The 141,652-nt window shown below is 49.1% G+C and overlaps 3 protein-coding genes and 1 long non-coding RNA gene across 6 annotated transcripts; 3 read left to right on the plus strand and 1 right to left on the minus strand.

The window, feature by feature from the left end:
- Window positions 1-18,799: 18,799 nt before the first annotated feature.
- NF2 (NF2, moesin-ezrin-radixin like (MERLIN) tumor suppressor) lies at window positions 18,800-84,215 on the minus strand. Of its 2 annotated transcripts, XM_015247348.3 has the most exons (17): window positions 83,588-84,215; window positions 63,399-63,524; window positions 61,303-61,425; window positions 59,198-59,281; window positions 51,878-51,946; window positions 50,951-51,033; window positions 49,222-49,297; window positions 46,523-46,657; window positions 43,636-43,710; window positions 41,894-42,007; window positions 39,315-39,437; window positions 38,482-38,699; window positions 37,347-37,452; window positions 35,052-35,179; window positions 32,957-33,122; window positions 31,507-31,551; window positions 18,800-21,556 (listed from the first exon to the last, which is right to left on the minus strand). In XM_015247348.3, exons 1-16 carry the CDS (start codon window positions 83,699-83,701, stop codon window positions 31,516-31,518), a joined length of 1,776 nt encoding a protein of 591 aa, XP_015102834.1. In that variant the 5' UTR covers window positions 83,702-84,215; the 3' UTR covers window positions 18,800-21,556; window positions 31,507-31,515. The 2 variants fall into 2 exon arrangements, with proteins under 2 accessions (XP_015102834.1, XP_006213587.1); XM_006213525.4 differs by lacking the exon at window positions 31,507-31,551.
- LOC140691023 (uncharacterized) lies at window positions 31,882-32,467 on the plus strand. The gene is made up of 2 exons (XR_012066473.1): window positions 31,882-32,174; window positions 32,260-32,467. It is a non-coding gene; the product is annotated as an uncharacterized lncRNA (long non-coding RNA).
- Window positions 84,216-96,590: 12,375 nt separating the features above from the next.
- On the plus strand, window positions 96,591-108,836 carry NIPSNAP1 (nipsnap homolog 1). The gene is made up of 10 exons (XM_072953002.1): window positions 96,591-96,723; window positions 101,357-101,484; window positions 101,602-101,647; window positions 101,894-101,988; window positions 103,905-103,975; window positions 104,104-104,244; window positions 104,553-104,584; window positions 104,942-105,036; window positions 106,211-106,294; window positions 107,599-108,836. Exons 1-10 carry the CDS (start codon window positions 96,626-96,628, stop codon window positions 107,661-107,663), a joined length of 855 nt encoding a protein of 284 aa, XP_072809103.1. The 5' UTR covers window positions 96,591-96,625; the 3' UTR covers window positions 107,664-108,836.
- Window positions 108,837-109,548: 712 nt separating this feature from the next.
- On the plus strand, window positions 109,549-138,408 carry THOC5 (THO complex subunit 5). Of its 2 annotated transcripts, XM_006213531.4 has the most exons (21): window positions 109,549-109,692; window positions 111,355-111,486; window positions 112,877-113,020; window positions 113,949-114,062; window positions 114,207-114,304; window positions 116,155-116,301; window positions 117,715-117,829; window positions 120,768-120,900; window positions 121,573-121,605; window positions 123,582-123,659; window positions 124,315-124,355; window positions 124,588-124,687; window positions 126,121-126,229; window positions 129,797-129,898; window positions 130,456-130,552; window positions 131,116-131,230; window positions 132,489-132,592; window positions 132,735-132,822; window positions 134,518-134,633; window positions 135,320-135,510; window positions 138,205-138,408. In XM_006213531.4, the coding sequence occupies exons 2-21, from the start codon at window positions 111,391-111,393 to the stop codon at window positions 138,266-138,268; spliced, it is 2,085 nt and encodes a 694-aa protein (XP_006213593.1). In that variant the 5' UTR covers window positions 109,549-109,692; window positions 111,355-111,390; the 3' UTR covers window positions 138,269-138,408. The 2 variants fall into 2 exon arrangements, with proteins under 2 accessions (XP_006213593.1, XP_006213594.1); XM_006213532.4 differs by lacking the exon at window positions 121,573-121,605.
- The last annotated feature ends 3,244 nt before the right edge of the window (window positions 138,409-141,652 follow it).

Raw genomic sequence — 141,652 nt, forward strand, 5'->3', positions numbered from 1 at the left:
GCCCTGGTGTGAGTGTCAGTTCACATGGCTCCAGGTTAGACCTAAGGCTTTATGCAGGGTTCTCCGAGGCCACAGGGCATGTGTGCTTGTGGGATGAGGGGGCTGGTGTTCGTGGGAGCAGCATGTGTGTGCATATATCTGTTATCCTCAAGGGTGTGTACATATGTTTTCGAGTCCACGTGCAGACAGATTTGTATTGGGAGTGTGAGTGGACACCTGTGTGTGCTAAGGTTGTGAGCTGGCAGAGGAGGGGAGGGCAGGAGCCTGTGCTCAGCTGGGGGCAGTGTGCAGGCCCTTGAGCTGGGAGTGGTTTGGGCATATGTGCTCAGATGTGCATGCATATTTATAGAGGAAGGGATGGCCCTCTGGCCTCACCATGGACCCAGCTTCAGACCCAACCCCTGGAGGCCCCATGGAAACCCCCTCCCTGCTCTCTGGTCCAATCAGCCCACAGCCCCAGCGGGAAAGCTGATTGCCACAGTCCTGCCCCGCCCTGCCCTTCCTAGGCTGATTACATTTTTCTGCTTGTTTCTGCTTTTGCTGCTGATTAATCATAGCACTATCTCAGGGCCTGGGGAGAGGGGACCCAGGGAGAGATGCGAGCCCTGGCTGAGCTGGGCTGGGCCAGGCCTAGGCCCCAGCACTTCTTGGGCACGGCTCTGGAGGAGGGTCCCAGCAGCATCAAACAAATCTGCAGAGGAGCCAGGGAAGACCCCAGCTGTTTGTCTTTCTGTCTCTCCAACCTTTATGGGCCATGTCCATAAGGACCAGGGGCTGGGGTTGTGTGAGGAGTCAGAAAAGCCCCACCTGAAGCCTCTCTCATCCACCTCTCCTGAGTCTGTCATTCCAGCCTTGTAGCTGAGTGCTTTGAGCTCCCTCCGGTCCTTTGGTGGAACAGAGGAGTGGGGAAGAAAGAACCCAGAACTCACAGCCAGGCAGCCTCCTTTGTCTGCCACCTCCTCACTGCCCTGGGTCCTTTGTCACCTCCTTTAACCCCCTGGGGCCTCAGTTTCCCCTATGAAATGAGGGAGGCAGTGCTATGTCCCAGGCAGCGGTGACGAAGAAGTGATAACAACATATGAGTGGTCCCTAGCAGGACCTCCCTGTATCTCCTGGGAGTTTCCTATTAGCATAACCCCCCCCACCGGGGAATAGGAATTAATAATAATTAAGCTGCAATGTATTGATGGAGAGCATGAGTGGCAGCAGCTCGCTCCTTTGGTATTTACTGAGTGGCCAGGCTGAGCCAGCCCAAGCCAGCCAGTTCTCCAGCAGCACCCCCTCACTGAGGGAGGGTGGGCTGGAGCCTGCTGAGGGGCTGGTGGGAAATTGAGCTTCTACTAACTTCCTGAGAGGTCGCCACACGGTATGTTGGCGCTTGCCTGACGAATCTCCCACTGAATCCCCTGTGGCTTCCGGCCCTGCTGCCCAGGCCGCAAATCTTCAAAGGACAAGTAGAAGCAGTGGCTGAGTAAATCAAGCAAAAACCAAATGAGTGGGCCTGCCGAGCACAACCTGCAGGTCTGTGTGGAGGGAGGGCATGGGTGTCCATTGGAGACATGGGCCTCTCTCCAGGCCTCAGCCTTGGTCTCTGACCATCTTATGACCAGGATGTTCCCTAGGGCAGGCTCCCACCAGGCCAAAGAGACAGGACTTACCAGGGATTATAGCCCCAAGGTCATGGTACACCCCATTGCCTGGGCCATCCCTGACCGAAGGCCAGTCCCTGTCCTCACCCCTGGTGCAAAGCCACAGCCCATGGAGCTGGCTGTGGGTCCAGGGAGTCTCCACTTGCCACCAGTTACACCTGCTCCCCCTTCTCTGGGCTATACCTGGGTTGTGCATGTGACCTGCATGGAGTCCCCTAAAATCTGAAGGCAGTTTGGCCTTGCCCCCATTCATGGTTGAGGGCACCCTATTCCAGGAGCCAAAGGGACCAGGTTGGGTCATGCAGCCATTATGAGGCAAGACTGGGGTTCATGCTCAATGCAGGAGCTGGGTAGGGACAGGGCAGGGATCCAGGGGCCAGGCTGATCTCCCCCACCCTTCCAGGCTCAGAGGAAGACTGCCTCCTCTGGGAACCATTGTCAACTTTGGCCCTCCACTGGGTGCCAGCTACTTTGAGCAAGCTAGGCTGGCAGTCAGAGGATGAAGGAGAGCTGCTTGTACCTGGGGCTCACAGAGCAAGTACCAGAGTACTGGGCAGCATGGCCGAGGCTGATGCTCACTGCCTGCTGAAGGGCAGGTGGGAGGTAGGGGGCAGTTTTTACAGAGGACTTGAAAAGTCTTGACCTGGGTTAGGGGAGGCAGTGCCAAGAGCAGTAAGAGCTCTGCATGGAGAACCCAGAGCTGGACATGTGCCTTTGGGTATCTCTGAGCCTCGGCTTTCTCACCTGCAAAATAGGAACACATCCAGCCCCCGAGTGAATGCTTAGATCCTACATGTGAAGTGCTCAGTGCACAGAACATGGGGCTCTTTACTACGAGTCAAGGGAACTCCAGGAGGAGGAGCCAGGGTGGGCAAAAGCTCACAGACATGAGAGGAACACACTCAGCTCTAGAGGGCAGGGTCCAAGTCTGCATCCCCCAGGTCCCAGTGGCTGGCACAGGGCTGGGCTGGGCTTGGGAAGGTGGTAGGGGCTGGATGAACATCTGCTGAATGAATGAAGAAGGAAGGAATAAATGAATGAACGAACCATCGCACACCAGCTCACCCGCCCTTCGGCATTGCAGCCCCGTCCTCTCCTCTGCACGTCACGGGGGAGCAGATGGCGTGATCGCAGGGTGTGAATTATGTCTGTCGCTCCCCCATCTGGGGAAGGTGCTGCTGCCATCACACTGCACTCCCTGGGGTGCCACCAGAGACTTGTGGGCCCTCCCGAGGAGCCTCCACAGATTTCCTCCACTAGTCCTTGGCTCAGTGTGCTGGGGACCCCAGGAGAGGTGACCCACTTGTGACTGGGAGAATCCACCAAGTGTCAGGGAGGAGAGAGGAGAGAAGTGGGGACTACGTTGTCCAGAGGCTGGGTTCTTCCTGCCCGGAGCCTCAAATCCAGCGTGCTACCCACCCTCCCTGGCCAGAGACGCTCTTCCAAGGCCAGAATCCTGTTGCCACCCACATTCAGCACCAGGGAGAGCTCCCGGCAGAGCCCAGGGCCCAGCTGCACAGGGTGAAGTTGTGGAGGGACCCGGGACCCGAGAGGGTCTGACAAGGCAGTAAATGAACCCGTTGTCCAGAGGAGGATATCAAAGTTGAGAGAGGGCAAGTGCCAACCCCAGGGTCTTGCTGGAACACCGCTGACCGCAGCCCTGTCCAAATTGAGGGCCTGCGGGGGGAAGGTGGAAAGGTGCTGGTGCGGGAGGGGCAAGTCTAGGGAAGGCAGAGGCTCTGGCCTCTGCTCCTTGGCTAGGGAACAATATTGTTCCAAGAACCCTCTGGGGACACTGTCTGGAGGTGAATAAAATATTCATTGTCCGGGCAAACTCACACAGTCACTTGATGAATAATGGAATTTATAGACCTGCAGAGGCAGACCCAGCTAGGAGAGGGTGCAGGCTGGAACCCAGAGGCTCCTGCCTGCTCTAATCCCACTCTGCCCTGGACACCCTCTCTGAGCTCTCAAATGTCCAGCTCCCCCAAGTGACAGGAGCAGACAGGACAGAGAAGGAGGCAGATTCCATGAGAGGAAACAGGGCGTAGGGGACAGGTCCCTGAATTTGTTACTCCTTAAGAAGTAACTTGATGATGGAAAAAGAGCACTGGACTCAGAGTCCAGTGTGGCTGGGATGAAACCCTACTGTTGTTAACAGTTCTATGCCCTGGGTGTGACACCAGTCCTGCCTCAGTTTCCTCCTCTGTAAAATGGGGTTGATGCTGCCACTACCCAACCCGGGTTGCTGGGATCTGATGAGATGTCAAAGGTGACAGGGCCTGGTGCCTCTGTCCTTGGCACAGACAGTGCTGGGACGTGTTGCTGAGAGGCTGGACCTTTAGAGACTCCCTCCCTGGCCCTCACACTCCCCTGAGCCCAGGAGTGGTCTAGAAGGCAAAAGGAGGCATGGCCAAAGAAGCAGAGGAGCTTCTAGTCTTCTGGGCAGGCTCTGATGTCAGTAAGTGCGAAAACCTGGCCTGGGAGAGACAGACACAGGTACTCACCTCAGCTCCTCCTCCCCTCCCAGAGGGTCTGGTCCCACCAGGCTTGGCTGGGGCCTGGGTGAGGGCATTTAAAAAAAAATTCCCCAGAGCTTCCAAGGGTTTGAACCACTGCTCCAGGGAAGTAGGCCCTGTGGGGGAAACTGAGTCTAGCAGGGGTGAGAGGAACATGGTGCTAGCCCACCCAGGAAATGACAGAGACCCCCACCCCGGTCTCCTTTGGGCCTTGGTCTCCCTCTTTGGGCAGGCTGCTGGCTGGCCGGCGGACCGGGGCCCAGCCCCTGCTCCAGGCCCGCTTCCTGAGTGACAGCTGTGGCAGCTGGCAGGAGACAGGCGAGAGGCAGCTTCTAATTGCTCTGGGCTCCCAGATCCCTGCCTCAGTCTGTTGCCTCTGATGAGACACTCGACTGATCTGCCCCGGGCGGCTGCTCCTCCAGAAGAGGCACCACGTCCGACCAGCCAAGCATCAGCCTAGGGTGGGGGTGGGGGAGGTTGCCTCTCCTTGCAGGGTCTGACCATCTCTGGGGCCAGGCGAGTCCTACCTCTCCTCTCTGCATTTTTCTGTGCGATGCTTGTGCATAAACTTCTGTTTGAACAAGGAGCTGCACAAGTGCCAAAAAGGGCAGACCCTGCAGGTGGGCTTTGTGGCAGTGACCTAGTGCACCCTGCCCCCACTAGGGGGCATGACATGTCCTCTAGGATTAGACCCCTAAGAGAAACTGTGACCTCGGGCAAGTTGTTGGACCTCGGAGTCTTGGCGCCTCACCTGGGAATAAGGGCATCTGTTTTCAGGACGAGCACAGGATGAGGATGGCATGGAAGGCATGAGCCCGGGGTCCAGGGCAGAGTGCAAACGTCACTGATGGAGGGGCATCTTAGAGGTTGTCCTTGGGATATCTTTAGCACTCCCCCTGGGCTGAGTTTTCAGGTTGGTGCCTGCTTCCCTGTCTCCAGCTACCCTGGCTCCTCTGCCACCCCCTCCCCTGTGCCTCTTGTGTTGTGAAAGCACTTTTAGGGCAAGGGATGGAGATCAGAGGACAAAACCCTCTGGCTTCCCCAAGGGGGTTCTCAGATCCTGACATCTCAAATTCTCTCTTAGGAGAACCGAATTATTTATCTGGCTTCAATCATCTAGCCCAAACTTTACCCTTCCCCAGGTGTGAGTTGCTGCCTCCACCTGCCACCATGTGGCCTGGGTACAGCCTGTGTTTGCATACCTCCAGGGCCGGGGAGCTCATTCCCCACTCCCAAGGCAGGACCAGCAGTTGCCTATTCCCTGGGCTCTGGCTTTGTGCTTCAAGATCTCCCCTGTGCTGAGATGAGGCACTAAGGGCCCACAAAAGGAGCACCTGTTTGTCACCTGAAAGTTGGACAGGGCTGTTCTGTGAGCAGCTCATCAGAGTGATGCCACTGCCCCCTCATCATGGTGGGGACATTGTATAAGGATGGCATCATGAGCCTGTGGTCAGAGGGCACTGTGGTCAGGAGAGTTGAGAGACTGGCAGGGGGTGTCGGGGCTGGGCTTTTAGAGGAGTGCTTACAGCCCCTCATTCCAGAATTCAGCTGTGCAGGTTGGCCTGACACTGAGACACTGGGTCGTGAAACAGGTGAGTTTTGACAAGGGGAATGTAGGAGAGGCCCAGACTGGAGGTGCTGCCCAAGGACAGGCTGTTCTTGCAGAAGCCCCTCTTCCACTGGCCACTACCAGTTCCAAAGGGAACTGAGCTATAATCTTTTGGAGTCCCCAAGGTTGGAGGACAACGCTGGGGCAGACCCAGGGAGGGGAGGGAACATCCTTTTGGCGGGTGTAGCGACTTCTTTCTGAGCTGCTGAGTTAGTTCTGTGACCCTGGCCCGGCCGGCCCCCTGCTCAAGGGCCCGCTAATGGGCCTCTGTGGCCCGAAGTGCCCCGGTCGTGTTGAGCCTAAGTGATGATAAAATCGACAGCAGTTTAATTGGTGATTTTAATCCTGGACAGAGCAGTAATGGCGTTACTAATTGGATCGTTAGAGATTTGTGCTTTATGGCTATGTAATTAGAGGCGCTATGGGGGGCTGGGGTGAAGTGGGGGGCCATGCAGGGCCAGGGGCAGGAGCAGCAGGCAGGGCCCCTTGCTGGGCTGGGTCACCGCTGGGACCTCCTGCCCTTCTGTGAGCTCCTCCCCTGGGGCAGCCGAGTGAGGGGGACCCCAGCCAGGGTCTACACGTGCCCCTCTCAGACCTGGGATCCATAGGAAGGGGCCTTGGAGATCATAACACGAGGGGTCCTCCAAGCTCAAACTCAGTTTCTACAGAAAGATGTAGAGCAGCTCCCTCCAGCCCAGCCCTTCCCTGTGCTCACACGGGATCACTGGGCTCTGGGTAATCATGTAGCCCCATTTTAGAAAAGAAAGAAGTCTTAAGTCTTCTCGCCCTGCTCAGTTCTCAGATGGTAAACTGAGGCCCAGGGAGGGAAGGGGACATCCTTGTGTGTGCTCCACGTGCGTCTCATCTGTGCGTCTGAGACTCACCAGCCCTGAACACCAACACTTGACACACACAGCTGCCATTCTGCACCTGTGTGAGGGGCACACAAGCTGACCCTCTGGAGCATGGAAAGGGGCTTAAGGGGGCCCAGCCCCACCCCAGGGATGTGGGGCAGACATTGTGAAGTGCCTGAAGTAGGGGACGGGCCAGGGTGGAGTGTCCTTTGGACTGAGTTCACGAAAGGCTAGGACTATCTGGCACTCAATAAATACTTACTGGATTAATTAATATAGGAAAGAAAGAAAGAAAAAAGGGAGGGAGGAAGGACAGACAGATCATGGAAAGAAGGCCTCTATCCTATGCCCCTTCCAATGGTCCCCTAAACTATCACTGGTCACTCTCCTAGCATAGGTGTGGTCCCCTCACAGCCTTCCAATGGCCTCCACCATCTTCTGAGGGAGCACCAAAGTCACAGGAGCCCAATGTACCTCTCTCCTCACCTTTCTGCCCCCACCTCCTCCTCCAGCTGCCTTACCTGGCAGGGGGCCAGGCACACTCCTGCCTCAGGGCCTTCGCACTTGCTGTGTTGTCTACCAGGAATTCTCTCCCCCTAGACATCTTCATCCTTCACTCCTTCAGGTCTTTACTCAAAAGTCACCTTCTTGATAGGCTTTCCTTGGCCATGCTTGCTTAAAAAAACCACACACACACACACACACAAAAGATAAACCTGTTCTCCCACTGCCGTGCTTTGTTGTCCTGGTTTGCACTTTTCACAATGTAACACACTGTAGACTTTCTTTTTTTGTCTGGTGCAGGATTTTGTTCACTGCTGCATCCCTAGTATGGTGACACAGAGGATATGCTCATACGTACTTGTGGAATGAATGAATAAAGGAATTAATGAATGAATGGAGAACTGGAGGGTCCCCAGAGGCAGCCCTGGGAGGTGAGGGCAGGTTGTGGGGGTGTGTGCAGGTTGAAGGGGTCAGGAGGCTGATGTGGGCTGGAGTGGTGACTGAGACCCCCTAACTGTGAGCCTTTCCCTCTGGCTCCCACTCCCCCAGCATTGCCCCATGGGAGAGCACCCCAGTGACCTACATCAACAAATTATTCAGCGGGTGGGGGCCAGGGAGATAAAAATCTCTGTCCTATTATCAAGTGCTTCACCTCGGTGCCCTCCCCTCGTGCGGCCATCAGCCTGATCTATGCGGCCCTTCAGCCAGGTCACCCCATGGCCTCCAACCACCTCCTCTGTGCTCCCCCCACAAGAAGTGGCTGCCTCTGGGGTGGGCTTTGGGAATCCTCTGCAGGCCCTAGCTCCCTGTTCACAGGCAGGAGGCAGTGCCGAAATCCCACCGTCAGCATTGAGGTGGGGCCCACCCGGGCAGGCGCGGGGCCCGGAGCTCTCGGCAGCGCAAGCCCACCTGCCTCGCCGGGCTGCCTCAGGCTTCATCGGGTGATGTATGGCCCACTGGCCCTGCCAGGAAGCGACAGCAGATGGATGGGCAGTGCCGAGGGGCGGGCTCGGAGCCAGGAGCGGGAGCGGGGATGGGGAGGTGCCTGGCTCTGGAGAAAGACATTCCGGGAACGCCATCCTCCCTGGCCACGGGCAGGACGGGGCGAGATGGAGGGAATTGTCCTGGGCACGGCTCCCACACTGTGGTCCTTGGAGTGGGAAAGGGCAGGGAGCTAGGAGGCTCTTGATTCCTCGTGGTATCTCTCTAAGCCTCAGTTTTCTCATCCATAAAATGGCAATGAAGCAGCTGTGGGAGACAGCAAGGAAGATCGTCTGAGAGAATGCTTACCAAGCACAGCCTCCAGACTCAGGGCTGCTCTGGCTCTTAACCCCCAACCCCGTTAGGCCTGGTGCTGGGCCAGGGAGGGGCTGTCCCTAAAAGCCTGCTCCCTCCTCGCTATGTCTCGTCACCTAGTCCCCTCCCCAACCTTCTTGGCTCCTGGCCTTGGGGAGAATCACAGATGGAAATGAACAAAACCTTGGCAAATTTCTAGTTCAGCCTCCCTCCCATTTTCCAGATGGGAAAACTGAGGTCTTGCAGGAGGCCAGGACAGGCCCAAGATCTTGTGGGAGGGCTTGGAAGACCCCTGGTGGTGATTCCTGTAAGAAGCCACCTCTCCGCAGGGAGGGTGGGGCATGAGGGGCTGGTGCAGCTGCTCAGCAGGTGGGGAAGGACAGGCAGGACAGGTCTGGGCACAAAGAACAGGGCGGGAGGGCTGGTGCAGTTGCTGCGGTCGAGTCAGGATGCGCCAGACACCTCTGTGGGATCTGTCTGCGTCCAAGGAGACCAGGACACTGGGCGGACGGACAACATGTCCTTGCTGGCTGGGCCTGGAGGAGGGCTGGGGAGTGGGGGGGTCATTCTGGGAATCAGGGCTGCCTGTGGGGCCAGGCAGCGTCTCCTGGCATCTGTTCACCTGTCTTGCTCCCCAGAGGAGCCAGGACCCCACGTGGGTTTCCTGACGGCTGTAAGCACCGATGTAGGTAAACAGGTCTGGTGGACATGTGAGGGGGTGAGGGCATGCATGTGTGCGTCTGTGGTGGGGTGTGTGTGCACATGTGTGTGCAGGGCCAATATGTGTGTGCAAGGGTCTGAGCACCTGGGCCCCTAGAACCCAGGGCTGTGTGTGCAGGGCACTTTGCACTTGTGGGCCTCTCCGCAGGCGTGGATGAGATGTGAGAGGTGGGTGTGGAGAGAGACAGGTGCTCACTCAACACCCACCAGGCCCCACACAAGCTCGGCCTCAGTTTCAGTCCAAAGGAACAGGGTGCGCCCCCCTGTTGTCAAATGGGGAAACTGAGGGCAGCAGCCTGCCTAAGGCCCCTGGGGTTCCTGCCTATAAATCCAGGAGAACCACCCCTGCCCCGTCCTCCTCACAAGGTGGGGCTCAGACAAGAAAGTGTCCACCCTCCCCTCAAGGTCAGAGGTGGGTTTGACCCTAAAGAAAAATGCTCTGTAGCAGATCCCGCAGCATCCCTGAGTGAGTCTTGCTTTGGACTTGTTCTCCTGAGTAGGGACAGGACATGGCGCTGAAGCCCAGGGCTGGATGCAGCCTTTGCGGTCACTGGGGGAGCCCCCTGCTGCTAACTCAGGGTGGAGTGGTTGACTGACGGCTGGGACCTTTGCAGAGGAGGGAGGCCCCACTGGAGGGCTGGGTCCCCTCTCCGAGCCTCTGTTTCCTCACCTGTGGAACAGAGAGCCCCTCCTCCTCCTGGGTTCCTGCTGGAGGCCTGGAGACTCAAGGTCATCTCAGGGACTAGGCAGTGGTCCCTCCAGGCTCTCCTCGGGGGCTTGGAGGGGAGATGAGCTCGGGGCAGGGGGAGGAGGGGGGCCGAGGGATCTGAGGCTGGGAGGCAGGCCTTCCAGTTCAGTTAGTGAAGGGATTTGTCATTTTAATGATGTAATATTTCTTGCCTGGCTCCTGTCGTGGCAGCACGAAGGGGACAGCTGCCTCCCCGAGTGAGGCGGTGCCGATGGGGGCTGCCCTCGGACTCCCTCGCCCTGCCAGGCTGAGGCTGGGCTCGAAACTCGGATGCCAGGGTTCAAGGGGCTAGCGGCTCCCACACAACCTCACCCCCCACCCAGTTCAGACTCTCCCTCTCTGTGTGACCTTGGGTGAGTCCCGCCTCATCTCTAAGGCTTGGTTTCCTCATCAGTGGGGCTAATGCCATCGTCCTCCTGGCTTCCACCACCGACGGCTGTCAGCTCCAGAGTCTTTAGCATTCCTCCCCTTCACTGCCTCTTCCAGTCCCCAGATTTTTGCAGACCCTCGGCAGGCCGCCCTCCCCCGCCAGCAGCTAGGTCTTCTAGAAGCGCCTGCCTGGTTCTGGCTCCCCTCACCTGGAGGGTGAGTGCAAACTGGCTTCGCCCTACTCTCCAGCCTCCCCGGGCCCCCTGCCCCATCTGTCTCTGAGCCTCAGTCATCCCTGTCGAGGCTGCCTGTCTCACTGATGGCCCTTTGTACAAGCCGCTCCCTCCGCCTTGGTCAGACCCATCACCTTGGTCCTCGCTCTGGTCAAAGGCCTCCTCCGGTTCTCACAGCTGCTATTTGCCCCGAGACCACACGTGTCACACTGGAGGGTGACAGCAGGTTTCCCAGTCTGTCTTGCTTGCTCTGTGCTCCAGCACATAGTAGGCCCTTGATAAATATGTGTGTGTTGAATGACTGAATGAGGGGCCTCAGAGCCACCCTCCTGACCCCAGAGCAGAGCTGCAATGATGCGGGTGGGGGCTGCAGAGAGGGTGGCCCGGCGGGTGGCCCATCCATCAGCCTGGCGCCGCGCCTGACCAGATGGAGCCGAGCCCCTGGGGAGGTGGAGGAGGAAGAGATCCATCACCCAATGGTCAGTCGGCGGGGTGTGGGCATGTCACACCTGCCCTCCACAGGACCCTCATCCATCAGGCTGTCCTGGGGATGCTGGGCTTGGGGGAGCAGGCAGCAGCCCCTCTGCCGGGCTCTGCGGGGCAGGAACCTGCAGGAAGTCTGCAGCTCTCTCCCACAGAGGAAACTGAGGCCTGGAGGAGGGCAGCAGAAGTAAAAAGTGGGGACTAAGGAGCCAGAACAATCTGTGTTTGAGTGATGGCTCTGGGCCTCACTCGTGTGACCCTGGGCAAGACTCTGGCCTCTGTTAGCCAGTGTCCTCATCTGTAAAACGGAGACACAGCAGTGCCCCCTCACTTAGAAGAGGATTCACAGAGATGAGGCGCTGTGCCTGCCTTGTGGCCCCCAGCCCCTGGAGGAGGAGGAGGAGGAGGATCCAGCGGCGGTGGCTTTGAGTGGCAGAGCCAGAATGGCTAATTGTCTTGGCTGTCACGGGGAAGGAGACGTTGATGGATGCTCCTCTGGGCCAGAGGGGCTGGGGGAGGGGGTGGCTGAGTGATGACCAGGCCTCACGGTGATTACAGCTCAGCTGACCCGATCAGCGGGCCAGGGGAACATCTTGGCCTGGCCTCGCTCCCAGCCCCCACCTGGTTTGCTGGGAAGTCACTGCCTCCCTCCTCCTCCTCCTCCTCAGCATTTTAATTATCAAAACGAATGCTTTCTGAGCCATCATTTCACCTGAATTGCACAATGGCCTAGGGAGTGGGGTGAGATCCTCAGGCCTCATTCCACGGCTGGGGGGCACTGAGACACATTCACTTACTCAGCAGTGAGGTGCTGAGCACCCACTCTGGGCCAGGCTCTGTGCTGGGCCCTGGGGAATCAGACAAGAAAGCTTTGGCCCCTGCTTGCCCCCCGGCACCCTGGAAGTTACAGGACTGATTTTTGCATCCAACATGATGGATACCGGGAATGGGGTGGGACGGCATCCTGGTGTGCGCTCCCCGGCAGCTACGGCACTCTTGGTCCCCAGTGCGATGTTGTACTCAAAGTGTCTTCTCATTTAGTCATCCGAGGCAGAAATGGTGACCCTGTTTTCCAGCTTAGAAAACTGGAGCTCAAAGGGGTGACCTGGCTCACTTGGGGGCCCCCAGCTGTTAGGAGGAGGCGGGAGGTGCTCACATCTGCACCCAGGACTTACGCTCTCTCCACGCAGCCAAGGCCACACCACTGCCGCCCACGCACGGGCTCAAGGAGGAGCTGCCTGGTGGGGGTTCCGGGAATGAACGCCATGCACCCCGGCAACACCAAGCCCAAACCGGCATCCACAGTTCCTCCCCCATCATGGGGGTGAGGGCCAGGACCCGGACCTCCCCTCCCAGAATCGAACCCCATTCCTGACAGCCCTTTCCACACCTGTCTGCCTGGGGCTTGTCCCCACTGCTGAGCCCCACTTAGAGGGCCGATGGCCACACCCAGGTCACGTGAGGGCGGGACGTCTGTCCCATACGCTCTGAGCTGGGTCTGGGGAGGGGCTCCCCTGGGATGCTGAGGAGCAGAACAGTCCAGGCAGAGGTCAGACTGGTTGACGCCCCAGCTCCAAGAAGTCACATGGCCTCTCTCTCCTCCTGCCCCACGTGGGAGTGATGGTGATGGCACACGGTTCTCATGGGGCCTCAAGGTGCAGCCAGGACCAGAGTGGGAGCCATGGCCATGACTGTGCTTGGTGTGCCGTGTGGTGACTGTGGCCCTGCTGGGACAGCTGGGGATCAGAGACAGATCAGGTGTGCCAAGGCCAACCCAGATCACTGTGGTTATTTCATCCTCCTCGGGCCTGGCCAGAGCAGGTGCTCAGGGGACATTGCGGCCCTGACCCCAGGCAGATTGGGTAGGTGCTGGGGTTGGGGGCTGGGCCTGCTCCCCCAGGCCAGGCAGTGAGGCTGGACCGACTGGGAGGAGCTGAGGGGCTGGGTGGAGTGCTCTGCTTGGCCTGTGCCCACCTACCTTGTGGAGCAGAACCAGCTCTAATGAAGTGGGCTAGCCCCAGGCCAGCACTGATTTCACGACTCAGTGGCCACTTCCCAGCTGGTAAATGTCACTGGAGAGAGTAGCTGTGGCACCTGGCATGGACCCAGTCTCGGGTGGGGACGGGCAGGCTGCGGAGGGGCCGGGGCTGCCTGTGGAATGCTGATGCCGGCCCAGGGCTCTCAGATCCTTCAGACGCCCCTCTACATCCCGAGGGGCTGTGCCCAGGCACCTGCAGCTGTCACTCACTCGGGGACATTTGCAGCCGCAGTCCCTCTCCTGCTGTCCACCCATGAGGGCTCGAGCCCCAGGGCAGGGAGGGTTTCCCCTGACTGGCTACATCCTGCCCCGCTCTTCATGGGCTACAGTTCAGGGTGGTCTGGAGAGGGGCACAGCTGCCCGGGGCCCAGGAGCGGGAGGCAGAGCTGTGGGAGAACCCCTCCCAGCCCACGACGGCCCTGGCTGCCCTGAGCTGTCTCCCCCTATCCCTGAGCCAGGACAAACTAATAGTGAAGTAACCACGCAGCGGCAGGCCTCATTTAATAAACCCTCACGGTGGCAGGTACTGGCTCAGAACTCGGTATCCATAATCCTATTCAACCCCCACGATGACCTCGTGGTTGGGTTGGCTGGGATCTGACTGCATCTTCATCCTGGGAGGGGAAGGTGGGACTCCAGAGGCGAAGCCCCTTTCCCTGAGCAGCACTGCCCTCCAGCCCTGCGGTGCAGCCCTAGTCCTCCTGGGACACTTTCTCTGCCTGACTCCCTACCTCAGAGGGGATGGGGCCCAGCCCCACCTGTTTGTCCCACATTGTATTCCCCTTCCCCATCTCCTGGGATTGCCAGGAAGCAGGAGGTGGGGTGGGGGTGGCCTGGGGTGGGGGGTGTTGCTTTTCTAAGGTTCATCGTGAGACTCTCTGCCTCCCTCAGCTTCCCGGCCCAGGGGAGCCAGAGGGAGGGAGCAGGGATTCACGTCCATTCCAGGTTTGAACTTGGGGGAGGAGCTGGACCTCCTGGAAGACTGAAAGGCAAGAGGGGCCAAGGGGTGTGTGTGTCCTGGCACATTGTTCCCTCCCATCCTCCTCTTTTTTCTCTCCTTCTAGATCCTCCATCTCCAGGTCTGAGACCCTAACAAACAAAATCTGCCCAACTACACCTATCCTAGACGTAACATTTCCTGGGTGCAAACACTCTAAGTTGCATCCGTGACAGGATGCAAGGGTGGCTGATGCCAGTCCTGCAGCCAAGAGGGTCAGGCCCACCTGTAATGCTGTGACTCTCACATCGTGACCCCAGGGCCCCTCAGCCCAGCAGGAGCCATCCCTGAGTTATCTGCATCTCCAGGCCCCCTTCCGGGCTTAAGGAGCACTTCCAGGTAAGGCCCTTCTCCCTGAGCGCTGCTTTGTTGGGCCTCTGCCACCAGTCTGGATGGGCCACAGCAGAGCTTGGCAAATGGGGGTGCCGTGGTGGGGGCTGCCCCTGGAGCCTGATGGCCTCCTGGAGGGGGGGTGTGGGGGAGGGGGCGTAGCTCACAAACAAGACTTGTGGGGAACATGCCTGCTCCAGCTAGAGCTGTTCCTTGCTCCCTCTTCTCGGCGTTTCCGGGGACCTTCCTACGTGGGGCAGGGAGTCCTGGCATTCCCTGCCGCTCTCCCCTTTTCCCGGGAAAAGAGGGGGGAGGAGAGAAAAGCCGTATTAATAACAGAATAAGATGCTGCGACGAACTCGCAGCGTGTGCAGCTCAGAATAGCAATGTGCTTTCTCAAGGCAAACGAAACTCCCCAGGTGTTAATGCAAATTCACTCCAGTTAAGATGAAAGAGGGTTGTTTCCCCCTTTGCCGGCTAATATGAAGGACTTAATAGATTCTGCCTCAGGAACTCGGCCGGGAGCGGAAGGCTGGGGGAGGGACGAAGGCGTGAGCAAAGAAGTGGGGGTCCCCGCGGGTTTTAGGGCAGAGCAACTGTCACAGCAGGCCTGGCCTGATGTGCACTCATGCTGTCTCAGCCGCTGTCCGAGCTGGCGGGAGCTGGACCCACTGCTGGGAGGAGGCGATGGGAGAGCCCAGGTGGCGGGGGCAGCCCCCTGCCCTGGTGCCTACAGCCCCTCACAGTAACTCCGGGGCTGGACCACAATTGCTACTCCCCAGTTTGTGCCGGGGGAAGGTGGGGCTGGGAGAGAGGATAGGGTGAGGCTGGCTGACCCTGCAGGGTACCTGCTTCAAGGCCAGCTGTGCCAGGGCTGTCCCCATGGGATCCCGGATCTGTCTTTTTTCGGCTCTCTGGAGGGTGAAACTGGCTTGACTGGACCTGGGGAGACTAGCCTGAGGAATTTGAGAAACATGACATTGGTGGATGGCTGGGACTGGAAGGGGCCTCCGATCCTCTGACCCTCTGAAGCCCAGGACATGGGAGCCCAGACGGTAGAAGGGACCTACTCAAGGCCACACAGCTGGAATTGGGAAGCTGGAGGGACCAGGATCTAAGGCCTGCTCTCCTGAAGCCCAGGCTGGACCCTGAGATGCCGGAGGGTTGGGGGACAGTCAGCCTGGGTGGCTCTGCCAGCCACAGGCCCCTTCCTCCCATGGGGGGAGCCCTTCTCCAGCCCAGACAATTCCAGACCACTCAGACTTTGCACACATGTGTCCCTCAGAATTATCCCCCAGTGGAAATTGTGCAGGGGCCAAGCTGGGGGCGTGGGGGGAGGTACATCCAGCGCCAGGTGTGTGCCGGGCCCTAGGAAGGTATCTCTGGATGAAGGAAGACTTCAGGGAGGTCCAGGGGAGGGTGGGCAGGGGTGAGGTGTCCCCATCGGTCTACTTCCCGCGTCTGAATTTAACTCCTCTCTCCGGGTAAATGGCACAGCAGGTGCCTGCAACCAGACACCTCCGCAGCCTTCTTCACTTTTGTTTACTGACTTAATTCCTTCAGATCAAAGGCTACGCCTTCCTCCCAGAGCAGGCAGGCGGGGGAATTACATTATTTATATTAGAAATGGGCAAGACTCCACGGGGACTTCTTCCTTATGCCTGATAAGAGAAAATTAGGTCACTGCTGTGCCCATCGCCCCCCCATCCAAGTGTCTGCAGTGGGTTTTCACGGTCTGGGTACCCACAGGCTCACGGAACTGCTCCAGGTGCAGAGCAGAGGGCTGCCCACAGAGCCACTCTCCCACCCTGAGACTCCAGTAAATTATTGACTGGAGCAGCAGGTATTAATATGACAAAACCAGAACATCCTTTCCAGGCAGTCCCAGCCTGGGTTATCTGTCATCTCCTGGGCACTGCAGCTGGCACTGTGCAAACACAGTGAGGACAAACAAGCCTGATACAGGTCATTAAGCCCCTGGTGCAGGTGGAGGGATGGGGCCCAGGTGGGGGCCACAGGTGGGCCTGGTCTCTCTGAGCTGGGGCTCTTCCTGGGTCACCACCGCTCTTTTCTCTGCATCCTCCTGCACCACCCCACTCCCCAAAGGAAGAAAGGGTCACCTGCCCCAAATGGCACTGTGCTTAGAGCTTTCTAGGCATTATTAATCCCTGTGAAACCCTGTAAAACTCCCCTTTTAGATGAGGAAACTGCAGTGCCCAAAGCTAAGGTAACTTCCCAAGGTCACATGGCCGCTAAGGGACCAAGCAGAGATTTGAAACCAGGTCTTCCTGAGTTCCAAGTCAGGGGCCCTGAGCCCCTCGGCTATGTGGTTTCCTTAGCCCTCTGCACAGCTGGGTGTGAAGCAAAGATTTCATTTTTTTCCGTGATCACTGCTTCTATCACTTGTGAATAATGGCAATGCTGCTACACATTCTCATCCCTTTTTCCTAAGACATCTGAGCACTCTTTGCATCTCTTCTTCATGTTATCCTGACAACATCTCAGAGGTACCCAAAGGCGTCCCCGCCAACCCTCTTTACAGAGCGAGCGTGCAGCTCAGCGGAGGGGCGAGCAGGCTCGGCTGTGGGCCTCTGCAGGAGTTGTCTTGATGTCTTCGGCTCAGAGGCAACGTGCCAGGTGCTATTCTGGGGCTACTACCCTTGCGAGAAACAGGCATCAAGTGGGAGCCGGGAGGGGACGCGGCGGGGGTTCCTCTGAGTCAGCTCAGGTCCTGGGGGCGCTGATGCACCGCGAGCTGGCTCCTTGTAAGCGCACTCCGGACTCCCTGCTGCTGCGGCTGCGGCCGCAGCATCCTGCCATAATGCAGTAATGACAGGCTGCCAGGGAGCCCCACCGCGGCCCGGGTGCGGGAGAGGAGCCCTTGGCCTCTCTCCGCTGCCTGGGCTGTCTGAGAGGGAGACGGAGAATACGCGGATGGCTCGACTTTCTCTTCCCCAGACGCGCAAGAAATTGGATTAGACACGGCTGTGGCAATCTGCTCACCAATACCTTTCCCCCCGGGGCCCTGCCGCCAGCTCGCCGTTACCTGTGGGTGGCTCGCGACCCGCTCCTCCAAAGCAAAAGCTTCTGGGGTGGGCTGCCCTGGGAACAGCTGCCAGCGCTCAGCGCAGGCGAGGACCACAGAAAAGGATGAAGGGCTGGCAGGGACGCCAGAAGGAGCCACTCAGGGATCCCCGGGGACCGGGTTGCAAACACCACAATTAAACACTGTCTGGCCAGCAGCTCTGGGTTTACAGCATGGTCAAAACAAACTAAAACAAAAAAACAAACAACCCCCTCCCCCACCAAAAGCAGGGAATTCAACTGGTCTCTCCAATACCAAAGTATCAGGCAGTATTATTAATTCTAACCCCACTGAATGGAGACCCCAGGATCTGTGAGAGCATATTATCATCTTTACGGATCAGAGGTTGGCTTTAAAAAAAAAAACAAATTCAGGTAAAAATATTGTCTAGACAGTTTCAAATGACCAGTATTCATGAAGTACTTTCTCTAGCTTGAACAAAATCATTGAAAATAACAACCTACACTGAAGAAATGCAGCAGTTTCATGTTACTTAACTAACAAAAATAGTTGAATTAGTTGTTAATTCTATACATTTAAAACTAACAAACACACTATTGGTTAAAAATTGTCTAACTCTCTAGTTTTACAACTTCATACATATCTTTCCAAAATACATAAAAAGCTAGTTATATTTAATTCAAACTCTTGGAAATCTTTGTGTACTTTGAGAGGTTATTTTCCTCATGGGCTGGCACAGTGGACTGCGCTCTGACGCGCGGCAGGCAGCACCATGGTCCCTCAGAAGTCCTCCGAGAACACGGCTTGCCCCCTGAGTCTCTGTTTCAGGTTGTGTGATTTGGGATAGAATTACCCTATAGTAGTTTTGGTCTTAATAAAGGACTTTTGTTGATCAGAAGAATAGAGACAGGCAAACAAAACCAACTTCAAGTGTGAGTGGCAACAGCTGTGGCAACAGCTGGGCCTTGTCCGTCCAGCAGGAGGGCCCGGGCCCCCAGGGGCTCTGTGTGCACCCCGCCTCCTGCACACTCCTCCTCCGGAGCCCAGAATGGGGAACCCAGAAGCAGAAGGGCCTGGAGGGATCGCCAGGCTGGAGCCCTAGTTTTCAGGTCTGGAATCGAGGGTGGGTAGGAGGTGTGGCAAGGACGCGGAGGGACTGGGACCCCGTCCAGAGCCCTTTCCACAACCCAGCCTGCTCCACAGGACACAGGAGGGGATTCTCAGGTGAAGGTGCCTGCAGGGGTGCTGTCGTCAGCCCAGAAAAGGCAGCCCTTTCACTACCAAGACGTGGGGCTGGCGTTGAGGTCCTGGACGTCGGGGGAGCCCACAAAGGGGGCCCTGCCACCCAGCCCCAGTTTTGCCACCTCAATGGCTGGAGCGACAAGCAACTGAGGAGGCTCAAGATGAATTTTTTACAGCTTATAATTTTTATTAAAACAAATCATTTAAATTATAACAATCCCCCAGAATAGAAAAGAGCCTTCCCTGGTCTGGCCCTGACAGGAGGCGGGACTCGGGCCCCACAGAAAGAAGTGTGGTTTGCCGTCTTTGACAAGAGCTTCCCAGGAAGCCCAGAGGGGCCGGCCTGGCCCCTGGGCAGCTGGCAGAGGGCATCTCCCCAGGCCCCAGCCCTGCCAACGAGCAATACCGGGTCAGGTTGCCAGATGTCAGCCTCAGGACTTGCTGTTTTGATTTGAAAGAGAAAAGAGAGGGAGAGAGAAAGCTGTCCCCAAGACTACAAGGCGCAGTCACTCAAGAAGTGTTATATGATGCCTGTGGAGCAGGGCCCGGCGGGCACAGCAAGGGTCAGAGCCACTGCGACTGAGGTGGGGCCGCGATCGGGGTCAATGAGGTGGCCTGTGTGGAACAGCCGAGTGTCGCCAGCACCGTGTTTCTAACTGAGGACCATAGGAAGCACTTGGACTGAAACATCACGGCCAGGGCCCTGCTCTCAGTGGAGGTCAGAGGCTTCCTTACTCAATAAGCTCCTAGGCCCTAAAATTGTTCACTGAGAACTCAGTCACCTCGGCCACTGGCACAAGTCTCTGGAAACCCAGCTCCTCACTCATTCCTTCTTCTGCTGAGCCCGAGACCTTTCTGAGGGCCACCATGCTCTTCACTTATCCATCTTTGGGAGGACAGGCCAGCTCTTGTCCCCCAGGAGGGCTGAGACAGCCCTACCGGGTCTGCTCCGGGCCACAGGATGGTCCCTCCACGGCTCAGATGCCCATCAGCTCCCCCATGGCCGCCTGGCTTGGCATTTCCCACACAGCAGTTAAATAACAAAACAGCAAAGGCTGACGTTTTTATAAACGGCCACCACACTGTGCCCACTGCCACTGTCACAGACTGAATTTACAGGTCAGGGGTGGGTGAGCCTGAGGAGACAGCCTCACAACCGCCAGACCTTCCCTTACAAATGCCTGAGGACCCCTGCTGGGACCGTGTCTGAGGAAGAGGCCTTGGAGAGACAGGGAGACACGAGGGAACCTTCCAGCCACAGCCGTTCAGGCTTAGTGTCCAGATTTGGGGTTCCACCCTGCATGTCCTAAGGGACTAGGGTGACACACAGGGCTGGCTTCCTCTGGGCAAGGTGGCCCAAGAAGGCGGAGACCAGCCCAGGACACCGCTTGGTCAGCTTGACTACTGGAAAAAGGCAGGGTATCTGTGAGCTTCTCAGTTTCTCAAAACCAGGGATTGCCAGACACCACCTCTGCTCACAGGATATCTCTGGGCCCTCACGTCTTCATTCAGTAAGCGTCTTTTCACTAAGACTCATCCCCAGCTCTGCATAGCATACCCAGCTCTGCATGGAAGGATGTGAACAGCCCAGCAGGTCACAGCAGCACACCGGCTGCAGAGGGGAAAAAAGGGCAGGAAAGTGGCCTTAAATTAAGGAGTGGGTATTGGCCGTGGGGTGGCTCTGTGACCTGCTGCCGCCTGGCATGCAGGGGCTCACACACCAGCAGGTGCAGAGCACTGACTGTGAGGGGTCAGCTGCATCTGGCTGGCACTGGGTGGGGCACAGAGGGACCCTGCACGGCCCTCAAAGAGATGAGGACAATGGCCAAGGAGGCCCAGGTACAGGGATTGGTTGGGAGGACCTTGCTGGCATGTAGCCAGGAGGAAAGAGGACTCAGGTCAACAATGCAGCCTGGGGCTGGGGGGAGCTGGGTGTCAGGCCCCCAGAGCCCTACAGAGACCCCCCCATCATGGCTGGGCTACCAGGTGATGACCAGAGTGATGGGGCGTCCCCTGCCTGCCACGTGCAGCAGAGGCCACAGCCAGAGGAGGCTGGTAAAGACCCACCACAGCTGGAGAGGCCTGGGAAAGACCTGGGGCCATGCCTGGTTCTCAGACCCGGGTCGGGGTGGCAGCCGGCTGGCAGTGCATGATCTGTGGTGCAGGCTCTCCCGTGGCTCTGCTGGCCTCCTGGGCCCTCTGCTGGCCACCAGCCCTCCATCACAGCTTCTGCCTAGTCCTCCCTTGGGCACAGCTGCCTTTCCCGTTCTCCACCAGTGGGCAGCCAGAGCCCTGCCTCTGGGGTGCCTGGGCCGAGGACCCAGCACCTGGCCTGCCGTGAACCTAGGGCAAGCTCTCCCGTGACGTGAAGATGGCAGGCCGCTCTGGGCCTGGGCTCGGGTGGGCCATGCCAGTTCCTCATCAGGGAAGGAGGTGAATGTTCTGGAACCCAGGGGAAGGGGGGATGGCACCAGCCTTCTGGTCTCTGGGAAGCCTGTGCCTTCAGCTACCCCCCAGCCTGGGCTAGGGGCAGGGTGGGGGGGGTGGTCAGTGCTGGACAGTAAGACACACCCCAGGGGGGTTTGGACGCAGGAAGCTTGGGACCCCACATCAGACGAGGGAAGACAAACACTTACAAAACTCAAAGACTCAGGTCAGGAGAACCAGAGTCCAATGACAGAACTCTGCAGGGTCCTAGTTCAAGGCAATTGCACATGGAGGAGGCCAGGCTCTGCTCAGCTGGGAGAAACTCCAGAGCTCCCACGGAAGCTCCCCGCCAGCCCACCTTCAGACGCTCCCACGGCGTCCAATCCGGCCTGTCGGTGCCGGGAGCAGAAGTGGCCGATGCTGGAGTGGCTGGGTCACCTGCTAGAGCTCTTCAAAGAAGGCCACTCGAGACTTGGCGCTCTGCAAGGTCAGCTGCAAGAAGCAGAAAAGACATTGAAAGGGGGGCTAGACCTCCGCTGTCACAACAGGATGCCATCCTGTCTTGGGGACTAACCTCAAAGGTGGTGTGGGGTGACAGGGAAGATGGCTCAAGATGTTCAAGAAGCTGGTGGGCAGTCCCAAGTGAGTTTCCAGATTTGTCCAAGAGCTCAAATTAGGAGGTGACAAATGAGGACATGCCAGGAGGGATGGCTGGTGGGCAGAAGCACGTCAGCAAGAAAGTGACACCAATGTCGCCTTTTCACAGAGGGCAGGAGATCCCTAGGCATTTTAACAGATTCTCACATTCCCATCTACAAAGGAGTCTCTAAGATGCCTGTGTATGTGCTGCCTGCGCTGGTGCCAGCCTGGGGGCCCCTCTGCTCCAGGGTCGAGGACCAGCTCAGCAGTGCAAGCATCTCGGTCCTCACGCCCTGGGACACTGCTGGGGCAATGTGACCTGGCCTCAGGTAGGGAAGGCCCGTGTCGGGTGAGGACGAGCTTGTCCCTTCCACTCCCCACGTGGCCCCAAAGCAGACTTGCCCATGAGCTGGCAGCTGAGAGGGTGTTTCCATCCACAAACTCCGAGGCAACAGGCTTTCTAGGTGGGGCTGCGCGTGGGCCAGTGCTCTGGGCAGAAATGGCGAGCCCCTCCCAGGATCACCTCCCTGAGAAGAACCAGGCTGGGAAGATGCAGAAGGGAGGGGGCTCCGAATCCCAATTTCCCGACTCCGCAGGCCACTTCCCAGAAGCTCCCCCAGCAGCAGCATCTGATGGGGGCCCCTCCCAGTGCTCTGCTCCCTGCTCTGCTCCTGAGATAACCACCCGGGCCAGGCTGTGTGCTCCACCCCCAGCGCTGGGACTTCGCAAAGGAGGGTTTTCAGGGAGGGGTATGTACTATTTCTCTTCATACCCCAAACCTCTTAGCTTACTTTGCACCTAGTAGGAGCTCAGTTTTCTGAGTGAATAAGAAGTAGGCGATTATGATAACAAAATGGTGAGATGCCAGGGGGAAAGGAGAGCTCCACAGGGCGGCGCTGGGAAAGCCCAGCACTAATTCTCTGACCTCAGTGGACACTCTTGACCTCTCTGAGCTGCTTTCCTCTGGACTTAAATGGTGGGGGCAGTTTAGACGGTCTGGTCCATTCCCTTGACCTCTAGCAGTCTCTGAATCTGAAGAGAGCCCGGTACCATCCTTGGCTCTCCAAAGGGCGGGGGAGGAAGACTCCAAACCAACCACTTCACCATCAAAGACACGTGGCATCAGTGCACTCAAAAATGAGACAGCTTGAGAGCCGGCTCTTTAAATCCTGCCAAATCTTTTGGCCTTGAAGTTCCCGACTAACAAGCTAAATGCAGGGAGGCATCTGAGCTGTTTTCTTCAGTGGAACCAATTTCAGAAGCCCTTTGGAAAGCCAGCTCTAATGGGAATGAAGGGAGCTTTCATTTCTTTGCTGAAACAGAATTCCCTCTAGAAGGATGTACTTCTCCCTGAACACAACCAGAGGAGAAGGGCCAGGAGTTGTGTGCTCTGTAGTAACAGGAACCAGGATGGTCACTGGGGAAGAAAGAAGAAAGAGAACCAGAGAGCCACGGGGGCATAAATCCTCTTAGGGGAGAGTGTGAATCAAAAGGTGCGATCCCCCCATCTCCACTCGGTTTCCTCCCACGCTCCTGGGGAGGCCTCAGGCCGGCCCCTCAGGGGACAGGGGACTTGCGGGGCACAGGGCCAGGCCGCAGTCCTTCCCTCCACACACCGAGTCACACACAGGCACAGCCAGACTGCCTGACCCAAGCCCGTCTGGGCCGGTCGCTGACTCCCTCTGGCCTCAGTTCCCCACCACGAAGCAGGGGTCGTGGCAGCCCCCTCCTCGGGGTGACATGTGGAGGGAAAGATGCGCTGTGAAGAGCTCAGCTCCTCACCTGGGCACCGTGAAACTCAAAAGCTGTTATTACTAATAGCAGCATCGCGTTTGTCGCTGCCCCCTCCTCCTGGGCTCTGGCTCCTCTCCTTCCAGGGGTTGCGGGGCAGAGTGCGGGTAGAGAGGAGGCCAGCGAGGGCAGGGTGATGTGCTGTGCTGGCCTCCAAGGCCTCTGAGGCGGGGTAAGCAGATGCCTCCAGAGGCCTGGCCACTTCCCCAGGCAGGGAGCCCGGGCCGTGGGGGCCTCCGAGGGCCTCCTGCCCATTTGTACAACATTGGCTCCAAGAATTCCTGGATCCTCTACCCAAGCTGCGTGCTGGCTGTCCCCTCGAGGTGCCAGGGAGGCTTCTGGCAGCTCTGGTAGCGCCAGACTCCAATTACTCGAGCATGTGCTGGTTGGGAGGCGAAGCCCTCTTCCGGTGGGCAGCACACTGCCTGGATCCCACCCCAGACGGCATGGCAGCAGCTTGGCCTGACCTCATATCTTGCAAGAAGACAGAGACCATGTTCTTCTATAAGCATGAGGCTGCTGGAGGGACCGGCAGAGCCACGGGATAGAGGTGGCTGACGTGGCTGCTGACACCCAGGGCACTGGCTGCGTGGTGGTCCCAATTCCATTAGGAACCCCGTTGTCAGAGAAAATTCTCGCATGAGCCAACTGGCACTGCTGGAATGCTGCCAGGCGCCACCCCGGCCTCTGTCCGCTCCCACCTCAGCAGCATCCTTTATCTCAGGCATCTCCTGTGCTGGACAGCAGGTGGGGGAGGCAGGCAGTGAGGATCTGTGGATAAGCGTGGGCTTCTTTCCTCCAGGCGGGGACTCAGACACCCAGGACAGGGAGGCCCCTCTTGGGGCACTGCTGGCAGTTGAGCTCTCAGCCACAACTCGACTGGGCAGACTCCCCTTTCTATGGGATCCCTCACCCCTGCTGTTTCTAGACAGCTCACTGACTGTCCTGTGTCTAGTGCAGCTACAGGCAGGAGGCATTTGAAAACGAGGAGGGCAAGGCTCAGAGGAAACGTACGAAGCTAGCCCTTCAGAAAGGGAGCTGCCCCCGCAGGTCTTCTTTGTGCAACCATGGAAATCGGCCCCTGCTACCCTCTCCCATTCTAAGGTGTACGAGCCAGGTCAGTGTCTGGTCCGCCTTCTTGCTCAGTAACGGGCCTGGCTCTCTGTACAGCATGGCAAAGGTACCACGAGATGATGCGACCGAGGCCTTGCTTCCTGCGGTGAGAGCCAAGCCGGCCTCGTGAGTCGCACCCACCACCCTGCATCCCCTCTGGTGGCCAGCAACTCCCGTCCGCCCAGCCTGACAGCTCAGGGGTCACGCCTCCAGGACTGGGGGGACCCCCTGAGTGCACGGACACGGCTCTACGATCGTGCTGTAGATGGTGAAACACAAAAGCATCAGGATGCAGACAGACAAGCAGGGCAGCGGTGGCATCATTCTGGAACCTGCGAGTCTGGTCGGCCTTCTCTGAATGCTTCTGGGGATGAGCGGGTAGAGTTCTGCCCACATGTGACCGGTGATCAGGTCTGCCCTGAGCTGGCCAGGACTCCCACCAAATCCAGACGGGGAGGCCGGGCCACGGAGTCCTGGGCTCACACCCAGCTCCTCCAGGGGCTCTGCACCCCCTCGGCCCTGCACGAAGCCTCCCCACAGCCCTCTTGCCGGTTCCTGAAAGATGACAAGGGAACACGGAGTTTCCTCACCAGGCACGGGGCTGACCACTTCTCTCTTCCAGCTGTCTCCTCACATCTGATTAAAATCAGCCGTGTGAACAATACCGGAGGAACTGAGTTCTCTCTTGACTGAACCGGCTGTTCAAGTCTGTCATGAATCCAACTCCATTCTCAGGAGACAAACTTCCTTCCTTTTCCCAGCTGCAGATCTGTACAGCTTGGTTTCCCTCTTTGGGGGGCTCCGCTCCACCACTGGCCTGGCCCCTTCCTCCTGCCCAGCCTTGACAGACGCAAGCCTGGCAGAGTCACTCCTCCTCCTGCCGGCTTCCCATCATACTGCCAGTTGTTTGTGACAGCCACCAGGCTATGAAAGGCCAGGACAGGGAGCCACTTGGCAGAGCGAGGCCTCCCGACACCACCCGAGCTATGTGCGGTGTGACCACACGGACACCTCCACCCAACTAAACCAGTTCAGATTCAGGAGACACATCTGTCTCCTTAAAAACAGGAGGCTGGCTCCCCTCAACCCTAGGGAGGACCTGGTACGCAGCAGCCTCTCCAGAACCCAGGCATGCATGCAGTGTGCAGACTCAAGGGCTCCTGCTGGCCAAGGATTTCTGGCAGCTCATCGAGATACAAAGACCTGGCCTGGCCCAAGCCTGAGAGATGGCCCCAGGGTCTTGAGACCACAAGCCTCGAAGGCACCGTGACAAGCACCAGGCTCACCCTCCCTCCTCACTGCCCTGCGGTGAAGGCTTCCAGCTACAGAGCGGCTCCAGCATCATTCCCAAGTGTGCCCCCTGCTGGAAAAACACAGCCCCCGGCTGGCTGCCAGCTCTCTCCTTCCAGCTCTCCTCCGAAAGTCCTTTTGGGGGGATCATTTCCCAAAGTGAAGGGACAGTAACAAAACGGATTCCAGCACGGAGCCAGCGGCAGCAAGACTGCTTGATTAAGAATGAATTACACTTTCATCAGCACATGGAGAAAACTGATTCACAAGGCCGCATTGTGATAATCTTGTTCAAAGCAAAAGGGGGTGGCGTGGGGGTGGGCAGGACACAGAGCCACTTTGGCTATCGACGACGACGAGAGAGAAGAAGCTCTACAATCAAGCAGGGGGTGGGGTGGGGTGGCGAGCAAAACTAATCAGAGCGCCAGGATTCCTCCAACTAGTCTCAGGGGGCCTCGCCTCAACCTGCTCATCCCAGGGGAGGAGTGAGGAAGGTACGGGTTGGGGTGGGGGGAAGCGTCTAATTCATCTTAAACAGTAAGACCCACAACGCTGAACCCATTTTAGATCCTAACCTATTAACTCTAGGCGGTGAGACTCTGCGTGTCCCATAAAAACGCAGTGGAATTGAAATGCAAGCCCTCATATCACGTTACACTTCCTCTCCGCCACTACATATTGAAAATGAAGGTGCGGGGGAGGGCGAAGATACAAAAGGACACGCAGATTCTCCACCAGGAGCAGGAAGGTGACAGCCAAATCCAGCAGCAGCAAATGCAACATAATCTCTGGTTTGGGGTGTGATAAACATTCCCCTTCCACACCGAAGCTGAGGGGCTAGGGCCGGTGAAGGGGGGTGGCTGCTGTACACGGGCCAGATTAAGCTATTCTGCTGTCTTGTTAGTTGACAGCTTGCACCCAAATGCCATCTGGGGATGTGCACTGGGAGAGAGCTGTCCACACACTTATCCCTAAACAGAGGTGGGATGAAGGGCCTGAGATCACCGCAATGAACAAATCCAATTTGGAATCAGCTACTTTATCTGATCAAGAGAGAAATCTGCCCAGGGAAAACCCAGAGGGTGCCTTTGGTTTATTAATCCTTTGGGGACCTAAAGCAGCAGAATGATGCCTGGAAACCGGAGTCTGCCTGTGTCTCAAGCTGCCTGTATGATGCTGATGGGGCCGGTCCCTTCCGCCACCTGGAAAATGGACTTTTCAGCCTGATTGACCTCACTGCGCAGGGGGAGGCTAGCTGATGGGCACAGAGCCCTCCGAACGAGCACCTTAGGGAAACAGTACAGACAGACCGATGTCATTTCAAATTGCCAATATCAGGAGGGGTATCACAGCAAGGATCCTAAGAACAGAACCTCGGAGCTGCAGAATGAGTTTGCATCCCGACTCCTCCCTCCTGCCGTTGCAGACACAAATCAGGTGCTGGAGGAAAGCGGCACTGAAACGTATCTTTGGTGCTGAGGGACCAAATGAGATGTTTTACTGCATCAGACAAGGCGCACTAATGTCCGCAGGCACTTCCAAATGGTGGGCAAATAGCCTAGCAGGGCAAGGCAGCCTTGGTGGGCTCCTCACTGCCTCCCAAGGGCAACTGCGTGACCAGGTAGAGTCTACCCACCAAAGGGAGGGACTGGATCGTGGTCTTGTGGAAAAGTCTGGTAGAGTCTTCTACCCAGGGCACAACCAGGAATAAGCAAGAAAACTGGAAGCCATGGACAGTTAAGAGGCACATGGACGTTCGGTCTGTGTATGACGTAGGAGGAGCCTTTGGGGATGAGCCCAGGCAACATGTCCAGGAGGAGGGCACTTCCTGAGACCAGCCCTGATCCAGGGTGCCTCCTCTGTGCTTCCCACAGAGCCACTGCCCCCTCTCCTGTGAGTTCTGCATCCATATCCAGTGCCTCTGCAGCTCCGCGCTGCCCCGGGATCCCCACCCACTCCCACACCCCCTTCTCCTCCTCCCTCCCACCCCCGCTCTGTTCTCACAAAAAAGGAACATCTGGAGCCAGGGCACTGCCTTTCATGTCAGACAGAGGGTGCTCCACCAGACAATTGAGAGGGGTTGTCAAAAGTAGGCGGACCCACTCGGCCCTGAGTGGGGTCTGGGCGACTGAATGTATTAACCACGTGCGTGGCATAGACTGTTTGGCTGCCCTGTCCAGGCAGGTGATGCCGACTGACCAGAGGTCACGAGGGAGGCCCAGCCATTTGCTTTAGTGGTGGGAGACGCCTTTCATGCATATTCAGTCTCACTCCCTGATTTATTACTGCCCTGGGTGTTTTAAGTGCTCTCCTTCACTTGGCCAGCCCTGCATCTCCAAGGGGAGTCTGTGCAAATTGAAGATGACATTGGACTTTATGTCTTTCTGATCCCAAGGAGGTGGCTGGAGCGTCAGATTAATGCCAAGGCTCCTCATTCCCGCTCCTGCACCAGGGAAACCACAGCTGGACCTGGATGGTCCAAACCACTTACTAATAAGCTTTCTAAGTGCTGCTACCCCCAGGATCTCTCATCTGTAGATTTCCTTTGAAGTCCTGTGCTTCCTTGGAGACCATGGGCACAGAAATGATGACAAGTTTGCTGGCACTCAGACCAGCCCAGGATCCAGGAATGGAACAGTCCCCTGAGGGGATAAAGGGTGTGACTGGGTGTTCACCTCCACACTGTGTTGTGCAGGTAAGTCGCATCTGGCCAGCACCCACCTCATCAGCAGGGTGGCTCTGAAGGCAAGAGGCTTGAGCCCAGGACACCTGCATCCCCCTCCGCCCCGCCTCCCCAGCCTCACAGCCGGACCTCACTCCCTCCCTCAAAAGACTCAGAGTCCAGAGACACATTCTCCCCGCCGAGAATAACATGAATCTAGGTTCTGGGCAGCTTTGGATCATCAGTGCCTCTTGGACTCACATGCAAATGCCAAACCAGTTAGTTGCACTAATGATCAACTGGGAGAAAATGGCAATGTGCTGAGTGGAGATTAGCAGAAGGAGAAAAATATACCCTTGCAAACCCAAATCAGATAGTAGAATAAGTGGAGTTAATTCTGGCTTTTTAAAAGATTTTACCTCCAAACACAGGGAAACGAAAACAATAAGTGGATATGTGGGTAACGAGTCGTGCATATGAATAGGTGTGCTGTGTCCTGCTCCAGGCTCACAGGCAGATTTGTTTCTTTATGTAATTTTAAGCCCCCACTGGGCTTGTAGGGTAAACTGTTTCCTGCGCATTACCTCATTTAATCCTCATAACAGTCCTGGGGGGTCCGTGCTGTCTTATTTCCTTTTTATAGGTAAGGACACTGAGCCTTAGGAGAAGCCTTAGAGAAAGTAAGTGGCGGTGCAGCAGCAACCCGGCACAGCAGACCGGACTCCCTCATGGCACTGACCCATGGGTAAACCCTTGGAATTAGCTTAAGCGTGATGAGACCAGAGGGTTAGACACTGAGGCCTCTCTGGGAGGCAGGAGAGGACTGACAGCAAGGGGGAGGGGTACACCTGGATCTCGGGAGGTAGAACCATTCTTTCCTTGAAGAAATCTATGATCAAAACGCATGAAAAACAAAAATCAATGCAGGCTGGTGTGAACCAAGACTAATGACAAGATTTAGGACACCAGAACTCTCCAGTCCACCACCAGTCTGCATTTCTCATCTCAGACTTTCTAGATGGAGCTCTGCCCTTGACAATCTAGGTGCCCACACTTCTCTCAGTGAGGCTCACTTTGGCCCAGACTGCAGCTGGCACAAGGCCAGAGCCGCCTCAGCACAGCAGGTGGCTGGCCGTCAGTCTTGGTCACTGGCCAAAGGGACCACTAACGTCTAGAAAGTGAAAAGTACATCAGACTTCATATGTAGCAAAAGCCACCACTAATTAATCTGATGATGCTGAGGTAACTCCAGCTGCATTAAAAGCCAACTCCATTTTATTAACCCTTGTTTAATCAGAATTCTTGATGAACAGGAACCTGGCAGCCTATTTTTGCAAACAAGTTCACATCAAGACATTAAAATAAAAAAAAAAAAGGCTCTGTGCATGTCCCAGGAGCAGCACAAGCTTGACTACAAATCAAACCTCATTTGTCTATAACAACAGCTCAGTGAGAACTGACGGTCAAAACCAGGTCCCTGAAGAATTTAAATGTTCTGAATCATTACAGAAAGAAGAGAGATGAAATCATATCCAGGTAGAACAGTACGGTCACACGTAGGGAATATCCAACAGCACAGACTGTAACAAAAACGGATTTTATGCATGCCCCTGTGCCAGCCACGGGGTCCAGGACGCCTCAGTGGCTCTACCCTGGGGTCCCTGGGTGTCCGGGGTCAGTACTTGAGCAGATGGTCCGCCTGGCCCGTCTGTTCCAGTGCTCGTCCCAACTGCCCGGCACCCAGCACATGCTGTTTGGTGTTGGTAAGTAAGCTAAAGAAATAGGAGCCCGCTAAATAAAAGTGTCACACACAAATTGTGGTTCACGCCATGGGTTCTTGGAACCACTGACAGATCGAATCCATCTTATAATGAGATCCATCTGGGACTTTAATAGCTAACCTCTCTTGCTTGGATAGCGACCATAAATAGGATCTATCCGATGCCAGATCACACTTTTTTGGTATAAGGAGTCCAATGGGCTGATTTTATTCTAGGAGCAGAAACCACAGTAAGGACCCCAAAGGTCACATCCCATGAGACTGTCGGGTGTTGGTGGGCTCACTGGTGTGGGTACCACTGGGGGTCAGGCAGGAGCAGAGGCAGGATGTTATTTTATTATTGAGCATAATAAATGCTCTTCAGTGCCTCTGCATGTTGGGAGAATAATGAACTGTGGCAGAAGGGAAGCAGCAATCATTCAGTTAATTCACTCAACAAGCACTGACTGCCCGTCTGCTGGGTGCCCACGATGGCAACGTCCCGACGTGAGTTCACGCCGACCATGACCGCGCCGCGGGCCATGGAGGAGCCGAAGCAGAGACGGCCGTTAGCGCTGACGGAAGACGGTCCACTTAGACTGACTACAAATCAGACCCCTGTGCCGTTGGTTTGCTTTACTTGAAAAGAGTGTGGACGTGTAGAGAAAGGGAGGAAAATGGGGGAGTGTGGGCAGCCCCTTCAATCTGTGACCAGAAGCTGCCAAGTGGGACCAGGGATCTTCAGAGGCTGTCACCCCGTGAAAGGTCTTGATCTTGAGTTAAAGACACCAGTCTTAAGAGCACCCAGATTTACCCCGTTTCCATGCTAGGGTTATTTATCTAAGGAGTATGCCACCAAAACAAAGGACTTGAGACAGACCTGACTGGACAAGAAGCCATGACCTTCCCCAGCCCGACAATGACACAGGATGTGAAGGGTGGCTGGTCCTACAGCCCCGCAACATGCTCTCCAGAACGAGGCAGGCTTCTGGCCCCTGGAGGCTGGTCTGGCCACACAGGGCGGACGCCTGCTCTCAGACTCAAGCATGCTGCAGCCAGTCCCCAGGCGCCACCTGCTGCGGCGGGGCTCGGCGGGGCCGGCGGACAGAGACAGGCAAGCTCATGCAGGGGTTAGTATCACAGAGGGCAGTCCCGTCACCACATACAGAGTACCTGGGAATAACCTACTTTGAGGGCTCAAATGCAGATAGGTCTTCTGCCTTGGGCTTGAGGCTAAACCAGCAAAATAAAACGAAGAGAAACAAAAACACACCCTGTGATATCAACAATGCCACATGTGCCATTTGCAAAATGCTCAGACAGGCCTGAAACTGTGACAAGTGACTTCATTTGTTTGTTTTTATGGCTTGGAAACGGGTCTCTCCAGCTTTCAGCACGCCAGGGCCCCGTGGCTGAGGGCCCGGCTCACCGCAGCCGCAGCAAAGACGAGCCTGCCCGGCGCCCAGAGGAGCGAGCTGGGCAGGGAGGGTCCGCGGCAGCTTCTTCGAGGGCTGATGGGCTCGCTGGCCCGGTCATCCTTCTGCCCCTCGGCTCACTGGCTGAGGCCACACCCCAGCTCCCCTTTGCTGTTTCATAATTTGGTTTGAGAGGGAAACTCAGTTAAGTTATAGAAGTCAGAGGAAAAAAGAACGTGGAACATGGAAAGTTCTCTCCTTCCAAGTCACAATATTAAAGGGAATTCTCTACTCGCTGCCAATACTAACTGAAGCCAAGAGGGAAGATTCAGGGCTCCTGACTTTACCCCTCAACCATGGCACGGATCTCAGAGTTTTCAGACACAGCCTACCACTGCAAATAGATAGTCCTCAAACTGGGAGACCATTTTAAAGACCAAGGTAAAGGGTAAAAAAATTAGACATATCTAAATATCATTATCTAAACTCAATGAACAGTCTTGTCTCATCGACCCCCACTTTGCAGGTGTTAACCTGGTCCTGGGGTATGAGAAAAGAGCAGACATCAACTGGCAAGAGAGGCCCTCTCTGCTTTGCCCGGCGTAAGAGGTATACTCTTGGGCTGATGGATAGCATGGAATTTAACTTCCTCTAAAACGCTGAAAACTGAAAATATCAGTGGAGAAAGATATGAAACTGTTAGCAACATAAATGAGGTCTCATCTTTTAAAACATTAAGGTTCTTCTAGATACTTCCTTTTAAGTATGAAAAAAGTTAAAAATGCAGAATTTGGTCTCTACATCAAGAACAGGATTTTATAGTCCTTGCCACTTAAAAAACACAAAAAGATTAGAGGGGGATCCATTCTCAACAGCCTCTCTTTCATTTGGCTTTCTCATTAAGCAAGGCAGCTCTCCAGGCAGAACTCCCCTCGGCTTAAAAGACAGAATTGCTTTATTGCTAAATGATGGATCAAAACTCATCCTGTAATAGTGATTCATTCCACCAGGGCTTTTAACACAAGCTCCTCTTTCATCGAGCCAATGGGTTCACAGCTTTTGGCAGATTAAGTTCCCTTTCTGGCGTGAGTCAAAAAATTTCCTCAACTAATACGTACATGTGAAAAATGACAACAGTCTAACGACGGCTACGGAGGAAAGCAGTGCCACCCTCACGGGGCATTAATGACTGTCGTGATCAGCAGAAGGCAGGAGGCCGGTACCTTTCTGATGGTGTTGTGCTTGCTGCTGGTGCCGCCCCGGTCGGAGTTCTCGTTGTGCAGAATGTCCAAGGCCGTCTCCCGCTCTTTGAGCTTCAAGGCCTCGATCTCCGTCTTGAGCTCGTTGAGCTGCTCCTGCAGGTGCTTGCTCTTCTCCATGTACTCCACTCTGCCGGCAAGAGGACAGTGCATCACGGCTCTGGCACACGGGGAGGCCCACCGCAGCAGAGGCTCCGGACCCACAGGCTGCCCGGCCTGGGATCTGGGGTCTGAAGCCTGGGCGGGGGGAAGAGGGGGCGCGGGTGTCACATCTCTGCTCGGCCACTCATGGGCCATGGGAGCTTGGGCCAATCACTCCACTGCCTGGCATCCGTTTCCTCAGCCAGAAAACAGGGCTAATGATCTGGGGCTGTGGTCAGGATTAAATAGAAGGAAGTGTGGGAGAGCTCTGGTAAGCTCTCACACCAGCTGTAAAGGATAACAGATAGCTTTTTTTTTAAAATTTCGTTTCATTTTAAAATATTATTTATTTATTTTTGGTGGGGGATGATAATCAGGTTTATTTATTCATTTAATTTTTGATGGTGGTACTGGGGATTGAACCCAGGACCTTATGCATGCTAGGCATGTGCCCTGCCACTGAGCTATGCCTGCCCCCGCCAAACAGATTTTAGTTCTGTACAAAAACCACAAGAAACAAGCCTCCTGGCATCCAAAACAATCTCCTTAACCCTTCTCAGAGAAGGAATTCCACGCTGGTGTCCTCTTCTGATAGCCATGGCCACATCCCTACTTGTTTTGGGACTTCATCTCCTAAAGATGACAGAAGCTCACTCAGCCAACACCATGAAGAGAAAGACAGCCACCATCACCTGCAAGCAGGCCCCCTGTGTCTGGGATGGTGAACACCTGGAAGCCATCCTCAGGGTGTCTAAGTACCCGGGCATGGCCAGGCAAACCGTGCAACTCAGGCACAAGGGACATTTTGTGGAGATTCCCATGGCTGGTTATGGACTCTGCCCACGTGTGCATGGGTCACAAATAAGAAAATACGAACTGTAAAAAAGCAGGACATGGAACAGGATGCAGATGCACCCTGATCACATCCACATAATGCTGAGCACGCCTGGAAATCAATGAAGGGCTGGAGGGGAACTCAGATCACGGGTGCATAGACAGGGACTCTGGTTCCCCCATCCTCAGTACGAGAGCCCAGAGAGACACGCTGCTCAGCCTGTGGCTGCCCGTGCTGGGCACTGGGAGAATTATCCGAGGGCACCACACCAGGTGAAAGTATGTCGGCTGCAGAGACAGGCAGGGGGGTGGCTGAATCCCGGATCTGCCCCCATCAGCTGTGGGGTGCTAGCTGACTTCCTTCAATGCTCCAATTTATAAATGGGAACAGTAAACCCATCTTTGATGTCAGTTGCGGGGAATGAAATGAGGTAGGAGCTAAAGAACTTTGTCAGCCAGTGCCCAGCAGCTACTGTGATGGGTCCCTGGCCAGGTGTGGCACAGCTGGCCAACTGACCTACGGCTCTGATCAGGGGACCTCGGCTAGGCGTCCTCTACAGGGGGCTCCTTTCCATCTCAGATCCACTTCCCCGGCCATCACAAAAAGGAAGAGGACAGCTCAGGGGGTGCTGGGCTCAGCTGTGTGGCTCCATGCAGCAGGGCTGGCTCAACCTGGCTGTGGTCCCGGCCTTGAGCCTGAAAGCCTTCTCTCTCGCCCTTGTTCTAGACATGGGACCCAGCGCAGAGCTTGGCCACCAGAGAACACAATCAGGAAACGTGTTCCATCCCTGGTTAGAACACTACCACCACGTGGACGGCAGTCTGGTGGTCCTGGAGACCAACAGCCAGTCCTACGCTCAGGTGAGCTCTGGAGGCACTGTGAACTCCAGTCACCAATCAAGTGTCATTTTTATCCTGAAGACCAAATGCCGGTCTGTTGCCCTTCCTTTCTGATCAGTGCATTGTGCTTTCGGCGGGTGGGAACAGGGCACACTTCTGTAGCGAAGGCAGCTGCAGCGGCCCTCCCTGCTCCCCAGGCCCAGCCGCACACGCGGGGCCCGGGGGAGGGAGGGGAGCCACGTACTTTTCTTTCTCTATCTCCATGGAGAGCCGCTTCATGTCAGTATCCTTGAAGTCAAAAGACAGGCTGTCGCCAATGAGGTTGAAGCTTGGTATGTCGGGAGGCAGTGGTGCTGGGATGGGGTTCATGGGCTGTGGAGAGAAATCTCTGATTAGGGGGCTCAGTGCCACAAGAAAAGAGGGCACTGCCGTATTAACCAGCGACCCTCTGCAGGCCACAGTGGGGCTTGGCGTTCTTCTGCCCACATCCAAGGCAGAGGGGGCAGCAGTTAGACTTGTGTGGAGGGCTTCCTCCTCCCAGACCAAGGGACATCCAAGACCCGGCCCCAGTCGACTGCTCCCACTGGCTGCCCGACAAAATCACAAACGGTATGGATGATTAGCCCTTGGACCACCCTGCTTCCTGCTTCCATTCCCATGCTTAAACCATGTCTCCACCATACGCTCCATCTCTCTTCCAAGGCCCTCCTCCAACACTTCCATTTCTCACCAAAGCCTTTCTAGCTCTCTTGGGGCCAGGCGAGAACTCTTCTCTGCTGGGCGTTGACACTGTGTTCCTGGTTCTGTCAGGGCCCTTCCCTAATCTCACCCTGTGGAAGAGCCCCTTCTGTCTGTCTTCCTCTTTCTACTGTTGGCTAGTTTCCTGAGGGCAGGATCTGCCTCTTTTCACCCTTGGACATTTTACTGAGTCCAGGACAGGGTCTGGGAAAGAGCAGCGGCAGGAACACCCACCTGAGGCAATGCCAAGGCCTCAGGCAGACTGTCCGCGTGGGTATCGGAGGTGGTGCTGACCAGGGCTCCTGGGGCACGAGAACATTCTGCTTCCTGATCTAGGGGCTGGGTACATGGGTGTGTGGAGTTTGTGAAATTTCATCAGGCTGTACAGTTATAATCTGGACACTTCTCTGTAAGCACGTTATACTTTGTACACATTTCTGAAAAGCGGAGTCCTGGGAGCTGCACCCCTGGTGAGAGCACACACTGGGACAACCTCTGCGGGGGCAGCGAAATGGAAAACCTGACCCCGCTGTTCTATTTATGAGAACTTAGTCTGCTGATATGTCCACGTGCACGTGCAAAGGTTTGCATTCGGGGATGATCAGTGCAGATTTGTTCATAATTGCAAAAGAAAACAGACTAAATACCCACCCACAGGGGACTAATTAATTACAATCCATCCATACAATGAAACGTGATTAAAAAGCTGACATGGACCATCTCCTCCAGGACTGAGTGATTGACTGGCTGTTAGAACAGTGCATAAAGTTTGCTCCAATGTGAGTTTTAAACACATGCACATCTCGAGTGTCCCGCCCGGTTGAGCCCCCAGACAACTCCAGTCCCTGCTGCCATCTGCCGGCCACCAGCCCCCTCCAGATCCCGAGGAGGGAAACATCGGCCATGAGAGAGAACAAACAGTTTCTTTGGGCTACGTAGTGGCATGGGTTGGCTCGTCCCCAGTAATGGATGACCAGACAGGTGACAAAAGCAACTGCTCACATTTCCCCACCTCAAACCCCGGGCAGCTCGGCCTCTGTGACCCGCACACCTCTTCACTGCGTGTGTGTCCGTGCACTTGCCGGGAACACCCTATCGCCTCCTCCCTACCGGCGGGTTCCTGACCCTTTGAGAGTCAGCCCAGGCACTTCCTGAGCTACCTCTGACCCTCCTGGCAGGGCTGAGCTCTCCTCTGGGCACCCGCACGCCCTGTCTGTACACAGACCCCGCACCTGTCTTGTATTATGTGGAACAGAATAGGTATGCAAAAGTTTGCTGAACTGAGTGCACAGCAGAGAGGAAGGAACGAGGCTTCTCTGCTCATCTGGTGACCTGTTTAAATGGAGTCTGCCTCCTTGTCCCCAGATCAAGTCTGGAAGCTGGTTCTCATAGGGCAGTAGCTCCCTCTGAGGTACCTGGGGCATCCCTGCCCAGAACCACAACATGGCATCTGGTACACACAGTAGCTGAAGATTACTTTCAGCTTGGCAGTAAGAGGCTAGAGAGCAAGTTCTCTTGAGCACAATCTGGGAGTACATTTCTTAGAGTAAGAAAATAATTTCAGAGCTGGAAAAGACCCTGTTGCCTGTTCTCAGGGCCACCAGAGAGCTGACTAACCAGCCCAAGGCCAAGTGGCGGACCAGACACCCGCCCCATCCCAGACTGCAGGCTCCCTGCACCACTCGCTCTGCCTGTGTTGCTCAACAGTCGCCCTGAAGTGGGTGCTGGGGGACCCAAAGGGCCGGGAGGGGAGGGACGGCCACGGGGTGAGGAGTGGTGGGGCCGGCGACCCCAGGCTCACCGGGTACGTGGACTTGGTGGTGATTTCCAGGAGCTTCTGCTTGGCTCTTCGCTCTGCCTCGCGGGCTTCCTGCAGGTCCTGCTTCAGCTGATCTGCCTCCTTGGCCCTGCAAGAAACAGAGGCGCCATCAGCGCCCCAGAAGACGACAGGAGGAAAACAGAGGCTCCTTTTCTCCTCCCTCAAGGGAGAGGAGGGAGCTGGGCCAACCCTGCGGATGGCACCAGACTGGGCCAACAAGCCTGGTGCAGGGCAGAGGATGGGGGGCATTCACATGAAATCAGCCCCTTGGGGGAGGGGCTAGGAGCTTCCTTTGCTTCTTTCTGGGTGAGAGGGGGTTGGGCAAAGGACTTATATGGGATCACAAAGGGCAGGAGTGAAAGAACTGGTTCTTCACGGCCCCAAGTGAAACCACCTCCTCAGGCAGGAAGATGAGCACGTGGCCAAGGGTCTCATGCCTCGTCAGGACACAGGACCCAGGGACCTGGAACAACACACATCACTCACAGGGAGTGACCACACTCGGAAAGAAAGGAGCCCAGGCCGGGGCAGGAAGCATGGAACTGTATCTCCAGAAGGATACGCAAAAAGCGGGAGAAAACTGTAGCTACGGTGCTTTGGCAGTTAGTGAGCAGCCAAGTTTAGGGGTTCTGAATCCACAGACCAAGTGCCATGAGGGGTGAGCTCGTGTTTATCTGACGGCTGCAGGACCAGGACAACCTGTAGCCCCGAACCACCTTCACAGAACAGACTATACATGTCCATCCTTCAGCCCCGGGGTAGCCTACCCCGCCCCTGCCTCCTGCAGGGAAGCGTCCCCTCACATGCCTCCAAATAAAAAGGGAAAAGAGCCAGGCTTGTAAGTGTAAGAAGAGCCTGCTCACATCTCAGCAAGAGGCAGCCTGAGGACCAGCTCGATGGTTTTCCTGCAGACATGACTGTCAGAGGGACGGGGCTCATCTCAAAGGCACCGCCTGACCGGAGTCCACCGGACAAGAGACTGTGTTCCTGCCCCTTCCACCCCCAACCCCACCCTGGCCTGTCCCGGAAGGAGACTCTGCCCTGCCCAGGAGACCAACAAGCCCCAGAGGACAGCTGCCATCCAGCTCTGCCCAGTGCAGGGTCCCCCGACTCTGACCTCCTCTCCGACTCCTCAGCCATCTTCAGCGCCAGCACCTCAGCCTCCAGCACCTTCTGCTCCATCAGGCGCTTCTCCTCCTCCGTCCGGATGGCCGTGGCCTTGATGCGCTGCATCTCCTGTTCCGCCTCTGCCGCCTTCTGCGCCAGGAGCTTCGCCTCCTCCTCAGTGATTTGGGCCTTTTCAGCCAACAGGTCGGCCGTCTCCTCAGATCGCATCTGGAGAGAAGGGCGCGGTCAGCGGGAATGGGGCTGGCGTGCTGCATCACCCAGATGGGTCCCAGACTCTCAAGCCTGCAAGAACCAGAGCCTCGGACTCCTGGGGGCCCCGCCACTGAGTGTCCCCAGGCCACACCCTTCAACTTCTCAGAGGAGACCCACTTGAGCCGAGGATTATGCTTTATGAAAACCATTGTAACTCTGTCCTTCTTTCTCTGTAAATAAGTGGTTCACTTATTGCCCACTGAGGACATGTCACAATGTCTGGAGACATTTTTGACTGTCACAAATGAGGGTGAGGTGGCGCCACTGGCATCTAGTGGGCGAAGGCCAGGGACACAGCTAACCAGCCCTCAACGCACAGGACAGCCCCCATCACCGGGCATGCAAGGCTGAGAAGCCCTGTGGAAAAGGTAGCCCACACGAGAGTGCAGTTTGGCTGCACTTGGAGGTTGAACTCAAGCTAAATCTGCTCCTGGAAACACAAGTGGAAAGAAAGACAATATTTTTTAAGCTAAAATGTCAAAGCAAATGTCGCTCATCTGTGGTCCTCAGGGGTCTAACTCCAGTGCCCGGGGAAGTTTCTGTGTAGCCTCCCAGACCCTTGGGAGTCACCAGGGCTTCGTTGGCCATCGTCGCCTCTTCCTTCATCTGCAGGAGCCTCCTCTCCAGCTCGTCCCTGGTGCGCTCAGCCTCCTCCCTCATCTGCTTCTCACGAGCGAGGCGCTGCCGCTCCATCTGGGGGAAACAGGAGCTGTCATTGGTCACAGGGCCACGACCTGTGGTGGCACCAAGCCAGGGATGCCCAGTGCCTGGAATCTCCCCTTTGAAGGCCCTTTTCTTCCCCGTACTTTAGGTGCCAGTGTCACTCTCATCGCCTACCACCCTCTGTCCTTCTAAACCAGCGGTAGAGTTGAAAGTCCTGCTCCTTGAAAAAACACCTAATGGTAAATGAACAGACAATTGATCAAACAGCAGAAAAGTGAGCCCAGTTTTCAAACGGACGGAAGTGTGGGTTCTTACACACCGAGTGCTCAAATGGCTACCCTGCCCATGCACCTTTGTGCTGGGGGACCTCAGTGGCTCTGCCTGCAGCTGAGACATAATGCAGGCTCCTCCCCTGCTAGAGGTGTGGCTCCAGGGATCAACTACGTTCTCACCCAGATGGACCCCTCCCACACCTCTAATCTCATCAATAGCTCCTCTCCTGCCTCTGACCCCCGGAGAGATGGAGTTGTTCTGTGCGCTGCATCAGTAGTGCACACAGTGTATTTCACAGGGGTAGGCACGCCGCCGAGGCAGCTTCTGAGCCAGGCCTGCAACAGGAGGATGCCTAGCGGGGCACAGGGCACAGAGCCGCCGCTGCCTCCCTTGCCTTCTGGATCACAATATTAATTGGGCCACATGCCGGGCTTAATAAGAGGAACAGGCACAGGACAAGTGCTGTTCTCTGGGATCCTCGGGCCCTGACTGAGTTCAGAAAGCAGAAGCCAGAAGTGACCACCACACAATTTTCTTCCTTAAATAATTAAAGCACATTTAATTAGTCACTTTTTCCTTCCATCTTCTCCCAAACGCAAGATTTCTACCGTTGCTGTGTATTCTAAATACTAAGCCAAAAAAAAAAAAATGCATGGGGCCTCAAAGGAATAATGCAAAGACAAGCAGTCAAATACCGTAAATTCCCCTCCAATTTTCCTCCTGCAGGTCAATGAGAAGCTTGGCCAATTTGTTCTCTAATTTCTATCATATTACGATTTCCATTAGGTGGATGACGACACCCCCATTATCCTCCACTTGACAAAAGCCCAGAGTCCCCTTCCACTCCCAGCACTGCACATCCCCTGAGACCTCTGCCCCAATAATAAGGGACCTCCTGTTTGAAAAGCGGTTTCAGCTTACAAATGTGTTCAGGTACAGTGGGTCCTTTGATCTAAGATGCAGAAGAGAGATTCTTAGTTCCACTTGACAGGTGAGAAAACTGAGGTCTGGAAGGTTAACTCATTCACTAGTGTCACATGCTAAGTTTCACATCTGGCTCCAAGGTCCGTGTCTGTACTATGGGGCCAGGGAGCCCCTGACCTTTGGTTGCCGGGTGCCAGGGATGTGTGTCCGCCGTGCTGCAGGCAGTGCAGGCCGGGGTGTGTTCAAGCTGTTCTCTGCACAGCCTGGAGGCTTACATGCTCCTTGCCGTGTTCAGATGTCTCACTTCTAAGCTTTGCTCTGCTGATAAAGGGGTCAGAGAGGGCTCTTCTCGAAGTTGCCACTACGACCCTGTGCTGGCCCAGGAGCATTTCTTTGTCCAACAAAACCCATTCCACTACCCTCACAGCATCCCAAAGAGAACGTCTGTGGCCCGCCGTCTCAAGAAGCAGAGACGGACTGCTGAAAGCCCAATGGATCAAACTGGCATTTCATTCTAAATCTCAGGGCCGGGAGCCAGCCTCGTCAGAGGACCCAAATTAGAGAGCAGCACACAGACTAATTATCACCCCTGTAAACCTGCAAGTCCTACAGGCAGCCAAATGCAGCTGCTGCTACTCTGTCTAGTAGTTCGTCCCAAACCACGATTGATATTCTCAGCAGCGAGGCTCAGGTTAGTTGTGTGGATTTCGGTGAGTCGAAGAGGTCTATGAGAGGAAAACAATGGTGCAGACCGTCCAGTCTGCTGATACGCGCTCCCGGCACCTCCCGCTGCGGGGATGCGCCGCCCGGGCTGACCTGCAGTGGGGATGTGCAGCCAGAGTCTAATTAGCATTCCAGCAGCGGCTCCGAGATGCTGCTGTGCATCCCATCACCATCTAATTAGAAAAGAAGGCTGGGCACGGGAGACAGGCAGGCAGAAAGAATGAAAGCTTAGCTACACGGACAAGAGAGAGATGGATGGATGGATGGATGGATACACGTGGGCTTGGCTATTGCTGCCCAAGCCTGCATTAATCACAATTCACTTACTTCACTTAAGTGGTGAAATAACTGGGGACCTGTCTTTCAGATGTGCTGCTGGAGTTTATTCCTCATTTCCAGAGCTGATGTCCCATCATTTATTCATCAGCCAGTAAAGATCCAACAGGGATGAAATGAGAGTAGGCATGGCCATGGCCAAAGGACTCCTGTTGGCCCATAATCGCTCCTCACCTCCCGCTGAGACCACCGCATGGCGACAGCGGCGGTTTGAACACGGCCCTGCTCACCTGCTTTCGCGCCTTCTCCTCCCTGGCCTGGGCTTTCATCTGCTGAACTTCCAAAGAATCAGCCTTCCTTCTCCGCATGAAGAGGTCATGGTTCCCGATACACAGCTGGAGAATCTGTGGCCACGAAAGCAGGAGAAACATTACACCCACACGTGTACTTCACTGCTGCAGCTCAGCGACCCATGGCATCTGGGCCTCAGGGCTCTTGTGAGCAGGGAAACCTGGAGAGAAAGTATGGAGGGAAATACCAGTGCCCTCCCAGTGGCCTCCAGGCCTCGGCTCTGGATGCAAAGTCAGGGCACCTGGGTGAAGATCACAGCCAAGAGAGGAAGGGTGATGTCTAAGCACATCTTCTGATGCACCTCACGCTATAGGCCAGGGAGGAAGGGAAAGCTGGCCAGTAGGCAGGCTGGGACGACAGGTTATCCATGCAGAAAAAACCCAGCTGGATCCTCTCAGCCCCCAATGCCAAACTCAACTCCAGAAGAATTAAAGCCTTGAGTGCAAAGATGATGCCACGGATTATGCCCTGGAAACTCTTAGAAGAGAACATAAAAGAATATCTTGATGGTTGTAAGATAAGGAAAGATGTCAAGCAAGACACAAAAAAGCACAAATGATTAAGGAAAAGACGTATGTTCGTCTACATTAAATTTTTTTGTTTGTTAAGACATTATTAAAAAAAGAGGAAAAATAAGACACAGCCCAGGAGAAGAGATAAACAATACTGAAAACAAACGATCCAAGAGAAACAGCCAACAGACATGAAACAAGTATTTGCCAGAAGAGACAATAAGACTGGCCAAATAGTATGCAAAAAGATACTCAACTCCATTAGTAAACATAAAGATACAAATTAATATGACAATGAGGTACCATTTTATGTATGCAAGATTTGCAAAAAAATTTTAAAGGCTAGTAACACAATTACTGTAAGTTAATTCACCCTCTTTGGAAAACAACGGGACATAATCTTGAATTTGGATATACACCACAGCCCTGAGGGCTGTACGAGAACATCCTCCAGACTCTAAGGAGACTGTTGCCCATGCTCACCAGCGGGCAGATACAGGAAATGTTTGGAACAGCCTTGTAAACATGGCTCAGAAGCAGAAGCATTTAATTGTCCATTAATAGGAGAATGGAAGAAAAAAATACTTTTTTTTTTTGCAGAATCTATAACAGAATACCATACAACAGTGAAATGAAGGGACCACATCTTTAACTATCAACAAAGATAAATCTCAAAAAATGTGTAAAAAAGGCAAGTGAGAGGATAGAGTTGACAGCACATATGTAAATTTCAGAAACATAAGACCTGCTAGTTTTGCCGTGTATGAAATAAAGTTCTGATGGAAAGCGAGGGATGGTAAGCACACAGCTGAGAGGAGGTCGCCCTTGGGAGGAGGGCGGACTGCAAGGTCAGATGTGAGGGGTCCACTTCTAACAGCTGGGTGGTGGGTAAGTAGCTATTTATTTGTCATTCTTCATACCCCATATATACATTATACTTGTCCTTTCATATGTATGAAGTACTATAATAAAAATAGCTTTTCCTCATCATAAAATTTACGTTTGACTCCTTAGGTAAGCTAAAGAGAAGTCTTTCAAGGCTTATCAGAAAAGCATGCGAGGTACCATTCTACATCTTACAAGATGTCACTCTGCTACCGTTTCAAAAAGGACTTTTCAATTTCACAGAAAACCACAGTCAGTAATAAACACCAGGATCTCAAACTTACCAGCTTATTAACACGAAGCTTCGAGGAGTTAAATTTGAAGACATCAATTTTCTTATCCAATGGCTTAATAGTAAACTGAAAGGAAGAAGCAGAAAACAGTGTCAGTCTGGCAGCCTAGGACGTCCTCGGCAACTGGGAAATTCCACCACAGCGGCAAGCACCCTGCAGACACCAGTGCCTGGGAGGGTCAGGATCCTGGCAGGTGTGCTCTCCGCGCCGTCTTAAATTCAGAACCCGAGATATAAACCCCTGATGGGCCCAGCACTGGGAGGGCGGCCACAAAGTCTAAGGCCCACCACCTGGCTGGAACCAGACCCACAACGTCAAATACTCGAGAGATGATATTGTCCATTAATGCCTTGCTGGGTGGAACAAATCACAAATTCTCAGAGTAGGAGGGGATGTAAGCTGGTCTCAGGTGAAGAATATGGCAGAGAAGCTAAAAGGTGGGCTGGAAGGGCATCCTGGACAGGACAAGTAATAGCCAGAAGGCAGAGGTGGGGAATTGAGAACTGTGCGTGTGTGCATATATGTGTGTGCGTGAGTGTGTGCTTGATATTACAAGCTCTTTGATGACTAAGATGAAACCATGGGCTTAGCCTGGGAGGCAGGGAGGCGTAGGGGTGGTGACGTGGGCTGGGGATGGACCAGAAGGGCTTAGGTTTGATGTGACAACATCCAGGAGTCACCCCAGATTCTTAAACATGGGGTGGTTCGATGAAAGTCGCTAACAGAAGGAATACAGTAAAGTGTGACGAAGAATGGACTGTAGTAGAAAAGGAAAACACAGTCTTTGAAATCAAAGGGGAGAGAAAGGTGAATGACAAGGGCAGGGTGGTAGCCTAAGAGGAGACCCCAGGGCCTGAGTGCCAGGCAGGGATGCTGATAAAGAACAAAGGACACCTGCGCTCTTGCTCATTCCTGAGGGACCATGCAGATCCAGATTTCACCGATGTGCTAAAACCATGAATATCCACTTTCAACAAAGACCAGCTAAGCACATAAATACACTTGGGAAGATATACCCTTGGGTATTTTTTCACATGCTACCTTGTCCAACAAGGGGTTAGCACACGAGGACAGAAATCAATCCTTTACTTAGCTTTCAGGGGAGCTCACTCAGAAGCAGTACTGCTCGTGGGTAGGCTGCTGTTTATGAATTTCATGAGCTTACTTTTGGCCTTGCTATCAAACCCCAGAGCTGCCAGTGGGAAACCTCAAGTAGTGGGGAAGCCACGGGCTCTGTGCCACGCCAGGCACACACAATCAATGGATCACTGAAAATAAACAGGCATTCTGCTCTGAGAGCACGGCTGTCGAGCATCAGGACCACGACTACTTCTCATCGCTCAGTCGAGTCAGCCGGGGCCCTCTGAAGGGGAGACTTCTATCCTTGGGTTCTGTGAGGGATGAGTGTTTTGGGAACCTTCAGCGCACAAATTGGTGGATGTGCAGTCAATGGACTTTGTGAAATCAGAGATGAAAAACCACATACTGTGGCACACCTCCTGCTTTAAGTCATATGGAGCTTTCAATTTAAGTGCTTTAAAAATGCAGTACCTAAACGCTCATCTCCTGGGCTACTTACAAAAATCTAAAAGCCAGAATGTTTTGAATCAAGCTCAATCTGTCTCACCAAGCGTGGCTGAGTAGATCTCAACCACGTATTGGCAACCGGGGGCCTGATGTTCCCCTCCTCGAGTTGCTATGAGGAAAGAGAAAACAGGAAGTGTGCTCGGGGTGGGGGCCCTGCAGGCGACGTGAGCTGTCCCTGTTACTCACTCCACACCTGGGCCTGGCTGTGTGGCCACCAGCACATCGCCCGGCGCTGCCCAGGCCTGCATTCCTCCACCCGGTGCCCTGCGTCTCAGGGCTTGTCCTCTGTGCCTCCTGGAAACGCAGGGGATGCGGCTTCCTTCAGGGGGCCTGGAGCCCGGCCCCTACTATTCCCCTCACCCAACACAGGTCACCTGGCCCCTCTGCATCCCTGTTTCCCAACATGACTCAGTGACACAGAGCTGACCAGTGTTCCTGCCGGGGCTGAATCAGAGTCGGGGCGGAAAAGCACCGCATCATCACCGTCCTCATCACTGGCCCCTCTCACCACAGTTACGTTATCACAGCAGTCAAGTCGTGACTTTTCTATAACTTCCTTGAGGGCTAAGGCTGGGATCTCTACATCTTTGTTTCCCCCACAAAACCTAACACAAAGCAGATGCTCAATCATTCCTTTAAAATGAACAATGAATGAATGAATAAATGAACAGATTACAGCGTTTGGGAAAAGTCACCATTCTGTCTAGAAATGTTTGAATCCTAACTTAAGAGTGTTTGTCTAAGTTTTTCCAACTTAATTATTCTTTAATTCTTGAAAACAAGTGAGCCTGATATCCTCATTTATATCACTGCTGGTATGTATATATTATATATTAAATGTATATATTATGTACACAGACACACAATCATATACACACGTATGGAGGTATATCTGTATATACCCCATCACTTGAATCAAGCACTGGTCACAGAGGGGATTTAATATAAACCCCACTTAAAATACAAAGAGAATTCTCACCAGAAGTAGAAAGCTGAGTAGTAAGAAAGGGTTACTTGCTGGTTTGTTTACTGTTCTTTGGGGTTTAGTCCTGACAAGATGAGCTTCCCAGCCTCTTGTTAGTCAGCAGGGGGCTTCAGTGGTGCTATTTGAAAACAGGATACCAGCACATTCTGAAGATAATATAAAAATCAACCACCAAAGAACCCGAAGCCTGGGAACGAAAGGACTTTACTGATAAGGACCAGCAGTCTGGCTTGGGATGCTTCGGAAGGAGGAGATGGGAAGGGGCTGCTGGGCCAGCAGGGCAGCTGCAGAGCAGACGAGTCCTACCTCCTTGTCGCTGTAGGAGATGTTTCGGATTTCGTTCCACGGGAAGGAGATCTTGGGGGTCAGCCTGTTCTCAGGGTCGTAGATGTGAAGCCCCAAAGCATCCACTCCAAGCAGCAGTTCCGTGCCCTTTTTATTCTGTGGATTTGACAGAGAACAGCCACCGTTAGCTCCAGCTGAGGCTTGAGATTTTATTCAATTCCCCAAAGAACCTGTTCACACTGTTACATGTGACAAGTTTCGACAGGTACCATCAGAAGTCACAGCTGTCTTAGAACCCAGGGGGCCTCCAGCTGCCTGAATCAGGGCAGGCAGAGGCAAAATGATGCCATTCTTGTGATTCATGTGTCCTAGGGAGGGACCACCGGGGGCTTCAGTCACTGGCTCAATGGCTAACATAGGGGTAATAGCAGTGTTGTTACTGCTAATTATGTCACCAGCTTATCACAGATGTAGAATAAAAACCTGTAGGATTAAATATCTCCTGTGTTAAAAAGAAAGGTTGCCGCACTACCAGAAAGAAAATTCTAAGTGCTGGGATCAGGTGGCCTTATTTTATGTTAATGCAGATTCAGTGTGATAAAGCAAGTAAAGTGTTAACTGTAGAATCCAGACAGTGGGTGTATATATAGGTACTTGCTGTAAAATTCTTTCAACTTTCCTGTATGTTTGAAACTTTTGTAATAAAATGTTAGAAAAAAATATAAAAATGAATTCCGTATAACCTATAATGGAAAAGAATCTGAAAAAGAATAGATATGTGTGTATGCCTATATATATATGAAAAACTGAATCACTTTGCTGTACACCTGAAATTAATACACTGCAAATCAACTATACTTCAATTTAAAAAAAGAATTATATGTAAATTGCACCTCAATAAAGCTGTTTAAAATTTTAATGGATTGACTGTACGCATGCTCTGCCTCTGACAGAAGTCCAGTCAGCGCCCAGAGGAACTAGAGGGCAAGCACCCTGGGCCCCCATGTCACTGACCAGTGTGGACCCGGAGGCTGCCTCCCTGGGCTGTGGGCCCGTTCATCCGTGCTGCGGTCTGGCCCTCGCGTGGTGGTGGAGGGACACTCCCTGCGCAAGGACCTAAAGCCCTGACCCCTTGCTGACAACAAGGAAATGGAACTGAGACTCAAGAGCAGGAAAGCAGGCCTGCAGACTGAGAAGGGGCTGGACCATGATGAGAAGTAGCAGGTCTCAGACGATGGCGAAGCAGGCTCCCACAGGTAACTCTTCTTACTCCACTTAACGCCCTGAAGCCAGGCTCAATCACCAAACCATGAGGCAGGGTCCCCGGCTCATCTGCAAAGCTCTTAAAACCACTGTCTTAACACTAGTGAGGCTCTGTGCTTTAAACATCTACAGGACGCTTTGGAAAACAAGACACTTCATTACGTTTCTAGTTCCAATTTTTTTTTTTTAAAACAGGATTCCACCCTCTGCCTCCTATCATTCTGACTGCAACGCTCCTCACAAATAAACACAGAGAGGTAGGGACTCAAGCAGCCCCTTTTAAATTGTTTTAAGCACAGACCTTCCTTAGCTGATGGTGAAATTTCAAGAACTTTAACAAAAGACACTAAAATATCCATTAGCCTTATCTACTATGTAACACACACACACACAAAACAGTATAATTTAGTCTAACTGCTAGAAGTATTCCCTAGTAAGAAGCTGTTTTTTAAGGATCATAAAACACTAGTTTTCTAGAATGTAGGTGGTGGGGTTTATATTGACAAAACCACAGGAATGTGTCACATTAGTCTGACCAAACAATTAGCAAATACAAATTAACGAAACTTTGGAAAACCTTCTGCATTATTGTGGGAAATCTTTTAGGCATTTGCATATTATACAAAATGACATAATTTATTAGTAGGATTTATTTTATGCAAAGTAATCCATTAAAAGTTACACATATACATATTTAGAAAAATAAAGTAGAAAGCTACCCTTAGGATATTTAAAATGTGCTTCAATTTACCTAAACTTAGTACAATATGCATACACATCCCCCAGAAGAAAGCAAACTTTAACTATGAGAATAAAAATGGACCACTGTGGATGGTTGTTTTAATGTCTACTTAACTACAGTTTGGAATCAGCAATGAAATACTTCAGCAAATCACATGAATTCCTTTGGAAGGAGCTGTGTCCAGCAGCAGAACCTGGGGAGAAAGATGCTCGGAAGGCTAGACAGGGGCTGAGAACAAACGCTTCTCTGGTGCAGAAGCAGTGGGGTCCCGGAGGACAGCGGACTATTAATGGTCTGAGTAAAAAACCAATTAGCATGCCAGTGAGAGTCCCACCCAAACAAATCAGTCATCTATAAAAGCAGCTTCACTCTCCTTGTGCCCTGGGGTAAAGAAAGTGTTTACAGGTGTTCCCTGTGGGCCGAGATCTCACAGAGCCAGAAATAATCAAATGTTACACCAGAGCATTCAGGCAGGCTTCTGCTGAGCGCGGGACCAGGTCCCCCCAGGCGCAACTGACACTTAATTACCTAGAATCTAATTAAAGTCCAGAAATAGAAAATGAGGCTCTAAGACCCTCTCCCTTCCTCTTCCCTTGTTCACCACTGAACTGTTAAAGCGTCCACCACCCTGGGGTGGGGAAGGACCCATTTTAGCCATCTGCCCCCGATTCAGTCTCCATCTACACACAGGGAACTTGGAGGGGCTTCCACACACCCGGATTGTAAAGTAGTTCACACCGTACATCTCCAGGTCCTGAGCAATCTTCAAATACTCCATCTCAGCTTCGTCCCTGTGAGGAGAATGAAAGACACTGTCACTGGGCTAAGGGACAAAATTGGAGGGCGGGCGCATGCCAAGCTGAGCTTTGGAACTGCTGGAAACCTCGAGCCAGGCAGGTACCCGCCAAGCTCTTCCCAGCCCTGAGTCTATTAACTACGCCGAGGTCAAGCAGAATTTCCCATCCTCGTGAAAACAAGAGAACAAATTCATTACAGCATCTCTTGGCTTCAATTTCACGCTTTGCCCTTGGTAAATAGTGACACCCGTCTCCAGTAATTCAAGACAAGCACATGGTATATCTGCTCCCTCAAATGGATATGGATGTTCAAATTTTATTTAAGCTGTTGCTTTGTCTCATCGCGGACTTTCTTCACCCAGAGGGTTTTGGTAATGACACATCTCTCTCCTCAAGCTACCTTCCAGATTTTATTTCTTTGGCTGTTGTTAGAGGTTAGGGCCAAGAGCTATCAGGGCTGTAAAACCCAAGCCAGGTCACCTACTTCCAAGTTATGAGTCAGACTCAAAGGAAGCCCTTGAAGTAACAATGACTTGCAAAAAACTCCCAAACAGGTACAGTATTGAAATATTTTAACCCAAGTCTCCTCACAACCTTGCCGCCTTCTCTCTCTCCGATCTCAAAATGGTCTCAAATGAATCGAAATCACACAGGTTGCTGATGTAAATTTCCACAATTGCTTTGGAAAACTGTGTGACGTTATTTGTAAAAGCCAAAACCGGTAGACAACCTAAATGTCCATTAATTGTGGAATGCATAAATAATGTGTAATTTATTAATACAGTGGAATTCTACATGGCAATGAAAATGAAAGAACGACCGCTAGAAACCATTGACCCAACTCTCATGATATGATGCTGAATGAAAGAAATGAGGTACACACAAAAAAGAGAAACTATCTGACTGCATGTACAGAATGTTTAAAACAGGCAACACTAATCCACGGAGTTGAAGTCAGGAGAGTGGTCCCCTTTGGGGAGGAAGGAGGAGGAGTGATGCGGGGGTGCTTTCTTGCCACCTGGTGTCACCTGCTGGCCTTACTTTGTGATAATCCACCAACTGGGATATTTAAGATTTGTCCACTTTTTGGTATACTTTTTTAAAAAAAAGTTTTAAAAAAAAAGCATAAGATAGGAAGTTGATTTGAAGAAGAGAAAAAATGTAAAGGCTAATTTAGCAGCATCTGTCAAGCCCCAAGATGCTCACATCCTTTGACTCAGCAACTTTTGTAGAGAATCCATCCTCAAAACTACTCATGCAATTATACAGGGACACAAGGCTGCACACTGCAGAACACTGTGTGAAACTGAAAGATCTACAGCTACTGCAAATACCGTCAGCAGCGGGACGGCCGCAAAAGCTGTGGGCTACCCAGACAACGGAAGTCCTGAAATGAACCTAAATTAGCACTGGCCACAGAAGGTCTGGACATCCCAATAGGCAGTAAGTCCCCACGCCCGACGCACTGGAAAAAGGACACACAAGGCCCTGAAGACCAGCACTGCTGCCAGCTCTGCCTTTTTCTTTTACACACTTTGGTACCACGTTTTGTTCAACAAGCATGTCCTAGTTTGGGAGTTCCTTAAAAAAGAAAAAAAGAAAGCCCGGCCCCTGAGGACATGCAGACCAGCAGTGAAGCAGCCTCACCTGGCTCGGCCCCGGTGCTCCGCGTACCAGGCTGTGATTCTCTCCTCCCACATTTCTGGAGTCATCTGATACAGATTTATTACCTACCAAAAAAGAGAGCAAAATAAAAAACCCACGCACAAAGAGAGTTTTGGTATTGTTTGCCATTTTTATAATTATGCATCATTTTTACCAAACAGCAAAACTGTTTGTAAAAAGCCACACACGGGGAGCCGGTCACACGCAGAGGTGGGCGTGTAAATGGGCACCGTTTGGTTTGAGCCACAACTCGGAAAGTCACACCATTACTCAGGCTGAGGTGTGCCCCTCGCCTGCCAGCGGCCCCTCTTGCCTTAGCCTCCAGAGGGGGGACCTTGGTCAGGGGCAGAGCTCACTAATCCTGGGCTGCGGGAGGGCCACGCTTCAGGTGTTGCTGCCTCTGCCTCTACAGAAGCCATCAAAGGAGCAGGTGGAGTCAGGGGAGCTGAGGGGCAGGCCTTCATCACACATGACAGGTGAGTGCAGCTATAAAATCAGAAACTGCGAAAAGGAGGGAGGGCCCGCTTCCATGGCTAATGAAGACGAACAACACCAAGGATGAAAAGCCACAACACCCACCCCCAGCTGCATCCCGTCTGCCGGCCCCGTGACTGCCTCCTCTGTGCGGCTGCAAACAGCTCGCCTTCCCGGGCTGAATTCCAGCTGCTCCCTGCCCCTCCCGGGAATCACTGACATTCACCCACCTTTAAAGAAACGACCATCCGCAGGCCAGGGCTGTCCTGGCAACCCCAAACGAACCCCACGAACCTTTGCTTTTTAATATTCTTGACAGAGATCTTTACTCAAGATTGATGACAAAACATCTACAGAAATTTTCTTGCCATGTCCGCCCAACATTCCTCTCAGTCCTTCGGCTAGTCTTACCAAACAGGGACTTTGATTTCTTACCCTTTTTGGAAGCAATTCCTCTTGGGCCAAAAATCCCCGCTTGTGCACAGAGGGGTCGTAGTCGCCGTACTGGAAGGAGAGGAAAGGGAGAGCAAGGGGTTGAGTCTCAGGCCCACCTGCCATTTCTGAACCTGGATGGGGTCGACTCAGCCTCTGTCCCTCCCAGCTCCCAGGAGCAACTCAACTCCCATAACAATGACAAGTCAGGGTTTCAACCTTGCTAGTTTGTTATCCTTGAATGAAAACACAAAGCTGATTATATCTACGAACAGAGGCCCAGAATCCCCTAAGGGATGGATGGGTGATGTGCTAATACATGTGCAGAGAAATGTGGCTGAGTTTTCCGACTCGGGAAGGAAGCAGTCACTACCGTGATGTTAGCTTTTGAAAAGAGACAACAAAACACAACTGGGAGTTGTGACTAGCAGCACGTGATACGATTTCTCCCTGCACTTGCTTCTAAGAGGCCACTAAAGGGAGCCAACTGCTAGGTGGGAGCTGGGGATAATGCTGGCAATATTTTTAATACCTTTCATTCAAAGCTCTGAAAAACGCTTCGGAAAAAATCTTATGTCAACACTGTTGTTCCTATTGTACCGACAAAGAGACGAGTCAAAGGCTAACTGATCTTCCTGAGGCTCCAGAGCAGATCACTAGGAGGGCCAGAGTCGGGCCTTGCATTTTAATGCACTCATTGGCAACAATAACTTGGAAATTTATTTTCTGACCTCAGAAAAAAAGATATCCCTTTGTTTCCTAGATAACTTAAGTCTGACCAGGAAATAAAAAAAAAAAAAAGAAGGAATTTTTAAAAATAAGTTAACCATAAGAGGTATAGAATATAAAATCAAAGCCTGTCTCTTGTCAATCAGCATTCAGTGGCTTTTCTTTTGGCCCAAAACAAAGCTCAATATTTTAGGACAGAAAATTACTGTAAACATTTATGCTTTTCACCACCAACGTTGGAAAAACAAAAGAAAGGTCAGGCACAAGGCTGTCGGCTCTGCATCCCACCAGATCGGGTCAGGACAGTGTGGCCCACCTTCTCATTCCCAGAGAACCTCAAGTTAGATTTTTGATGTTTTTTTCCAACAGACACTCATGGGATTGGATAGAGATCTTCGGCATCAACTTTAAATCATGCCTTATTCCCATACCACACTGCTATAAAAGCCCCAAGAAATAGTATTTCTCACGGATCTTATAATTATCTTGTGAATAGCAGAATTGTATTACATTGTTTTTTCATTTTAAAAAATTAGTATGTCAAACTCAAATACTTAAATTTTTTTCTAAGTTTTGGTAATCCTGTCAATGCATTTCTTCATTGAAAAAACTTGAAGGAAACTGGTTTCTCTGGATCTTTTAAAAGCCTGGGAGTATATTAAGTCAGGAACTGTATGAGCTTGAAAAGCACACTCTGGGGAGACCACAGAGTGGTCTGGGGTGGAGGGGGACAGGAGACAGGCTGCTTACGGTTCAATCTCAGCCCTTTCATTTCTTAGCTGTGACCCTGGAAATTTCTGTCTCAGTTTTCTCATCTGTAAAATGGGGGTAGTAACAGTATTTCTCTTACAGGACTGTTGTGGGGATTAAATGAAATACCCATTAAAATTTTTAAAAATATGATTAACACACAGCACTCAATACAGCCTGATGGCAAAAGATAAATAAAAATTCAGGCCACATCACCTCTCCAGGTCTGTTCTCTAATTTGTCAAATGAGAGCACTGGCCTTAGAGGATTGTAAAGGGATGCTCTGGAGTGAGGCAACCTCTCTGTTAACCTCAGCTTCCTCATCTGGAACGCACAGGTCAGAACGGTGCCTGCCTCCCAGGGGTGACGAGGATGAAAACAGTCCAGTAAGCATTCTGCGTGGTGCCCGGCTCATCATGAGTCAGGTTATTATTGTCGTCCTCTGCGTTATTTATAGTGACACTGGTTACTCTTTGCCTCTCGGATTTGTGAAGGCGGAGGATGGTAAAGAAAGCCCTGTTGGTTACATTTGCAAACCCCTCCACAAACTCTAATGTACAAGTAAGCAGATATGCAAAGGTACAGCTGTAAATTCAGCTTCCAAATGCTCGCAAGATTAATGATCCAAATTATCATACTGTGCTCCCAGCTACTCCACTGATCAAATGTTACATCTGAGCAGGGTAGAGGCAGCAAGGGCCCTGCTGAAGGAACTTCTCCACTGAACTGACTCCACTTATAACATAAAAGCCACCTTGAGGTCTGTGTCTGCTCTTAAATGTCTCTCTAAAAAATAGAAGAAAATCCTCGATTGCGGCAGCTGGTGAATATAGAAGGCGGTCACACCCCTCCATGGCTGGAGATGGCCGTTCCTCCCCGTTTCATGTTCAGAAGCAGTCGGATAACATACCAGGAGCAAATTGGCCAGAGAGCTAATGAAGTCTGGGTCTCAAGTCTCTGCCCCCTGCAGGGGCCTGTACCTAATCTTACATTCATAATTTGGTATTCTTGCATTAAAAAGAATCCCCTACGTTATATAAACTTCAGGCCCCACAAAATCTGGATCCACTCTGGATATAAACCAATTAAATCTAAATTCGAGAAGGGAGTTCACATTTAAAGGACTCTTGGAGTCAATTCTGAGGTTAAACAGAGGCTTCTTCCAGATATTAAACACTTTCCTCTGCTTATATGTATGAAAAATTAGACCAAATGCTCTGAACAGGGATTTCACAAGACATAAAGACCTGATCAATATATATACAGAATAAAGAGTTAGATCCCTACCACACACATTGCCAAATTCCAGACAGATTAAAGACTTAAACCTATAAATGAAAATCCATAAAAATACCAGAACAACATATAGAAGAACATGTGTAAAATAAAGGTGAAGTCATTCCAAAAGTCACTCAGACATAAAAAAGATTGACAAGTCTGACATATAAAAAAAAGATAAACGATCCAAAATAAATTAATATCCAAAATACACGGTGCTCCTACAAATCAATTAGAAAAAAATAATACAGTGGAAAAGCGGGCAAGTCATGAACACTTGATTCACAGAGGAAAGAAATACAAATGGCCAATAAATCTACGGAAAAGATGCTCAGCCCCAGGGGTAATCAAGGAAATGAAAACTCTTTTAAAAATCTATTTTTCTGTCAGATTAGGAAAAATTTAAAAGGCTGATAACATCCACTGTTGAGGAGGATTTGGAAAAAAGAGATATTCTCACCACTGTTGGTAGAAGTTCAATTGGGACACTTTTGGAGAGCAGTTTGGCCATATCCATGTAGATTTTTTTTTTGAGATAAAATTTACACACCAAATTCACAATTTTAAGCATCCAATTCAGCAGGTTTTAGGACATTCAGAATGCTGTACAGCCATCACCACTATCTAATTCCAGGATATGTCCATCACCCCCAAAAGAAACCCCTCATCCCATAGCAGCAACTCCTAACTTCCTCCTCCTCCTGTCCCCTGGCAACTGCTCCATCCACCTTCCGTCTCTATGAAGTTGCCCAGTCTGGATATTTCATACGAATGGAAGCATGCAATATGCAGCCTCCTGCGTCCGCTTCTTTCACTTGGCATAATTTAAATGTTCCTATCCTTCCACCCATTTATGCCATTTTTGGTATCTGGCACAGAGAAATGTTGTTCCCACGTGCCCAAACAGGCACACTCAAGGATGAGCCCTCCATGCATCTAAATAGAAAAATAAAAGAAAGAAAAACAAACCTAAATATCTATCAACAAAGAGATACTTAAATAATCCATGGTCCCTCCTTTCTATGAAATATGTTTAATATTTTAAAAAGCTGAGCAGTTTAAGAACTCTGTTCTGACAGTTTTTTGTGAAAAGGGCATGCTGTGCAGGAGTTCCTGGGGAGTGGCCGCCTAGGAGTGGGGTTTCCTGGGCTCTGGGGAGGGGGTCTCCTCACCAACTGGCCCCTTCCACACCCATTGCTCTGTGGAGCTTATGCCAATTCACAGTTTCTCCCTGCAAAGGAATGGGCTTCAATTCGATTTATTAATCCTTGTCAATCTTGTGGGCTTGAAATGTTTATTGTTGCTTTAAGTCTTCTTTTTCTTGATTTTCTTGATTGTGAGATGGGTCTTCTGTTTTCAAACTGGTCTTACTCCAATCTGTCCTTCACGCAGCCACCAAAGGGATCTGTCTCAAATATAAACCCTCTGTTGGCTCTGTATCACTCACAGGATAAAGTTAAGACCCTTCATGATCTAGCCCACTGCAGACCTCTCCAGCCTCAACCCTCACCACTCGACCTACACTTACATATACCCAACTTCCTATTTGCCTTTTGCACTCAGTCCCTAATTAGCATCAAAGAGCCTCCTCTCCCACCAGCCTTTTCTCTCTCTGAACACTAGAAATCTGTCGTCCAGCTCTGCGGGGCTGGGGAATTTCATGCCATTCTCTCCCTAAGTAATTTTTAATAAGAACACATTTCAAACACCAAATTGTCAACGTGAAATCCAACAGGTGGCTTAAAACATTGCAAGATGGTTTAGTGTATCATGTAACTGAGCCAAAAACAACAACAAAACCAGCCCATATTTTTGACTCAAATATGACTTAAACTCCAACCAAGAAAGACGGTTCTTGTTAACTGAACCATGTGATTAATATTTGTATTTATGCTTTGAAGGTAATTGTTTCTTGATGCTTTGGACTGAACTGTGTCTGTATCATTGGAATAGCTGAAATACTGTAATGAATACATTTGTGCATGATTACATCCCATGTGTTAATGAGCTCAATTTGCTTTTCCCAGCACACTTTTACTGTTCCTTTCTGTTTCAGAAAGGTTGTAGAAGAAAACAAATGGAATACAATGGAAGGAAACAGTGTGATGTACTGAAAAGTTTGAACTGATGTGAAAGGCAGGGCGTGCTACCCAGAGCCCTCCCTCACAGGCTGGATGCTGAAGGTAAGAGCAAAGTTTCGGCAATCCTAATACCCATCAAGAAGTAGGCTACAAATTCCATTTAAAAAAAGAACTAACATCGGGGGACCTAATTACCTCCCCCAAAATAAATAAATTAAATAAATTGTACAAAAATAAATGTTCTAAAGAAAAAAAAAGAATTAACATAAAGTATTGTGACCTTAGACAAATTATTAATCCTCTCTGAGCCTTAAATTCCTTGGCTCATGGAAGACTACACTGAGTCTCACAAGAAGTATTCATGTTATCACACTTTGTGAAACTGTAAAACACTACAGGTGCGTAAGACCTGATTAACATTGTAATCAGAGACACCCTATTAACATTAACTAGTAGTCCTAGAAGCCTGAAGCGTGTTATAATAATCCTTAGTTTCTCAACTGCAGATTTGAAGCCATGGATTACCTTTATTTGTACAATCCTGACAATTTACACTGGGAAAAACAGTTAGAACACCCTCTTCCATATGAACCACATATGCTGTCTGTGAATCACTTTCATCTCTAAATTAGTAGGGTCCAAATTAGTCGGGTTTTCCTACAGTGAAATCTGCTTAAGCAAACATCTGCTGGTTCCCTGAAAAGTTATTTTTTCCCACAGGTGGCCTTTGAATTTGTGGCCCCAAATTTATGCAAAGATGTAGCCTCTGAGACGAAAGCCCTTCAGAGAGAGGCAGTATCCGTGAGAGCCCGGGCCTCCTCTCAGCTGGGGAGAAAGCGTGCCAGAGAGGAACTCAGTTCTGGGCCAGGAAGTGCTCAGATTTAATGAAAGTGACAACGACTACTTCATCACTGTCAGGGCGATACTGATTGAAAGGACACATTTTTTCCTGTTATTAATAATTCTTAATCAAAGCATAAAAGGAAGCATATGTTTTAGTTGAATCAAGGCCCATTTTCTGTTTTCTCAATGACTCATTTGTCAGGGCAGTGGAAGAGGGGAGGCACAAAATGCCAAAGCCGTGAATTCTGCCCTTAGCTTTACCCAAGGTTGCCCGAATGACCTTGGGCAAATCGCTGAGGGCAGATGCTGGCTTTGGCGTCTGTATTGGTGACAGAGTCCACAAGCTCCCCTCAGGCCCATGAGTACTCAGCAAATATTAGACAAGTCTTCAAATAGCCCTGGTGCTTCTGTTAATCTGACAGAGCAGGTATAGACCCCTTTTCCTCCAAATAATAGGCCAGTTACTTCCTGGCTTTGACCTGAAATTATATTAAGCTACTCCAAAAAGGGGGCTAAGAAGTTAAGAGGGGCTTATTCATCTCTGTAACATTACTGGAAAACGGCTTTAAGGACTCCACTAACTAAAAAGGAAAATAATAATGGAAAAGACTATGAAAAATCATAAAAGTAATCAAGGTGTCCCAATTCTGAGGGTATCTTCTTATGCTGTAGTGACAGGCAGTCAACAGAGGGGCCAAGAGAAAGTGGAATGTATTACAGTCACAGAAAACAAACTTATGGTTGCCGGAGGGTAAAGAGGGAAGGGCGGGATACATTGGGAGTTTGGAATTGGCAGATACAAACTACTATGTACAGAACAGATTAAAAAACAAGGTCCCACTATGTAGCACAGGGAACTACATTCAATGGTTTGTAGTAATCTTATATATACTGTTATGAAAAAGTATATATAATGTATGTATAACTGAATCACTATGCTGTACACCAGAAACTAATACAACATTATAAATCAACTATACTTCAATTAAAAAAGAGATGTTAAAAAAAAAAAGTGGCATGTGATTGCAAAGTGCCCTGGGCAGACCCTGTAGTTGGTCTTATAAAAACAGAGAGGACAAGAACACAGAACCTCCTTCTCCCACCAGCCCCAGTCTGCGGTGGTCTCCCTGTTAAAGACTCGCAGGCCTCTGGACAGCTCAGCTGGGCTCGGTGGGCCCGAGGACCTGCAGTGCCCGACCGTAAGCACAGCCAGCACGGCCATCAGGGGGTACAATGCAGGACCTTCTCCAGGGTGCAGTGTGGTCCCAACACACAGGCCGCTAGTCCTCAGAAGATGAGTTTGCAATGAAGACCTGGGACTTTCTGACCTAAAGGCCAGGTTTGGCCCAAACTGGAAACAATAAACTCATTTCTCCTGGTTAATAAAAAGAGGTTGGTCCAGTGAATGTACTTAACCACATGTGCATAATGGGATTACACAGGAAATCCATCAGACAGTGCTTTTCTGTACACACACTCTATCTCACAAGATTATACAGAAGTAGGGCAGTGAGAATGGCCCCCCAAGTCCACAAGTCCCATAGCATCTGGAACCTAGAAAATCCAAAGAAATCGATGACTGGAGTGATCCTGTGCTGTGCATCTGTGCCCAGGAAGAATGCATTTCCCCCCCAGCGCCTACCTTGGCCTGGACAGCGTATGAAGCCAGGAGCACGGAAGCCTCAGGAGGGCAGTAGATCTTTTCATCTAAAATCTGCTTCTTTACCTGAAAGGGGCAACAAGGGAGACATGGCACTGTGTGCGTGGAAGGCAGCCGTGTGGGTGGTCACAGCAGACGGCTGTGGGGTGTTCCCCGAGGCCCGCCAACCCAGCCCCGTAATGATTTCCTGACAAAGGGGACAGTTTATTTAATTGCTGCTGACAGGTTGGGAGTTCAGTCCCTGAGAAATTACTGGTAAGATGGCTATGCACTTAAAAAAAAAAAAACCAACCCTTATCTCTTCAGTTCGTGATCAAATGCTGAAGGGGAAAAACAATCTTTGTGGTTACGACACAGCCTGACACCTGGGCTGTGACAGCAGCGAGCTGTGAACTCAGGAGCCGTCAGGAGCAGCTCTGGCGGTGACTGCAGCCTCGGCCCCTGCTGAGCACACGCAGCACTGGAGGAGATGGAGTCTGCTTTTAAGTCTTAACACAAGACACAAGTCAGTGAGGCCACTGAGTTATGACTGCAGGAAAAAAACCATCACTTTCGATATGCCTGCTCTAAGGAAAAAAGGAAGCAATAAAGTTTGATCGATTAAACCTTTAAGTCCACGTGAGGTCTGGGAAATATAATTCTTAAGCTGTAATGTTGAATTAACATATCTCATTGCATTTAATTTCTGAGAATGGTGCAGTGGGTGACATTCCAGACACAGAGGCAAGAGAGCCTCCTGAAGTGGGGGCACGCTGACATAAACGCACCGGGAAAGCTAGCTCCCTCTTCACAGACCTCAACAGTCACCAGATTCATAAAGGTAGTCAATTTTGCCTCGCTCAGCCATGACAGCGCTCCAACATTTCAGTAGGAGGGAAAAATTAAGCCAAAGTTAAATGGGGAACGGGCCCTTCTTCCAAGCACTTACAAGAAAGCCAGCTCTGTAACTCCAGGACATTCTGGGGCCTAGGTGGTCATTATGTGGTTTCATTCAAAGCAGTGCAATCCTTTCTAACCCTTTGGGTTTTTTTTAAGCCACACTCCAGAAAAACTGAAAGAGCTTGCTTTTGACATGAAAATTTTGGAGAGGGGAGATATATCATATAAATATAATTTCTCTTACAAAAATAGTTTGCAAAAATATATACACACACTTTTTAAAAAAATATACATACTTTTTGAGAAATTATGGGGGGTTATTACATTTAACTTAATATTTACTGAATGCAATAATCTCAGGCTCCAACTAATTATAGGAGGACTAGGTGACAGCCTATATACCTACTTTTGGGAAATCATGTAATTAACGCCCCAGCTGTGGTCTCTTTCCGTTACTGATGGCAGACATACCAGCCGTCCCCGCCCCGAACACCATAAAGTAACCATGAAACCAGGGAAGCACTCTGACCAAGCAGTAGGAACACCAGCAAAACTCATCATCACACCAATGCCCCTGGCTGAACCCCCGGACGGTCCACTGGCTGTTTTTGAACCTTTAATTACGGAGCTCCTAATTTCTTCAATTCGGTGGGATGCCCCTGTACACTCAATGAGCCTTGCCTTAAAGGGGTTTACAAACTAACGAGGAAGTAAGTGGAAAATAAGACAATTACAGACAAAGTAGCACGAAGTGTGTCATTTGAAGTACCATGTGTGGTATTTACCAAGTGTCAGTGGAGTTCTGAAGTCCTGCCTTGATTAATGAGAGCAGATTCTGAACTTTTGGAAGAGCTACTCTTTGTAAGACTCTCTTCTTAGACTTCCTGTGCAACTACTGAGTGCTTTCAAGTTAGCGGGGAGAAAACAGGATTCGTCTTCAAAGAGGTTTCTAGTTAGAGAGCTACTTGTATCCATCCTGGTGCCATCACACTTCTGCAATTTCATCTGACACCAGTTCTCCTCACTCAAGTACAGTCCTGTTCTGAAGACTGCTTTCCAGGACAGAACCAAAGGGGCTGGCTTTCCAGAGGGAGAACATTTTCACAAGGTGGAGGCCTTGGTGGTGACACCGAGGGCTGCCCCTGCCGCCATGCCTGGGAGAGCGCTCTCAGGATAGGGGGTGGGGGGAGCAGCGTGGAAAGGTGTACCTGCAAGAAGAATAAATGCTGTGTGATCTCCTGAACCAGCTCCTCCTCGGCATTCTCGGGATAAAATTTGGCCAGGAAGAGAAAGGTGACCGGCTCGTCCTTGGAAACGTCATGATCCAGCACCTGTAGAACCACAAAGAAGGAAATTAGCTGGGTTGGCACCTGTCCCTCCCAGGCCACCATCAAAGAACCTTCTGCAGGGAGTGTCTCAGTATTTTTCTCCCTTCTAAATTCAGCACATTTCCCAAAGGTTGTGATTCTACAGTTTGAGGCATTCACAAAGCCATCTCTAACAAGAGGCAATGTTCACTTCACATGGTGTTTCTGAACCAAATTAATCAATATCCCCAAGTGGTGAGTGGAGCTCAGATTATTGAGGTGCAAATGTTTTCAAGACCACAGAGATAGCTAAAAACGAGAAATTTACGGCTCAAAGGTCTTGGGCACTGTACTTTACGGCAGGCTGAAGGTTTTTTAATTTTCTCAAGTAGTGGCATCTTCCTTTATTCCTTTGTCTTGCTGCCTCCCTCCAACATATAGGTCCATGTTGGAATGGAGCTTAGAGAGGATGAACTAAATCTTTGTGAAATCATTTAAATATTAACCAAGCAACAGACATGAAACGTGTCCATCGTGGCAACCTTTTGTTTCAAGGAACCTCTAGAAATGCCCCACAAAATACTTGAGCACAGCCAGTAAACCACACTGCCTTTAATCTTCTAACAATTTCATCCACCCACTGGAAAGCTTGAACCATCTGCTCTCCAGAATGAATTTCATCTCAGGACATAAACATGCCATGTGACAGGCTACAAGGATCCATTAACATGTGTCATAATTTATTTCCTTTGAGCAGCAGGCTCCACAGCTCCTGATGCCCCCAATCTAATATCCATTTGGCCAACGCTCAGGTACGGTGTAAACTTCACTTTGCTGAGAATCATAAAAAGACACAGAAGGTTTTTGTGGCCACAGACCGACCAGACCAGCACGCAAAATAAAAGTCTGTTTCAAAAAATAGACACAGAAGGTTTTGCTGCCTTTGGTAGATAACTGTCCAGGCTCCTGCTCAAATTCCAGGTCACAGCACCCAAGAGATTCAAAATAAACCTGACTGAGGACACTCTTGCTGACACTGGCACACAGAGGCACTTGGACATTTATGATCGTTGGGAATTACCGTGTGAAATTTATAACCAGAATGGATCTCAACGTGAAGATTCAGATGACTGTGTATATATGTAAACACAATGTGAACACTTGAGTGTAGAGTCAAATTGGTAAAAGACGGGGGGCATTCACTGTTACCATGCCAAGTAGTAGATAATAAAATCAGGTAGGCAATTGTAGGAGGTAATGTGGGGTAAGAATTAGACACTTACTCTGAGATTCAGGAGTCTGTTAGGAGTTACTGACCAAAAAAATGGCCCTGATCCCAGCGTCTTCACGGCTAGGTAGGCAGGTAAGCAGGGGAGTGTCTTTGTGTGCACAGTTCCCCGAGGCAACATCCTTTCTAAACCACATTAGAACTGCTGGGAGTCCAGACTTGTCCACCAAGGCTCAGAAGCCCCAGAAAACCGTGAGAACAAAACAGACACCCTGCCTTTCCCGCAGGGACCAGGGCACTCTTTATTCTTTAGATCATGTTAATGAGTAAATTAGGTTGGGCCATGGTGTTTCTCAGAAAGACTCTAAAAAATTCACTAAAGAGCATGAGCCCCAAGAAAAATCTTTCAAAGACGTAAATTATTTAAAAAAAGAAAAAAGGCAATACAATAGTAATTTTTATTCACAAAGGCTGACTCGTGGCCCAGTCAATTGAACAGCATAAAGGCTGATGCAGTCAGCCCAGTGACAACGAGTGAAGGAGACAGGGATGGCAGCGGGTCAGTCCTGGGTGCTGCTGGCCCAGAGGGCCCAGGGGAGTCTGCAGGGAGCAGAGAGGCTGGGCACCTCCAGACCCGTGTTCCAAGTGACTTGTCCCATCTCCACTGTGCATCCACAAAGCCCCATGATGAGCAACAAGCCAGAGAAGCACTCAGGGAAAAACCAGAGACCACGCCAGCCCCACTGATTTCATTAGGGTCCAGTCCCACCTTCTTGTCCATCTTGAGCCAGGCCACAGTGTCCTTGATCGTGTACTGCAGTCCAAAGAACCAGGTTTCCCGAAGCCCCAGGGTCCGGCACACCAAGTCAAAGAGGTCCTTCCCCTTCCACTTCATCTGCAATGTAACAAACCAATGGGGAAGGACAGCGTGAGGTCAAGTCATAATCCGCTCTCACGAAAACCTTTCTGTGCACCCCCTACTCTCAGGTTCCAAAACGTGGGGCTGACAGCCACGAAGGTGGCTGATGAGCACAGAATTCCTAAATAATTGTAAAGCCTCCTGCACAAAACCGTGAGTGGGAAAATACCAATTAGAGCTTAATGGCTTAATCACGGCAAAGCATACACAATACCTCCCTTGGACAGTTCCTTACAGATCTTAATATCCCCAAAGCTGCTAATTTAGGAAAGCTGGTAAATAGCTTCCGCATTTACGAGAGCCGAGCCTCTCCAGTTAACCCAGGGTTAGCTTCTAGGGACATTAATTTCCTTGAGATTCTGTTGTTGATTTTCTTTTTAATCATGACTCTGCCCTTTGATAAAATGCTAGCTGTTTAAAATTTAAAGACTAGTTTTACCAGATTTTTTTTAAAGTAATATAGGGGAGGAAGTTGTAACCAAAGTCACAAATCATAGAGAAAAAAAAAACATTAGGGACCAATCCGTCCAATCATACATAACCATGTATATAATATGTACGTATATAATCATGTCTGACCGGGATCACAGGGGAGGCATCTCACCCACAGTCACACAGAGCAATTTCAGACTCCTGTGTGAACACTCAGGGGACAGACACTGTACAGTGTTGTGCGCTAATCCTACAGCCTCACTTTCAAAAGGACCTGAAGCAAAGGCTGCTAAACCCTTTTCTCAGCTCTTCAATCTTGTGGCTGGAAAAGCAGGTTCATCATCTTAACAGGGAAAGGAAACACCCAGCAGCTTAGTAAACGTTGCCACCTTGTGGCTTTGAAGTTAAATCAGCCAGGATGTTCCCAATACTACCCCATAGCCGCCACGTGCCCCGACCCCAGTGGTCCCCAAGTATCAGGTGGACATCAAGCGTACACTGGCTACAGGGGTGAACACAAGACGCACCACAGAGACCGTGGTGGTAGTGGAATAATCTTGGGATTCAAATACAAGGTCTCCAGACGAGCAGTACCACCCAACTGCAGAAGCGTCTGCCCGCCTGCCCTTGGAAATGTCCACCCACAGGCGTGGGGGTGGAGCTCAGGGGTAGAGCATGTGCTGGGCATGCATGAGGTCCTGGGTTCAATCCCCAGTGCCTCCGTTAATGGGAAAAAAAAAATAAAGAAAAACTAGAACTCTCCACCCAATGTCCTGGCACACTGAAGATGCATAACGAAAAGGAATTGGGGGGGTTTTTAGGGTTTAGAGATTTCTTATAAAAGCAAGAAGGAAAACATAAGTTAGACCTCTAATATGTGATTGGTTTCTGCTGAAACCTCTTTCTACAGAGGATTTTTCAAGCAGGCCTTCTATTTTTAACAGATGTGAATGGACAGTGTGTTCTCCACTAGGTACTCAACAGGAAAGCCCTGCCTTTCTCGGTGTTTACAGTCAGTCAAAGAGCAAAGTCAAAGTCGAGAGCCCTCGACGGAAGGACAGCAAACCCAAAGCAGATGAGGGAGTGGAGAGAAAGACCAGCTTTTGTCCTTCCCTGGGGCCATTTCTCCAAAAGCCCCTCTAGCTCTGCCTTGTCCCCTCCATGTGACTTTAGTGGGGTTCCTGGAACCCTACAAAGGTTGAGGTCCTTAAGAATTATTTTGAGTAGAACAGAATGAAATGACATGTTTCATTTTAAAAAGACAAACTCTTTTCCTTTTTGGAAGGCTTAACAGTGCTTGCTGGCACACCTGTCTCCCAGTCTGACAACAGGACAAAGGGTTTTTAATTCGTGGCAGCAGGTTTTCATTCCTATGGGCAGACTTCACTGAAGAAATGTTACTTTGTGGAACTAGAAGCTTCAGCATGCTGATTATCCTCCTGTCTGTATTTTAAGCCAGCACATAGTATATGAATTATAAATGACTACCGGGCTACAAGGTAATTTAACACTTAGAAGCAGACATTAACTTGGAGAAGTTAAACACCCAAGGGCCGAGAAGATCAAGGTAACAATCTCCAGTCTGCCATAACTCACGGCCAAGGCCAGCGGGCCCTGGCGCCAAGGGGCTGTCAGCAAGTGGGTGTGCGGTGCATCTCAAGGAAAGCGACCGAGAGAATGCTGAGTGGGTCTCCTGACCTGGGAGCTTCAATTCTCAAACATAATATTGTAGTAATGCAATTTTCCTGTGTTCCTTTCCTTGTCTTTGTTTCTAAGACGCAAGACTATCTCTGTTGAATGCTCCCATGGAGTTTACAATGAAGTGAAGAGGGGAAAAATTCTCATGCTGATTCAGCATGCCTGGCTTGGACTTTCAACTTTGACCCTAAAAATTGAAGGATGTCAAATTAGAAAAATGAGCCTGAGTAATTGATTACCTATGGTACACCTGTCCCTTTCTGGTGTAAATAAGGAAACGGAGCCACAGATTCATTGACAGCTACAGCAGACGTAGGCCTTTTCTTGGTAGGCTACCCCGCCAGTTCCTCCATCTCCTCTTTGCCTGCTCTGTGGGGTTCCTCTAGGCTTGCTCCCTGCTGCCACTCCCCAGCCACCTTTTCCAGTAGGTAACCAGTGTCTTAACATCTTCCACCCTAAAACAACACTGGTTCTCAGAACAGCCAGATCTCACTCCTCTACAGCGCAGGGTGAATGAAAGCCTCAACTGCCTCTCATTTAGTCTTGCGGCCAGCGGTACAGAGCTCATCCTGTGCACCGAGCCGTGTTAGACCCTGAGGATGCGAAACAGCAGAAGCATGTTCCCCGCAGGAGACTCAAGCAAGGACCCAGGTTGGAAAAGGCTTGAAAGAACAAGGGGGAATTAGATAAAGGAGGAAAGGAAATAAGTCTACAAACAAACAAACTTAAATCATGACCTCTACAGGGACCTGCTCGGCATCCAGCAGAGGTGAAACAGCCTGAACTCAGAGGACGTGGGGAGGGGATGGGTGTGACATGACCCAGGTGGCTCACTACCTGAGGACCCTTGGGCAGAGTAAGGATGAGATCAGACCTGCATTCTGGAATGTGCGCAGGCAACAGGGTGGAGAATGGGTTGGAGGAAGGGAGCCTGGAGCCAAGAAGGGCCAAAGGCAGGCCAACTCCTGCCTTGACGGAGGCCCAGTGGGAAGGAGAAAGCCTGAGAACTGGAAGGAGGCAGAGCCCCAGAACTGGCATCTGAATGCCTGAGGGGGCTGATGGAAAAGGACCAAGAGGGACGCCTGAATTTCTGGCTCGAGCATCAGGTGGTTCCAGTAAAGGAGGGACGGGGTACAGGAGAAGCAGGAGCAGCAAGTTTCAAGGGGAACAGATGAGTAATTAAGTTTTAGACAAAGAAAGTTAAGGTGCCTGAGGAAACCAGGTAGAGATGTCCTAAATACATTTGATGCTAAGTCTCAGCTCTATTTACAAAACAACGCGTTCTATTTTTAAGTCATTATGAAATTTTTCTCTTGGGTTAAATAAATCTAACCTCCGCGGCGCCAAGCCGTGCCATTACCTACAGGAGGTAGGTGACGTGCCATCCCCACGTGTCTGAGGCTTGCTTAATCTTCCTAACTTGTGTTTCTACTTTACAAACAAGAGCCACACTTGCTGGTGGTTCCCAGGACACCATGCAGAAGGGAGGTCTTGGGCTGTGAGGGGGATTCATTGGTGCTGACCGATTGTCTTCAGTTTTATCACTGGTCCACACACTGGTGCTGATGGGGAGAAGTGATGTGACCATGTGAACATCTCCCTAGATTGTAGGCACCTCAACATTAGTCATCTCTCTACTCCCCACTGCACCCAGCCAAGTGTGTACACACAAGACATGGCCAACGGCGGCTGTCCAATGGAATACACTTGATCACTTCAAAAAGCCAAGGCTCAAAACCCTAAAGCAAAATTAATCCCCATTCATCCAACCCCTTCCAAAAACATTCAGGGAACAGACATTGTGTCCGAACCCCCTCTCCCGAGATGCAGGGGATAAAAGGGGGACAAAAGAGACAGTCTCTGCTCTAATAGAACACAGGGCATGAGAACAATCTGTGGGAACAATCTCTCCCCTCACCCCCACCTCACATCAACTCCAGGACTTCAGTACTACAGCACCGATTGCCACAGCGGGGACATCAGGGCTGGAGGGGACGCCGGGAAGGGATCCTCTATCTTGGAGGGTGGGAAATGGCATCTGAACTGGTGGGAAAGAGGAGCCAAGTGAAGACTGGGCTTGGGGAAGGAGGAGCAAGCGGAGAACTGTGTTACAGGCAGAGGGAAGAGCATATGCGAAGGTCTAGAGGCAAAAAAGCTTAGACGGTCCTTGCAGGAAATCAAACTATAGTAGTTCAGTTTGGCCAGAGAACAGAGACTGGGGAACATCTGCTGTGCTTCCAGCCACCACCTAAAACCAATTCTCTGTTGCCTAACTCTGCCTCTCTCGTGTGAACCACGGAAAGCAGAAAGTTATCTGAGTGTTTTTACCTTTTCACCAAGGATGGAACACAACTAGTACCATTCGAGACGTACAGTAAAGAAGGTAAATTATTACACAAGATGGAAGCCTCAGGAGATTAGGGCTTAATTCTTTCCAGAAACCAGTCGGAAAGGCAGAGAGAAACAATGGTTATCTAACAACAGTGTGAACCTCAGCGCTGCCACCACGTGACCTTGGGCAAGTTATTGAACTTCCTTGTGCTCTGCAACGGGGATAATGAACAGAACCTGTCTTAGCAGATTGATCTCAGGATTAAGTGCACTGATACATTTAAAAAGCCTAAGAAGATACCGCAGTAAATACTCAATAAAGGTGGGTGATTACTCATTCTAACCCCACCTCCACCCCTTACATTGCTGAGTGGCATCGTTTAAAGCCTCCAGTCCTGTTCCACTCCATGTGTGATGGATGGCAGATCAGAAAGGGCTCCATCAATCCTCACGGTGCTAACCATGCCATCACTCATGTGACAAACATTTATTGAGCAAGCACTACGTCCTAGTCACTGTGCTTGGCACAAGAGATAAATGATGAATCCAGGGTAAGACGCTGTCCCTGTTCATGGCTGACGCAGGAGACAGGTAAATGGATGAGGAAAGTGCAACCTGGAAGATGCTCACAGAACAGAGGGCTGTGGGAACCCGGCTCGGGGCTGGGGGTCTGCAGGGCAAGGGGCTTCCCTGAGGAGACGCTGTCCGAGCAGGGTCTTGAAAGCCAGGTAGTTAGCTGGCCCTCTGGCGAAGGGGCTGAGGGAAGGGAGGTCACACCAGCCGGAGGGAACAGCATGTCTGCCACTGGGGTCCAAGCTGTTGCAAAGAGAAGGAATGTTTTTTGTACTTTTCTAGTATCTGACAAGCAGCGTAATTATCCTATCTGCAGTACTGAATGTTCAGTGCAGTACTGAATATGCAGCTCCAGCCCAATGCGAGTGACAGCTCGCGCCCTCCACAGCTCATCAGGAGCTGGGTTCTTCAGTCTCTGGTTCTGAGCAGCCAGGCATCCCACAGCGATACCTGCTGCCCCGTCTCCAAGAAGCCAGGACCAGTGAGATGAGTCTCGTGTATTTTTTTATTAAAACATTTCTTCTTCTGACACCTCTTAGCACATAAGCTTTTCAGGCTTTGCACTTAAGGCTACTCACAGGCCTTTTTTGTAGAGTTTGTCATTTTTCCTAAACAGACTGCCAAAAACAAAACAGCCCCCATTCTGATTAGACGTTCACTTATGGGGGGAAGGGACAGCTCAGTGGTAGAGCATGTGCTTAGCATGCACAAGGTCCTGGGTTCAATCCTCAGTACCTCCATTAAAAATAAAAATATAAAATAAATAAATAAGCAAATCTAATCACCACTACCCATAAACAAACAAACAAATCAATATTGAAAGAAAACCAAAACATTCACTGAAACCCATCTCTTGCCGGTTGGCCGAAGTGCTCAACTGCTCCATGGACCCCACCACCCCTCCCTGCCTCGCCTCAGCCCAGTGAAGAAGCAGGAGGCTACCAGACAGAGGCAGGCTAGTTCCGCAGACAGAAAAGGCGCAGCGGAGGGAGTGAGAGGGGGGATTTGCAGGGAGGTGTGCAGACCTGGACGCCACGCTCTGCAGACCCTGTCCCCAAGATGCCCTTCAGCACAGGGGCCAATGGCAGTGAGCCTGGAAGCTCGGTGTCCTGCGTAACTCGAACAGGCTGCAGTGCTATTCCATAGATATATGCTTGTGCCTCTATCAAAGATAGATGTGCATGAACTTTATAAACAGGACTAAGTGCTGTCAGCTTGTTATTTTTTGTAGGGGCTGAATTTATGAGCTTTACCCAGAGTGAAGTGCTTGTAATTTATCAACCTAGAATGTTTTAAGTAAATAGCACTAAGCACTTAAACTCCGCCGCAGGAACGTAGCTAGAATGCAGCACTTTTCTGTTGTAGGAAAGCAACTGGCACCAATAACCTTCAGGGCTGATCGGGGTCTATTAACCAGGGAAGCATTATGAATAACGTCCACGGCACTCCTCTTACAACGGGCCAGTTTCAGACTCACAACCCTAAAACTACTGTTTGTCTTTTTGGCTTTGGCAGCTTTCACACTGCATTTCTCCCACTGCTGTCCATGGGCCGTGCAGCCACCACCAGCTGAATCCCTGGTGCTCGCTGACACAACCATGTAGGGTGAGTGGAAAACCAGCCGCATCACGGGAAAAGGCCACAGCTAGGAAAGGACAACTTTCTTTTTGTTTGTTTGTTATTTTTTTTCTTTTCTTTTTTTATTTTCTAAGGACAACTTTCTTGAAGAAAGAGAACTGAGTTTGGCTGCCATGTGTGAAATGCCTAAGAATTAGAACCCACAGAGAAACCTTACAGAGAAGACTCAAGCCCAGAAAAAGCCAGCAGAGAAGCGACATTCCATTTCATAGCTGTCTGGAGGACAGGATTATCATCCACGCAAGGAATGCTATTTAACTGGCTGGCTGTTCCACAGAAAGGGAACCAACGGACCCAGCCTTCACTTATCAGGGTTTCTTCTAATTAGCTCACAAGCTGCCCCAGCATTTGCCATAAAAACTGTCAAAAGGTTAGGTCCCGTACAGACAGAGCAACAGAAGGAACCATGCCTCCCCAGGCTCAGGACATGTGCTGCGTATTTACGATTATTTCAGGAACAGAAGAGCAAGGAGGACTGTCATCTCCGCTCCGTGTTAATTCCTAACTGGCTTTTGCAGTCGTGGGTGCCCGACAAGAACCGATTCATGGAAGACTTGAGCATTTAAGATGCTGATGTACCAGAGCCACACCTAAAGACAACTTTTATTTGTCCATTTGAAAAAATAGGCACCAAATATCTCAACTTACGAGATAAACACAATGGAAAGAGTTATGAAAATGATTTTGCGGTGCAGTGAGTGAAGAATGAGTTCCATTAAAATCTGTTCTGGTTAATCAAAGAGGATAATGGGGGTCTAAAACCAACACCCCGGACCCAGGGTGTGGTAGCACCAAACCACAGAAGCAGGTCCTGGGTCTCATGTCTGAGTCTCCTGTCGGGGTTAAAGGACACACCACTCCCAATCAGCCACTATTGCTGAGGGAAAAGGAGGCCCTCCAAATAGAAATAGGATTTTGGCCAAAAAAAAAAAAAAAAAAAAAACCCCAGCACTAATTCCACCATGTCAGTTTCTACCACAATCAACCACAACAAGTCATTCTCCTCTCCTGGTCCTCCAACCATCTGTTAGTATGCTGAATCTATTTAAATTTTTGGTTTCAAGAACCTCCACCAGTTACTTCCTCTCTCCTCCAACTGCCCTGCCTTGTTCCCAAGTCAGCAAACCTATAAGCTTCCATTTACCTGTAACTGGACCCTTCTAACATCTGCTTCTTCATCACACAACCATCTCCCTCCGGCCCCACCATACAATACCAGATCAGTGAGTTAGTTTGTACTTTACATACAAGGAAAAACGGAGTGCCTGCCTTTCCCCAAGATTCCAGTCTTGCCTGCAATTCTGCAGATCATAAACTCCTTGAAGGCCAGGGCTAACACTAACACACACACACCACCCCCTTCTCTTTTTAAGTCTCCCAGGGCCCAAACAAGCGCTGCCTAATCTGGGGCCACTCCATAAATGCTTGTGATTGGCTAATGATGTTGATGACAATGACACCTCGATGAGGCTTCTGAGCAGAACAGTCTTCTAGGTAATGATTGCAACGAAGCAAGAATTGATGACACTCCTTATTAAAATTCTAATTGCATAATTGGGCCTGAAGGTATATATTCCCCCTCTTTGATGACACATTCTGATTTCCTCTCTCTAAAATACCTTGGCAAGGAAATCGAAATCTCAAAGAACCAACCAAGAAAAATATCCACAGGACAAAAGAGACCAGTAAGAAACAGATCACAGCACCTTGGGAAGCTACAAAATAGAGGTTTGACTTATAAGTCTTTCAAAACAAAATGAATTATAGTTTTCAGTGGGGGAAGAAAGTCCTTATGTTTGCAGCGTCTGGCATGTTCCCTGTTGCAGCAGCGACAGGTTACAGCAGCAGCAGTGAGTCCAGAGATGGGGGTCTGCGTCCTAAGCCCCCTGTCTCTACCACACACAGCCTTGGGTGAGCCACGCAGCTCAACAGGGCCTCGGTTTCTTCGTCTGTCAATCTCTTGGGCCCCATGCAGTGCCCAGATTTTATGACGCCATGAGAAAAAAATGAGGCGCTTCGAAGTCAGCTGACAGATGACAAAGCAAAAAGAAACACTAGTTATGATGCTATAAAAGCAATACAATCCCCCCCAAAGCATGGGACTTAGCTCACAACATGACAGCAATCACAGCCTTGTCAAACATTCATAAAACACCCAAACCTGCTGGGTTGGAAAAGTCACTTAACCTCTTTGGGTCTCAGCTTTCACAATCATCAAGGGGTCTTTCAGGATTAACACCCTCTGAGTCTATGAACCTGAGATGGTTTTGTGTAAGCCGTGGAGCACTTTTTTCGATACTATAATAGCTTTTTCTTTTAATCCTTTAACACCCCATTCTAGATCTTAAAATCATCTTCAGGGATGTAAATGACACTTAACACTTAATTTATGTGTGCTTTCCTACATTCCTTTCCCTTACTCAGTTTCTGCCACTGCTATCATGTTCCTCAGTCCTAATAATCGAGAGTTGACTTGCAATCATCAACTCTCTAATGTAACAAAAGCGGTCATGGTAACTAACGCCAATAAAAAATAGAAGTTTTCTGGCACCAAGCATGCTGTTGCTATTCAGCAATTATCAATGATTACAAATGTTTTAAAGAATGAGACTAAAAATTCTGCAGAGAGCTATGAATAGGAAACAATAGTGAATTCAGTGCAGGCAGACACAAAGCTAAATTTCAAATGCCTAAACATAAGGTGAAATGAACAGACTGTGAAACACCACCCATGACTAAGTGTTATCCAACTGATTAACTCCTCCTGCCCTAGACTCTGCAAAAATTAGAGTTTACATTTAAAAGTGCGCTCCTTCAAAAAAAAAAGCTCCCAGCACAACAGAACTAAAGCATAATCCGTTCATGCAAACCAGCTCATGGGGCCCAGGACTCTAGCCTGGAGAGAACTTTCAAGCATTTTGTTTCTGACCTGATTTTTTAATTGAGTTTGATGATCATCAGTGGGAATGACGCTGACTTTAACAACCTTGGAAGTCACAGGTATAAGTAGGTACAACTGTTTTTAAAAAAAAAATCTGCTGATGGATAAGCACTGCGTAAGGCTGAAGACTTTTTAAACATATTTATGAGACTGATTTCATCTCAAATCAATGTGAGTAGGATACTAGATAAATACATAGTGGGTGATTTTAAAAACCACAGATCAGTTCTGATAAGACTAGGAATGACTCCAGGTTTCAGTTTTAGGTTTTACCTGAAAAGTCAAATTATCAAAACCTCTAAAACTAGGAGACTAGAACGAGCAAGGTGGACGGGTTTGCTGTAAGTGAGGCAACTCACTAACAGTACGTTGTTGTGAATTATCCAAGCTAGGTCCAAATTTGGCAAAGAAGCAAAAATAGTAATGAGAGTTGGGAGAGGAAAAAGGCCCGTTTCCTGTAGAAATGATGTGCTCTGACCCCACCTAGTGGTGCTGGAGTGATTCCTAAACAAGCAAGCACTCCAAAGACAGGCGCCTTGACTCTCAGCACAGGTAACTGAAGATTTGATTAAAGAATATTTTTTCCCCTAAGGTCAGCACTAATTTGGTAATAAATCTTGGCTTGCTAAAAATGTACTGAAACATGTGGATTTCGAATCTAAATCAGACAAAGCACAGACAGGAAGACATCCTCCTGTGACAGACCAGAGAGGCCTGGTCACCAGCTGGCTGAAAAGAGTAGCAGCTCTGAGAAAACTCAGTTCTGGGGTTTTAAGACCTCAAATGCTTTAGCTTCTGAAATTAAGAATAAACAAGCACCCAAAATGTTCTTGGGCAAGAATGCAAAACTAGCATGAATAACTGGAGAAGTCATCAAAAACAAAAGAGAAAAATTTCATAATGACACATTGGGGATACAGGAATGGAGAATAACTAAGTATGGCAGAAACCAGAAAAGAATCCTGCTATCATAGTGGACATCAAGCTAAATAGAGATCAAGTACAGACCACATTACGAAAAAGAAGTTCCTTAAAATAAGGCATAAGGTAAAGCTCATCATACTTAGACTAATTGTAGAGTCTAGAAGAGTCTACAATTACGAAGGCAGGGATAACCTGAAGAAGAGTCACAGAAAATGAAGGCGATTAAAGGAGAATATTCACAGTGCCTCTAGCATGAGACCTTTTCTCTTTATCCCTCTTCCAATTCATGATAACATAAGAAGCTAATGTTTACCAAGTGCTTTATGGTCAGGCCCTGGGTGTAAGTGCCTAAGGTCCGCCTCATTCATGCCTTAAAACAATCCTCTAAGAAAATGACTATTATTCTCATTTTACAGGTGTGGCAACTGAAGTTTAGAGATGTTAAGTCCAAGATCACCTAGGGAGCACATGGCAGTGGTAGGGCTTTACCTCCAGCCAACTCAACCCTTCTATGAGGATGCCAGCTCTCTTCCTTAAGCAGTGTTTGTCCCGTCTCTAGCAGATATCGCTCACACCTACATGCTCAGATTCTGAGGTGACTCCCTACCTAAGAGGGAAATATGAAAGAGAAAGTTGTGCAATGAGTTGCTTCTGCCCAGATCACCTAAAACAGGATGTCAAAGCAGGGGGCCTCTGAAATCAGGCTCTTCCCCCTCGCTTTTCAGTTGAAGAACTGAGGCCTGGGAGGAAAAAGAGATGTGCCCAAGGTCACACAGAGGAGCTCCACAGGGAAGCCAGGGTTCAAACACCAGTGTGAACTCCCTCCCAGAGTTTACATCCTGGAAGGGAGTCATTTGCCCAAGTCTTGAGGTGTCAAGGATTGAACATCTTAACCGAAATCACCAGAGTTGTTCTTTCTGTTTTCCCCTTTCGAAAGTTCCTTCTACTTTAAGTCCGCTTGCACGTTGGAATGATCTGTAGTGTTGGTAATTAATCCAATCATAATTCTACCCGGGTACATGAAAATGTTTGGCATGCCAACCAACAGGAGAAGGAAGCTTTGTTCTTAACATTAGGATCTCTTACGACTCAATTTTGAGAAATTTTTCATGTTTGGCTCTTCTTACTGATAGATTGAATTGTTAGAGTAAAATTCCATCCTAGATAAGAAAAAACATAACCGTTTAGCCTCCTGGCAAATTACGTTCAGCACCCACTTTCTCAAAATGACAAATATCAAATCTTTCAAGTGGAAAAATCCTCCAAAGCATCAAGCCAATTGTGCAATGCAGCAAGTAGTGCAAGAAAGAGATTTCTCTCCCTGTCTCTGCAGCAAAAAAATCTGAGCTTACTAGCATAAGGTAATACCATTCATATGTTAACTACCACTGGTTCTGAAATTCAGTCCTTCTTAGAAAGCCACCTACATTTGACCTCATGAATTCCTCAAGTGCCATCTCTCTTTTTTTCAAAATGCACCAAACATCTTGCATTAGCATCTTGCTCAGGTAATATACAACATAAAAACAGAGGAGGAGGGGAAGACTAATTGCTTCTCAAGAGTTTTCTCCATCACCATCAATCAAATTACTGTTACTTTCAAAAGAATATTTCAACGTGATTTACAAACAGGTACTTTCACTGGAAATTTGAGGCTCAATGAGATGGAATGGCTTGACAAATCACAACAGGGCAGTCAGTACACAAGGTGACCCAAGCCTCCTACTTTAGGCAGACTATAGTCTGTCCCTTTCTGCCCTGCACCAGGCATTCCACAAGTCCTGATAACAACCACACAGGGTCAGTGATATTAGTTCCATTTTATTGACATGCAAACTGAGGTTCAGAGAACTTAAGTATCCTATCCAAGTTTTAAGTAGTTTACTGGACTTAAAGCCTGGGTCTGTCTTATTTCAAAGCTAAGGCACTTACTACTACTTTGCTACTTAGTGTGGTCCCTGGAGCAATAGCACTGGCCTCACCTGAGAATCTGTTAGAAATGGAGAATTCTCAGTCAACTGCGGAACTACAATTTACCAAGATCCTCGTTCATTTACGTGTACATTAAGGTTTGACAGCTGTGTACTATAACATTCTGCCTCTCTGAATATCACTACTGTGATTCCTTTCTATAAATCAGTGGTTCTCAAAGCAGGGGTAGGGAGGGTGTTTCCCCTTCAGGGACACTTGACAGTGTCTGAAGACATTGTTGATTGTCGCACTGGGGCGAGGTGTGGGGTGCGTCTGTCATTTGGTGGGTAGAAGCCAGGGAGCTGCTAACATCCTACAATGCACAGGACAGTGCCCACCACAAAGTCTCCAGCCAAAACGTCAAAAGTGCCAAGGTTGAGAAACCCTGATACTGCTGATAATATTGCCCATCCTCTTTGGGTCTGGGGTCTGTTTAAAGAAGAAAAAATAAGTTTTTCATGGCAACATTATGGCTGAAGAAATGTCACTGAAAATTCCTTTCCCTAGGGTCAGTCTCTCACAACATTTATCAAATTGTAAATTCCATCAGGGGTCAGCAAAGTATGGCTCGCAGGACAAATCCAACCCACTGACTGTTTTTGTGCAGTTAACCAGCTAAGAATGAGTTTTACATTTTTCAATGACTGAAAAAATTTCAATAACATTTCCTCACTTGTGAGGATTATATGAAATTCCAATTTCATTGTCCAGAAAGAAAGTTTTCTTGGAACAAAGTCATGTCTATTATTTTTAATTTTACCAAAGGCTACTTTTTAAAAAACAGCTTCATAGAGATATAATTCACATACCTTAAAATTCACCTATTTAAAGTGTACAGTTAAATGGTTTTTAGCATATTCACTGAGTCGTGCAACCATCACCAGAGTCAAGTTTAGAACTTTTTCATCACCTCAGAAAGAAACCTTGTATTTTTTAGCTGTCAAGCCCCTTTCCCAGCCCTAAGCAATCACAAATCATATATGGTATTTTGTGACTGGCTTCTTTTACTTACGTTTTCAAGGTTCATCCATGTTGTTCCTTTTTATTGCTAAAAACATCCCATGGTATGGATATATCACCTTTTCTTGATCCACTCATCAGCTGATGGACATCTGGGTAGTTCCCACCCTTGGCTTTTATGCATAATAACGCTAACCGTTCATGGACAAGTTTCTCTGCAGACATGTTTTCACTTCTCTTGGGCAGACATGTGCAAGAACTGCTGGGTCACATGGTAACTCTACCTTTAACTGTCTAAGGAAAACGGCCAAAGTCGCTGCACCATTTTATATTACCACCAGCAGCATATAGATTCCAATTTCTCCATATACTTATTCTATGCTCCCTCCTTTTTTTTTTTGGTGGGGGGGTAATTAAGTTTATTTATCTAATTAGTTTTTTAATGGAGGTACTGGGACTTGAACCCAGGACCTTGTGCGTGCTAAGCATATGCTCTATCACTTGAACTATATTCTCTGCCTCTATGCCTTTTTGAATCTAGTCATACAGCTAGTTGGCTCCCGTTATGGTCAGGTATTTTGTTGTGATTTTGATTTGCATTTCCTTGATGACTAATGATGTTGAGCAGCTCTGCATGTACTTACTGGCCATTTCTGTATCTTCCTTAGAGAAATGTCTACTCAGGTCCTTTGTTCATTCTTTAATTGGGTTTTTTACCTGTTTATTACCGAGCTATGAGTTCTATATACATATTAGATATGAGTCTTATCAGATACATGATTTGCCAACATTTTTTTCTTTTCACTTTCTTGATGTCCTTCAAAATGCATACTCTTTTTTTTTTCACTTCATTATATTTTTGTTTGTTTTGGGGGAGGGGGCTAAATAGGTTTATTTATTTATTTAACAGAGGTGCTGGGGATTGAACCCAGGCCCTGTGCATGCTAGGCACGCGCTCTACCGCCCAGCTATACCCGACCCCCACCACACACATAAGTTTGTAACCTTGATGAAGTCCAGTTTATATATATTTTTCTTTTGTTGCTCATGCTTTTGGTATCATATCTAACAATCCTATGCCAAATCCAAAGTCACGATGATTCATCCCTGTTTCCTTCTGAGAGTGCTATAGTTTTAGTTCTTACATTTGGTTCTTTAACCCATTTTGGGTTAATTTTTGTAGATGGTGTAAACTGAGGATTCAACTTCATTCTCTTGCATGTGGCTGTCCAGTTGTCTCAACACCATTTGTTGAAAAGACTATTCATTCCCCCAGTGAGCAGTCTTGATACCCTTGTCAAAAATCAGTTAATCAAAGATGTATAGGTTTATTTCTGGATTTCAACTTTATTCCATTGATCTATATTTCTATTTTTATGCCAGTGCTACACAATCATGATTATGGTTGTTTTGTAGTAACTTTTGAAGTCACAAGTATGAATCTTCCCACTTTTTTCTTCTTTTTCAAGATTGTTTCAGCTATTCTGGTCCCCCTGATACTCCACATGAATTTTAGAACCAGCTTGTCGATATCTACAAAGAAGTAAACTGGGATTCTGATACGGACTGCATTGGATGTATAGACTTATTTGGGGAATACTGTTTCTTAACAGTGTTAAGTCTTATGATCCATGAACAAGGAATCTTCTTCCATTTATTTAGATCATCTTTAATATCTTTCAAAAATGTTTTATAATTTTCCAGAGTCTAAGTTTTGCAATTCTGTTGTTAAATTTACTCCTAAGTATTTTGTACTTTTGATGCTATTGTAAATAGAATTAACTTAATTTCATTTTCAGACTGTTCATTGCAGGCATATAGAATGACAATTAATTTTTGCATATTGATCTTGTATCCTGCAACCTTGCTAAACTCGTTTATTAGTTCTAACAGTTTAGCAGATTCTTTAAAATCTGTCTACAAGATCGTATTATGTGTAAAGAGAGGTAGTTTTATGTCTTCCTTTCTAACATAGATGCCTTAATTTCTTGCCTAATTGTCCTGGCTAGAACCTCCAGCACAGTGTTGAACAGAAATGGTGAGAGTGGACATCCTTGTCTTGTTCCTGATCTTAGAAGGTAAACATCCAGTCTTTCACCATTAACTGTGATATTGGGCTTTTCGCAGATGCTCTTTATCAGGTTGAAGAAGTTCCCTTCTATTTTTCTTCTTTTGAGGGTTTTTTTCATGAAATGCTGTTGGATTTTGTCGAGTGTTTTGTCTGCATCAACTGAGATGATCGTGTAATTTTTGCTTTTTATTCTATTGATATATCACATTGATTTTTGGATGTTAAAACCAGCCTTCAATTCCTGGAATAAATCCCAATTGGTTATGGTGTACGGTTTGTTTTTTCTTTTTTATATGTTGCAGATTCCTAACATTTTAAAGGATTTTTGCTTTCATATTCATAAGAGATACTGGTCTCTGTTTTCTTGTGTTATCTTTGTCTTGTTTTGGTACCAGTGTAAGGATGGCCTCATAAAATTGAGTTGGGAAGTAGTCCTTTCTCTTCTATTTTTTTGGTAAAAGTTTGTGAAGAATTGGTATTTATTGCTCTTGACATATTTGATAGAATTCAGTAGTGAAACCATCTAGGCTTCTAGCGAGTGGAACCTGGGTTTTTCACTGTGGGTAGTATTTTTATTGCAAATTTACTCTCTTCACTTATTATATGTCTATTCAGATTGTCCCTTTCTTCTTGAGTCAATTTTGGTGTCTTTCTAGGAATTTGTCCATTTCATTTAAGTTATCTAATTATTTGGTATACAACTGCCATTTTATTTTTTGTTTTCTATGTATTTCATACCTTTTTTATTTCTTTATTCCCCCTTTAGTATGTAATTTGCATTGAGTATTTTCTAATGAAGCATTTAAATTTCTTTAATGATTTTTCCCACTATATTATTAAAGATTCTTTTTAAAGTGGTTACTCTAGAGTCTACCATGTAATCCTGACTTACCAGAATCAGCTTTAGATTTATACTAGCTTAATTTAAGTAATATATAAAAATGTTATTCTTATATAACTCTATTCCCTCCCTTTTCTTGTAGTATTATAGTTATTATATACTACATCGATTAAAGTTACACACCAAACAATGCATTGTTATAGTTATTACTTTACCATCCGAAGTCATTTCCTTAGCGCATTACAGCTTTGTTCTCACCCATTTCCCTTGTGCTGATATTGGCAAGTATATTACCCATATATTACATCCTGATGGTATAGGCCCAACAGTATATTACATGCATATTATTTCATATAATTGCATTTTAACTCAGTTAAAAGAAGAAAGGAGGAAAACATATAATTATAAAAGACAGTATAAATGTATAATTACTGTTGCTCTTTGGGTTTTTTTATGGGGATTTGAATTATTATCTGGGGTCACTTGCTTCTTTAGGCCTAAAGAACTTCCTTTAGTATTTCTTGTAAGGTGGGTCTTTAAACAACAAATTCTCTGCTTTTGTTTATCTGGTAAAGTCCTTATTTCAACTTTGTTTTTGAAATGTCCTTTTCACTCCTTTTCACTTATATCCACCTGTGTTGGATACAGCATTCTTAGTTGACAAGTTTTTCCTTTGAGCACTTGGAATGTTATCCCACAGGCTCTGGCCTCCACAGTTTCTGCTGAGAAGTTAGCCGTTAATCTTACTGGGGTTCCCTTGTAAGTGCCAAGTCATTTTTCTCTTGCTGCTTTCAAGATTTTCTCCTTGTCTGACTTTCAGCATTTTTAGTATGATGTGTCTGCTTGTGAATCTCTTTGTGTTTATCCTCCTTGGAATTCATTGAGCTTCTTGGATATACAGGTTACTGTTTCTGATTAATTTAGGAAGCTTCAGTCATTTTTTTAAAAAACATTTTCTCTCTCTCCTCTCCTTCTGGTAGTCCCATTACACATACATTGGTACACTGAATGATCCTCACTTCTCTGAGACTCTGTATGTTTTTCTTCATTGTTCTTTTTCTCTCTCGTCTTTAGCTTGCATAATCTCTTAACAGTCTGTTTTTAAGTACACTAATTCTTTCTTTTGCCAGTTGGAATCTACCTTGAACCCCTCTAGTGAACTTTTTGTATCAGTTATTGTATTTTCCAACTCCAGAATTTTAATTTGGTTCTTTTTTATAAATCCTATTTATTGATATTCTCCAGTTGATGCAAAAATATCATTCTATCTTCCTTCACTTCTTTAATCACGCTCTTGAGGAGGGTATAGCTCAAGTGGTAGAGCATATGCTTAGCATGCATGAGGTCCTGGATTCAATCCCCAGTACCTCCATTGAAAAACCAAATAAATAAATAAATAAACCAAATTACCTCCCCTCTGCAAAAAAGAAAAGAAAAGATTAATTTAAAAAACGGTGTAATCATGCTCTCCTTCAGTTCTGTGAACATATTTACAGCAACTCTAGGGACTGGTCCCCACCCTGCCTTCCAGGGCTTATTTGTTATTGTTATTTGCTTGTTCAGTGACTGGATTGTTTTAGTGAAATCTATTTCCCTCACAGAGGGTTAAGGCCTATTATGTTCCTCAGGGAGTCTTTGGGTTTGCCCACAGCCACCCTGGATGACAATAGTCTTAGTGGGACTCTTCCTCTCTTTCCCTGATCACACCCAACTGTTAAACTCTACCTATTATTTTCTACAATGTCCTGGGGTATAACTTGCTCTACAAAGTAATCCACTCAAAAGGTGGCTCTTTTGAGGGGAACAGTTTCTGAGATCAATGTTTGGTACTTGTTCTGACCCCAGGAGGGCTCTTCACAGCTGTCTTGTTCCCAGACTCTCTCCCTGCAGTCTAAACCGTATCTTCATTAAATCCACAAACCTCCACACAACTGCCTTTCACCAAAACCTCCACCTTCCTTGAGAGTACCCTTAGGCATAAAGTTCTTCACATTCTTGCAAATGAAGTCACTGCTTTGGGGAAGAGATTAGGAGCTAAGGGTTTTAAAGCCTGCTTCTCCCTCCAGGCAAAATCTCTGAACCCTGGGTAGAAGTGGGGGAGGGGGAGACACACTAGCCTAAGGTCTTCTCAGTTTGTTTCTTCTGGCTAGAAACACCATCTCACAAACTGAGGGTGGAAATAAAGCAATTGGGACCCGAGTACTCTCGGTGAGCCATGCCCAGAGTACAGCTCCCATTCCATAAGCCGAAGTTGGGTGGAAGAAGGAAGCCCCACCTTTCAGCTTTACTCACCCAGGATTTAGCCTCAACAGCAAGTAGCCTTGGGCAGGAAAAGCCCTCAAGTCATGCTCCTCCCGGGAAGCAGTCTGACTGGGAGCTTGGGGGAGAGGAAGCCCTGTGTACTTGGTTACAGCTGTCCAGAGCAGAACCTCCACCTTGCAGAGCTGAGAGCAGGTAGGGTGGTATTGGTCTTGGTTCAAATACTACAAACTCTCGCCTTTCTTACCAATTTTTATAGATTTTTTTTTGGTAGATGTTTCTTGATGTTTGTTTGCCCATAGGACTATTTCCAGAGGGTTTAAATTGTTTTGTTTTGTTTTTTAAATAAGTTTTACCAGTTTACAGGGGACCAGATTAGTGGAGTTCCTCACCCTGTCATGCCGGAAGTTGATACTGTCTAAGGCTGTTTTTGTGCTTCAGTGTAGAGCTGGAAGTCCAGTAGCTGCAACTGAGACCCTAAGGCCTGCAAAGCTGAAAATATTTACTATGTGGCCCTTTACAGAGAAAGTTTGGCAACTCCTGACTTAGGTAACACTGCCAATGCTGCTGGTCCACAGGGCACACTTTAAGTAGCAGAGACTTAAATTACTTGAGAGGCAGTATTGTATCGTCCAAGATCTGGAATCAAAACCCTTCTTCCATAGGGGGTGGGTACAGCTCAGCAGTAGAGCACATGCTTAGCATGCAGGAGGTGCTGGGTTCAATCCCCAGTACCTCCACTTAGGAAAAAACAAACATACCTTCCCCACTTACTAGATACATAGTTTGGGGTACCTACCTCCCTCCTTGAGCTGTTCTGAGAATTACATGTATGAATGTCTGACACTAAGGAATTATTCAATAAATGATAACTGTTATCATCATGATAGGAACTGTATAGAAAGTTTGAGACACCATCTCTCCTCAAAGAACTTTTCCCAGAAAATATAAGCTGTAAAAAAGGGAAACAAGTACCACAGCCTTTCCAACAAACCGAGATGCAAACTTTTAATACCTGGGATACATAATATTACCTAACAAAGTTAAAACTCTACAGAGCTGGAGCTTAAGCTTGACACTGAAAACTAGAATTCGCTAGCACAGATGCTTTCGGTCTCTTGCAGTAACAATGAATGAAAACCTTCAGGAAGTGCTTCCAAACCCAAAAGCCCTGTTTAAAAAAGCAGAGACGGTCCTTAACATGAGGATCTGGGCCTAGATGGCCCCTTCTGGTTCTGGCCGTCTCTATCTTGGCCGACACATGATATAAACAGAATCCCGAAGCTTCCACCTCGACTGTCACCGCGGCAAGGGCGCCGAGTGGGTGCGGGACCCGCACCAGGGGTCGATCCCGCCGGGCTCCCCTTCGCAGCAGCCCGTCGGGGCTGCCGGCCGGTTACCTCGCAATTGAACTCCATCTCCGCGTCCATGGTGACAATCCGCACGGTGAACGTCTTAGGCTGCTTCCTCTTGAGCGAGCTGAAGCTCATTCGGGAAGCGATGGCCCCGGCCATGTCGCGGCGCGGGGCTCAGGCCCGGGACCCTCGCGCCCCGAGGCCTGCGCTCTGGACCTTTTAGCCTCCCTGGAGAAGCCGCACAGGCCTCAGGGCCACCATGGTGGCCGGCAGGCCGGCCCTGGAGCTGTCTGAGCGGCGCGGGCCCCCAGCGGCCAGCATGGGCCGCGAGGACCCTGCCCTGGGAACGGAAAGGGTAGTTGGGAGGCGCGCCCTGACGGCCGCGGGAAGCGATTGCTATCGGGGCCCGACGGGGCGGGCACGGCCCGGCTCGCCGGGACTCGGGCCGGGCACGCCGGAGACACCCGGGGACGGGGCCCCTAGACGGCGGCGGCCCAGACCCCGCTTGCCTCTCAGCTGCCGACGGAGGTCTCGGGGCTGCGCTGCAGCCGGGCGCGCACGTGCGCGCGTGGCTGTCACCGTCCTCGCTCCGCGCGCCCGCGGGAAGCGTGCCCTCCCCGCAGCCCCCGGCCTGCTCCCCGCCCCGCCCTCAGGCCCCTCGATCACTACACACAGCGCAGCCGAACCCGACAGCTGCCGCCCAGACCCCGCAATTGGCTGAGAACTCCGAGGGAGGCGGGACTTTCCCCAATCTGTCCCACCTTCTTCAGAACCACTTCACCAATTGGAAGTTTAGATCTAATTGGAGGCGCGGGCCTGGGCTCGGCGTTGAGTGGCTGAGCTGGCAGTCACTCTGAATGCTTTTGTTTGTAGGGGTACGCCTACCCTAGCAAGACTGGTTGACATGGCGGAGCCCGGCGCGCCTTTCCCGGGAAAACACGTAGAGAGGCTGGTCCCGGTACAACGAAGGACTGCCCTTCGGACCAAGTACGCACCGAGTGTGTCGCCCTTGGGGATTGTGTTTCGGACACCTGACGGATAATTCTGTTCAACACTTAATTACTTACGTGTACTTTGTGTCTCAAACTTTCCAACCACTTGTGGCGGCCGCTTAGGTAAGCGGCATTCTCCCCCAAGTACTTCTGCTTCTCTTTAGGAGAAATTCTAATTATTACCGAGGGGATGGGAGTAATATTTGTATTTACCTCATGGGGTTGTTGAGGAATTTAAGCGAGTTAATACTTGTAAAACTTTAGAACGGTGGCTGGCAGATACTAGGTTGAATCCTATGAAATTGCTCTTTTTGTGGATTGAAAAAACTGGAAAATGAAAGCATTTTTCATTTTGTATTTTATGTGTGATTTCTAATTTCGGGTTATAAGAGTGTATTTATTTTTTTAGTGTCATCAAGGGTTATAATGGGTGTCTGTGAGGTGGAGGAGTATAATTTTGTGTGTATTTTTTTAAAATCCTATTTTAAAATAACTTAATTATTGAGCATATAAGAACAAGTTGAATAAGAAATTTTCCACAAGTGTTGACTATCATTAGCATCAGCCCCACTCTACAGATGCAGGAACAGAAGTTCAGCCAGAGGGAGCAACTTGCTGGACATCACACACCTAGTTAGAGGAAAAGCTGGAATTCTACCCAGATCTGTCCTACCCAAAGAAAGGCTGCTGCTATTACCCCGACTCTGCTCTGCTTCCCTGGTGGTGGTTTCTAAATTGCTCCACCCTCTTACAGCCCAAGTCCCTGAACTACGGTTCTGGAGCACTCAGCAGACTCTGTTGCTATAACTGTACTAATCGCATAAATTAGCTCTTCTCCGTGGGCCCCTGCGGAGCTGAAGAAACACCAGCCAGGACCCAAGAATCATTTGATGGCACACTCAGCGAGGCTGCCAGGCCGCTGTGGGGGAACTTTTACGTCCTGCCTTTTGCTGGCAGATTCTCCTCACCAAAATGATTGTATAGGGCACTGTGGGCTTATCGTGGGAGTGTCTTTGTTTCTGTTGCTTCAGTTCTTCCCTGTAGGTGGGAAAACCAGGCTAGATTCTCCTATGGGCTCCCCACAGGGACAACAAATCAAGGCTTTAACCCAGGGCCCAGACCGCTGATAGAAAGTGACTCTGGGAACCCACTGAGTTGCAAAAGGAGGTAGTTCAGACAGCAGGCACTAAAAATGACACTGATGGCCAGTAATAGCTCCTTTTTATGGAAGGCTTACATTAGGTGTTTGGCACTAGGCTAACTGGCCAAACATGCTGAATTTAGCTTTCCTAGGGGGACATCCAGGTAGATGTATGGATCTGGATCTCAGAAGGGAGGCCTGGGCCAGGCATCAAAATAGATGCAGTGGAATATTATGCTGGCATTAAAAGTGCCATTCACAAAGGATGAATAGAGGAGTTGATAGTATGTACCAGATACGGGTTTGAGAAGGAAAAATTTAGGTAGATCTCATTAAGAAAGACCCGGCACACACACCAGTTAATAAATTTTGTTGCATGAATAAATGAAGGACTTGAGGAAATACTTACAGTCTCAACTATGAGAACAGTGTTGGTAACTACCATATAATAAGTGCTGACCATCTAAGGTACTCTGCAAAGTGTTTTGCAAGCTTTACTTCTTTTCATCTTTATCAAAACCCTATTCGGTCGATATATATCCATATACATGGGGAAACTGGATAAGGCTGAAATTAGGTAATTTACCCTACATCATAATTGGCAAAGTTGCAGTTTGCGTCCAGGACTGTTTTAGTCCAGATCTTGCCTGACTTATATTTCATTCCTTCATTCTTCCAGAAGATCAGTGTTTCTCAAAGTAAGCTCCCTTCCCTCCAGGAGGGCATTTGGCAGTGTCTACAGATTTTTTTTTTTTTGGTTGTCACAACCAGGGGGTGCCCTTGTCTTCTTGATGGGTGAAGGTCAAGGATGCTGTTAAACATCAGTACCTCTGTTTAAAAAATTAAAATAAATACATACATAAATAAACATAATTACCTCCCCCCCAATTTTTTTTAAGACTGTAAAATATTGAAATTTTCTTTCAAGCAAAGTGTAAAAAATATACTGAGCCTGTAAATTGCTCTGTGACTAGACTTCATTGTCATCTTAATATGTTCTTTGCATGTGCATATATATATATATATATACACACAGACGTGTATATATATGTGTGTGTGATTGACTATGTGACCTATACAATACAAACTGTGGGAATGGGCAGCTTTGGAGCATATATCCCATAATTATTTTTTCAGGAATAGTTGCATCATTTACACGGCAGCATTTCTTCTCAGGCTTGGGTTGGGTGCTGTTGCTTGCAGTGTATGAAGAGAGTTGTGTCAGACCAGTTTAGTGTGTTGTGAAGAAGGGGGTGGACCACAGCGTTCATGGGCTTTTCACTCTCAGTCCCTGTAACTCAGCTGTTGAGTACCTAAAACACACGTTGTGAATCACGTAACTAATGTTTCTTTTTTGGAGTTTGCTGTTAGGAAGCTCAGAGCCAAGTATGAATTCGGCCTCTAGAAATTGTCCCAGGCTTTGCCTTATCTTTGGCTTGATCTTATTTTTCCTTCTCTTTAAAAAAGAAGGTTTGGTTTTTTTTAATGAGAATACTGGGGATTGAACCCAGGACCTCATGCCTGCTAAACATGTGCTCTACCACGGAGCTATACCTTCCACCTTACTTTTTCTATTCTTATTCCTCACTTCACAGTAACTTTTTCCCCACTCACTGTTTATTTGTTGCACTAGCTGTGTTTCTTTTTACACAGTTCTGGACCCTTTACTTAAAAGTTTTTGTTTGTTTTTCTTAGATGAGTTTATATAACAAAGTGATTTTTTTACACACACAATATTTTAATTTTTTATTTTATCTAGCATTAGACTTAAAGGTTGCAAAAGATAATAGGCTCTGTATGACCCTCACTCAGCTTCCCCTAATGTTAGCATCTTACTTAATCTTTGTAGAATTATCAGTTAAGAAAGTAACATTGAAAAAAAAATAAGAAAGTAACATTGAATCTAACATTGTAAACTGACTATATACTTCAATAAAAATATATTTTTAAAAAAGATTAACATTGATACACTACTGTTAACTAAAGATCTTATTCAAATTTCACCAGTTTTTCCATGAATGTCCTTTCTCTGTTCCAAGATCCTATCCAGGACCGCACATGACATTTCATTATTTCTCTTTAGTCTCCTGCAGTCTGTCCTGGTTTCTCAGTCTCCCCTTGTGTTTTATGGCCTTGCCACTTAGAGAGAAGTATGGCCAAGCATCTGCCGAATGTCTCTCAATTCAGATTTGTCTTCTGTTTCCTCATGATTGGACTGATGCTCTAGATGTGTTTTTGTAAGCTGCACCACATTGTTTTTGAAATAGAGTGAAGATGGAAATCAACAAACAGAGGTTCTGGCCTGTCTGCAGCCTGAGGCTCGGGGAGGTGACTTGACTCATTAAACATCATCTGACCGAGGCGACCTGGGACCTAAGACTTCTGAGGCCATGGCCAGGGTGCTCCGAGGAGCAATCCTTAAACACAGCCTGGATGAAAGAACTGCAGGTAACAGCTGCTACCCGAATAACAGTGAGGCAGAACCCACACAGCTTTAGGAATCACTGATACCTGCCCTCTTCCCTTCAGGCCAGGGACTGAAGGTCTTTGAACTTGCCCCAGACTGTCACTTGCAGTGTTGGAGGCAGGCAGAGCTGAGTAGGAATTTTGACTTTTCTGTGACTTTGGGCATAACTTAGCATTTTCCCTGAGCCTCAGTTACCTCTTTTGTAAAAGTGGGCATAATAATACATGATATGACAGGTGTAAGAGCCCCTCTTAAAAAGGAATGAATATTTATTGAGCGCCTTCTATGTCTAAGGTGCTGTGTAACCTTGAAAAGGTTTTTACCATCTCTGGACTTCCATATCATCATCACTTAAAATGAGGAGACACAGATGGTATAGCAGTGGTAGAGCATGTGCTTAGCATGCATGAGGTCCTGGGATCAATTCCCAGTACGTCCATATAAATAAATAAATAAACAAACAAACCAATTTACCTCCCCCCCAAAATGGAAAGACTAAGAAATGGGATTGCAAATAGCAAAGCCGAAGAGCACACAGGAATGGAGCTTTAACTAAGTGCTCATTTTCATACACGTGCATTCGCACTTAATTCTCATGATTAGGTAGGCTGGCTTTCTTTGTGTGTGTGTGTGTGTGTGTGTGTGATTCAGTGCTGGGAGCCATTCCATCAATGTCGATGCCCCTTGACAAAGTCGGGGCAAAATGGCCATGTGGATTGCAAAGCAGTCGTCACTCTGGAAAATACTGGCATTTCCTTCTGTTGTTTATAGTGCCTATAATTGGATTGGGGATATTTTGGGGATACATGGGCTTTTAAAAAAAAAATTGTACAGGATGACTCCCAATCTGGGGAAATAATAGGGGCTATGATGATGACTGTGCAGGGCAATTCAAGCAATGGAAATTTCAATGAATTAATCACAAATACCCCTTCGGAGGAGAGTACCACGTATACCCCCTTAAAGGCCAATCCCGGAACTCAAGTCAGTTCCACAACCACTAAGATCTATAAAGAAAGCAGAGATAAGGTGTGTCTTATGGCAGTCTAGCCCCAGTAGGATCCAGAGGGATATTCAGTTAGCCTTCCGGCCCAAGCCAAAGTTGCCTTCTCATCATAATATTATCCCTTTACCTCGTTTAACATATTTAGCAGGAAAATGGATTAGGCGCCCAGTGAAGTTAGGGAATAGATGGTGGTATTCTCCATTAGGTTGTAGATTTATGCAATTGCTACCCAAGATTTATGCAATTGCTACCCACCACTACTACTATGCCCACAACAACAATATTGCCTTACACAGGAGTCATAGACGATGATGGATGGACATGGGTAACTGTTAAAGGGCGGAAAGTTCTCAAAAATTCATTAAGTACTTGGGAACAGATCGGAAGATCTAGGCCCCCATGGTGTGTTATGCCTCAAGCCCTGAAAGACAATGTGTGCCGCCAGCTCTGTAAGAAACGTAAGATAGATATCTTTAGGATAGACTGCTCTCCTTGTAGGTAATAGAAACAATAATCAGCCCACTGTTTGGGTTCCAGGCGCCAATTGGCTGGGACCTTTATGACCTTTCTTCTTGTGCTTATTTTTATGAAATAGTCTTCGGGTAGGATCTACAATCAGATAAGTTAAAAGGTAATGATTAACTAAGTAAAAGGCTAAGAGGAAAATTTAAGAAATCAGAAAGGTGATGATGTTCAGCCAAGTCGAAAAAGGCCCATGACCACATCTGGGTACGGAAAAAGGTCAACAGTGTAAACAATGAAGGTATAAGAGTCAACTTGGCCACAATGTATAATCACCTGTCTAAAAATGATTGTATATATACTGCAATAAAAAAAAAAAAAGGCCATGTAGAGCCGCCTACAGACTGACAGAACTTGGCTGGTTCTCTTATTTCTCTGCTGACGCCATTTCTCCCTGGGGTTTCCCTGGACCTTCTGGAGCAGGACTCCGGCAATTCAGTAGGTTATAATGCCCATTTAACAGTTAAGAAAACTGAGGTACCCAAAGCTAAGTGACTGGCCAGCGACCACACAGCCTAATAGAGACAGAACCTGGATCCTAACCCAGGTCTCTAGCTCTGGGCCCTGGTCTTCCAAGGACAGCGTGTTGCGGCTTCTAAGGGGCCTTGTCTATTGCAGGCCCTGAAAAATGCCTGTCTTCTGGCCTAAAATTCATGCTTATGCCTAATTGGCAATTTTCTGCAGTTTCTGTGCTCCTTACCGTGGTAGATACTCTTGAGTCTCAAGCTGACATCCTGGATTAATTTCCAAGGCTGCAGTAACAAAATCACACAAACTGGGTGGCTCAGAACAGCAGAAGTGTATTGTCTCACAGTTCGGGAGGCTGGAGGTCCGAGATCAAAGTGTCAGCAGGGCCCTGCTGCCTCTGTGACCCGTAGGGGAGGACCTTTCCATGCCTTGTGCAGCTTCTGGAATCCCCAGGTGTTCCTTGGCTTGCGGCTGCATCCCTCTAACCCTCCCCTGGCGTTCTCCCTGCATCTTTTCACATCCTCTTCCCTCTGTGCTTGTCTGTCTGTGTCCGAGTTTCCTCTTTTCATAAGCACACCAGTCCCACTCTAACGACCTCATTTTAACTTGCTCACCTCTGTAAAGACCCTATTTCCAAATAAGGTCACATTCTCAGGTGCTGGGCTTAGGACCTCAGTATTTTTTTTAGGGGACACGTGGGGAAAACATTCCTGTGTTTCGCCTTTACTCTCACACTCACAGTACTTTGGACATGTAACGTGTGGTTTTCTACACCAAGCAATTCGCTGGGACACCAGCTGCATGTCCTATAACAGTTCAAGTCTGACACCTACTAGAGTTAGTGCAGACCCTACAGGTTAAGGGCTCAGTCCCACAGGACTGCCCCGACCCTCGCCACGGGCTTCAGACCCCAATTGGAAGTCCAGGTTGTAATCTGAACCTCTAGACTGGTTATTAACCAGGGATCCTATGACCTTCTCCTTGGGTTTGATAATTTGCTAGAATGGCTCACAGAACTCAAGGCAACACTTAGGTTAAACAGTTTTTAATTTACTAAAGGATATAGAGGAACAGCCAGATGCAAAGATACAGAGGATGAGGTCTAGGATGGTCCAGGGAGCAGGAGTGTCTGCTCCTGCAGCATTGGGATACACCGCTTTCCAAGCATGTGGATGTGTTCACCAGCCTGGAAGCTCTCTGAACCCCATACTTTTGGGGTTTTTATGGAGGCCTCTTCATGTAGGCATAAACCACCATAAACTCAATCTCCAGCCTCTCTCCCCTTCCAGGAGGATGGGGAATGGGGCTAAAAGTGCCAAGCTCCTAAGGATGGCTTAATCTTTCTGGTAACCAGCCCCCATCCAGAAGCCCATCAAGCATGCCTCATTAGAGCAAATGATGTCCCCGTCACCCAGGAAATTCCAAGGGATTTAGGAGCTCTGTATCAGGAACCAGGGGCAAAGAGCAAATATTTGAACAAAAAGGGGTCCTGGTGCTTTTATCACTTAGGAAGTTCCAAGAGTTTTAGGAGCTCTGTGACAGGAACTGGTGGCAGAGACTAAATAAATATTTTTTATTATTTCACAGGACACAATTCAACCCATAACATCCCCCTCCCAGGAGTGGGCTCCAGGGACCATATTTATGCCAGAGTAGCTGGGGAGGTCCAGGGAAGTCACATTTTTCAGGAAGGATGCCTTCTATAAACTTCACATGATTCAAAACTTTGTGTTCCGTGATCCATTTTTGCCCATAGGAATGAATGTGAAGTCAGCGATGAAATGCACTCACACAGCCCATAAATCTACAACCATCTTACCATATTTTTGCTTTTGAGGTTGCTTTGTATCTTTGCAGTGTTATCTCTACCCAGGGGCATTCCCTTAAATTTACAGCACCACTGTCACAGAAGTGTTTGTCTTTTTTGTGGTGTTTTATCATGTCCAATATCCATCCCAAAGTATTGATTTGGGGGTTTTCAGTATCTCTATTTTGTGAGATTTTAGTATCTCTATTTTGTAAGTAGATGTTATAGCTTTCTTTTCTTTCTTTCTTTCTTTCTTTCTTTTTTTTCCTCTTAACCGAGGCACTGGGGATTGAACCCAGGACTTCATGCATGTCAAGCACATGCTCTCCCACTGAACTATACCTCCCACCCCTCAGCTTTTTTAAGTGATTTATAATAACAGTGACTCAACAAAAAGCAGTTGCTAGAATCCAAAGCACACTAACAATGGTGATTTGCTTGATGATGCAAAATGTGGTCATTTCCCAGTTGTAGTGGCGCCTCCTTGTGGCAGCAGCATAAACACAACTTAAAATTCATTCCATCCCAGTGGCTTTGAAATTGTTCAATATTTAGTGAGCTAAAGGGCGGGGGGAATAGCTCAGTGGTAGAGCACATGCTTAACATGCATGAGGTCCTGGTTTCAATCCCCAGTACCTCCATTTAAAAGAAATTCAATAAATACACCTAATTACCTCCCCACCCTCCCCCACAAAATATTTAACGAGTTAAAATGTTTGTTGTTTTCTTTTTAATTAAGATGTTTTCTTCAAACAAAACCAAAACAAAACAAGTTTTCTTTTTCTGGCATTTGTATGATTTCCAATTTCTACATGGAGTGGCACTTTGTAATGTTTGTATGTGGCATTGTGTCAAAGCCACATAACTCCTATCTGTATATGATGTGTACGACAGGAAGGCTGGGGCTTGGCAGCGTGGTTCACGCCCCAGCTGAGACATAAAGCTTTCTTGTCCTTGTCGCTCCTGTTTGGGGTCTCACAGGACCTGGAGGATGTAATTCTCCGAGAGCAGTTGGGCCCGAGCATGAAGGCCCATCAATAAGGAGCAGGTGACACTGCCACAGCTGGGTAATTTGTCTCTTTGCCCTTCTGCAGCCCATTCGGTGATGATCTATTTGTCCCAGGGAATAGATGATGGCAGGTTTGTCCATATTTCACACTTATGAACCTGCCTGCTCCTCTTCGCCTGGCTCTACCCATCTGTCTTTGTCCCCGGCCTCTCATTTCATTTCACAGATTGGGCAGTAGGTTTTAGCAACGAGTTCTGAAGGTGGATTCCATGAGGGAAGCTTTGGGAAAGGAGGAGGAAGGAGAAGAAGTGGGTCAGCTCCCTGCAGAGAGGGGAGGACCGACAGGTTCAGGAGAAAGAGATGTCACAGACTCAGTGGTGGGTGGGTAAGAAGGGACCTCAGAGAGGAGGGGCAGGGAGAGATCCTAGGACAGAAGACAATGATGCTGGGGAGGCCTGCTCACAGAAAATGGCTGAGTCCAATCCCAATTATTAAGTTGGGTCTAGCGCAGAACCTAGTCATGGTAGCCAGCCTCCAAGACGCTCGCATGTTGGTGTTCACACCCTTGAGATGCTCCCTCCCACACTGAGCAGGGCTGACATGTGGAAACAATGGGCTATGCAGAAATGACAGAGTGTGACTTCCAAGGCTAATTCATAAAAGTCTTGAAGATTGCACCGTACACTCTCTCGGATCACTTGCTCTGGGGGAGGCCACCTGCCGTGTGATGTAGACACAGACATGCAGAGCAGAGCCTGAGAAGCTCACATGGCAAGGAACTGAGGCCCCCGGCCAATAGCCAGCACTGACTTGCCAGGTATGTGAGCGACCCACCTTGGAAGCAGATCCTACAGGCTCTGTCAGGCCATCAGGTGACCACAGTCCAAGCCACCATCTTGACTGCAGTGCTGTTGGAGACCCTGAGCCAGAACCAACCCCGCCAACCACTTGGTCCTGAATTCCTGACCCATTTGGAACCATGTGAGCCAATAAATGTTTATTGTTTCAAGCTGCTAAATTTGGGGGTAATTTATTCCATAGTAATTGGAAGCAGTCTAATGATCTAACTCCTTATTTGTGGAATTGTTGCCCAATATCCATTTGGTTTGCTGCCTAGACTACATGGTCCATGGGGCAGGATTCAAACCAGGTGCTCAGTTAACTGGCATTGCATGCCCCTGAGTGCCACCGACAGCCTCCTGCCTTACTACTTCAAGCAGGGCAAATGGGGTTAGTTAAGCAAGGAAAAGACTCTCGGATGGAGTGGGTGTGTGTCCTGGGGAGAGGGAAAGGGCTACAATTAGGATGACGAACCATCCCAGTCAGGGGACCTTCAGTGCCCAAACTGGGAAACTCTGGAGTAAACGGGAATGAGCTGGTCACCTTAGCTGGGGTGGGGGGGTCTCAAAGCTGCATTCCCAGTGAGTCGCCGCACTGATTCTCATAGCCGGAGGAGGGACATTCATCTCCCATCTCTCCCAGTCAGGGGTGAGAGCATGCTCCTGGAGTCACCTAGTGATGGAAAAGCCTCTTGGAAATGCCTAGACTCACAAAAGGAGGCTGCAGCTCAGCCCTTCCTCATTTTCTAAAAGTGGCCAGAAATACCAAAGATTTGGGGAGGACTCTCACCCTAGACCAGAAGGGTCAGCCCTTCCCCGTCCAGGGGTCCTGGCTTCCTGTGGCTTGACTGCCAAACACCCTCTACCATGCCACCAATTAGTTGCTCTGCAGCCTCTGTTCAAGTAATTCAGTGGCAGGTCACCAAGGCGGCCCCCTCCATTGTTAGACAAGTATTCCTTGTACTGAAAGAGAAGATGCGTCCACATCATCTCCACCCTCTGATGTTATTTGATAATTCGAACCCATTTCTCCCCGGGGGCCCTTTCACATACTATGTACACATTGCTTCCTCTGCCTGAAGCTCTCCTTGCCTTGCTCCCTTCTGGCAAATTCTCCCTGCTCAGCCTTTAAAGCTTAGGTACAAAGTCAGGCCGCCTGTGAGGCTGGGTGGAGATGGTCACACCCACCTCCACGCCTGCCACACTTTGTTCCTCCACCGCATGACACCAGTGACATCTTACTTGCTACACATCCATCTACCTGTCTGGGCTTTTCCTGAGTGGCTGCATCCAGGAACCCTCCAATCATGCTGACCCCAGAATGAGGAGCCCACTCCCTTTTAGTCCCTCAGATGAACCCAACGGGCAGCTGGGCTTGGCTGTGTCTCTAACCCCTCTTGGGACTCTTCTTTGCTAACACAGGGAGCAGGCCTCAGGCTCAGAGCCTTCTGCCTTGGCCACAAGGCACCAGCCATACTGTTACCCTCATTGCATTTATTTTGATGGTTCTGCCTGGGTATGATAGATGATTTGGGTTCTTCATTTATCACGATGATACACAGTTTCCTTTTTAAATAAATCATGCAAAGAATACATGTTCATTGTAGCAACTTTAGAAAACACAAGAAAAAAAATCGTAGTTCAAGCCTCACTTCCTTATAGAGGTTATCATTGACCCTCAAAGTCTATATAGGACCTTGCTTTTTCCCTATCCTTCTCTCTGCCATAAGTTCTCATAGCTCCCCATACTTCTTTATAGCCTGTATTGTAATTGGCAAAAATATGTTGTATATATTTTTCACTCCTCCAGTAAATATTTCATATGTCAGGCAGGAGAGGGGAGGGGAGGGGTAGGCCTAAGGCCTCTGCCCTGGAGGTCAGTACCAATTTGATTTTGTCTCACCCGCCAAGCCTTAAATCCCAAGAGGGCTAGGGGTGTGTTGTTTTGGCCACCTTTGGTGTCCCATAGCTTAGCACAGGGCCTAGCCAGGTGGCTTCAATATTTGCTGAAGGAATTATAGAATTAAAGCCTGCCCTAACTCCTCCACCCCAAGGCCACCTGGAGGGGACTACCAACAGCGTAGGCATCTGTGGTGGACATTCTTTTGGGGAGGAGTGGTGTACGCACATATCCAGTCTTTCTGGAAGCTCTTAGGCTCATGGGGTCTGCAGGCTCTTTGCTCCTGCTAAGGTCTGTGACTTGGGGGATTGCAGGCTGAAAAGGGATTCTTCTGGAAGTTAGGCAAAAGAGCTAGGCAGAGCAGAAGGGCGTGGGGCCCCAGAAAGCCAGGCAGAGGTAGTAGTAGGGATAGAAAGGGAAAACGAGGTGATGGAGAGAAAGCATCCCTGCAACCCGGAGCCTTGTCCATCTGTCTTAAATCGTTAGCAGTTTGTTCCTTTGATAATGTGACAAATGCTACATGTGGACTCCCCCCCACCTCCGCAGGAAAACACACAGGTGCACATACCTGAATAGGATTTCAGGGGTCTTACTGACCCTCTGCCGCTCATCCTTGAACACCCTGTTAAGAACCCCGATCATTGTTCAATGCTCCCATTTTACCGAGGTGGAAACTAAGGCCCAGAGTGGGCAAACGGTTTGCTCATGGTTACAGAGCAAGGCAGTAGCAGAGCTGCAGGGGCTCAGAGAACAAGCGCCCTGACCTCTACCCGGCATCTGCGTTTGGGGGATACACGGAGACAACGCCCACCTGCCCGGGTGCAGACGGAGGCGGGCGAGCCGGGCGAGCCGGCGGGGCGGGGCTTACTCACGTCCCGCCTCCGCTGCCGGGTTCGGGGGCGGGGCCTTCCTCCAACCTGCTCGGCTCCAACATGGCTCCGCGTCTGTGCAGCGTCTCTGCGGCGGCACGGCGGCTGCTGGGGGGCCCGGGGCCCCGTGCCCGGGATGTTGCGGCTGTGGCTGCGGCGCGGTACGAGCCGGGCCGGGCTGGGGCGGCGCGTGGGAGCGGGGCAGAGGTGTGGGCCAGGATCTGGGCCTTGGGGGATGGGCAGAGACTCGGGCTTGTTATCTAGGGGTTAGAGGCGGGGGCAAAATCTAGGCCTGGGGAAGAGCTCTGGGCCAAGAATGGGGGAGGTGGGCGTGGCATGCGCAGGGGCTTTGTCTTAGTGGGTGGCTCTGGACAGAGAATGAAAGATGGGGTGAATGGGAGGGGCAGGTCCTGGGTCCTGGAGAGTGGGAGCAGACAGAGGGCAGGAGGAATGGACGCTTTCCAGACCTTTGCGGTAAATTGTGAAACAGCACCCGCTGGGGGCTTCTAGGAGAGCCAGCTCCTCCCCCGGGAAGTTCTCGGGGGAAGAGATACAGGGAACAGTGGGAGATCCCCAAGGGCCATGGCTTCACAGATCCTTTGCTCCCCAACCCTGAACGTTACAAGTAGGGCAAAGGAGGCCTGAAAAGGGATGGGAGTTGCCCAAGGTCACTCCTCCAGCCGCCCCGTGGCAGCGCAGGGTGTGAACCCAGGTCTCCTGACACCCCTGTGCTCTTTGCACAACTGGTGGCCTCCTGGCAGAGGGAGGCTGGCTGGGCCGTGGGCTGAGCCTGGGCTTTTGTTTGATCCCTGCTCTGGCCTGAGGCAGGGCGGGGGCTCCCTCCTGGGTCTCCAGCGAGCCCTGTACTTCCCGCATCTCTGCACTTAACCACCCTGTACACACTGGCCTGCCTCTCCCACTAGACCATCACCTCATTTTTCTGTTTCCCCAGCCCCTGGCACAGGGCTCAGGACAGCATATGCATAAGAACATTTGCTAAAGTGAGGGCACCTGTCCCCCCACCTGTGGAAAGGAAGCAGGGGTCTGTCCTGCCCAGCAGCCCAGGTGTGAAGGGGCAGACTTCTCCTAGACCTAGCCCGTGTCTTGAGCAGTTTCTTTGCGAGCCCCTCATAATGTCAGAGCTAAAAGGGCTTTGGGGAGGTCATCTTCTGTGAGCCTCTTGTTTTCCAGATGAGGAAATTGAGGCTGGGGGCGGGACCTCCCTTCCCCAGGGTTACAGAATTGGTTGGTGGTAGAGCGCTTTGTGTGATGACTGTCCAGAGACCAGAAAAGGAGCCTGGGGCGTAGAGGCAGACTGCTCCTCACTTACCTGCTCCATGGCCTTGAATAAGGCACTGAACCTCTGTGATCCTTGGTTTCCTTCTCTGTAAAGTGGAGATGGTGATCCCTGCCGGGTTTATTTGCAGGATTGCTGTGAAGGGACTTGGATTAATACTTATCAAGTCCCTCAAGGACTTGCTGCTTTGAAATTACTTATGCTCTGGTCCCACCTTGGATACCTGGAACATCCTCTCCTGCCAACCTTCACTCTGCCCCGTATCTCTCTGGCATCACGGAAGGGGCCAGCAGCAGCCCCTCTGGCCTCTGAGCTTTGGGGGCTACTGGGGTGTACACAGTATGGGCTTTGACATCAGATGGCTCTGGATTGAATCCTCATGGCCATTGATGATTGCCCTGGAATGAGGCATCTCTCAGTCTCATTTTTCTCAAAAGCATATTGTGAGGATTAGTTCTTAGCACGTAGCTAGTGCTCAATAGACAGCAGCTGTTACTGCTTCACCAGTAACCCTGTTGTTAACAGGACTTTGTAGTTCTTGTGTTTCTTCTGAAGACACAGTTCTAGAACAGTAAGCAGAAACGTGGCCCCTTTTCTAAAGTCAGCCAACTCAATTCAGAGGAGTGTTTCCGAACGTGCATGGAGCCAAGCTTCTTTGTGCATAAATCTAGAACATTCTGAATCAGTTTCGTGTAGGGAGGCACCAGGCTGCTGCTGATCCCTTATGGCAGTGCAAATGTGTCTCTAAAGTTCTTGTCTGGGACAAATATTTATTGAGCAACTTCTATACCAAGAGCTTTGTGCTAGGTACCCTGGGGGATGGAACGACATGGCTTCCCATGTGGCTGGAGAGATAAGACACATTCACATGAAAATGATGAAGGAACTGAGGGGGAAATAGGAGAGGAGTTTTTATGGAAGGAGATGAACTGGTTTTCCTAGGCCTAAGAGGCATTCTTAATATAGTTTAAACACCAGAATCTTTGGTGTTTCTCAGATGATTTACTGAGATTACATTTTTAAAAAAGAAAGAAAAAAAGAAAAAGAAATTGGGACTATTTTAGAGCAGTGACTCTCAAATTTGAGTATGCCTCCAAATCCCTTGGTGAGCTTGTCAAAACCCAGATTTCCAGGCCTACCCCCAGAGGTTCTGTTGCAGGGTGTCTGGGATGGGACCTGAGATGTTCTAACAAATTCTCAAGTGATGCTAACGATAGAGAATCTTGGCTCTGTGGTCACCAGATTTAAAAGAGAATTGTCCCTGGAAAGCTTGGCAAAACAGATTAGAGCTCTATTCCCAGGTGGAGACATCCAGCCCTGGTTTTGTAGGCAATAGGGAGCCATAGAAGACCTTTGAGTGGAGGAATAGCATCACAAAAGTGATGCTTTACAAAATTGATGGGCAGTTTAGGAAAAAGAGTGAGAGAGTGAGAGCCAGGAGATCCATTAGGAATCTATTAGGAAGTTAGGTAGGAACAGTGGTATTAGCCATGCCTCTCTCTAACAGGCCCATTCCTAGTGCCCGTTTTACAGGTAAGGAAAATGAGGCTCAGAGAGATGAAGCTGAGCTGGGATTAGTCCTCGATTTGTCTTTGCTTGTAAGCACTAATTCTCCTGGTAGTGGTGAGGATGGAAAGGGCCCCTGAGTCCCAAGTCCACACTCTGAGCCAAGGCCTACCTTTTCTTTCCTTTCTTACCTCCCAGATTTCATCTGTTCCAGGCTCTGGGATACAGCAGGGATACACAGGACAGGCTAGATCCCTGTCCTCCCGGGGCTGTTTCCAGTGGGGGACCATAAACAAGGCACATAATAAACAAAAAATTCTATCACGTGTTAGAAGGAGCTATGAGAAAAGAGAGTGCAGGCTGAGAAGGGTTGGGGAGTTCATGGACAGAATGATGTAATCTCACTGAGAAAGTGCAATTGCAACTCTGGAAAAGGTGAACCTCCGGATGTTAGCTTCAAGTTCAGAGCCTTCTGTGGGATCTTCCTTGGACTTGTAGAAAAGATGTTTAGAGATAGGCTGCTCTTTTGACACCTGGAAAAGCTGAGACCCGTAGGCAGGAGAGATTAGAGAGTGGTGCGAAGAAACGGGAGCCCCTCGGAGCTCCTGGACCCCATCTCACTCCCCAGCCCCCCAGGTCCCAGGCTCTCTCTTCAGGCTATTTATCTTGGTCAGTTTTGATGTTAATAAATTACTCAAAACCCAGTCCTGGAACAAAGGTCTTGGTGGACAAATAGTAGGAGTTGCTGCACTCGCTGTCACCACCCTTCCCGGGGGAAGCTGCCTCTCTGCATTCAAACCAAAGGTCAGGTCCCTCTGCCAGTGACTTTGTTAGAAACACCTCCTTCAGGGCTGGAGGTGTATAGCTCAGTGGTAGACTGCATGCTTAGCATGCACAGGGTCCTGGGTTCAATCCCTAGTACCTCCATTAAAGAAAAAAAAAGAGAAGAAGATTTACTACCTCTGTCAGCCTAAAAATAATCCCTACTCCTGCTGGGGCTTTGTTTGGGTAGGGCAGTTATGATCTGACATGAGCTGGTGGTTGGTCCCCCTGCTTTGAACAAGGCACATCATTCATTCATTCATTCATTCTCACAGCAACCTAGCTGAGGTACACAGGGCAGCTATACTGGGCATTGAACCTAAGACCTCGTGCATGGTAAGCATGAGCTCTACCACTGAGCTGTACCCTCCCCCCTTCTATCTGCCTTTATCTGCCACATTTGCCCTGGAGATTTGGAGACTGGCCAGATCTCCTCCTCGGTAGAGCCTGCCCAGACTTCCAGGGGTCAAGTTCAGGCTCACTCAGCTGGGCTCTCCCAGAGACCTCTGGCTGTGACTGTGTTCCAAGATGCACTTCTTTTGTGACCTCCTCAAGGACTAAGCATATTTGTCTTGGGCTCTCCATTTGCGGGAGCTGGGATCGGGCCCAGGCCAGGAGTAGTGTGAACGCTGGGGAGGACGGTGAGTGCAGCCTTCTCGTCAGAAGGGACAGAAATTGCAAAGGAAGCATGGAGTGAAAGAGCCTGGTGTGTTCCGGGAGAGGCATACCTGGAGCACAGGATACACAGGTCCGGGGGGACAGGAGGGGAGGGGAGGCTGACAAGCTAGGTTGAGCCATCAAGGGCCTTGGACATCAAGCAGGGAGGGGGTTGGGGTTGATCCTCTTGGCAAGGAGCTGCAGTTGTGTGGTCTAAATGGAGGACCCCTTGGAAAGGGGTGAAGTGGAGGCAGGGAGGCTGGAGAGAGAGGTGGGAGGTGGAGCTGCCTCTCCTGGCCTCCTGAGGCTCTGCAGAGCTTCAAGAAGCAAACTGGGCAGCAGGATCTCTGTAGAAGGAACCAGGTCTGCTCAGCTGGCTCCAAAGACATGGAATCTTCTGGAGCTGCCATGAGATTCTGTGGCCCCATTCCCAGAAATGTGGGTCACCAGCCTGGGGGAGCAAGCGTCTCAGCAGATGGAAACATGTCCCCCTGAACTCCTCTGTCCTGCAGCTTCTATTCCAAGGACAATGAAGGTAGCTGGTTCCGCTCCCTCTTCGTCCACAAGGTGGATCCCCGGAAGGATGCCCACTCCACCCTGCTGTCCAAGAAGGAGACCAGCAACCTCTACAAGATCCAGTGTGAGTGGCTGCTGAGCTGGCTAGCCCACCATCCTGGAGCCTCTAGGAGCCCAGGCCCTGTGCGGCTCCCCCATCCCCCTCCCCACTTCACCTCCCGCTCTCTGTCCTCTGTTGCAGTTCACAGTGTGAAGCCCGAGTGTCTAGACGACTACAACAGCCTGACGTGAGCACCCTCCAGCCCCAGCCCCTGCTCGGGTGGGGGACTCTAGCCCAGCCCTGTTGTCCTTGCAGAGATCCAAGGGGTGGAGATTGCAGAGCCATGAGTCCTAAGGACATCTTGTGCGGCCTCTGCTGCTTAGACATGGGGAGCCTGAGGCCCAGCCCAGAGAGCCTGAGTTGGAAGCTTTATCTCAGGGGTCTGGTGGCGGGTGTGAGCCTGCTGTATCTCTGTGCCCTCCTCCGCTCTCAGGGAGGCTGTGCTGCCCAAGCTGCACCTGGATGAGGACTACCCCTGCTCGCTCGTGGGCAACTGGAACACATGGTACGGGGAGCAGGACCAGGCAGGTGAGCTGCCCACCTCCCCAGCGCCACTGCCACCCTCTCTCTCTGCACGGTGGCTCCCAGAGAGGTCTTCCTAAATGCAGTCTTCACTGTCCTGCTCAGCCGTCTGGGGGTCTCTGACCTTGGGGTGGCCCACGAGGCTCTTGAGTTCTTCCTTGCCCGGCCTCTGGCCTCATCTCACCAGGTCCTCCTGCTGGCCGAGCCATCCCACCTGGAACTTTCCGTTTTCTAGAAGGACAGCTTTTTCCATCTGGTTCCAGGCTGTTCATGCCGTCTTCGTTAGCCTGAAGCATTCTTTCTGCCTTGCCTGCTTTTCCTGGCTCACTCCACTATTCATCTTTTATTCTGGTATAGACATCACCTCCTCCTGGAGGCTTCCTCTGATTTCCTCCACCCACGCTGGGTGAGGCACCTGTTCTTGCTCCACAGTCCCCAGGACTTGCCTCTTCACAGCCCTGATCATGTGTCCTGTTCTGTCAGTCTCCCCATGTAAGTGGTAAGTTCTAGGAGGGTGGGGCCCCTACCTGTCTTTCTTCACCCCTGAATCCCCACTGTGCAGCACATATTTGTGGAATAAACAGGGATTCTGGTGTGAGCTGGCTCCTTACAGCTTCCCAGGGCTGCCCCCAGCATGCCCCATCCCACCCCAACATGTCCACTTCAGCTGGCACCAGCTGTGAGGACCCACACATGAACTGAATCACTCACAGCATCCCAGCCACTCAGATGGACCTTGGCATTTTGATCTGCATGGTCCAGGAAGCTAGCCAGTAGTTACATATGCCAGTAGTTAAATATGTAGCTATTTAAATTTAAATTGGGTAAAGTTAAATAAAATGAAAAATTCAGTTCCTCAGTCACACCAGCCACATTTCAAGTGCCCACTAAAAGAAACATGAGGCTCGTGGCTGCCATCTTGGACCGCATAGCTGTGGAACATTGCCACCGTAGTAGAAAGTCACTTTGGACAGTGCTGATTAGACTGCACACAGCAGAGGGAGGTCTTCTGGAGCAGCCCGGATAGGGGGTCCTCTACACGTCTCTTGAACACTCCCAGAAGCCAGGAGCTCACTCCCTCATATGCCAACCTGTCTCACCCTTCAGTAGCTCAGATCCTTCGTATTTGTCTAGGGGCTGGGATTGGGCCTGCCCAACCGACCCTTTGGGGAACCTTCCTCCCTTGGCTCCCAAGCACAAGACTGTTTCTTTCTTCTCTTCCACACTAACGAGGTTTCTTTATTATTGGAAGGTGTATTAGGGCTTTCCTAGCACTGCCATAACAAAGTACCAGTTACCAGGGGGCTTAAAGCAACAGAACTCTATTCTCTCATGTTCCAGAGCCCACAAGCCTGAAATCAAGGTGTTGGCAGCGCCATGCTCCCTCCAGGGCTCTAGGGGAGAATCTTTTCTTGCCTCTTCCAGCTTCTGGTGGTTGCTGGAAATCCGTGGCATTCCTTGGCTCACGGATGCGTCGCTCCAATCTCTGCCTCCTTAGTCACGTGGTGTTCTCCCTGGGTGTCTGTCTTCACATGGTGTTGCCCTCTGAGTCTGGGTCCCAATCTCCCTCTTCTTGTAAGGACATCAGTCATTAGGGCCCACCCAATGTGACCTTGCCTTAGCTCGATTATATCTGCAAAGACCCTACTTCCAAAAAAAGTCACATTCTGAGGTTTGAGCCAGGTATGTACTTGGGGGTGGGGTGGGGACACTCTTTAACCCAGTACAGAGGCTGTGATAAAAAATGTGAATGGTACAAAGAGTTTTCCATGAAAAGTAAGCCTTCCTCCTGCCCGTGATGCCCAGGCCTCAGTTTCAGGCTGCAGACTTCCCCCCATTACATACATACCTAGCCAGGTTTGGGGTAAGCAGGGCAGGGTCCCGCAGCCCCCTGACCTGTACCTTCCTCCCACCCTCAACAGTGCACTTGTGGCGGTTCTCAGGCGGCTACCCAGCCCTCATGGACTGCATGAACAAGCTCAAAAACAACAAGGTACGTCGGCACCCATGTGGCAAACCTCTCTGGGTACCGGTTCTGGTTCAGCCTCCGCCACTGCATGGGACGCACTTCCAGGGTTGGAGCACTTCCTGGCCGCTATACCCGAACTGCTGTGCCCACAGGAGTACCTGGAGTTCCGAAAGGAGCGGAGCCAGATGCTGCTGTCCAGGAGAAACCAATTGCTTCTCGAGTTCAGCTTCTGGAATGAGCCACAGCCTAGAGCCGGCCCAAACATCTATGAGCTGAGGACGTACAAGCTCAAGGTGCCTCCCCCGCCAGGTCCCTACCTGCCTCCCACCTTCCCTGCAGCAGTGCTGCTTTCCAGGTACCCGGAGGTGGGCAGGCCTTGTGCCCCAGCATCTAGACTGGGGCTTCTGGCCTATCCCTCCTGCCAGGCTCAGAACACAGGTGTGTGCACACGTGTGCAACTGGGTGCGAGTCAGGGCCCCTGAATGAGGCAAAGCAGCCCCTGGGGCTGGGGAGATGTGACAGTTTCCCATCTTCACCCAATAGTGATGCTTGAAATCCCAGGTGGGGCTCATTCCCACCTTCTCCTCTGGTTCTCTTTCAGCCAGGAACCATGATTGAGTGGGGGAACAACTGGTGAGTGGCAGTTCCGGGAGTTGGGGTGGGGGACCCTGCCTACCTGCCCCTCCAAGGCCCCTGGTGGGTCACCTTCCCCAGGGTGCTCTGGCAGGGAACCTGGCATCCTCTGCGCCTCATGGATCCAGGAGAAGGTGATGGTCCAGCCAGGGGGTGGGGACTCTCTAGAGGATGGTGGTAGCACACCTAGGCAGTGGCTGCACCTCCATCTCCCTGTTACCCGATCACTGCTGAGAGCTGAGGGCCCAACCTCAGGCTTCTCCCTTGATGTGCAACTGAGAAACCAGCCTGGGGACACCTCACAGGGCCCTCTGCACTGGCCCTGGCCTCTGCCCCACACTCTTCTGCCATCCCTAGGGCTCGGGCCATCAAGTACCGACAGGAGAACCAGGAGGCAGTGGGCGGCTTCTTCTCGCAGATAGGAGAGCTCTACGTGGTGCACCATCTCTGGGGTAGGTGGGGGACCCTCCAGGAGCCCTCTGTGGTCCCCTTTCTCCACTGTCACTCTACATCGACAGTGGGAATACATCAGTGCTCTTATGGAGTTTATGTCCTAGGAGAGGGAGACACTACCTCCAACATAAACTAACAAAAATGATAATTTCAGATTGTTACAAATACTGAAGAGACAGGGAGAAATAATGAAGAAAAACATTGGTACCTTCATTGGCTTGGATAGACGAAGAAGCCCTCTCTAAGGAGGTAAAATGTAAACTCAGCTAAAGGATGAGGAGTCAGCTGTGAGTTGCCAGGGAAGGGTGTTCCAAGTAGAAGGAACAACATGTGCAAAGGCCCTGTGGTAGGGAAGAACCTTCAGGGTTTTGAGGAGTGCTAAGGAGGCTGGTGTGGAGAGGGTAGAGAAGAGAGTTGGGAGGTAGGGGTGGCTAGATTAGGCTGGGCCTTGAAGGCCATTGGGTTGAGTTGAGATTTATTCTAAAGGCAACAAGAGACTGCTGCAGCCTTTTAAGCAGCATGATGTGACCTGATTTGTGTCCTAATATGATTCCTCTGGCTGCGTGTGCTTTGTTGAGAGCACTTTGTAGGGGAGCAAGAGAGGGAGTGGGGCATCAGGAGGTGGTTATACTAGTTCAGGTGGGAGAGGATGGCAGCCTGGCCTAAGGTGGTGGCTGTGAGGATGCCGAGAAACCCACAGATTCATTGGTCTGGAGGTGGAACTAGTGGGACCGGTGGGTGAATTGTCTGTGTGGGGCGAGGGAGGGAGCGAGGACTCCAGAACTCCCAGACAGGATCCTGCTTGAGCAGCTGTGTATCGCTTGCTGAGACCCTTGAAGGAGCAGGTTGGAGAGGTCAGGAGTATAATTTTGGTCCTTGGAAGTGTTATATTTGAGACGCTGACACATCTGAGTGGATATGTCAAGTGGACATCAGATATATGAGTCTAGAGCCCAAGGAAGAGTTCTGGGCTGGAAATAGACATTTGGGAGTTGTCAACAAGTGTACTAATTGGATGAAATTGTCAAAGCAGGCAGTGTTTGCTAACATCTGGAGGTATCCGGGGAGGAAGAGACTGCAGGGCAGTGTTCGGAGCAGTGGAAGGAGGGCCCCGTGCTGGGTACAGGATCAGATCCTCTGTGCCCAAGGAATGAGTCTATGCCTTCCCCACAGCCTATAAAGACCTGCAGTCCCGGGAGGAGACCAGAAACGCTGCCTGGAGGAAGAGGGGCTGGGATGAAAATGTCTACTACACAGGTGAGGTCAGCTGGGTTCTTGGAGGTCATCTGCCAGGAGCCCCATCTGAGGATGGAATCCCCTCTGCAAGGAGATCTAGCCTCCCTTGACTACCTCCAGTGATGGGGAACTCACTTTCAAGACAATGAGTTACTAGGTTCCTATCTTGGTGGCATGTTCCACATGATGCAGGCCATCCTAGGTGAGCTCTCAGGGTCAGTAACACAGCCAGGCAGTCCCTGCCTCAGCAGTGTCATCCTTGAGCACACAGTGTCACCTTGGGCATGGTTCTTAGCCTCACTGATGCTGTTTTCCATCTGTAAGATGGCGCTGGTGATGGTGCTCCCCAGAGGGCTGGAGGGAGGGTTCCGGGAGCTAATTGATGACGAGTGCTTTGCTCAGACTCTGGCCCACAGAAAGCACACAGTGGTTTTTTTTCAAGCAAGTTTTTTGCTTAGTGTTCACCGCTTTGCTGGGATCCCTGAGAACCACCTGGAGTCAGTAGGTGCTGATAGAGCCCTCAGTGTGTGCCGGGGACAGTCGTGGGCGGCAGGGTTGGGAGGTGAAGGATGAACAGAAACCTATCCCCGCCCTTAAGGAACTTATAGCTGAGTTTCCACACTTACCAACTGGTGTGCGGGCGAATGCGTCTCCTGAAGGAGTCAGCAGGAGCCTCGCTCTTCAAAGCATGGTGACAGTGTCAGCATCCCCTGGGAGCTTGTTAGAGATGCCGAATCTCAACCCCCTCACTCCTCTCAGTAAATCAGAATCTGCGCTTGAACAGGGACTGTAGGTAATTTATAAACATGGTAAAGTTTAACAGCTCTGAGCGGGAGGAAAGAGTCTGACCTACTTGGTGACCTTGGGCTGACCCCCTCTGGACTGCAGTGTCCCCATCTGTAAAATGAGTCAGTTCAACTAAATTGGTGTTTTTCAAACCTTAGCCGCTTAAGGACACTCTTCCAGTTTACTTTTGCTACAATTATTTTCCAGATATTTTTCTTTGAATCTCCCTACTTTGGTCTTCACCCAGCTTTGTCCTACGCAGTAATACATGCGAAATCACTTCTTAACTATGCTAGTTATTTTTTCACATACACAGGGAAACAAATGTATAATTATGAACAAATTTTAAGTCACATTTCATCACAACCTAAGACCCCTCATATCCCACAATTTGGGAGACCTGGTGCTCTCCATGGGTCATTCTGGGAGAGCAGTGGGGTTCTCCCTGTCTCAGCATCCCAGGCCTCCTCCTTCAAAGGCCAGTTTGGGGTGTTGGCTCGCCTAAGCCCCCTCCTTGACCTCTGCCTCTCTCTCTGCAGTCCCCCTGGTGCGACACATGGAGTCTCGGATCATGATCCCTTTGAAGATCTCGCCTCTCCAGTGATGCTGCTGCTGCCTCCACCTCCTTCTCCCTACTCCCTCAGGGTAGCCACGGACAGAGGAGTTCCCGGTCCTGCTGTTTTGGTTTTCTCTCGGATCCTGTGGACTCTGGGGGGTAGTGCTCAGCTCAGACAAGAGGGAGCTGAAGGATAATGGGTTTCTGAGGACTTACAGTCTGCCCAGACCCTGCCCATCTTCCCCGCCCACCGCTTCCCCTGTGCTAGAAGCAGGGTTTTTGTTGTTGTTGTTGTTGCTTTTTGTTGTTGTTGTTGTTTTAGAAGCAGTTTTTAATTTCTCTGAATGAAGAACAGTAACCTTTTATATCTTTTCACATTCCCCCCTAAGATTCTTCATCTTAAGGCCACCAGTCTACGGTCATCATCCTGGAAATCCTCAGTTTAGCTTTAATTGCACAAAGGGTAGTGTGTCCAGTGGCTAGAGGTGGGATGGGAAGGGAGGAGATCAGACCAGGCCAGGCTCTCAGGAATTCCCTGGTCTCCACTGGGCTACCCACTTGCTGGACAGTCTGAGCCAAGACCCTCCAGCTGGAGAAAAGCCTAGAACTGCCTCAAGAAACAGAAGGGAAAACTGTCAAGTTAGCAAAGTCATCAGGACCTCTATATATTCCACCCAGAAAGGCTGGGAAAAGGAATGGGAGCTGGGAAGGATCTGGGGAGGGAAACAGAACAAGAACCAAGAATGTAGAACTTAGAACTCAGAACTTGGGCTTGAACTGTAGAATCTGGAATACAGAATTGGGAAGATAGAATAGGGGTGACAAAAGACCACTTGGGAAGGAATTCCTAATATAAGATACTTGTAGAGAGGACCATCTCTTTCTCCTCATGTAATGAGGTTGAGAACTTGACTCATTCCAGCCCTTTTGTGCAGGGAGTGTGTCCGGCCCTCCCTACTTCCCTCCTGCAGGCAAAGCTATGGGCTATGTCCTGTATTTCCTTCACCCTGCATTCCTTTACTCCCTCTTCACATTTTATCAGCCCAACCCTCATTCTCCTGGGCCATAGGATATGTGGAGTGGGGTCAATGACTTTGTAGGGGAGCTTCTTCAGTGACCCTCACAGCTCATGAACCTCTGGGTAGCTTGATTCTGCCTCCCTTTCAGGAAAATTTGTGCTGGAGTCGCTGATGGAACCAATTAAATATTTACTATAAAGCACGGTGTCTTTTCTTCATTTGCAAGGAAATTTGGCAGGTGCCTGATGCAGGGCCAGTTTCCCAGGCCCACCTGGCTGGTCTGCCCCACTGGAGGGTATCGTGTTTCCTGAGCTGGCAGGGAGGGCCTCCCGGTATGGCAGAAAGAACTGCATTGCATAACCAGGGATTCAGGACATCTGTTTTTCTACCTCCAGATAAGTAGGGTTTACACCAAAAGCCCTGAACCTTGCATGTACCATTCATACCAGGGGCAGAAAACACTAGTGAGTTGTGACTCTGCCTTGAATAAATCAGGCCCCAAAGGGGGACATCACTAATGCACCTGTGGGGAAAAAAATAAGTGTAAGGTGGAATTAATGCTCTCCCTGACTTGCTGCCCTCACTAGTGTGGGATGTTAGGGTGGAAATGAAGGTTTAGAATGCAGGTTATGGAAACAAATCCACAGGGGTCCAAATCTTGTCACTACCACGCTCCTGTGTTGTCCTGGGCGTGGGACAAACTCATTCAACAAGTACTTGGCTGAGGGTCTACTAGTTGAAGAAAGAATGAGCGAGGCACATAAGAGTCTTCGCCCTTCCAGCCTTGATTCCTGGGTTTCAGAGCGCAGCGCGAGGCTACTGGCCGGCTGGGGAACGCCCTGACAACCCACGTACTGGCCGCTCCCTTTCCCCTCGGCCGCCCAGCCGCTGCCTGCACCCCTTGCCGGTGGGTTGGGACCCTCCGCGGTTGCTTCCGGCCCCCGCGCCCCACTTCCGGTCGGCCGCTCCTTCCTTCCGCTTCTCTATGGTGCGCGGGCTGCAGTGTCCATGACGCCGGAAGCGGCTCGTTCCCCGGGACAGGTTCTAGGAGCCGTGAGGTGAGGAGGGGGCCGGGGTGGCGGGGCCGCGCTGCAGAGCGGGGCGGGACAGGGAGGGGCGCGCCGGGACTGAGGTGCGGTCCCCTGAGGGCGTCGCCGGGCTGGAGTCCGACCCAGTTCTCCGTCCTCATTCCGCGAGGACCCTGGCTGCTCACCGCCGCGCTCTCAGTTTCGTCCTGTGGAAAATGTTGGCTGCAGCCTCGTCAGGCCCCACAGTGCAGCCTTTAAATGACCGCGACGACGGTGACAGTGGCGATAGCAGCTCACGTTTACTGTGCGTGTGTGTGCGCCAGGCACTATTTACTGTGATGCTAAAGTCAGGTTTTCCCACACTTCACGCCTTTCTGGTCCCATCTTTGTGGGTTTTGCGAAAGCAACTTACCGCGTACGGCTGTTTACTAGAGGTTTTTAACCGAGTCACTTTTTAAATTTAAATTGATTTAAAAGAAAAGTTTAAGTCTTTACCATAAATAGAAAGCTTCTTTCACTTGTTCTATTCCGAAGGTAATGATAAAATTTTAATGTATTTAATATGAAAACAGGTCCTTGTTAATAATTGTGGCTAGATTTCATTGTCAAAGGCTCTGAGACAGAGTCCTTTTGTTAACAAAGGAATGTTGGCATTTGTAGATGTTAAAGGCAGATTCGATAAATGAGACGTTCTTGAGACAATCAGAAGTTTCTAAAAACAATGGAAAGGGACTGACTTTCTCCTTAGGTGTTGAGCAATGTCAGTCACCCATGTGTCATTAAAAGCCCCACTCCCATGTCCTCTTCCTCACCTTCCCCAGTGGAGTGCCTCCTGTGTTCATGTCCACAACAACCCCTGGTAGAGATGGCTGTTCTGATCTGTGAGGAAACAGACCCAGAGAAAAGTGAGGGGACTTGTCCCAGGGCTCAAGGGGCGGAGACTCCAAGACAGGGCTTCTCTGAGTCTACTCTGATGAGGTCCTGACTCCCTCAGTAAGCGTTGGTGACATTCACTAGGAGAGGGGGAGAGTGTTGCCCACTTCTGGGGCCTCTGGTCACAATCAGTAGAAGTGACAGATGGAGGCTGCTTTGTGACCCTAGAGCCCCATGAAATTAGATTCTGTTCTTTTAAATTTTGGGGTCAACCAGGGAGTTGATGGCATTACCAGATAACATGGTGGCAAAACCATAAGACACAGTAATGTAGTTGTCAAGAGCACTGATGTGGCATGGCTTTAGCGTACTAGCCATGTGACCTTGGGTAAGTCATTCACCTTCCTGACACTCAGTGTTCTCATCTGTAAAATGGTACTTGTTTGTATCTGAGAGCATCCCTGTTATAAGGACCAAATGAGAACATACCCATGAAGTGCTTAAATCGAGGTCCAGCACACAACGATCAATCAGTAGTATTGCGGCTTACATGCCTGACTGAGAAGTTTGGTCAGTGGGGTGGTAGTGGTGCCCTTAAAGGAGGTGGAGTTGGAGAAGATGAGTTCATTTTGGACAGGCTGAGAGATGATCCCCCTTTTTACAGAGGATTAAACAGGCTTGGGAAAGATTGAGTGACTTTTCTTGAGTTGCTGAGAGTATAAGCGGCCAGAACTGCTAGTTAGACTTCAGTTATCCTGACTCCAGGAAAATCTTCAGTTCCAACTCTGGAAAAGCTCAGATGTTTTCTCCTTTGAACAGGTCTCTGCTGTTTCCTCCTGAATTCACCAAACAGCCATGTCATCAGAATCGAGCAAAAAACGGAAGCCCAAAGTGATCCGAAGTGATGGAGCTCCATCTGAAGGGAAGCGTAATCGTTCTGAAACTGAACAGGTGAGATCAGCCAGGGCTGCCGTGCTGCTGAGAAATTGCCGCTCATGGCCGAGTACCTGACTGTGGGTTTGCAGTAGCTGAGGGTCACATTCACAACCTCCCAGGTGGCCTCTGCTTGACCAGATGCCTGGAATTCCCTTGCCTATTTGAAACCTGAGTATCCATGTTACATTTAGCTGCAGCATCCCAAGAACCACCAAGCCTATATTAGGCATGATTAGTGCCTGAACAAAGAATGTCTTCTAGTATAATGTGTGTCTCTAGTTCTCCTGATGGTCAGAAAAATGCAGTCCATCTGCAGCATGCCACTAGAGCTCTGGGGATGTGGCATCCCTGGGTTGCTGCCAAGACAGTACCAGAACCATGTACCCTCTTGTGTGGCCTGAGTGTTCGTGTTCAGCAGGTTCTTTTCCTTTTGTTGTTTCTCTGTCCTGGAATTTGTCAAGCTAATTTATGATGTAACAGTTTGATTGGTTGGTTATATTTTTTGTTTGTTTTTTAAATGAGAATAGAGCAACACAGCTTAAATTTAAATAGAAGAGAATGCTTTCCTCAGATTTAGGAAATTAAGATTAATAAAGAACCTTATCCTTGGGGGACCATTGATTCTGATTCACTCTCTTTTTTGTTGTTAAATTGAGGTATAATTGACATATAACATTATATTAATTTCAGGTGTACAACATAATCATTGATACTTATTTTGTGATCACTGCAGTAAGTCTAGTTAACATCCGTTACATTACATAGTTACAGAATTTTTTTTCTTGTGATGAAAACTTTCAAGATCTACTTTCTTAGCAACTTTCAAATATACAGTACAGTATTATTAACTGTAACTGACTCTCTCTTAAAGAGATATGTTCTGTTTACTCCAAAGGCTGGGAGCCAGTTAGGATGTTTTAGTAGTTTCTACAAAAGGATATTTAGTTTCTACAAAAGCTTAATTTGACCATCTACATCTTATGAATTCTGGTTCGTCTATATGTAACCATTTTGATGGAGATCTGTATTGGGATGGGAAATTACACTAAATAGCATGAACAATGTGATACCATTTTATTTAAAAATAAAATTTGTATTTATCTGCCATATTAATAATGAAGTTATTTCAGGCTGGGAGGTGAGATTATAGGCAATTTTTCATTTTGTTTTTGACACTCCTCACTATATTCTGAATCTCTGACACCAAGCACATATTGCTTTATAATCAGAAAGAGGAAAAGAGAAATTATTTTTCATTTTGAAAAGAAGAAGAACGTTTGATTTGAGGACCAGATTCTTTAGAGACCTGTTGAGGCTTCATTGTTACTGATCTCAGCCAAGTGTCCCTGGTTCCAACAGGGAGACTTTTACCCCCAACCCAAGGCCTGAATCCTTACCTCCACAGGAAGGTAAATACTACAGCGAGGAGGCTGAGGTGGACCTGCGGGACCCCGGCAGAGACTACGAGCTGTACAAGTACACATGCCAGGAGTTGCAGAGGCTCATGGCTGAGATCCAGGACCTGAAGAGCAGGGGAGGCAAGGATGCGGTAAGGAGTGGGACCAGGTGGACATGGACCTGGTGAGTCTGCATGGAGGGACCTGTTTCACACCTATCAGAGCCTTTCCTGATATCAGTCTTATGTCCTGCCATGATCAGGTGGCTGAAGTCTGGGGGCTCCAGACACCTGCCTATTAATTTATTATAACATCTCCACCCAATCACCAATTACAGTCATGAAAGTACAGGATAATGAATTTTTTTCACAACTGTAATTTGATAATTCACCCAAATAATATTTATTAAGTGCTGGACATTTTACTGGGTATGGAGAGATAATAGTCCATGTCAGTCACCCTTACTGTACAAAGATAGATATGTACAAGTAAACCATAAAAGCCAAAAGCTAAATTGTTAATATTAAATAAATAAATAAATGAGGCTTCAGGGCAAAGAAACAAAACAGTGTGACGGAAAACTAGATGGATAAGTTCAAAGCAAAATAATCCATATTTTTCCAGGAATCTCACTTGTTTGTGCTTATACTGGGAAATATTGTTAAGATTGTTACATCCTATCTAGTTTACTGCAGTCAGGCTTTACAGCTATAATTCTATTTTCATTTGTTCTGTAATGTTATTTACAGGGGTCAAATTGTATGGCGTGACGTTGCTATCATTTGGATCTTTGTGTGAGATGTGTAAGGACAGCTATTAATTGTGCATTGGCTGCACTTGCTCCATCTTGAATTCCTGTTACTTTGGTCCAGGCAGAAATTGTTTTTTTTTTTGCCTGGGAACCCCAAGCATTTTCCTAATACCATCATTCTTCCATTTCCCTCTGACACTTCTTATGGTTCTGAGCTCCTTCCAGTGTTTGTTTTTGACCCTGGATAAGGCTGGGTCAGCAGTGAAGGGCTGAAGGAAGCTGAGCCAGCACCTGTTGTCAAAGTCTTTATCAGTTTTCTTTGCCTGCAGGCAGTTGAGATTGAAGAACGGAGGATCCGGAGCTGTGTGCATTTTATGACTCTAAAGAAGCTTAACCGCTTAGCCCACATCAGGTTGAAGAAAGGAAGAGATCAGACCCATGAGGTAGGAGATGAGAGGTTTAGCCCTCCTCCTTCCTCCTCCCCACCACCTCCCTGATCCCCTTTACCCCTGAGTTTGCTGCTGCTCTGCTTTGCCCCACCCCACCCTGACGTGCCCCACTCACCTCTGACCTTGTCCTCCCTTCAGGCCAAGCAGAAAGTGGACGCCTATCACCTGCAGCTCCAGAACCTGCTGTATGAGGTGATGCACCTGCAGAAGGAGATCACCAAATGTCTGGAGTTTAAGTGAGTTTTGGAGCTATGGGCTTTGGCAAGATGGTTTGTTGATAATTGCTCTTTCCTGCATAGCTCACTGTGAGCCAGTCTCTTTAAAAAGAAGTCAGATGAGCTTGGAGACCTCAGGACCTGGGAGAAGGGTGAATGGATCACTTGGAGTGGGAGAATTGGAAGCAGTAGTTTCAGGCTGTGCAAAGAATCTCAGAAGCCTGTCTGACCCTTTTGAGTTTTGAGCTCTGAATCTGGTGAAAACCAGTCATCTCTCGCCAGCAGGGAGAGCCTTTGCATTACCGGTTTGATTCCCAAGCACTTTGTATGGGGCCAGCTCACTTCTCATTACATCCTTTTAACCTCTTGGCCCAGCTTTCCTGTCTGAAGTTCTAACAGTTCATTTTTGCAGATGGATTTCATTCTTTGAAACCTGAACTTCTTGCTAAGTGACTGCGTTTAGGTGAACAAACTATATAGTTTGTTGGTGTCCTTCAGCTGTGATGCCTCTCGGCAATCCAAGCTGAGAGATGTGAAAGAGGAGTAGACAGAACAAGAGAAGAGAATGTGTTCTTGCTTGATCAGACCTATTTTTGCAAACTGAAAGGAGTCAGGTTTTTTTTTTTTTTTGGTAATAAACTTGGGATAAGAGGGACCATATTAGACATAGTATCTGGTGTATTTTTAATAATAATGACAGTGATTTTTGAGGGATGTGTATCTGCTCCACAAATTCATCCATGTAATGATAGCTACATAGTAATGGAGGTGAAATTCACATCAAGTACCTGAGTTAATAGTATTGTACAATTGTCACTTTTTTCGGTTTGGTAATGTATTAGTGGTTACAGAAGATATTATCATTAGGGGAACCTGGGAGAAAGGTACACGGAAGAAATAAACTCTCAGTGTACAACTCAAAAGAAGTTTCAAAAATAGCACTGTTTAAAAATTTTTAAAGATATAAAAACATAAGAATATGATGCCACACCTGTAGCCATTGTTCATATGAAAGCCAGCAGTCGCAGAATACAGCAGAACTTGGGCCTATGCGGAGGCAGGGGACCATGTGGAAGGATCCTGGGCCCTGAAATCAGATGGCCTGGGTTCATATTCCAGCTCTGCCACCTCCTGACTGTGTCGCCTTGCGCAGCCTGCTTACAGATAGAAGCCTCTGTCTCATTTGAAAAATGGGGATAAAAGTCTCCATCTCAAAAAGTTACTGTAAGAATTAAGTGAGGTGAGAATGGCATACTGGGTGCTTAATACATGGCAGCTCCTATTACTACTTTCATCTGTCTACCACCTGGGCACTGCTGTGTTAATGCGGCAAAGAATATTGGATTTCTTTCCTTTCCTGCACGTGTGTCACTATACGCGCAACAGTTATAGCTGCTAGATCTTTGCACACCGGGTCATACCATGTTGGACCTTCCCCCATGCTATGCTTAGACAGTTAACATTTTGAACTTCAGCATAGACTCTTAGGTTTATTCCTGTTAAAGGGCATTTCTTGGTTTCAATCTGACAGTCTAGGTCTAGATGACAGTGTTTTTGCCTCTTTTAAGTTCTTAGCTCTCTTGCACAGTGTGGAGAGGTCTGTACATTTGATAAGCATACTTTCTAGGTCTTTTCACTAAGTCGTGGATGAGAAGTTTGGGCAGCAGGGATAAGGATCCCGTGACATGTTGCCACCGGCACTTTTCACACTGAAACTTCTACTAATGAGCGTTTGCTGAGAAGACTGGGTTTCAGGTTTCCGGGGGCTGTAGACCAGGGCTAAGTGGACATACATGGGGAGCATTGTGGGTCTGCTTGTGCCACGGTTTGGGTTTCGGAGACAGACCTTGACGTCTAGTTTTTGCCCGCAGGTCAAAGCACGAAGAAATTGATCTGGTCAGCTTGGAGGAGTTTTATAAGGAGGCTCCTCCGGATATCAGCAAGGCAGAAGTCACCATGGGAGACCCTCACCAGCAAACTCTTGCACGTCTGGACTGGGAGCTGGAGCAGCGGAAAAGGTAGTGTTTCCTCCTTCCTAACCTTGTTAACCTGTGCAGACATGGACCTTTAGCCTTGAGGGACAGTGCTTTGTCATGACCCAGGATCAGACAGCAAAGCCAAAGCCGTAGAACCAGCAGAATAGTCTTCTAAGACCAAATCCCATTTTGTGATTAATTGACACTTAGTGATTCAGGCTTGGCCTACTGCATCATAAGTGGAGTTGGAATTGCTTGAGGCTGCTAAGAAAGTTGGAGTAAACTTTCCTTTAAAATTTTAATACCTAAGATCTACATACCTTTTATACCGTAAGTCTATTTTTTTAATCTTTCCCCCCATCTATCAGCATATTCCTGTGGTATTACAGAGCTTTGCAAACATTATTTTAGAAGGTTGTACAACATTCCAGTGTAAATTGTAAGTCACATAATTGTTCCCATATTGAATTGGACTTTTAGGTTGTTTGTACTTTTTGCTAACAACAGTAATTCTTCAAGGCACACCTTTACGTATAAAACTTTCTGTACTAATAAAGAGGTTTTATTTATTAACTGTAAATAGAATGTCTACTGTATAATTTAGAGCTTTCTTAGAATACAGTGGGGGGTTTGGTTTTGTTTTGTTTTTTTCATTCTGGACTTTTTATGATTGCATCCTTTCCATCATGGTGACTTTTTTTCCTTTCGTGTTTGTGCATGAATTCTAGGGCTTTTGATTGGCACATTTACTTTCATTTTCTGTCAGAGAAGCCACTGTTTTTAATCCCTCACCTTTTTCTGTTACTGAGTGTATTTTGTGCCTTTGGTCAATATTATAAATTTAGTAAGTACTGAGTCTGATTCTTACAGAATTGGTATCAGTTTTTTAGCAGATCGGGCTGGCCTGTTACACCCCTGTCCAGTTCACCATTTGCCCTTGGCTAAGCCATGAGTGTTCCAGTCCTATGGCTCTGATCTGGAATCCATCCCCACCCTGCCCCACTCAGGGCAGTCTCTGGGCCTCGTTTGGGTCCCATAGCTGCTGGGTCCATGTGTTTGTGAAAGTTCTGGGTCTAGCCTCTGAGGCAGGAAACAGAGCAGGAGGTGACACCAGGGTAATCCCTAGTGGCCCTGGGCGTGGCCTCTGAAGCAGACAGGCGTGGATCAGAGGCCAGCTCTGTGCTTGCTCTTAGCTGGATGACCTCAGGCAAGTTACCTACCTGGGCCTTCGTTTCCTCCTTTGGGGATAAGAAAAGTCACTATCTTCCAGGGTTTCTATAGGGGTTAAACACCATAATGCTTGGAAAGAGTTCTCCAAAGTGTCTGTGCACATAGTGAGTGCTGGGTAATCATTAGCTGTTAATCATGCCTGCTGTCACTAGGTAGATTCTAAGGGTGAACAGGTGGGTTGAGGTGCCCCTGGGAAGCATAATATGCTCTGTCCTCCCCCAACAGGCTGGCAGAGAAATACCGAGAGAGCCTGTCCAACAAGGAGAAGATCCTCAAGGAGATCGAGGTGAAGAAAGAATACCTGAGCAGCCTCCAGCCTCGTCTCAACAGCATCATGCAGGTGAGGGTCTCCCCACCCACCTCCTCCTAGGCTTTCACTTTGCCTTCACCACCCAGTGACACATGGCTGACCTGAGGCCACCAGAAGCCACATTGCACTGTGGGTTTTGTTGGCTCTGTTACCCTAATCATTGTTAGAGCACAGTGCAAGTCCTGCAGCAGGTGCGGTGAGGTCGTGTCCTGTGTGGAAGGAGTGCTGGCAGGGTGGGCTCAGGAACACACACACATTCACCCCGGGCGTTTTCTCTTTACCTAGAGCTGCTTCTGGCTAAAACTCTTTCACAGACTATAAGTTTAGTTTACTCCCTGCACGATCTTTACCAGCTCACAGTCTCCAGGTACCTGAGCATGGTTCCAGGGATATCTGTTAGATCCCCTGACTACACCTCAGGGGCCAACTGCTCAGTGGATCTGCTTGCTCTGAAAAGAACTTCAGTCATTTGAAAGCCATTAGGTACCTTAGGAGGAAAAGTCCCCACTTTACTTGTAAAATGTGATGTCTCTCTATATAGGTGACCTGATTTTTGTTTGCTTTGTGAAGCCGGATTTGATCTAAATCCTTACAGTTTTATAAATCAGGGTAAATGGTTAATATGGAGGAACTTTGTAAAAGAACCCTAGAGACATTATAAATTCACTTTTGTCGGATTTGGCGAGATCTACATTTCTTGCCAAATAAATGTATGCCTGGAGGCATAGAATTAGAGTTAACAAATATGCCCAGTAGCACTTCCTATAGGATAAAAAGAAATCAGAAACTAAAAATTTTGATTGTACTTAATTTTTCCTGTTAACTGGAAGCACTCTAAATGCTCCTAAACAGGGTAGAGGTTAAATAAATTCTTGTTTGGTACAGCCTTACAGCTATGATGAAGTGTGGCTTATTCCGTTACTGACAGAATAAGTGGACAGAAAGATCTGTTGTTAAACAGAAGCAAGTTATAGAACGCAAAATGTAGTCCCATTTGTGTACCTTAATTTACAAAGTATCTGAATGGACTTGTGTATGTGTAAGTCATGTATATGCTTAGAAAAACCTGCATTTACCAAATCATTGTTACTTTTGGTGATTGGGAACTGGGGGATTTTGCCTTATAAACTTGAATACAACTTTTTAAAGCAATGTACATAATTTTATGTACATTTATGTACATAAATTTTACATAAAAAGAAGAATACAACTCGTAAGTATACATAGAGCTCAGTGTACGTACACATCTATGGGCACATCTCTGTGAACACATCCATGTAATCAGCACCCAAATCAAGAAGAACATTACCAGTTTTCCAGAAGTTACTTTATTCCCCTCCCAGTCACTGTCTTTTCCCACCCCCCGGTAACCATTGTCTTCACTTCTAATGTCATAGGTTAGCTTGGGCTGTTTTTAAACTTACACAAATGGAATTATATAGTATCTACTGTTCTATGTCTGGCTGCTTTTGCTCAACAGTGCATTTATGAGAGTCATCTATGTTGTTGTGAGTACCAGGAGATCATTTATTTTCATTGATGGTTTCGTATTTGATTTTTGGATGTTTTCAGTTTGGAGATACTGTGAATAATGCTGCTAGGAGCCTTATATATGTCCTTTGGTGGTCATGTGTACACATTTCTTTTGAATATATACCCAGGAGTGAAACCGTTGGGTCATAGAGTATGCTGCGCTTGTATTTAGCTTTGGTATTCACTGAAACAGTTTTCTAAAGTGACTGTCCTGATTTATGACATTCCTCCCAGGACCTTGTGAAAGTTCTAATGCTCCACATCCTCGCTAACACTTGATGTTGTCATTTTTCTTGATTTTAGCTATTCTGGAGGTATCTCATGGTTTTAATTTCCATTTCCCTGGGGACCAGTGACATTGAGCACAGCACCTTTTTTATGCTTATTGGCTTTTGGATTACCTCTTTTGTGAAGGGCCCATTAACGCCTTCTGCTCATTTTTCTGTTAAGTTGCCTGGAATTCTTTATATTTTCAGGACATGTGTCTTTTGCAGATATATTTCTCATTCGTGACTTTCCTTTTCACTTTCATAGTAGTATCTTTTAATGAGTAGATGTTCTTAATTTTAATATGATCTAGTTATCAGTCTTCTTCTTTCTCTGCCCCAAGAACACGGAGATATTCTCTTGTTTTCTTATGGAAGCTCTATTGTCTACCTTTCACATTCAGATCTATAGTCTTCCTGGACATGACTTTTGTATATAACATGAGGTAAAGATCAGATTCCTTTTTTTTTTTTGGCATAGGTTTTCAGCTGACTCATTTATTGAGACAACCATTCTTTCCTCACTGTTCTCCAGTGTCATTTTTGTCATCTGTGTATGTGTGGGTCTGTGTGTGTGTGTGGCTGTGTGATCCATTTGTCTATCTGCACACTGACTGCTTTATTCAGCTTTATCAGAAGTCTTGATGCTCAGTAATGTAAGTCCTCCAACTTAATTTTCAGGGTTGTCTTTGTTATTCTTGGCCTTTTGTATTTACATATAAGTTTTAGAATTAGCTGATCTGTTTTCACCTGCTGGGATTTAGATTGGGTTGCGTAGAATCCATAGATCACTTTGGGGAGAATTGACATCTGGGCCATGTTGAGCCTTGTAGGCCATTAACATGGCATATTATCTCCATTCATTTAGATCTTTCATTTCTCAGGTGTTTTCGTTGAGGCTTACATGCTTGGAATTTAGATATTTGATGTTTCTGTGATACTAGTAGAAATGGTATCTTTTTTTAAAGCTCATTTTCTTACTGTTTGTTGCTGGTGTAAAGAAGTATTATTGTTTTTTCATGTTGACCTTTTATCCACCAGTTGATTCTGTTAGCTTATCCTGTGTCACTTTCATAAATAAAAACTGTATACAGTAACTGAGCACCCACATGCCCCTATGTGGGCTGCCGATAAAGCAGAAACTAAAACCCTTCTTTTGTTGCTTTCAGGCTTCTCTCCCGGTGCAGGAGTACCTGTTTATGCCCTTCGACCAGGCTCACAAGCAATATGAGACAGCCAGACACCTGCCACCTCCCCTCTATGTCCTCTTTGTCCAGGCCACTGCATATGGGCAGGCCTGTGGTGAGTATGGGGGCCGGGCAAGGAAGAGGGGCTCTGGGAGCAGCAGCCAAGGCCAGTTGAGTCATTTGGAAGCACCACCTGCTGAGGAAAGCTCCCTGGCCCTGCTCAGAAGTCCTCAGGTGACAGACGCTGCCTCCCCTCTGCACCACCCAGCATGGCTGCTTTGACCAGCTGGCCTGGTCTAACCTGGACTAACCTGATGGCTTTGAATCTTTGATGAGCCTGGCTGGTCGGCTGTGGGGTTCAGTGCCCAGGCAGTCTATCTGGGCTCCCAAGCACTCACCCCATTAAGGCACGCTTGGCAGGTGGATCGGTGCCTCTTGCTCGCTTCAGAGAGAGGTCTTGGTGAAATAGGTCCCAGCCAGCTCTCCCAGGCTTCCCCACACCCTGGAACAGGCTGCATGTGGTTACAGTGAATTACTGAGAATGAGGTGTCCTCATTAAGCTTGAAGGCAGCCTGTGACTGCACTAGGATTTTGAGAAGTTTTTGGAGACCCTACCTCTTACCCTACTGCAGCTTTCACCCAGCGCCTCAGACAGACACATAACGCACCAGTGCATGCTCTCCTCCCAGCCGTGGGCACCGACACATTACTGTCTCTCTTCTTGTGTCTTCCTGGTCCTTTTGGTCCTCTCCCTCCACTTTGTTCTCCCTCCTGTTTTCATCATCAGCTCATATGAAATCCTCCCAGCCCCCTAGACAGGGTGAGTAATTTTCTTTTCTTTTGTGTTTAAAACCCAGCCTGTTCTCATTCCCATTTTACTGTAGAATTTGAGGATTAAACTAGTCAAAAAACAGGCTGGCATTTGCCAGTGTCTGTTGGGGGTGGTCAGCTTGTTTGGGCTGAGGTATGATGGTTCATGCAGGCCTGTGAGAGATCAGCAGTGGCCTGCCACTGGGGGAAGTTCATCATCCTTCTTTATGCACCTGGGCAGACTCAGGCTCCTGTGACTGTCTGCGTGTCTGTATGCCCTTTTGAATGGAGCAGGAAGGTTGATGGCCTGTCTGACCTCCCAGCACTAGACCCATGGAGTTGCACAAATACTGGCCCAGGCATCACTTAGTGAGGCGTCAGGCCTGGTGCAGGGAACAGGCCACTTAGCTTTGTGCTTGAGACTCTCAGCTCAAGTTGAGTAGACTTGGTCTTGAATCCTAGCTTATCAATTTCTTAGGTGTTGTATCTAACTTCTTTAAGCCTTAATTTTTTCATCTATAAATGGCTAGAGTAATAGTATTACTCCTATAGCGTTATTGTGAGGATTAAAATTAATTTTTGAAAGTAATTTTATAATTAAAATGATAAGCATTAGCTCGAGCATTCAGTCCTCATCACCCAACCAGGCAGCTGCCATTTGTCAAGTCCCCATTTCATAGATGCTGAAACTGAGGCTCCGAGCAGTAACATAACTTTCCAGGTTGTGAGTTTGGGAGTTGCTTGGGCAGGAACTCAGGTCTGGGACTGGACTGCAGTTTCCAGGTTCCTACCCACTGTCCTACTGCCTCCCAGTTAAATGTGACAGGGCCAGCCAGGTGCCAGGTGCTCGGTGTAGTGCAGAATAGAGAAAACTGAGGGGAGAGCTATCGTTTCTAGGGTGTGGACAGTTACGGGCTTCTGGATGAGAACCTTTAAGACAGTTGGCAGAATTGTGCCATGTAGCTTTAGGCCATCGGTTTTGATTTCTGTTCTTTGGTGTAAGCCTGAAAAGAGAGGCTTTCAGCACTAGTCTTAAGTGATGCTTGGCCAGGAATCTGCACTTTGGGTTTTCTATTCTCAGTAAATGATGGAAAAAAGACTTAGGTTAAAAACAAACAACCCAATCAAAAAATGGGTGGAAGACCTAAACAGACATTTCTCCAGTGAAGACATACAGATGGGTAATAGGCACATGAAAAGATGTTCAATATCACTAATTTTATCAGAGAAATGCAAATCAAAAGTACGTTGAGGTATCATCTCACACCGATCAGACTGGCCATCATCAAAAAGTCCACAAACGAGAGAAAAAGGAACCCTCCTACACTCTTGGTAGGAATGTAGTTTGGTACAGCCATTATGGAAAACAGTATGGAGATTCCTTAAAAAACTGAAAGTAGACTTACTCAGCGATCCCACCCCTGGGCATATATCCAGAGGAAACTCTAATTCGAATAGAATGTTCATTACAATAGCCAAGACATGGAAGCAACCTAAAAGTCCATCGACAGATGACTGGATAAAGAAGTTGTGGTATTTATACACAATGGAATACTACTCAGCCATAAAAAGAATGAAATAATGCTGTTTGCAGCAACATAGATGGACCTAGAAATTATCATACTAAGTGAAGTAAATCAAGGACAAATATTACATGATGTCACTTATGTGTGGTATCTTTAAAGAAATGACACAAATGAACTTACTTACAAAACAGAAGGAGACTCACAGACATAGAAAACAAACTGGTTACAAAGGGGGAAGGAGATGGGGAGGGATAAGTTGGGAGATTGGGATTAACAGGTACAAACTATAGAAGACTTAGGTTTCCTACCTTGCTCCTTGTCATCTGGAGAAAGGGCTTGTGCCCTCCAGCCTTGGTCAGTAATGAGCTGTGACAGAGGCAGAGGACATGCAGCCCCAGGGCTTATGTAGCTTAGCTCCTTCCCTCAGCAGCTTTCACAGGAAGCTCTTTCTTGCTCCCAGATAAGACGTTGTCTGTGGCGATCGAAGGCAGTGTGGACGAAGCCAAGGCTCTGTTCAAGCCTCCCGAGGACTCCCAAGGTAACGTGGTGGTCAGGATTCTCCCCCACGTCTTCTATAGCTAGTTCAAAGGACATCAGTCACCACCCAGGGCAGTGCTGGTGCTTTGGAAATTAGCTGTACTGGTTCCGTGTAGCAGGGAGCTTGGCTTTACTGTCTCAGTGCTTGGAGTAGCCAGTAGAAAGTACTGCCGTTGGATTTCAGCCCTGCCACTCCGAAGCTCACTGATCCTGGGGGAGCTTTTTAACGTGTTGGAGCCTTAGTTTACTCACCTGTCACAAGAGAGTAATACCTCCTGTAGAGTTATTATGTGGATTAAATGAGGTCCTGCATGCAGAGCATCGTCTTCAGCACGTAGTGACCCCTCAGATTGTATGAGCTGCTGCTGCTGTTGTTGCTGATGTTACTGTTGTTACCACCACCACCACCACCAGTGCAGGAGCTTGTGGATGACAGTAAAATGTGCTGTAAAAAAACAGGGGTGATGGGGTTGTAGGTCACTTTTTTTTTTACATGGTGTTCTCTATACTGAATAAGAAGCAGCAAATTAATTTATTATTTATTCTAAAGAAACCCATTTACAAAAGTCTGGGCCCTTCTACGCCCCCTGGGTCGAGGTGCTCCAGGGAGCCTTGGGAGTCCCTCACATCTGGCCGCCTTCTCTCTGTCGCTGCAGATGACGAGAGCGACTCGGATGCTGAGGAGGAGCAGACCACGGTGAGCGCTACTTCCTCCCATGGGGGTGCCAAGCAGCTGCCCTGGGGCCTTCCAGTAGGCAGGTGCCCTCCTCCCTAGAAGCAGAAGAGAGGTTTGAAAGAAGGGGCGGCTGGGATCCTGGCAGCCGGAGTGCTGAGGCACGGGTCCCAGGGCAGAGGCCCTGGTCAGCAAGGGGAGGGAAGAGGGAGATGCCTGTGACCGGTGCTCACTGGCTCGACTCTCTTTTGTCTAGAAGCGCCGGCGACCCACACTGGGAGTTCAGCTGGATGACAAGCGCAAGGAGATGCTGAAGAGGCACCCGCTATCCGTCATGCTGGACCTGAAGTGCAAAGGTCTGGCTCCCCTTGAGCTGGGGGTCTCGTAGCACCCAAGAGTGCAGCCCGCTGCAGCTGCTTGCAGCCCAGCAAACTGAGGCCTCCCTGTCTAAGCCAAAGATTCTGGGTTCATATTTCTGTTTTTCTTCATTGTTCTATATGGAGTTTGTTTCATTTCCCACCACTTCCAGTCACAACCCTAACAGCATAGCAACAACACTAGACATGCAAGGGATGCTTGATAAAACTACACCTCTTTTTGAATTTGACAAGTCAGATACACAGAACAAGTTAACAAGCGTATGCAGGTGTTCAGTAATATGACCAACCTGCTTAATTTAATAAATATAAGTAGAACTTTGTCTTTTGCAAAGAATATAGATTTTAAAGCTGGCTTTGTATGGGTAAAGGAGCACATAGTAAAGTATTCCAGCAGGATAAGAGGTTAACAGTCAGATACAAGTTTCCTTCTTACCCTAGACTCCCAGACCCAGGTCCTGGGTCTTACCTCCAAGGACAACCACTCTGATGGTTTCTTACGTATTTTTAAGAAATAGTCCTATATAATTAGATGCTTTTATACAAATGTGTACTTATCCCCTTCCCCTTTTATTTTTTACACAAATGGAAACAGTCTACAGTCTGGTTCCTCTTTTTGCCTTTTTATAAAAGATTTTTTTAGTTGTGAGATCATTTTAGGCTCAGAAGAGTTTCAGTGATGATACAGAGAATTCTCACATGCTCTTCACCCCTAATGCCAGCATCTTACTTAATCACAGTACAGTTATCAAAAGCAATGTTAATTTCATTGGTACAATACTATTAACTACAGAGCTTATTCAGATTTCCCTGGTTTTTCCACTAGTGTCCTTTTTCTGTTCCAGGATCCAAACCCAGGATTTCACGTTGCAGCTAGTCATCATGCCCCTCAGTCTCCTCCAGTCTTTGCTTGTCTTTCGTGACCTAGACACTTTGGAAGATGAGGTTTATGTATTATGTAGAAAGACTCTCAGTTTGGGCTTGTGTGATGTTTTCTCCTGCTTGGAGTGAGGTTATGAATTTGGGGGAAAGAGTACAACAGATGGTGGTGTTCACCATCAAGTCTTATCTGGGTTCCGTGGTATCGCTGTGTCTTATTACTGGTGATGTTAACCTGGATCACTTGGTCATCACTTGATGGCTTCCTCTCTGTGTTGCATTAATTAGACGCAGAGTCTCTAAGTCCAGTCCACACTCAGGGGGAGGGAAATGAAGCTCCACCTCTTGGAGGAAGGAGTAGCAAAGAAATTGTAGTGACTCTTTGCTTTTTTTAATCAACATTAAATTGCCGTTGAATTGCTTTCATAGTAGAAGATCTTAAAAGTCTTGTTGACTTCCCTTTCTATAATTCTGTTGACTCTCTTCTAATGTTTCACTCATACATGAAGTCTCCTTTTCCTCCTTTCCTCCAGATGACAGTGTACTGCACCTGACTTTCTACTACCTCATGAACCTCAACATCATGACGGTAAAAGCCAAAGTGACAACCGCCACGGAGCTGATCACCCCCATCAGTGCAGGGTACTGGGCAGGTGCTGCGGGGGTGGGACTTGGGGCGGGAGTGAGAGCCTCAGGGCTGAGCTGCTCTTGGTTTCTCCCTCATCTGGCTCTAAGAAGATTCACAGCCACATGACCTTCGTTGTCATGTCCACACGGCCTTGTACATCTCGGGTATTCAAAAGGCACTCACTGACTTGACTTGGTGAAGTCCTCTTACTACACAGTAGATGATAGGAGTGACTGCGGCCTACTGGAAATTGAGTGGGCGGGGCAGAGCAGAGCACCAGCATTCTACACCAGTGGAAAGAGTGTGAGAGTGAGATTTGGCAGGCCTTATCAGGTTGACAAACTTAGGCCACCTTTTTCTGTTTCTGTCTTAAGGTGCTGGGGTTTCTCTGCAGCTCAGCTCAGTCCAGGGTTGTCCTCACTTGGGCTGTGGGAGGAGGACTGGTGGGTTCCTGTGGGGGGCTTGAGGAGGGTGAGTAGAGGCACAGTAATGACAGCCACGGGCGGAGCTTCCCCAGAAAGACCTGACTGCGGCCACTTGTTCCACAGGAAGAAGGGAGGAGGGCCGAGGGGTGAGATAGGGTCACCTGGCCTGGCAGCTCTCCCAGCCCTGCCCCACCTGCTTCGACTGAGTCCTCATGTCAGCTGTAGGAAGACCAGTGAGGGAGGCACAGAGCTGGTGCCTGGTGGGGTGGGGCTCTTCCCATGGCTGCCTGATAGTGTGTTCTCCGAGTTTCGACCCTGCACTAATAGTCCATGCCCCATTCAGGCTGCATCCTTGGTCCCTGTGCTTGAGTGTTGCTGGACCACCCTGAGCATTCTGGATGAAATTGACCCTGTTCCCACCTCACGCCAGCAGAGGGAGCTCGGGGCTTGCTTCTTCAGAGCACCCAGTTGCACTGCTCAGCCAGCACTCCTGGTCCAGTGAGCCGCTCAAGGGCCCAGTGAGGGCCCTGACCACAGTGGAGCTCCTTGCCGTGAGCATTCTGCCTGCTGACTTCCCAGCTGTCCTCCCTGCTAAATCACAGGGCTGCAGGCTGGCTTCATTGCACGCTGAAGTCCAGCTCCTCGCTAGGCTCTGCACATGCAGTGATGGGGGCAGGACTGCAGGATGGGCATTAATTATAATATCCCCTCCCAGGGTGCCTGTGGGAGTCAGGTCAAATGCTTAGTATAAGTGAGGTACTTGGTAAATGACAGCCGTGTTTGTCATCATCAAATTATCTAACTGACAGTAGCTCTACAAGGTGAGGAAACCGAAGCTCTACAGAATTAAGGAGTGCCCCAAGGTCACAGATAGTGAGTGGAGAGTGATGATTAGAAACTGGCCAGGCCTGGGTACCACCGTACTACACTACTGTCATCACCGTAGGCCCCAAAAAGGGAGGAGGCCCAAAAGGAAACACCACCCTCAAGCCAGGATTAGCTCTTCAAGGGCCTCCAGGTGTTGTCTAGCTCATCCTCCTATTTTACAGATGGAGAAACTGAGGTTCAGGGGCACATGTCCAGTTATTGAAGCCCTGGGCCTAGACTTCAGACTCCCAGCCCAGAAGCCTTTGCCTAAGTACAGGCTGCTTTGGCCCCATGGAGACACCAGCCTGGTATATGGTTTTATTTACTTATCTACTCAGACATAGGGATCCTTTTTAAAAACTTTTTAATATAATCAGAGTATCACACTGATTCCTTAAGATCATCCAATATCCAGTCGGAATTCAGATTTCCTTGATTTTCTCATGAGTGTTTTTTGTTTTGTTTTGCTGTTACGGTTTGGGTTGGAATCTGGATCTTTATAAGGTCCACGTGTTGCAGTCAGAGGAGGCTCCTCTCAAGTATCTTTCCATCTAAATGTTCCACTGTCTTTTTATTTGTTGAGGAAAGTAGGTGGTTTGCTGTGTAGGTTTCCCCTAGGCTGGATTTTGATGATTGTGTCCGTGCCGTACTGTTTAACGTGTTATTCCTGCTCCCTGTATTTCCTGTAAATTGGAGTTGGGGTTACAGGCTTGATCAGATTCCAGGTTTTGTCGGGGAGGAAGGGTGTGCAGGACTGTGTCATAGATGTTGCGTGCTTTCATCAGGGCGCGCAGGCTGACTCTGTTTTTGAGACGTTAGCAGCACTGACAGTTGCTGTCAGGATCTCTAATTCATTAGGAAATTCATGTTTTTATTATAAACATTTTAGTCAGAATTATATCAACCTTGCTGAATTTTTCTCAAGAAATTGTTTTCCAGGATGATTTCCATTCTGCCATTTTAATTCATTAATTAATTTTTCATTAAGGTATGAGGTTATTTTTAATTATTTCCTATTTTTATTTTACTAAGATTTTTTAAAATCTCTTTTAAAATTTTATAAGATTTGACTGAATAGTTTTTTGAGTAGTTACATTTTTATGACTGTATATAGCCTCCTCTTCAATGTCCTTTTTTTTTTTTTACCAAATTCAGTTGCCCTGAGCCACATATTGCAGATGTAAATTTGTCAAGAAGATTTGATTCAGCTCTCAGATTTTGTCCATTTAAAATGTTAATCTCGTGCAGGTTTAGCTGTCCTGTTTTAATTTGATTTATTCAGTGTATTAGTAACAGTCACTAAACATTGGCTAAAAGACTGACAGTTCTTATTCGTTTTCCAGCCAGTTGTCTGTGAGGCAGTGAAGGGGACAGAGACCCTGGTGGTGGGGGGAGCGTGCTGGGGGAGACAGTCTGGGCAAGACAGGGGACAGGGAAGAGCCAGAAGCTGCCACTCTCCTGGGGCTCAGTCCCTGGAGGCCTGCGGGGCTCAGAGCAGTGGGATCGGCCTCCGCCTGATGCTCTCCCTGAAGGTGAAGCAGAGCCCCCGCTGATAAAAGGAAGGAATGGGCCTCGTTGTGATTAAATTACTCCATTCTCCCCCTGCCCGTCTTTTCTCTGATTGTCACATTGAATTACAGGCTGTGCCTAAGTCTTCCGAGTGGGTGGCGGTGGCATCACTGTCTTACTCTGCTTATAGCACTAGGTCACCTTGTCTCCAGTCTGTGTGATATATCTTTTTCTGGGAATATTAAAGGGGCCTGTTTCTGTGAGAGCATGAGATTTGGTAAAATGTAAGATGGACACAGCATCAAAGCAGCATAGTGGTTCTCTAGGGAAGAAGGGAGTCTGTTTTGCTTCTATGAAAACTCTGGTTTTCCCTATTTCTGGGGTCACAGGGCTTTGCGCCCCTGAGGAAAGGCTCTGGTCACCGTATGACTCTTGAAGGAATAGGTTTCTAAAAAAAACTGTTGGTTAAGAGTACTGCTGTCTTTGATCGTACAGTGTAAATCCTGGCTCCAGTGCTTACTAGCAACATGATCTTGGACAAGCCGCATCTTTCAGAGCCTGGAATTTTCCCTCCCGAATGGAAATGGTAGTTCTCCCGACCTTGTAGGGTTGTGAGGATCTGATGATCTCAGGCACATAAAAGGTTGCCCACAGGAAGCATTCAGTAAATGGTGGCTTTGATCATCAGTGAGAGGCAGCGTTACCATTCCCAAATGCCCACGTCTGCATCAAGGCAAGGGGTTGGCCGACCTTCTCACTGCAGTCTCTTCCCTCTTCCAGTGACTTGCTGTCTCCTGACTCAGTCCTGAGCTGTTTGTATCCTGGGGATCACGGAAAGAAAACTCCAAATCCAGCCAATCAGTATCAGTTTGATAAAGTGGGGTGAGTCAGCGGCATTTCCTTTTCTCCCAGCCTCTGCTTCTGAGTTTCTCCAATGGCTCAAACCCGAAGCTGCAGGCGTGTTAGGGCCAGAGGCCTCCCAGGGGGCAGGGGAGACTGCAGGGCGGGAGGGAATGCTCTGTTTCCAGAAGGGAGCACGTCTTATCCTGCTTACAAGGCCATGGAGGCTGGGGAAAGGTGGAAGGATCAGAACTCTGGGAACTTGATAATAGAAGTGTTTAACATTTTAATGTTCTGATGATTAAAATTTTAAAAATATTTTACAAATGGGTAGACTGATGAAGAGATCAAATACACTGCTTTTTTACTGAGATTGAAAAGTTGAAGTCTGCCAGGGAAAGAAGAGAAAAGAAAGTATGGGAGAGATGAAATTCACAGTAGGGAATTGATGAAGTTAACAGGCTTTGCTGGCAGCCTGGCTGTGAGCAAGGCTGAGCCGGTGAGACCTCTCTGTTGAGATGAGATGGGAGGGGGACATATCCCAGGACCACTGCAGAAAGGACTTACAAAATCATTTCATTCTGTGTTCTTTTCTGCAGCATCCTGACTTTGAGAGACTATGTACTTGACCTCGGTCACCCCTATCTGTGGGTGCAGAAGCTGGGTGGCCTCCACTTCCCCAAAGAGCAGCCCCAGGTGTGGACACTGATCTGGTCCCCTTGACTAAGGAGCTCTATTCCTCTCCTCTACAGAATCCAGAAGGGCTTCTGATGGCCTTTGGGACTTTAAATTAGCAGAATGCTATCCCTCTAGGCTATGATCCATCCTCCCTCCACTCAGCATACTAAGATGTCCAAGGCCTACAAGTGTTTAGGTACCTCTTAACCTTTGCCCTGAGCCTGGTAGCACTCTAGATCAAAGTAACTTGGACTCTTGCTCTGTGTACAGCACAGCTCCATGTGCTGCTACCCCTCAGTCTTATGTACGAAGGCACCAGAAATGAACCCCAGACGATCTGGCACCTCAGCAGAAGCCTGCCTTTTCCACAGCCTCCTAAGAAACCAGCAGCTTGTATCTTTCCTGCTGGGACTTAATCTCTGGCCTGTCACAGCAGGGAAACCCTGCCATTCGGACAAGGCATCCATCTTAGGGCCTGGGTGGTTCAGTCTGCCACAGGTAGGCAGGTCCTTGGAAAGAGAGGGTACTGGGAGGAACGGATGGGGAGCATTCACCTGTGTGCCACTTGCTGTCATCCACAGCACACTGTGATTGCTGACCACTCACTGAGTGCCAGCCACATGGAGACCACCATGAAACTGCTGAAGACCAGGGTGCAGTCCCGCCTGGCCCTCCACAAGCAGTTTGCCTCCCTGGGTAAGCTGGTGTCGTTAGAGCTGAGAGCCGCTGAGACAACATGGGGCAGAGACAACAGGGCCCTGCACTGAGTCCTTGAATCCTGATGACAAATCAGAGCAGGCTGGCTTCCTGGCTCGTGCTGAGCTGGGGTGTTACCTGGGCCACTGGGGAGACTGCAGGCCTCCAAACAGAGGTCTGAGCTCCCCTCAGAGCCATCAGGGCTATCCCAGCCCAGAAGAGTCCCAAAGCCTTTTGGGGGCTCAGGTTAGCAGATTGGCCAGGAGCACTCACCCTAAGTCAGTGCAGGTCAGGCTTTGATGTGCACTTGACAGATATTAACAGGAGCCTAATTCTTGCCAGGCAGCCGGTATGTCCTGGGGTAAGAGCCATGAGCACAACAGAGCCCTGCTTTTGTGGAGTGTACCCCCAGCTTACCTGAGTACAGCTGTCCGGGGATCCGCCCCACATCCCTCCCCTGAGGCTGGGCCCCTGTGGTTGCCATAAGCTCCCAGGTGATTCTCATGAGCCCTTGACCAAGGTGGTGGCTATATGGAGCTTCTTTTCATTTATTCGTTCAGTACATGCTTGTCACCGCCTACCATGTACAAGGCGCTTGTGGAGAGTAAGGGTTTAGACCTTTCTGACCTAAAAAGAGTCACTGACAGGAGAGGCTTTGGGTTCCCAGGACCCACCTGGAGGCCCCGCCCCTGTGGGCCAGTTCCTGTGCTCCAGGTGGACCCTGGTTTCTCCAGGGCAGCGCTGCTTGCTTCCCATCAGCTTTCTTGAGCTCAAGGTTGGATGACAGCGTTTACTGTGTTGGCATGTTTGCTTATTGAAATGCCAGCAGGAATTTACCCCAGAGCAGTCCTCCTGCTCGGCTCTCTTAGAGGAACTGACACAGAACACCTCAGTCTTTCCTGCATCAAGGTCGGCTGTGAGAACAGCCCCCTCGGCTGTTTGATCTAATTGACAGTCACTGCTGCAGAGACACCATCACAGGTTTTGGCTGCAAGGGTTTTTTGTTTTTCTGGCCATCGTTTGCATTGAGGATAAAGCACTGTGAATGCTCGTGCTGCGTCTGGCCACAAGCACGTAGCACTGGGTGAAGGTCAGGTTGGTGTGCCTTAACTCCTGGCACTGTTGACCTTGGCACCTGCTGAGTACCAAGTGTCCCTGGACAGCCGGCAGGGCCATCTGAGCCCTCCAGAGGATACTAGTTCCCCAGCTGTGGCACCTGATTTCTCCCTGTGACACCACCTGTCCTGCTCTCTTCTAGAACATGGCATTGTGCCAGTTACCAGCGATTGCCAGTACCTCTTCCCTGCAAAGGTGGTCTCTCGCCTGGTGAAGTGGGTGACAATTGCCCATGAGGATTACATGGTAGGTAGAGGTGTGAGAGGCCACAGGTGCTGTCCTGCGGACTGCCAGCCTACCTCACCTTTCAGCTCCTGCTCCTCCACCAGAAGGGTGGGGGGTGTGACCAGAGGAGCCAGAAGTTCACCTTGTCTGTGGCGACTTCTAGGAGCTGCATTTCACCAAAGACATCGTGGAGACAGGACTGGCTGGGGACACCAATCTCTACTACATGGCACTCGTGGAAAGGGGCACAGGTAATTGCTTTGCTGATCACAGTGGTTCTAGGGAAGGGGGGCCGCTGGGAGTAAAACAGTCCTGGGAGTTGCCCAATGGAAGCAAAAGATCCTGGAATCCTGCCACGGGGGACTTAGCAAATGCCACGGTTGTGAGAGGCACCGCTCAGTGAGGACTTGCTCTGCAGCACAGTCACATCCGCTGTATCTCATTTGGTCCTCATCGCAGCCCTGGAGGTGGCGACAGTCCCATTTTGTGGAGAGGAGGCTAGGGCTTAGTCACAAACCCAGTCTGCCCTCTGAGCCTGAGCTCTTTGCCCCTGTACTCTACTTCTGTGGAGAATTAGACGCCTGCTTTTCCCCCTCGTCACAGAAGGGCTGTCGCTCTCGGGGTGTGAAGTGCAGAGTGCAGGACCTTCCTCCCTCTCTGCAGTTCCTGCCCTCACTTGGGAGACCCGGAAAGCGGTGAGTCCTCCTGGCTGTCCTGGCATCTGATTGGCTGGGGCTACCTGCTGTAGCCACCCCAGTGCCACCCACAGCTCTGTTGTCGGGCCCCAGCCTGGGCAGGCCTGGCGCTGCCCCAGGCTCTCAGCCCAGGGGCTCAGGCTGAGGCCACAGGACAGAGGGAGTTGTCTGGTTCTAAGATAGTGAGAGGCACATTGGGGAAGGTTGCACTCTTCAATGTTTGAGTTTCTCTACCTCGATGTCTTCCCTTCTCTTTTTCTTCATGTGTTTTTAGAAGTATTCTGAGGAAATTAAATATTTCAGATACACTTAAGGCTCCTGGATCCCACTTCATTCTCACCCTCGTGATAGGTGACTGCTGTTTGGGATTTTGCATTTGCTTCACATCCTCTCCCTCTTTAAAAAGTACTTCTATCTCATCCCTAAACCACATTGACACACTGTTTTTTGTTTTTTTTAATTGAAGTGTAGTTGGTTTACAATGTTAGTTTCAGGCGTACAGCGAAGTGATTCAGTTATACACATACATACATATATATTTTTTCTTTTCAGATTCTTTTTCTATTATGTGTTATCACAAAAAACTGAATATAGCTCCCTGTGCTATACCATAGGTCCTTGTTTATCTATTTTATATATAGTAACGTGTTAGACTTACTGTTTTGAAAGGGTGCAAAATATGCAATCCCCCCTCAGAATCATTATTAGTGTGAAATAAAATGTATGTAAAGGGCTTAACACAGTGCTTGGAATACAGTAAGTACTCAATAAATGTTGGCTCTTAAAAAGCTTCACATAACATACAAGTAAAGAACAGAATGGAGGAAATGTATTTGACTGATGTAACGGCTAATACACAATATTGTTGAAGAGGAAAAACAGGTAGTAAGGCTTCACATGGAAAAAAATCTTTTTAACTTACTGGCAGATAGAGAAGTGCCAATTAAAACAAACTTCTGTTTGGAGGAGTAAAGAGAACTCTTGGGAAACCCAAAGTGGACCAGACCCTGGGGAGTCCACATACCTCTGTGTCCTTGGAGGACCAGAGTCACAGGACCTTACGTTCTGCAACTGGGTGATTCCACTTTGGAGATTCTAGAACAGAAGTAAAAGTCGGTACCGGAATGTGCTGTGCGGCCCTCGGACTAACATGAGACATGAGAGCTGAGCTCGGGTTCATTTGGGGGGGGGGCGCGGGCTGGCGGGCTGCCTCTCAGAGCTGAGTGTTCCTCCTCTCCGCTCCCTTCCCAGCTAAACTCCAGGCTGCTGTGGTGCTGAACCCTGGCTACTCCTCCATCCCACCCATTTTCCAGCTCTGTCTAAACTGGAAAGGGGAGAAAACCAACAACAATGATGACAACATTCGGGTAAGGCCCTGCTAGGGGTGACGGGAGGAGCAGGGAGAACCTCCCTGGGGAGGGGACAGTGGCAGAGCCTGCTGCAGCTGAAGGCTTGGGCACTGGCACAACTCCCGGGACAGAGGGGCCTGCTGGGATCTGTAGGATTTGCTGGAGGCTTCATGATGTAGTGGAGAAAAGAGCCCAGACTCATCTTCTCAACCCCTCACCTAGCTTGGGGTCCACAGGTTCACCCCATTTATAAACTGAGAATAATATAAATAACCTACCTTGAAAGGTGATTGTCTTGGGCTTCTGTGTAAATGTGAATAAGTTCAGATGCACAGAAAGTGCTGGAGTGAGATGATGTGTGAGATCATTGCTCCTGTTAAGTATAATTATGCCTGTTGATTTGATTCCAAAGCTGCCTTGTGGCCGTGGAACCCTGTTTTTAACCATAACACCTGACTTGGATCTTGAGATTCCTTCTCTACACACCTTCGTCTTTTGGCTTGGGCATGCAGGGCAGGGAAAGTTCTGGGTCGGAATCAGGAAGACCCTGTTGTCTTGAGGATAGAGAGAGCCTCAGGGCAAGCCAGTCGGACTCCATCTGCAGAGACCCAACTCCTGCAGAGGCCCAGGAGCAGTTCTTGTGAAACCATCCGGGCCAGCTGGTCTGAAGGTGGTGCTGAATTTTGGGCTTTCCCACCCCGCAGGCCATGGAGAGCGAGGTCAACGTGTGCTACAAGGAGCTGTGCGGCCCCCGGCCCAGCCACCAGCTCTTGACCAACCAGCTGCAGCGCCTGTGCGTGCTGCTGGACGTCTACCTGGAGACCGAGAGCCACGACGACAGTGTGGAGGGGCCCAAGGAATTTCCCCAGGAAAAGATGTGTCTGCGGCTTTTTAGGTGAGGGGGTCGGGAGCACCAGGGCCTGGGCCCTCCAGCCCTGCTTCTCACAGGGCCTGGGGCAGAGGTGAGCCTGGCATGGAGGGCACACATGTTCCCAGGTGCGCTTGTCTCCTTTCACAGTGGAGATGAAAATCCTGCTGCCAGAGCTCCTGCGGAGAACTTGCTCCCTTCTCCCTGAAACTTCCCCTGTGGCCCCCATCCTGCCGGTCCGGTCCAGTTCTTCATGAACACCCCCACGGTGGGCTGCCCAGTGAGTGAGCAGCACTGGACTAGGAACCAAGAGGATTTGGCTGAACTTCCTTTCTCTACTTCCTACAGAAAGCAATAGGTTTTCATTTTATTGTCCAAATAAGCTTTTCTAACAACACACACCACCCCCAGTCCCCAGCCTCTGCTCTACTTTCTGGGGCACACACGTCCGGGAAGATCGCAGCTGCAAGCAATCGGGCATCCCAGAAGGAACCAGCTCTGAAGTAACATGAACACAAGTGCAGGTCTCTGCTTCCCTGCTCACCAGCTGTGTGACTTTGGAAGAGTCACTCCAGCTCAGCTGAGCCTTTCCTAAAGGCTGAAATGGAAGTGTTACGTTTAACTGGTGATGAATTAGAGATGATTTATGTAAAGGATCCTGGCACAGTCAGGGACTCAGAACACGCCAGCAGGTCCCGACAGCTTGGTAGTCAGCGTGTCTGCGCGCACAGCACTTCGAGCTGCTTTTCCTTTCACTTGGTGTCAGGTCCTTTCTTTCTCTTTTATTCCTTAACTCATGTTCTTGTTCTTCAAGAGTCAGTTTCAGAACAGTCCGCACTGCTCAGGCATCGCTTCCCTTTCGGGCAAGGACTTGGGGATGGTTGGTGTCTGGGAAGGGCTGTAATCTATCTAATCAGGGCGGATGTTCCCTGTCAGTCCAAAAGGTGCCTTAGCTGCCCCTCACCTCCTCACATACCTGGGCCCAGCCTCTGGAAGCTGTCCCTGCATCCTCCCGTCTCTGTCTGGCACCTTCACCGGCCTAGTTTGTCCTGCTGTCTGATAATCACCAGCTCCAGCCCCACAGTGGCTGCTGAGGGCAGAGCTGGTGGCTGGATGTTGGTACCTTCTAGGACTCGCTCTCCCTGGTGGGTCTGTGTGAGACCTCAGCCTTCCCCACCCTCCAAGCCTGCTGCAGCACATCTCTAAAGTGGGAGTTCTCACACAGCCAGTGTTTATTTTGTTACCTAATGGTTCCCAAAGGACCTGCTTCCTGAAGTGCTTTGTGTGTCGCCCAGGCTCAGCTCCTCTGTCAGGGCATTTTGGGGAGGTGCTCCTTTGGCTCCTCAGATCCAATTAACTCCATGGCTGGTGAGATGTGGGACATGAGGTTCTTGGCTTGGAGTCCAGCTGACCACTGGGATCAGGCCAAGGGGCTAGGCTGCAAATGCTGGTCTAGGCCGCAGGAAACATCGGCTCTGGCTCTGCCCATGGCTGGGTACCTTCAGGCTGTGGGTTTTCCATCAGCTGTATGCCTCCCTAGACTTAGCCGGATGAGTCTGCACCCTTCTCTTGTTAGGAGGTACATGACATCACGGTTGTGAGCCAAGGCTTTAGGGCCAGAAAGGCATAGGTTCAAATCACAGCTTCTACCTGTGTGATTCGGGTGTGTACTTAGACCCCTGAGCTTCAGATTCCTCATCTGTAGAACAGCATGGGAGGGTGTTGTTGGGAGGGTGAAATTAAACCTGGTGGAGCATGTAAAGTGCCAAGCACAGTGCAAGACACACCCACACACACACACATGTAAAGTGCCAAGCACAGTGCAAGACACACACACACACACACACACACGTAAAGTGCCAAGCACAATGCAAGACACACACACACACACACACACACACAACCTCTCACCCTCCCTCCCTGAGTCCAAGATCCAAGGTGTCACCTTCTGGCTACCATTGAATGTCAGTCATAGGCAGACAAACCAAGAGGCCCTTAGCTGGACATCATTCTCTGTGGACTTGTGTGGAAGACAACCCTGTGTGAACTTTTGCTCGGGGTCCAGGATTACAGCTGAAGCACCTCAGCTTCGGGGGCCCAGGTTTGGCCGTGACTGTCAGCTGCCTGTGGCCAGCAGGCTTTGGCATCAGCCCTGGTTTTGAATTTGGGCTGTGCTGCTTTCTGACCGTATAATGTTGGGCAGACACTTTACCTTCCTGAGCCTGTTCCTTCATGTGTAAAATCTATACAGAGACAGAAATAGCATCTAAGAAGTAGTGAGTATAAAGCACGCAACCCTCAGCTGGCATTTAGTGCAGATTCTCTTCACACCCAGGCTCCTTCCTGCATGGGAATCTCCCTTATAAAGAGGATTTAAAAAAAAATTTTTTTTTAATCATGGAAATTAAACACGTTTGTTGTTAAACATACAAACAACAATGAAGTTGTGTAAAAATACTACAAAATGAGGATGCCCAAGCCCTGGCCCCCAAGCTGCCCATTGTCAGCGACTTACAGGTTTGTGTTCATGCCTTTGCAAGCACATAAAGATGTTTTTTCAGAAATGCTCTCCCACCTTTCGTATCGTTCTGCAGTCTGCTTTTCTTACAACATTCCTTTTTTTCCTTTTTAACAGCTATGTAGTAGTCCCTTGTGTGGATGAATTGTAATTTATCACTCCGAAGGATATGGTATTAACTGATCTTTCTCCTGTTTCTCTAGGGGTCCCAGCAGGATGAAGCCATTTAAATATAACCATCCTCAAGGATTCTTCAGCCATCGCTGACCTCCCACTCAGGCTGTTGTTCCCCCCAGACTCCAAGTGCTGCGCCTCTGCTTCCTGCTCTGGCACACATGTGGCTCTTGATAGTCTCCAAAGACAGGTTTTCTATTTCTAGCCTATTAAAGTGTCACCTGACCAAGTGACCTTTGTGGCTCCTTGGGGAAGAGGGAGCGACTTTGCAGTCTGAAAGGGCAGGTGGGAGCCAGGGCACAGTGTGAAAGAACATTTGTGGATAGGCTTTCCCTTGGGGCCAAGAAAAGCAGGGTGAAAACATTCTGCTTCTGCAGGCAGATGCTGCGCTTTTGTTTACACTCACATGACTTTGGCAGGTCTTCATTCTTTTGGTATTTGTTATCCTAAGTCCCTGCTGTTAGCAGGCAATAAGGGAAGCCAAAGTCAGCACAGCACAAAAAGCAAAAGCTCTTTTTTTCCCCCTTCCCCTCACTCTTTCCACTAGACCTTGTCAGTGTCTCTCATGGCCAAAATTCTGACTAGTAAATGTTATAAACATCTGGCCGTGTAACAAAAACAAATCCATCGCAAAGAATGACTATAAATCTTATATCACAAAGAACAATTGTAAATCTTGCAGGATTTCATGAAGGTGATGAGAGTGATGTTGGCGAATCACACACAGAGCTACTGTCCAGTGATGTTCTGGCAGAGTGAGACCAGTTGACACCTGAGGAGACTTTTCATGGTGATGGCATGATAGGTACCTCAAAAAACAATGATGTGACTCTCAAAGGATTGAGAGAAGTCTTGTGGAAATAGATAACACTCTCTAAAATGTTTGCAGAATTACCTCCTTTAAAATTCTGTAAAAGTCAAACAAAATGGAGGATGGCGTAAAGTGTTCTTGGACAGTTTTGTTAGAAAAGTTATACTCTGTCCCTCCCATCCCCGCCTCACAGAAAAACCAATACTCAACTCATGATTCATTTTAAGAAATAAGATGTAGAAATATTGAAGAGTTATTACGTGGTTGCAAGTAAAACCTAAAGTTTGCTAACTGAAAGTGAAATCAATTTTATTGTTTCAACTTTACTGAGATATAATTAACATGTAACATTGTGTAAGTTTAAGGCATTACAGTAGGATGGTTTGATATACTATACATTGTGAAATGATTACCACAATGAGGTTAGTTAACACATCCATCACCTCACGTAGATACTTTTTGGTGGGGCGTGTGTGGGGCCGGGGTGGTAAGCACTTTTAAGGTCTTCTCTCAACATACATAAATTTAATTTTTTATGATAGTCCCAATCGGTTTTTCTCTCCCACGTAACATACTTTGAAGTTTGGTTCCCAACGTACATGTGTTAACTTTTAGATAACATAAAAGCTCTTTCCTCCTGTCCTCCCAGCTGATCACTGAGCATCACAGTGACAAGGATTTTCTGAGGCGGAACTCGGAGACTTCCTTTCTAGATGGAAGCCTGAGCCCAGCGAGGAAGGAGAATGTCCCCACCCCACCTCCCAGCTGTTACATAACCACCACCTGTGCCTCTCCCTTTCCGTCTACACTGTTCCTTTGAATTCCAGAGGTTGATACTCTCCAGCCCAGAGGTCCTTGAACTTAATTGTGTGCGAGTCACCCATCCTGGGGGCAGAGCAGAAACACATTCCCACGCCCCATGCTCACGTTTGGACTCAGCTGACCTAAGATGGGCCAGGGAAGTGTATTTTTAACGAGCTCCCCAGGTGCACGTTGCCCTAGTCTCTTTTTGGAAGCTGTTGTACTCTTTCCTCATTTTTCTTGGTGACTTCTCAAATAATGCAGGAGGGCCTGATTCTCTGTGAAAAGCTCCCCTCTTCTGTCTTGTGCTATCTCTGGGCGCTTCTTTCTCCCCCCATTGTGAGATTTCTTCATCTTTTCCCTGACCTACTTGCCTGGGACTCAGCTCTGCCGGCATCCCCTTGCTCTGGCCACCTTCAAGCCTTGAGTCTCACCGCCTGTGCTGAATAAGATTGAAATGGAGACTAAAAATAGTTCCTTAAATGGCCCCTGCATTGCAGCCTCCACTCTGTTCTTGCCTGGAAGGCGGCCAAACTGACTCAGCACGATAGCTCGCCTAGGAGAGCTGGGACAAGGTTGCAAAGATAGCTTGTGAGGGCTGGGAGGAGGCTCTGCTTCCTGGGCAGAGGGTGTGAGAGCCTGTCACCCTCCAGAAGAGATTTTCCCTCTTCAAATGAGCAAACTGAACAAAAGAATCCTTTGGCCTTAAGGAGCAGGGTTTTAAAACTATTGAGAAGCCCAAGACAATCCAGCCCCTTTGATTTACTTACCTGACCATTGTGCCTCCAGTGGGCTGAATAGGGGGAAGGGGTCTGGCTTGGGAGGACCTCAAAGCTCCTCCTCGGGCAGAATTGGCCTTGGCCTTCCCTGGGGCTCATCCCAGACCGCAGCCTCCCACACCAGGCACTCAGCCCCGGTTCCTTGCCTTTTTAAAGCTACTATCCATATTCCTGATTTCTCTGTATCTCCTAGTCTCTCTCTGTTTTTCCCAGCTTGCCCTCTCCTGTTTTCTCTACAAATTAATCCAAAGACCCCTTTTATTTTAAGGGCATTCCTGCTGATCACTCTGGGGAAACAAACCTAAAAGGCCTATCGTTGGGATGGAGCAGAGCTGCCAGGCTTCCAAAGGAACTTTCTCCCTGTCTGTGTAGCCCCGACTCTGTCCTTTCCGTGGTGTTCAGCAGCCTCTCTGCTGAGAACTGGTGTCAAGCATCTACTCTAGATCAGGCCCTGGGCTCGTCAGGATTCAACATTCACTGTCCTCTTTAATTACAACAGGCCACCAAGTGTATACGTTCCCTTCATTGTTTATGGATGAGGAAACTGAGGCTCAGAGGGTTAAATGACTTCCCCATTGCTCACAGGGATTTTGAGCTGCCCACCCAGGGTGCGAGCCCAGTGGGGCCTGTCTACTTCCAAGGCTTTCCTTTCCACAAGAGTTGCCTCAGGCCAGTGCTCTTGCTGGGCCGTTTGTTCACTTCAGCAACACAGGTACACCAAGAGTACTGCTGTGGCCCAGAGTTACAGCTTAGGGTCCTGTCCCACCCCTGAGCAGCCATGTGACCCTGGGCAGGCCGCGTACATCACTCGAGAGGTCCTCATCTGCAAGTGGGAGTGACAGTCCCCCTTTCTCACTGGGTGGCTGTGGGGATAATGAATCAACTCTCAGCACCGTGACCTGACACCTTGCACTGCTCAGCACAGGGAGAGAGTCTTTTCCCTGTCCCCCAGGTTTCAACCTGGTAAGGACCTCTTGAATGAGGAAGGCCTTCCCTGCCTGATGGCCTTTCTCCTGCCGAGGGCTCCCAGACTCTAAAAGCCTTACCCTCTCTGGCCCTGTCCCTCCTTACCAGTAGCATGTCCAC

The sequence above is a fragment of the Vicugna pacos genome, chromosome 32, assembly GCF_048564905.1.
Source record: "Vicugna pacos chromosome 32, VicPac4, whole genome shotgun sequence".
In the NCBI taxonomy this organism is placed as follows: domain Eukaryota; kingdom Metazoa; phylum Chordata; class Mammalia; order Artiodactyla; family Camelidae; genus Vicugna; species Vicugna pacos.

Bases quoted from the DNA above. Each gene is read 5' to 3' on its own strand.
- NF2 (XM_006213525.4), bottom strand. From the start codon at position 83,701: ATGGCCGGGGCCATCGCTTCCCGAATGAGCTTCAGCTCGCTCAAGAGG. The intron at 43,711-46,522 runs GTAGGACTCGTC...TCTTCCTTTCAG, and splicing joins TCTCCTACAGCGACAAGGAG to TTTACTATTAAGCCATTGGA. The intron at 21,557-32,956 runs GTACCGGCCTCC...TGCTTCTTGCAG, and splicing joins AGCACAACACCATCAGAAAG to CTGACCTTGCAGAGCGCCAA.
- NIPSNAP1 (XM_072953002.1), top strand. From the start codon at position 96,626: ATGGCTCCGCGTCTGTGCAGCGTCTCTGCGGCGGCACGGCGGCTGCTG. The intron at 101,648-101,893 runs GTGAGCACCCTC...CTCCGCTCTCAG, and splicing joins GACGACTACAACAGCCTGAC to GGAGGCTGTGCTGCCCAAGC. The intron at 104,585-104,941 runs GTGAGTGGCAGT...TGCCATCCCTAG, and splicing joins ATTGAGTGGGGGAACAACTG to GGCTCGGGCCATCAAGTACC.
- THOC5 (XM_006213531.4), top strand. From the start codon at position 111,391: ATGTCATCAGAATCGAGCAAAAAACGGAAGCCCAAAGTGATCCGAAGT. The intron at 123,660-124,314 runs GTAACGTGGTGG...CTGTCGCTGCAG, and splicing joins GCCTCCCGAGGACTCCCAAG to ATGACGAGAGCGACTCGGAT. The intron at 134,634-135,319 runs GTAAGGCCCTGC...CCCACCCCGCAG, and splicing joins ACAATGATGACAACATTCGG to GCCATGGAGAGCGAGGTCAA.